General features: G+C 39.5%; 3 protein-coding genes and 1 long non-coding RNA gene across 5 annotated transcripts; 3 read left to right on the forward strand and 1 right to left on the reverse strand.

Moving 5' to 3' along the window:
* Positions 1-1,456: 1,456 nt before the first annotated feature.
* LOC121062153 lies at positions 1,457-10,623 on the forward strand. The gene is made up of 4 exons (XR_005815431.1): positions 1,457-2,282; positions 3,169-3,294; positions 6,770-6,833; positions 9,045-10,623. It is a non-coding gene; the product is annotated as an uncharacterized LOC121062153 (long non-coding RNA).
* Positions 10,624-27,435: 16,812 nt separating this feature from the next.
* Positions 27,436-110,670, forward strand: ATG10 (autophagy related 10). Of its 2 annotated transcripts, none has more exons than XM_040541301.1 (8): positions 27,436-27,693; positions 28,603-28,728; positions 34,650-34,769; positions 79,691-79,820; positions 87,979-88,076; positions 107,260-107,357; positions 107,644-107,763; positions 108,159-110,670. In XM_040541301.1, exons 1-8 carry the CDS (start codon positions 27,451-27,453, stop codon positions 108,187-108,189), a joined length of 966 nt encoding a protein of 321 aa, XP_040397235.1. In that variant the 5' UTR covers positions 27,436-27,450; the 3' UTR covers positions 108,190-110,670. The 2 variants fall into 2 exon arrangements, with proteins under 2 accessions (XP_040397235.1, XP_040397236.1); XM_040541302.1 differs by lacking the exon at positions 27,436-27,693 and adding an exon at positions 27,746-27,986.
* Positions 110,671-118,127: 7,457 nt separating this feature from the next.
* Positions 118,128-120,060, reverse strand: RPS23 (ribosomal protein S23). Its single transcript, XM_040541303.1, has 4 exons — positions 119,909-120,060; positions 119,500-119,659; positions 118,744-118,864; positions 118,128-118,323 (listed from the first exon to the last, which is right to left on the reverse strand). The coding sequence occupies exons 1-4, from the start codon at positions 119,910-119,912 to the stop codon at positions 118,177-118,179; spliced, it is 432 nt and encodes a 143-aa protein (XP_040397237.1). The 5' UTR covers positions 119,913-120,060; the 3' UTR covers positions 118,128-118,176.
* A 5,329-nt stretch (positions 120,061-125,389) lies between these two features.
* Positions 125,390-141,120, forward strand: ATP6AP1L (ATPase H+ transporting accessory protein 1 like). Its single transcript, XM_040541452.1, has 7 exons — positions 125,390-125,789; positions 132,001-132,041; positions 132,687-132,748; positions 134,401-134,642; positions 137,969-138,019; positions 139,022-139,265; positions 140,795-141,120. The coding sequence occupies exons 1-7, from the start codon at positions 125,560-125,562 to the stop codon at positions 141,095-141,097; spliced, it is 1,173 nt and encodes a 390-aa protein (XP_040397386.1). The 5' UTR covers positions 125,390-125,559; the 3' UTR covers positions 141,098-141,120.
* Positions 141,121-144,179: the final 3,059 nt, after the last annotated feature.

A 144,179-nucleotide genomic window follows, 5' to 3' on the forward strand; every position in this document is an offset into this window, starting at 1 on the left:
GGGAATTAAGGAAGAAATGAAATAGGCTAGCTTGCCAGGAGGCAGTGTGGGGCTTACTGGACAGCTCTGATTTTAATGAGCCTCTAGCAAGCCGTGTTTGCAGGATGTCAATAGTACTCATGCTGTATTTATTTTATTTATGAATAGGTATCTCTGTGGCAATGGTGAATGTGTAAATATTCTAAAGATGCATGAGAGTCACTGCAACATCTTCACACCACGAGGCTGTGTCACAACACATGAGAACATGCCATGACATTAAGCAGCGGCTGATGCTTTGATCAAGTACCAGGGTGCTGCATTTAATGGCAACTCTGCAGACAGCAGGACTGATCCGGCAGGCGTAAAATGCGAGCGGGGCGGCAGCCTCGAGCGTAGCAGTTGAGGTTGCCCTTCCCCGATGGGAGCTACTGCCCAACTTCTTTAAAATGGGTGCCCAGTGGTACATCCTAAGGCCTGTGCTGAGGAGCCCAGCTCCCAAAATCCACTCAGCAGCCACACCAGTGGGGATTGTCAGACATCGCACCTCAGGGAGGGACGTGATGCTGAGGGGCGCTGAGGGGAACCCTACGGGTCCCGAACCGGGGCGTGACGGGCGAGGGGCGCTGAAGGGCACCCTCAGCAACCGGTGTCCGGCGTCCCACTCCTCAGGGCGAGGGTTTTTTGAGGTGCCCTCCGGCTGAGGAAGGAGGGGGGCGACCGAAACCAAACATAGCTTGCCCCGCGACCCCCGCGGGCTCGCCTTGCGCCACAGCCGGGTCTCGACGTGTGCCGGGGCCGGGGCCGGTCGGAGCGGCGCTCCCGCTCCCACTTCGCCTTGGCAGGGCACCGCCATCAGACGGAGTGGGAGGAAGGAACATTAACTCCAGCAGCTGTTTCTTGACCCCGGCTGTCAGCCTGCCCGAGAACACGTTTGGTTTTTTTGCCTTTTTATTTTATTTTTTTGGTGTGTGTGTGTTTTCCAAAAACTCGTCGGACGGGGAAAGTTGGGTGCACCCCCCCGCCACAGTCACCCCCTTTTCCTGCTGTCGCCCGCCGTGCAAGCACACACACACACGCACACACAAGCACACTCTCACTCACACACGCGCGCACATCACGCGCACACGCGCGCACACCCCCCCCTCCCCCCCCCCGCGCGCGCGCACGCACACAGAGCCAGCGCCAGCGCTCAGAAGCCGTAGCTCGGCTCCAGTAATTCCCCAGCATGGGCGGCTTGAAACTGCTCGGGCTGAATAGCATTTGCTGTTCCGTCCCCGCGGCCGCCTCCCGCCGGCCCCGCGCGGCGCTGCCGCTCCTCCGCCCGCGAGTTGTGCTGACACAGGCTCGCTGCAACTTCGCGCCCGCCGCCGCGCGCCCCGCGCGCTCCTCCCGCCGGCGGGAAACACCCAACGGACACAACGGTCCCAACCGTCCTCCCCCCCCCCCCCCCCCGCCAAAAGCCCCTCAGCTCCCCTCAGAGCTGGGAGCGCAGAGTTGGGCTTCGAGGGGCTGAGGGGAGGGCGGCCCGTGGCTGGCCGCTTTCCTTTTTTTAAATATATATATTTATTTTTTGTGTGTGTGTTCGTGTGTTTTTAATTTTTTAATTTTAATTTTTACTTTTGAAGGTGTGAAGGGTGTTGTGTGGAAGCACTGCCGGGCTGTTGGCAGGGGGATGCCCCCTGTCACTTGGCCCCCCATCACTCTCTATGAAGAGAGGTGCCCAAAATGGCCTCTCCACGCCAAATGGGGTCCCATGCGTGGCCACACACACGTGTGTGCCGCGTGCTGGTGTTTTGACACCCGTATCACCAGGCGGGTGGAAAACTTCGCTTGGTGCCTGCGGTGCACCTCGGGCCAAGGTTGCTTGAAGTTGTTGCTCCAGGATCCTCAGGGTTGGGAGGTTCCTGGGGGTGGTTTTCTCTTGGCTTCCTGCCCTCTGAAGGCCTCTTGACAGGAGGGTTAACTCTTTGTAGGGCTGCAAATGCACATTTAATGTGCACAGCCCTGTAAATCACTGGCATGTTTAGCAGAGCTGTACAGTGGGGAGGAAGGAGAGCAGGCAGTACTGTAGCACTTGAGACTACCAGCATGTTTCTTTTTTGCCCCCTCATTTTCTTCAGATTTTATCTTTTACATCACCAGATCATCTGTGACCAGAAAGCACGCAGGCATACCTGCACCACTGCCCTCATCTGTGCTGAGAAGCCCTAAGAGATGGAAAGCTTTGGCCGGCAAAGTGCTGATCATTAGTGCAGCTTGTGCTCAGGAAGTGCTCAAAGGACACGTGTGCCTTTCACCGAGTGAGCAGTCTCACTTGCCTTGGCAGGGCATGGTCCTGAAAGGGAGGAATTACAGTAGGCTGTGTAGTAACCCTGCTGGTCTCTGTGCCCCAAACATGCTGTATATTTTCAGCCTAAACTGAGAATCTGTCTTGTGGTGTCTGATAAGGATGCAGCAGTGGTTCACTCCTCCCCAGCATCCCTAATATGGGAAAAGGAGCTGGGAGGAGAAGATGAATATTGAAATGAACATGCCTGTGGGTGTTTGTGCATCGGGAAGAAGAAGGTGTTAGGAGGAGAGTTATCAGGGCTGTCTGAGGGCGACCAGTTCGCGAGGGACAGAGCAAGATGAGCAGCTTTACTTGCCACGCTGTAGGCAACAGACCCTTCACCCTGATCAACTTTTTGATTAAATATTGTTAATGTATTATATCTTGTATACTCACCATAAAAAAGTCCTGAACACATATATTAAAGATCGACTAAAGGATATTTGTCTTAAGCTAGTGAAGAATATTTTTCTCATTCAGTAGAGTGGGATTACTTGTCCATGACTCCGCAGTTTTATAGAAAGCTTCTGTACTTGGAGCTGATCAAAGGGATACATCTCAAGTGCCTCTAAACTTAATTTGATTAGAACTGATGAAAGCCTGTGTGGTTTTTTTTTTTTTTTTTTTTTTTTTTTTTTTTTTTTTTTTCCCTAAATTATGATTTTACAAATAAAAGACTAGTGATGTTTTTTTGGAATCTCTGGAGTTGCCTGAACAGAAGTCAATGGATGCTGTCACTGCTCTTTAAGAAAAATCTTATTGTTCTCTCATAAAGTTTCTGGAAAATACCATGTTAGTGCCTAAGATTATTATCCTGACCTTTTTTTTTTTTTTTTTTTTTTTGTCTTTCTGGTTAGATGATTATGTTCTGGAGAATAGGAGTTGGAGTTCCTGTAATAGTTTGTCTAGTGTATGCTTCTGTCTGTGCCAGCTTTGGGGGGCAGATGAGACAGCAGTGACAGTGTCTCAGCACAAGCTTCTAGGTACACAGCCACATAATTTTCACCAGTCCTTATTTGTAACCATAATAAACTGTACCAGCAATGAAAACTGTGCCTAATTTTTAAAAGCTTCAAAAACTGCTGACTGACACAGGAAAATAACGAATGAGGGTATGTCTGTACACATTTGAAATATGCACAGGTTAATACTTTCTGTGATACTTTTACCTCGTTACTTGCATTTTTCTCCAATGTTAATCTACAGTCTTAAAATGGAAGGTACTAGCATATGTGAAAACTTGTGAGTACTGTTTTGCATTTGGATCCAACTACTTGTAATTTAAATAATGAATTAATTTGCAAAAGTCAGTATCAGATGCCCTAGTCAGCGTAGGGCCAAACTAGGACATCTGAGTACAGAACGTATGTGGGGCCAGGTGCAGAGGATGTTGAAGACATGTTGTTAATTGAATATTTTCTTGGAACTTTGTATCATATATTAAAGTCACATGTTAATTGCAGGTTGTAATTACACAAATTTTATTCAAAAAAAGTTTTATTTCAAAAAAGTTTGCTTTTTGCAAACTATGCAAAATAGTTTTTTTGCATATGTTCTCAGAGCTGAAATGAATTTGGCTTTAGGATCATAAAATGTACTTTCCCATTGGACCTACATATCCACATGAATCGTGAGCTAAGGGGTCATTCAGAACGGTCCTTCAGATGTGTTTGATTTTTTGTTACTCTACTGGAACTTCTTGTCTGTAACGCGAGACCTTGTAAGCTCTTCAGGCATTTGGCAAGGCTGATACTTTCATTCCTTGTGACTGCAGCTGGAACCAGTGGTGCTCTCTGTGCATGAGGTGGTTGGCACCTTGATGGATTGGGCCCTGGGCTCTCCTAAGCCTGTTGTCTCAATTCTTTGCAGTAGGTCTGCCATTAAGAAATCTGTGGATAATATAATGCTTTAGCATTGTGATAAATAATGACTTTTGTGTGTTTGACTTTTTAAGTCTTCATAGAGAGGCACAAATTATTCAATCAGACTGTTTATCAAAGCTGTTTCTGAATAAGGTCTCCAGACACACATTCATCATTGTGGGAAATTTCCTTCTGAGATTTTTAAGGGGTTCCTTCTCTAATGTATATCTACAGAAACATTTTTGTAATGGGAAATGAATGACCAAACAATTTCATGGTTTCATATATGCTTATATACTATATGATGTTAGTGATTGCTAAGATGACCCATTCAATCATTTAAATTTGCTGAGGCATGTTAGAGGCTGTCATTAAAATTTCTTTTAGAATAACAAAACTAACTCCACCCACACACCACCATTTTGTTTGCAGGATGCACAAATTTGAGTGCAAAATCTGCTCTTCGTTCACATGAGTAGGCATAAGTTTTGCCTGCATGGAGGGCTCAAAAACAGCAACCATTCTAATTATATTGTCATTAGTCACATAGATCCCATGAAAAAGATTTGTAAATTTAGTCCAACATGGGGTAAACACGATAAAAAAAGTATGAGGAATGAAAGGTAACCTCAGTGCAATAGTTTGTCTTCTGTACTCTTAGTTTGTTTACTCCAGTTGCAGTCCTAACCTCACTTTGACAAGCTGTGTTTATAAAATATTTTCATTTATATCAGTCTTAGCAGCAAGAACTTTTAAGTTCCAATTGAGAGAGAATTAACACAAGGCTGACCAGAATACAGTGATTATAATTTTCTTCCTGTCAATAGTTGACATTTAAGTGCACACGTTTCATTTTTCATTTACTTGGTATTTCTTTTAAAAACATTGTTGAAATAATCTCCAGAATGATAATATATTTTGTTATTCAATATTTATTGCTCTCATACGGTAAGTTTTCAACTCTTCTTACAGCAAATACTGTATATATTATATCCTGCAGTTTTTTTTTTGTTTTTTTGTTTTTTTTTTTTTAATATATTTAATAATAAGGCAGGTGTAGAGAATAATTTGCTTGGGACTAAAGACAAAAATATGGTGCCACATTGTTCTGCACAAAAGAAACGTGATGGGGCAGTAGATATACCTAAGATAAACAGAAAAATGCACTATATTCATAGTCCACAGGTAGTTGGTATACCAATCTTATACACAGATGAAATGGAAGTATCTGGAACAAAACAGTTCATTTTCTTTAAAGTTAGAATCCAAATGCTGTATATTCAGTGAAGGCTGAATCTAAATTCTTTACTTGAGTGCAGCTGAAGAAAAACATCAGAATTGACTGCATTGTAAAAATTTGGCTAATGTATTTAAAAGAGTCCTCAAAGCAGTAGATGTAACTTACTTTCCTTGCATGTTACCTGGTGGTAACCAGGTAGTGTCCAAAACTTCTGAAATCAGTTATGGGATTATTCTGAATCTAATCTGAGCTATTCCACACTTCATAAAAAATTACTTTTATTTTGACTGCCTTGTAACTCTAAGTACATCTTGCATGTATTTTTAATCAAAGCACAATACTTAGCATTAATGAAGAGTGTAATGCAATATCTGGGCAGAATAGTCATGAGCAAAGTCTATAATAAACATAAGGAATCTTTGCAGGGCCTACAGCTGCTTCCAATGAAGTTGGTAATAAAGTTCTCAGAGATCTCACAGTTGCAGGAATAATTTTCTGAAAATATTGTAGTGATACAAATAAACAGAAAAAAATAATTGAAGAGGAAAAGAATAAACAACTGAAAAAGAAAAAAAAACAAACCACGTTCTATTGCCTATGCAGATGAAATTCCTTTTTCTAAAGTTTTCCTGCTAACTTTTTGTTCTTTTTCACTGCTGCTGATAACCATCTCTGTGATGTTTTGTGTAAAAGTAATTTTATGTTAGTGTTGATGCCAGTTTTAACCCACAAATACCTTGCCTGAAGTTGGAGTCTGCAGCTGTTTTAAAAAATATATCATGTTTTTACATGCTTAGCAGTAGTGCTAATACAAGTGTGATATGCAGAGGGTGTGCTCATTTTATGTTTAGCTAAAATGTGTGTAATGCTTGGATAACAAGTTGGCAATGAATTAAATTGTAACAGATACTCAAAGTATACTTTTTCAGGTGAGAAAGATGCATTGTGTTGTCCATGTGTTTGTGAAATTTCTTAGCCTAGAAAGAACAAATGCTGGAGAAAAAAAAAAAAAAAAAAGAAAAAAAAAAGATAACCTACAGTTATTATCTTAGGAAGTTCCTTAGATTTGGGCAGCAGTTTATTGACTGGTGTAGCGGTTAACAATTTTCTAGTCATGAATCATGGCAGAGTGTTTACATTACCCCTGTGGACAAAATTTTAAATCTTTCCTTCTTACATCAGAACTTACGAAATGTTTTTGCTTACTGTGTGTTAGGAAATGACGTAAACAATGCACCAGTTAACATGTGGCTTGCTTCATGAATTTATACAAGTGGCTCTGTAAAGAGTGAATACGGTCAGAAAATGAACTCAGTAAAAACTGGAATCTGTGTTTACATCCCTCTCATGATACAGGTCTGAACTACAGAGGAAAGGATGCTGGTAGTGGCTGTGCAATCCTCTATCTGAAAGTCCTTACGTAAGATAGACCTTTTTGTTCACACTTTCATTAATTACTGTTGTCTGGTCAGAGGCTTTCTACTGTACATGTGATGATGCATAAAAGTCACAAAGATGCAGCCTGTCCCATTCTTTCCATGTGTGCTTTATCTGCTTGCATTTTGTTAACAGACATATTAGAGTTTATTTTTGTTTGTAACGAATCTAACAAAAACCAGAAAGGAGGTGAATCCTGGAGCTATCAAGATGCAGCTTCTGCCAAGTAAGTCTTCTGACTGTTTAAAACATTTCAATAAGTAACATTTGTCAGAATATTTTAGTCTGGATCCTGTTTTGTCTATTGTTGAGTGAGGGTGACACGTTGGGAATGCTTGGTTCCTCTGATCAGCCATCAGGGGGCAAATCTTGATCTGTGCCCCGTGATTTCAAACCCTACTGCACCTCTGTGCTCGAATGTACTCTATGCCGGAGAACTGTTAGATTGGTCCTGAGAGTGTCTCCACTGCCAAAAGAAAAGGTCACAGTCAACACATAGCTGGTCAGGAGAAGGAGAATGTGTTAGTGGTGTGATGTGGGTGACCTCGGCGTTGACTTCAGATGGTGCAGAACAGGGAAACGATTGGTGTGGTGCAATATGGATAAGGACAGTATAGCCAAGAGTGTTAGCCTTCTGTGGTAATAGTGGCCCATGTCAGTATTACCACATGCTAACTGGTAGCGTAATAAGAACGGGTCTTTAGCTGAGGAGGAGCAAACGTACCTCTCCCTTGAAGGATGGAAAAGGTTATTTTAGAGTACTGCAAAATAACTGTTTTCATTTACCTGTGCCTGCTAAAGCAACTCCCGCAAACTCTGGCTGGAGTTACATTTTGATAAACCAGGGATAAAAGCCACTTGCAAAACACTCGTTATTTTTTTGCCTGTGCGTTTTCTGAAGGAGTGCTGTGATGCTCTCAGACTGTGTATTAAATAGGTCCCCAAATTAAAATCGTTTCCACCGATAATGAGGAAGATTAAATCTGTCATCTAAGGGCTGAGTTTGATAACACAAGGATGCGGTGTTCAGCTAGCCAGCAAATGTAGTATGATGTTTTTGTGACAAATATGTACCAACAATTTACAATGTTGACACAACTGTTTACAAAAGTCTCATGAGAGCTAACCTGTTTGCCTTAGCTTTGCAAGTGTTCATCCTTGGCTGCACCCCCAACCTAACTGTAATTTACTGTTCTGTGGTAGTAAAAAGATTTATCCTGGTTATTTTGTGTACCATTAGGTAGACGAGGCAAAGATGTAGAAGGAAACCTCTCTCCAGAGGATATTAATGTACATCAGTTTAGCTTGCAGGTGCACTTCTGCGGGAATTAGCTAGAGGAGTAAAGGATTTTTTTTATAAACAGAATCGAACTGATTGATCCACTTGGTACTAGGACATGTGTTGATTAGATGATTAAGTAGGTATTGCTGACTAACATGCTAGTTTTTTTAGCTATTGCATGTTACCACTAATTTGTGTGGACTGTGTTGTGTGCCCTTCATGTTTTCAGGTTCTGGGGAGGGAAATGGTTACTGTTACTGTTATAGCAACATGTCTAGATACTAGTATTTTTGGCTGGTGAGAATAAATGGCTGTAACATCATCAGACTTGCATAGACCTATGCAAGTATTCTAAAAATGTACGTGTTGTAAGATGGGTGGGAATAGTGTGAGCAATGAAAGACTATATAGCCAGGGTTCAACAAGCAGATTACTCAGTTGTACAGTGTAGGCTGTAGTCCCTTTAAAACAAATTAGCTGAGTGGGGTGCGCTAATCACAGACTCATTTCTGAGGGTTGAAGAGGAAGAAGTGAAACTAAAGCAGAGCTAGTGCTGCTGTTTTTTAAAACAGGGCGTGTGAGGAATTTGGAGAAAGAATGAAAGAATGTTTGGACAACTTTTATTTGAGAAGGAAGAAAGAAAGAATAAATCAGTTCTTTTATTTATTCATCTTTTTTAAAAGGGAATAGTTATAAGTGCTGTTCTTTTTCCTAGAAAGACAAATCCTCTTGCTGAATGTTAAGAAGTTATTTCTTGTACTTTGAGGAGGACAGAAGTAAAAGAGGGACCTGGGATCACTCACGCTCAGCTAGCTCTGACTTATGTTGTATCTGTGAAAGAGTGATGATAGAACCAGAAGAGCATTTCCTGATTTTAGATGTCCCCCTACTAAAGTGTTTATGCATTTTTAGGTTACAGGGCACATTTCTTTGAAATCCACGAGGAGGTACTCAGCAATTTAGATAGGCTGTGGATGACAAAACAGCTCCCAAAGTGACAGTGGGATTGCTCCTTCCAGATCTGGGGTTCAAGTTACCCACCTGCTTATGTCCTACCACCGCTGTTCTCCTGGTCTCATCACATAGCTCTGGTGCTTGCAGGACCAAGGAGCTGCTGCAATTCAATCAAGGGACAATTCTCTCTCTAATTTACCTAATACCTTTGTGATTGTAAAGAATGTTTCAAACCAACCCCTTGCTTTGATTACCCAATCCTTTATCTGTGAGAATTGCCTGCTGTGTGCACAGCATCTCTGTTTGCCTGTATACATCTCTTCAAGTCTGTTCTCTCTGAGCTTTGTATTCTGCTGTATTCTGTACCTTCTGTATTTCCCAGCGTGTCCCAGTCCAGGCCTAACAGATGTGGTTCATGTGTTCTGGTAATCCTGAAGTGAGTGTTAAGCTATTTATTTCATCAGTGTTTGTTAACTAAAAGTTTATTGTGAGTGGTATTGATAGTTACTTTCTGTTACTCAGACAAAATTCCTGCTAATGGGTGTTCAGCTGGTAATAACTTTGTGAGCCTCCTGGCTGAAATTTTCCAGGCCAGTTGTCCACATCCAAATTAGACTTGTAAACACAGTCATATATTGAAGTTACATGATCATGCAGCATTTTTCACAGGACTCTTCCCTCATAAATGGCCAGGGGGGACCTGCTTCCAGGAATCATGGCTTGTAAGAAGGGTGAGTGTTTTCTGCAGGACCTCTGACTTATTTGGTCTAGAACTTAGAACGTGTTTGTCTGGTGAGTCAGGATATTGCTGACACAGAAAGGATGTTTTAATTATTAATACAGTTGAATGCTGCCCTGGAAGATTGGATTATGTCCCTGTTGCAGGATTCATGTGTGACAAGAAGCAAGTCATTTAACCAAATTTACCACAGGTGCTCATTAACTGCATCCTCCTCTTTTTCTAGGTTCTTGACCGGAGACTCTGATTTGTGGAATTTCTGAGTCCTCATGGTTGCAAAGAAAATTAGCAGGGACTGTCCATGGCACATGTAAGTTCTCTGAAAAAAATGAAGTCCTAGGCATACCAAATTATCAGGTATCTCTGATTTCCTTCTGTGCACTGCAGTTCTCTTCTATAAAGTAGTGTACAGTCATAAGGGGTTCTGCCCCATCTCACACAGGAACAATGGAGATTCATCTGATGAAACTCCAGGCTTTCTTTATGAGATGCCCTAAAAAGCAATTAGTAGTTCAGTCTTCCAAACACAGTTTACATTAAGTACAGTAAATAAGGCCTGCAACAACATAATAGAGAATGAGAAAAAGCATAAAAAATGTATTGTTGCTCATTAAAGGAACACCACCCATTCTGTCTGACTTTTGAGTACTTGACTTTGCAATTGTAATAATATTATTTTAACATATTCTTTTGTGTACAGTACCTAAAAATGCTGATAGGATTCCTAATTTAAATGTTGCTTTTTAGAGGGCTGCTTTACTAGCAGAAGAGTCCTGGATAAATCCCCCTTTTATAATACCAAAGAAATAATAAACATAAAAGTTCATGAAGAAATAACTCTGTAAATATTTTTAATCCCTCAGCAGTCTTTCTAAAATACTAAAGGACACTTCTACTTAATGAGGCCAACATAACAAAAATCAAAGCAAAGATTCCAGAGAAAAGCTGAGCCAAAATAAAACACAGAAGAATTCTCAGCATGTTTTCACAACAGTGTAATTCAGGATATTATTTTATGTATTTTACCAAACTCTCATGTATAAGCATATCTGGAGATGAGAAAGGATGCAAAATTTTAGGGAGAGTTGTTTTATTACACAAAGGCTTAAGAGGCCAGAGAGGTGATAATGCTTAAAAGCATGTTTATATTAAAAAAAAAAAACCCAACAAATTCTTACCTTATCTGGAGGGTAGTTTTTGCAACCTTATATCTTAATATAAGACAGCACAAATGTAAAGAAAGAGATAACGCAAACATTATGAGGCTGGTTTTGCTTCATATCACAGGTTTTGGTAAGACATGCATTGATTTTGTTTTTGATTGAAAATGGAAGCTTTTTTTAGGAAGTATGTTTTAATTGCATAATGTATAACTGTACAGTAAAACTGAGCTCTGTGGCAGAAGTCTTAAAATGTTCAACTGTTCTAGTAGTGGTTCAGAAGTGTAATCCACACCCATTGTTCTGAGTGCTGACACTGTTGACAACCATTTCAGATAACCAAAATAACTCACAGGCTCATAAGATGATTCATGCTGGAAGGGACCTCAGGACTTCTCTAGTTCTACCTACTCCCCAAAGCAGGATGAGCTGTGAAATCATACCAGGTTGCTCAGGGCTTTTCTCAGTTGGGTCTCGAAAACCTTCAAGGCTGGAGACTGCAAAGCCTCTCCAGGCAACCCTGACTGTCCTCATGATGAAAAAGTGTTTTCCTGGTATTTAGCCAGAACCTCTCTTGTTTCAGCCTATGCCCACAGTATTTTTAAAACATGTTTTAATTGGATTGCAAATATTTTTTCTTACTCCCTGCTGATAGCATTTTAAAGAGATACAGAAGTTCAGCTGCAGCTGAAACTGATTGGGATAAAAAATTATTTTAGTATGGAGCAGTAATTTTGTATGACCAGAATGCTCCCAATTCCAAACAAAATTGTAACAATGAAATACAAAATTCACTGGATGATAAAATGTGTTTATTAGCTTCATAAATATAAATGATGAACAATGCAGGTATTCCCCAACGAGAGTGAAATTCAACAAAGCAATATGAAACTAAATAAAAAATGAAACAAGCTCAGATTTGTACAAACTTGTCCTCCACACACCTTCAAGAAATATTATATACTGCTGCGATCAAAAGGCTCTTCTGCAGTTTCCATATGATACCATCATTTTATGACTGGCATTTATTGCTATAGCTCATGGATACAAACTTTGAAGAATATTAACAATATCCCATCTAATGACCCCGTGTTTTTTTATATTCTCTGTCTCAGCATGTCTACTTAATGAGAAGCTTTCTTCTTTCTAACAAGCTTTTCTCCCAGTACCATTCAAAAGGTTTGTGGCGTTTTAGTTCACAGTCACAGAAGATATACCTGGTACTTAAGTGCTAAGCAAATAAATCAAAAAAAGATGACAGTCTGACTAGGAAGGAGGCATGCCTCATACTACCAAATTTTCCTCGCTCATCCATCCCATTAGCCAGCAGGTCACGGCTAGTGTAAAGAACACGTAGGACAGAAAAAAAAAAAAAAAAAAAAAGTTCCCTTTGTGGAGGGAATGCTTTTTCCAATATGCATTTCTCTGAGTAAAAATCTGGCTGAGTAAGAACATTCCAGTGTTTCTTTATAATTTTTTATAAGGATTTCTTTATAAGGCTGCAGGACAAATGATGTCTAAAACAAGTGGTAGGGTTTGACCACCTGTAACCAGCAGCTGCTAGATACTCTCAACTCATCTTAAAAAGACTACGTACATGCTAAGAAGATGGATACATGTTTCAGAGGTAAGACCAGGTGCCAATGCAGTCATGAAGGTTACGTTAAGCATTGCACTGCAACCACATGCCCTGGAATGAATTATTGAGCTTCTTAAATGGTCATGCTAATGTTTTTGCTTATGAGTTCTTACCTGTAAAGGTATAGCCTCATAATTACTGTAATTACAAGGCTTATGAGTCTCATCACTCAAATCAACTTGCTCCCTCAAGACATACTCAAAATTGCTATCTGTCTAATTCCCACACACTAAAAAAGGTAGTTTTGGAGTAACGTTTCCACACTGAAAAAACAACCCAAAGTCAGAGTAAAGAAATACACAGCTGTGTCATTCAGCTGCACATATACTCATCACTTTCCTTTCTAAACCTCTGCCTTGTCTTTCCCACCATCCACAGGTGACATATTGAACCCCCATACATTAGGTAACCAATGTGCAGCCTTCTTCACCAGAACATGTACATTGATTGTACAATTAGTTCTGATGATGAGTGCAGTTGGTGTAGATTGCATGCATTACATACTGAACACTACTGTGTTTACTTAATATCGGACAATAGATGGTGAGGAAGAAATACTTTTCTGTAATACCACTCTCGACATTTCTAATAGCACCAACTACAGTAATGAAAGCTGCATGTAGGGTTGCACTGGCAAGTATACTCAGGATTAGGGCTGTGAATACTTCTTGTTTTATTTTTCCTTTAAAATTGTGGTCCAGCTCTAGTTAAGCATCATGTAGAGCTAAGTAGTTCCCCTGGCTATCATGACAGAATTTATTTAAAATGCAAAAGAAATCTGTCCTACAGGGAATAGCTTTATGCTTAATTTTGAAAGTTCAGATTCGCCTTATGGCTAAATAAGCATATGTGTGAAATCTGAAATTTGTGGAGATGGTGGCTGCTTAGCCCCAAAATACATAAAAAATAAAAGAAAAGCATGAGAAAATTTTAAAAAGAAACATTTAGAAACGTGTCTTTTGTCACAGTCTCAAAGAATTATAAAAATGTTTTTTGAAAAAATACTGGGTAAACTTTCTGTCTAATTTCAGTTACAAGAGATATCTTAATTCTGTTTTAAGGGCCTAATTACTGCCACACTGAAACTAACGTGGAGGGGCATCCAATGAAGAGAGTGAATGCTATAAATAGAAATCCCAAACAGAGGGTTGCTGCTGGAGTGCTCATGATACTGTATAATCCAAACAAGCCAATAAATTAAAGAAAGTTCAATAAATGAAATGTAGGGTAATATAACTTCCACTCTCTTAGTGTTATATCTCATTTATGTCTGACTTTACATCATTTGTAGTACAGTTATAGTTAAATCTGATTTGTGGAAACCCGAGCTTTATAAATGTCATCCCTTTAGCCTTTTCTGGATTGAGTTGTAGATACTCCATTTCATGAAGTACTAAATATTCTCTGAAAAAAAACCATTAGTTACAGAAGTAACATTGGCTTCTTAGGAGCAGCCTAGGGACTTGATGGCAACATGGGTTAGTTCAGACCTTTGGTCTCCAATAAATAGAAATATAGTAAACCTTTTGGGTACTTTCTGATTATATAATTCTTTAAAAGTCCTGCAATTATAATAAACTCATACTGTCTCCGGTAGACCTTTATCTGATGATGTAACCAATAATAATAGAACAACAGGGACCTAAATCAGGACTTACCTTGTTAATATTGTATTGACCGGGCCTGTGAATATAGTTACAGGATTGGGTCCTTAGAATGCTATTGTACAACTTCCTATGAGATAGCAGTACTCACCCCCCCCCCAAAAAAAAAAAAAAGAAAAAAAAGAAAAAAAAAAAAAAAAGAAAATGAACAGTGCTTGCTAGGAAAATCCTCTCTAAGCTCAATTAAGAGTTCTGCTTTTTTACTTATTTAATATCAAGTCTCAGAATCCTTCAGTTCCAGTGGTCTGATTATCTCATCATCCTGTCTTTGATTCCCTTTTACTCTAAACAATAACGTACATTTTCATAATAATTATACTTTGATTTTCTATACACCCATGTTTTCACTTGAGTATCTGAAAGGGCCTTAAGTACTGTTGAGTTAATCTTCAAAACACCTGTTACTTTATCATCCTCATCCTCACTCTACGGATAGATGAAAATGACAGCAAGAAGTAACCTGCCAAAGGTAATAGAGTTAGTGGCAGAGATGAAAGCAGATGTGAGCTGAAAGCAGATGACACCACCCTCATCATTAGCCCCCAGTAATCCTGTAGTTGATAAAATAGAATACAGCAGCTGTTTCTAAACTGCTGGATACCTATGAAGAGCTGTCATCTCCCAGGGTGCTAACCACCACTTTTAGCTGCTTCTGTGTCTAAACACTTTCCCTAAAAAAAAAGGAAGACATTTACTAGACAGACAACATTTGTAAATGCTATTGAAAACATAAATTAAAATGTTTTTGTGTAACGAAATGCATTCATCAGTAAAGCAATATTGCTTGACCAGGAGCAGGTATAAAGACAGGAAAAGTTACAAAGTTTTGGGATAAAGGGGATCAAACAGAAAGTGACCTGAATTTGAATAAGCCTTCCCAATGGAAGACAAAAGAAACAGGGCTGGGAAGACACAGTGCTCCAGTTCGCTTGTATTGGGTGGGTCTCATTCGAATTAGTGCTTGGGGGTACATTCCAGTATTGTTACATACGAAATTACTACTTCTCTGGCCTCTAAATTACAAGTCAGATACAATATGTATACATTGTACATTAGGGATCAACAACTTAAATTTACATCTTATTTTGGCTTTGCTTCTTGAATTTGGCTGTTTTCACGAAAATTCCTAGGAAAAGAAATCTGTCTCTTACACATGATTTAGTTTGTATCGTACCCGGTTCAATCAGTTACCATGGACAATATGTGCCAGATGTGGCCCATTTTGTTACGGAGATATATGCAAGCTAAATGCCTGCAAGATGTATTTTGGCTTATATATAAGCTAGAAAACCCTATGAACCTAAGTCAGCTCTGTGCAGATCCAGCCTCGGTGTCTCAGTGTTGTCCTCCAGCTACCTGGACACTGGGTTGCAGTTGCTTTTGTGGTTCTGTGTGAACCTTTCTGGCTGATGCTGAAATGAACCTAAAAAATCTGTTTGGAGTGGATGTGATTCCTGCACTTGGCTGTCTTTGCACTGTACTTCTCAGTGCTCTGGGAGGACTCAGTAGCTCTGAAACGTGTCCTTCACCTGCAGCGTTTTGGAGCACCATGGAAAGATGTCTAAGGAGTTCTGCAGAAGTCATTTTGCCTCCAGATCTGGGCCTGTGCTGCATACACTTGGACTCGGTTATTTCCAAGCAGGGTCACTTTGATGCTGTCAACAGTGTGCCACAGTACCTGTATCATCCTGTTTTTTCATTAGTCGGGTGTTGCAGCCCCCCCATTATTCCAGGTAATGGAGAGTAATTGTCAGATGAAATTAATTCTGACGTACCTTCATCAACTTCTGCAGAGCTGCAGCAGAGGTGAATTTGGCCCGTGGATTTCATTGTTATATTAAGAAGCTGTCGGTGCCATGTACAGATGAGGGGAGCTGACACTGATGAGTTGGTGAAGCTAAAGTGTGCTATTTCACAGTGTTATTAAATAAATCATTCAAATTTCAGTGATGGTCTGCTCTTCATCCTCTTGAGTTCCTGACTTTGACTCTTACTGTATTTACCTTGTAAAAATGCTGCATGTGACTCTTAAGTATGATGGCTGAAGTTCAGGACTGGAAGTGGTTTGGTTAACCTCTACACCTTCCCTACAGGAAATATTCCAGCAAAGCGTAACTGTGTTATAGGTAAATATAACTTCAGTGAAAGAAGAGGAGTTGCAGCCTCTTATGCCAGGGTGAGTTTGGTGAACTGGGTCAATGCACTTGAGAATCACAGATAAAAAGTAAAAAATTACAAGGGGTATATTAGGGTGAAAAAGTGAACTGAGCTCTCATGGTAATTTATTTTGAATTCTACTGACAAGAGGTTTACAGGATTGGATCCCCTACAGATCTTCTTTTCTTTTGCACTTATTTCTTCAGTGGCAATCAGCAGCAGTTTCAGGTTCAGGAAAGTATCCCAGTATTGTTCAAATTATCATTGTACTTCATATACTCAATGCTTTCATGTTTTATAAGGTAAATTCTATCTGAATAAATGTGCAATTTTTCTGGAAAAAAAACCTACATGCTGGAGTTGATAATATCTCTGTAATTTAACATCTGATTTGAATTCTGAAGATCTGGTAAGTTTCTGGAGTATAATTCAAATAGCTGAAAAAAGCCTTTGACTGTGTCCAAATAAGGATAAACAAAAGCATCAGTGTCATATATTAGCTAGTGTTAGTACGGAGAATTTTGTGAAATCTAGTATACAGATGATATTTAGCACAGGCTAACTGATTCATTTTAAAGACAAGGAATAAGAGTGATTTTCATGTTACCCAGTTTAGCACATTTTAAAGTGAGAGTTCTTGTCTACAGCCAACTTTTGTATTGTTTCCACATTGTTTAACATATTGCTGTAATATTTTCCTTCAGACAAGCTTTCTTCTGACTGTGCAGTTGTCAGAACAGAGGATATAGGCAAGTTTCCTCAGATCTGCAAAGACACAGAGCATAACTAACGGTTCCATAGAAAAACACAGAATATCCTGAGTTGGAAGGGACCCACATGGATCATTCAGCCTAACTCCTGGCTCCACACAGGACCACCCAAAAATCAGACCCTATGTCTGAGAGCATTGTCCAAACACTCCTTGAACTCTGGCAGCTCAGTGCCATGACCACTGCCCTGGGGAGCCTGTCCCAGTGCCCGACCCCCCTCTGGGTGCAGAACCTTTCCCTAACACCAGCCTGACCCTCCCCTGTCCCAGCTTCATGCCGTTCCCTCGGGTCCTGTGGCTGTCCCCAGAGAGCAGAGCTCAGCGCCTGCCCCTCCGCTCCCCTCGTGAGGGGGCTGCAGGCTGCCATGAGGCCTCCCCTCAGCCTGCTCTGCTCTGGGCTGAACGAACCCAGGGACCTCAGCCCCTCCTCATATGTCTTGTCCTCTAGACCTTTCACCATCTTAATAGCCTTCCTTTGGACATTCTATAATAGTTTTATGTCCTTCTCATATTGTAGTGTCCAAAACTGAAAACTGTGCTCCACGTGGGGCTGCACCAGCACAGAGTCTGCCAAGTTGTGTATATAGCTTCTTATCTCCTTCATGTAATTTTTAACCCTTAGACATGTACCTGGGAGAAATTCACCATCTCAGCTGATGGGCACAGGTCAGCATCTAGCATAATTTTTGAACTCAGAAATATTACATTTGTAGGCAGCACGGAGAATCCTTCAGAGGTGTTCTCTGTTCCCTTTATGTTTATCTCCAACCTTTTACGCTCTCTTTCATCTTTTCTCTCGATCTTTCCCTGCAAGCGACCAGCACACCGTGTCACTGCACTCAGTGTTTAGCCCATCTTTCCCCTTTTGAACTGCTCTGTCGAGCAAAGAATGGCTCAAAACATGCAGCTACCTCACCACGGGCATGCTTAAGGATTCCTATATCCTCTCCAGGAGTATTCTTTCTTACCCTTCTGGGAATTCAATTCCCAGTGATAAGGCCATACTTCCTTAAGGTCCATTTTCCCACTCAGGATCTCTGAGACAGAGGATGGTCTTGAAAGAGAATCTTGGGAGCAGACTGGGGGCAACCCAAATTAAACGATGTTTAACCAGGAACAACCTGCTAGGCAAGATGTTCCAGCTCACACTCTGTTCTGCTCAGGCTTGTCCCAGCCAATGCTTACCTAGGACCTACGTGAAGACAAAGCCAAAAGCACTCTGAAAAGGCAGAAGAACAGAAAGAGATAATATAGTGCCTGATATCCATACTGTGCTGCTTTGACATTTGTTCTTTCTGTTCTTTTTGAAATTTTTCGTTAATAGTTCAATGTCAGTTGAACAGTCAATTGCTCACTGCTCACTTCATCATTTTATCAGTATGGCTTCTGATTTTTCCAGTCCTGACAGGTGATACTTATCTGTATTTTTCAGGAAACCAGAATTTTGTCAGTTCAAACTGATAAAGAAACGAAACTCTGCAGATGACTGACTTCTCCAACATGTTAAACTCTCCATTTACTGATACGCTGTTCTTCCACTGGGCTTCTGAAAATCTCGTTTGCATATCCTGACGAGAACACCATCACTGGCTGAACTGAATTTTTTGTCTTGCATTCTGAAACATTCAGCACATTTACAATTTTGGTAGTAAGTCTGGAAACAGGACTGATGGCAATAAAAGACAACATGTAAGAATCAACATTATTTTCAATTTATAGTACATGCCATAACGATACAAAACATGTAATTTTAAAAAGGACTGTTACATTCTTATGCTGAGGATACTCACTTTCTAGATTTACTGTAAATGGGAGAAAGAGATACACCAAGAATGTGACGTTAAAGGCCATGACCTTATGTTGATGAAGACGAGGAAGTATAGGGCTCTTCTCCAGTGTTTTACATCAAACCAGATAAATAGACTCTTTTTTTTTTTTCCATTTCTTTGGCAGGCACTTTCAAATGAGAATGGCCAGATACACCATTCAGAACGGTAAACAAGTGAACGGTCCAGCTGTATAGAAAATAAGAACAATAGACAGCGTGTTTGAGAATCAATACTGAGTGAGGAATAGAGGTGGATTCAGCAGCTATGAAAGGGAACTGGAGCCGAAATTAAAAACTTAGGAGGCAGCCTAGGTGGTCAGCCCAAGGGCCCATGCAGCTGACTAGCATAGTGGCTGACTAGCAGCAGGAGAGGCCATTTCAGGAAAACAAGCTGGTCTAACCACCACCTCTGGGCCACTCCTCAGCATTCACAATTGTATTAGGGATGCTAGAGAGCAATAAAACGTTAAAAAAGCCTTAACCTCAGGGTGAAGAGGTCTGAAGGAGAACTGTGTGGCCACTGCATATATCCGCAGTGGATCTCAGTGAGTACTAGCTCTACAGGTGTTTATGCAAGAGCTGTGCACATCCAAGCTGTACACATGCTCTACGGGAATTTGAAACCTCGTGAAACAGAGGCTTTCAGCATTGGCATAGGAAAGGCCAACATACTTGACCCTCTTCTTGAACCAATACCACAGATAAGGCATCAGGAACTACAGACAAGGGATAGACCAGGCAGCAAACAATTATCATTACATCTGGTTGCATTTTCATTTATTCATTTAACTGTTGCACAGTAACTTTAAGTTCCGTGTTTTAGCTTACTTTGTTTCTGCACCCATTTAGCTTACATTTCAAAAGATGGCTTTGAACTGTTAACAGGAGTGTAATCAGCACATGATATGCACTTGGACTGATATGTGAGCTATGAACATTTTTTCCAAGTAAACCCTTTTTTCTTACAGAAATATCGCCAATCTACTATTCATAATCTTGCACTGGTGTTAACAGGTTAATTTTCTGAATGCACAAATCAGTTTGATTTTAGTATTGTAGGTCTACATCCATAGCCCCACAAACATTTTTAGGGTACAGAAGTCCACGGTCACACCAACAGCTTTTAGCTAACTGATACCATAACTTATTTTCGCAGCACCAGTGTGTCTTCAGTTAACCAAATGCATGCTCCAGTCCTACTGTTCCACTGCTAGGTATGTAGCTAATTTTTCTCTTGGGACCTATGCAGTTAGAGAAGGATTTCATGATCTTTAATAAGAGAAATTAGTTGTTACTAAAATAATAGAGAGCAGTAATACTCCATGGGCAACAACATTGCTGGGAAGGACCTAATTTTGTCTATGAGCTCAAGCATTAGGCTTAATTATTTTGGTGTCACAGAACTTGATGATATATTTTCCACACTGATGTTCGAAACTCTGTCCTTATCATCCATCAAGCCTCCGCTGAACTACAGTGCATCACTCCTGGCTGGCATAACTCTTTGAGTGCTAACCGGGGACATCTGCAGTCCCTTAGTACCTCCAGAACCATCTGGGACCTTGCTCAGCTATAAAAGCATTATTTGACAGACATTTGTTTCCCCCTTTGGGACCATAAGGGGAAAAACTAGGTTTTGCAAAGCAAAATGAAAACCAAGAAAAAATCTAGTTCCTGGAAAGGCATGTCTGATGATCCCTGTAAATCCTGAAATCAAATCTATAGATCATCAAATATGTCCCCAGTGTACCGGACCCTGTGTGCATGCAGTGCTGTGACATGAATAACTTGCTGGGATACAACATAAACTTGAATTCAGAGTTTTCAAAAGGCATTTTCTCTCATTATGCTGTTGACTGTAGGCTAAAAGCTCAGATGGGGTTCCAAGCTAGGAAAGCGGTTTGATATGGATTGGAGTACTGCCTTGAAGGGACTATTTCATTCAGAGTAAATTAGGACAACTCTAAGGGAAAGTTTGTCTCCTAGACAGCCTGGAATGAGGAAAGGTGGCCTTGTGACTCCTCTGTTTTCTTTCACTTAGCTGCACTGTCAGTACAGGTAACACTAATGTCCTGATTCATTGTGCAATTTGTGTCACAGGCAGGATTTGGAGTACGTTTCAGTTGATACCTCTGCAGGATCTGTTAAGAATGCAGCGTTCACTGATACAAACCTCGCTGGATGAGGGTGCACATCTGCAGCCAGGGATTTGCCATGACAGACAAGACGATCACTCGATGTCCTTTCCAGTAGGACAGTTCTTTACATTAATCAGATTGGTCAGAAAGGTGCCAAAAAAAATATGTTTGTAAATATGACTGGGTGTTATACTTGTGTTATGACTTCTAGTTGATTAATTTAGAAGAAGCAATTTCTATGCATTTTGGTGGAATTTGAATTCTTGCTGCTATCCATCTACTCAAAATTATCTGAGTTGTAATTATAGGAATTAATTTGCAATTTTGACCAATGATCACTAACTTTATATGATGTCCACTACCACCTTTATAGTTTGTTGCCTTGTTTCTAAATGGACAATTCATACATACATTTTCCTTTGCAAAATGACAGTGGATGGTGCAAAATTTATTTATTTATTCACTCATTCATTCCTACTTTGGATAGCATCTGTTCTTGAAGAAATTTAAAAAAATGTAAAAACTGTCATTCTTTGTTCTTCATTCATGAAGAAATTCTCTCATATTTCAAATTCAGTCAGTCTCATTAAATAACAAGAGTTCTTAACTTTTGCAGTAAATCTTTTTGTTAGGCCCAGAGTCTCTCTTCTATATGAGGCAGATGTTAATTGGTCTGCTCTCGCATGTCATTTTCTATCCAGAAAGCTTTCCTCCTGACCTTCATATTTACCAATGGAAAATATTTTCAACACAGTGTTGCATATTACATTACAAAATTTTAGGTTCACGATATATTGTAGGAATCAAGAATAAAATGTTCTTCCATAGCATCAATATCTGTCAGTTTTGACTCAGTTCAGTGTTAATTATGAGATGTGGACCTGTGGAGCTATACCAGATAAACTATGTCTTTGGAATAATTTATTCTGGAGCTTTACACTAGGCTTTATTTACCCCTCACACGTAGAATGAATTCTAGTTCTTTTCTAGCTAGCAGCCTGAACAAATTTCTGATATTGTATTCAGAAATGATTTCTGATTTACTGATTTCAGTAACAGTGTTTTCAGCTGACAATGGTAGCATAGCTTCGCTGGCTTAATAAAACAAGAGAGAGAGATGGTACCTTGTTATTTATTACATATATGTATATATTTACTATATGTTCTAACAGTAATCATATAATCATTTTTCTAATGACCTTTGCTCTACTGTCTGCAGATATTTTAATGCCATTTTGACCATGAGCTTGTAAGCCAATTTAAAAATTTGTCTTTCTATATCAATTAGTCCTCCTCATTATTCTCAAAGTCCCAGAAATCCAACTCCCTGCTTAGGAGCACCATTTTTGAGGCCTTCAACTGCTATTATCTTCCGTATTAATGACATGATTATTTCCTATGCAGCCTGTCTCAAATTGTTTTCAATATCTATTGGTCTAATAGGAAAAAAAAAAGAAATAAAACAAGAGTGGAACATGAGTAACAGAAACAAAAAGAGAATACAAAACACATGGGAAAAAAAATCTGAAAACTGAAAGAATGATTAAGCTCTTAGAGTAAAATGAATAGGAAAAAGTAGAAAAATTGCTAAAACCAGAAGAATGCAAGAACTGCTGCAGTATACCAGTCCTTTCTTCAGTGCTGGTTCATGGCTGCTGAAGTAAAAGAAAAATACCCATGAAAAATGCATGCTGTTTGTATATTTCCCTGTTTGTTTCCTTCTGAACTTTCTCTCAGAATAATCATAGTACCAAAAAGGTAAATATGTTGAAGGTAGAGACCATGGATCTACAAAATTTAGCTCCATTCGCCAACCTAAATATGAGTTACCACAGCCTTTAACAAGTTAATTCCTCTTTTTCTACCAGCAAAAGGAAAATAACACTACTTGCCTACCTCGTAAGGGCACTGGAAGTTGTAGAAATTACAGTTATTACTGAAAAATAGGTTTGTACCTCCATTAGCAATTTTGAAATAGTGACTCTCACCTAACAATCTCTATCAGGGAAATTTCAGCTCTGAAGTCTCCTAAACAAACTAAGTAGAATAATGCAGATGGTCATATTTTTAATTCTTATTATGTATTATAGGAGCAGAATCTCTATGAGGTCTATTAATCTAATGACAGACAATGAAGAGATTTAAATTAAGCGATCAGCCCTGGTTAACATTAGCTAACACTAGTTTCAGCTGGTATGAAGTCCAGCATTTCACTCTTGCAGATGTTACCTGCATATGCAATCCTTAATTGTAAATAAGGTACATTTGTTCCTGCGACCATATATATCTGTAGAGCAAATGAGGAAAGGATTTATATAGCACAAATGACATTTTGACTTTGAACATGCTGTCAAATAGCCTCGTGTGATTTTCAAGACCATTTTCCTTTGGTTAATCCATCATTTCTTACTTGGCTTATCTCGCGATATTCATTTGTTGTAATACTTTGCAACCCAGGTACATTGCTCACCATTCAAAATTAAAGGCAATCAGAAACCAAAGTGGAAGAAATAGCATCAGAATTGAATCAAACTAAGCAGGATTTGTGAAACTGAAAGTACATCATGTTAATTCCATCAGTTCTAGAGATGTTACTTTTTTTCTTTAGAGAACATTACTAGCAGTGTTGCCTGAACTGCTTGATTGATCAATTAGTTGTGAAGGAAGTTTTCTTTCTTGGGACCAAAATCCAGGAAGAAGAGACGAAAAAGACCCTTCAGAGATCATTCAGTCCACCTCCTAGCTGAAGAAAGATTATTCTTCATGATCTTTGTTCAGGTTAGTTCTTTAAGTCCAACATTTAAGTCCTTTATTTTTGCTCTCAAAAATTATCAACATTTGATAATTTTGTAAATATATATTTACACATACTAATGTATTTAGAGTAAAAAATGGCCTGATGACCTGTATCTCTGTTTTAAGTAAATCAACATCTAGGTAGCAACACAAGGAACAAGACCTAATGCTTTCATATGGCAGGAACGAGAGAGGAAATGGGCATTTATTCAGAGTACAGGCAAGAGAAGGAGTGGAAAGGACAGAAACCATCACATTGGGGCCTGTTTTAAAGTAATTTTAGAACTATGGCAAACACATTTCTTTTGATAAAGAGGCACTCACTACAGTTTACTGAAATGACCCAGCTGATCCCAGACATCGTGAGAATATACTATGAGTCTGATCTACTTTGAAGACAGCCAAAAAGGCTAACGGATGTAGAAAAATGAAACTGCTAATCCCAGTTTGTCAATACCAGAAGCAGGATTGGAAACCACCCCCTACAGTATCCTGTCTACTAAGAGATTCATAGTATTTCATTGATACTGCCAAGCATAGCTTATGGATACCAACAGTTTTTCAATTTAAGCATTTTAGACCTTAACTTAACCTGAAGAGTTGGCTATGCTTACCATGAGTAAGCTGGTGAGCCCTGGACAGGGATATTCAGGTACACTGTTCATTTTTATGTTAATTAATACACAAATTACTTAACACTGTGTATGTTCAGTTCCAGGTCCATGGGTAATATTACCCGCTTGAGATACGTGCACAGTATAGCGAAAGCCTACTGCCTTCAAAAATCACCTCTAGTGGCAAGTACCTAGTTGCTGGCTGTCCTTGATTTTTACAGGGTCTGTACGTGAATATATGCTTACATAAACTTTAGTTTAAGTAAATGAATCCAAATATAAAGAAATTACGGCTTTGTTTTCTAGAATCTGCCAGTCATGGCAGCTACTCTGCTAAATTCAATGCAAAATCTGGGGCCCCAGCAGCCACTTTTTAAATGCGCTATGTCTTAAACCTATGATTCTGCCTGAGAAAATGCAAAGAGACAGTAACAAAGCTAAAATTAGAAATCAGGAGCTCAGGCTTCCAAGGCAATGCACATTACGTGACATTTTTTCAATAACACAGGCATTTTCTGTTAGCAAAAATGGCTTACAGAATATATTGCACAATGTAAAATCTTCCTTCAAAACTCAGGGCTGGAGGACAACATGGTGTTTACTTACCTAATTTCAAAACCCCAACATTTAAAAGAAACAGCCAAGATCAATATAAATAATTAATTCTAATAATGATTAAGTAATGACTATACGATCACAACTTGTAGTTCTGATGGCATCACCCAAGCCATTACAAGCCAAGCAGCTATACAACTGCTTTCAAAATTAATATATTCAGTCAAACTAATAATCTATGGGGGTACAGTAATCTCTTCAAAGCACATCACACAATTAAATGTTCTCCAGAATAATGGTTTAGTGGAACAAATCTTTTCTCAAATATACCTAATGTTTAAAATTATGGACTCACATGGAACATTTCATTTTTCATGAAGAGCTGTGAAAATTATATTTAAATATGAATCATGGTATATATTTGAAGAAGTAGGCTGCTAACAGCCAAAATCCAGCAAGTGGAATTTTGAGAACAAAGAGAAATGGTTTACCTCAGAATATTCCAGCAAAAAGCTTTGGCCTTCATGAGGTTTCCTCGCCCAGCAAATTACAAGCAAATTAGGAACTGCAACTGTTGGAGAACGCCACATTCTAACCAGCTAGAGCAATGCATTTTTGCATACGGAGCCTCTATGCTGAACACTGTGGGCTCCAATGATGATGGGACAGCTCATTTATTTTTTCTACAACAATTAAAGAACTCTTTAAAATACTAGTTTACAGCCAAATTGGTAAAGCCAACATTTTAATGTTCTACTTAAGTCTATCAAAATATTGTGCATTCTGTAATTACTATTGTTTAGATAGTTTAGTCATGCCGGACAAGACCTCACTACTGAAAAATGTTTGGTCTGATACTCATGAGCTTAAAAGTAATTCTTCTAGCATTTGTCCAGCACAGATAGATGCACATTTAGCCCACGAGGTGCACATTATCTGTCTAGCAGGCTTCCTAGCGAGGTGGTTGAGGTCCCCAGACCCGTCAGTGTTCAAGAGGCATTTTGACAACGCCTCCATTAATATGCTTTAACATTTGTTTAGCCCTGAAGTGGTCAGGCAGTTGGACTCGATTGTCGTTGAAGGTTCCTGTCAACTGAACCATTGTATTCTGTCCTGTAACACAGCCAAAGTAACAAAATCATTACAGAAATCTGCGTTAGGTATCTCCTGAACATAGCTCAGGATTCCAGTCTGGGTGACTGGAATCACATTTCTTCATATTTTCATCCACAAAACTATATAGCCATTTTGCATGACTTTTCTACTGCTGCTCAGGTGATCTGGCCATTTTAATTTCATGATCCCCCCTTCTTGTTTTCATTAGAGAAAAGTCATAATGTACAATTATATATTTATATTGCAGGCAGAGAACTCAGATTAAGTCTGCAAAACTAATTAGAAACATTCAAATAAAACTGGCGTTGTTGAGCTTCTGGCATAAGGCCAGCCTGAACTAAATTTATCTTGCTCAAACATCTCTTCTTTTTTGGATGGTGGGAGGAGGGGTCTGAGAGAGGGAAGAGCTTGATGAAGGGAAGGCCCTCCAGAGAGTTATGCCTCTGCTGCAGAGCGTGATGCCTGTTGCATCACCCACATGACCAAAAGACATGTAGGTGCGATGGGCTAGAGACCGACACACAATGTTTCACCCCTGGCTGTTTCTCTCTGGTGCTGCCTGGTTGTGCTGTGGCAGTCAGGGACTTGTTCTTCCCCCATGGAGCCACACCTTGCAGACTGGAAAAGGGATTTTTGAGGAAAAAAGTAATCACAGAATTTTAGAAATTTAGATGGCTTGAGTTGGAAGGGACCTTAAAACCATCTGATCCCAACCCTCTGCCATGTGCAGGGACACCTCCCACCAGCCCAGGTTTCCCAAAGCCCCATCCAACCTGGCCTTGAACACCTCCAGGGATGGGGCACCCACAGCCTCTCTGGGCAGCCTGTGCCAGTGCCTCACCACCCTTTGAGGGAAGAATTTCCTCCTCACATCTAACCTAAACCTCTTTTAGTTTAAAGCCATCACCCCTTGCCCTGTCAAGGAGCATTTCTTTAAGAAAACAAAGCCCTTGCGAATCATTGCGCCGGAGGGGGGTCGGACAGCCCGCCTGACGGCTGAACAGACAGACAGCCGGACAAACTAACAGACAGCTGCCCCACCCACCCCCCGCTGAGGCGCCACCGCCCCTCTGCGACCACGACCCTTGGGCCACCTGCCCCGCTCCGCGCATGCGCGCCCGCGCTCTCCCTCCCCTCCCCTTTCCCCTCTCTTCCCAGCGCCGCAGCGCAGCCCGCCGGCATCGTGCGCATGCGCGACGGGCGGCAGGCGGGGCGCTGCCAGGTGGGGGGGGGCTTCCCTCCAGCTTCCCCTCCCTTCCCCCTCCGCCCTGCTGCCCCCTCCTCCCCGCACCGCGCACCCTTGGGGGCCATCCCCGGTGTGGGGGGACCCGCTGCCGAGCCCCCTGCACCCGAGTCGGGTCGGGACGGGACGGGTCGGGCAGACTGGGGCAGGGCAGCCCCGTTCCCCAATCTCCCGTTCCTCCTTATCAAGGTAACGCGCACACGTCCCGCCGCGGGGCTCGAACCCGCGGCCGGGCGGGGGCGAAGGGACGGATCCTGCACCGTGGCGGTGCCCGGCGGGCACAGCACCCCGACAGGGCAGGGGGCAGGGGGCTCAGGCAGGGCCCCCCGGGGGCTCCCCCGCTGCCCCCAGGAGCCACGGGTCCGGAGGTGCCCGCTGGGTGCAGCCCAGGGGGGTCGCCCAAAAGCAGGGTGCTGTTTTGGGGTGGCATCCGCACCCCTGTCTGCCTCTGGTGTTGTCAGCACCTGTGATGCCATGGGGAGGTGAGATAAGTTGGTTGGTGGACACCACGGGGATCTGGTGAGCGGGGTGAGGATGGGAAGATGGGGACTTCGTCCTGGAGAGCCAACAAGGCTGGGGGAGCTTTGCTGGAGGTGGTCGTGCAGCCTGGAGAACCAAGGGCTCTTTGGGATCTTAGCAATGGGTATAAAAAAACGGTAGCAGGGAATAAAGAAGGAGGAGCCAGACTTTTCTCACCACTACCCTATGAAACGACAACCAACTTATTTTTTACGTTTAAACGTAAGAAAAAAAATATTTACTGCTATGGTAACCAAGCACTGGAACAGGTTCCCCAGAGGGGTTGTGGCATCTCCTTCCTTGGAGGTAATGGTAACCCAACTGGAAGTGATCCTCAGCAACCTGCTGGGGCTGACGCTGCTCTGAGCGGGGCGGTTGGGCTAGATGGTCTCCAGAGATCCCTCCGACCTCAGCCACTCTGCAATTCTCCAATGCGCCGCACTTGAAGAAACGCGCTTTTGTTTAAAATAAACAAAATGTTTCCTAGTGCTTTGTTATTTTGCTATTCAATTGCTATAAATCAATGCAAGTTATTTTTAGCATTCGTCTGTCAGTACTAACGTTTAGTTTGCTCTGCAGATGTCCTGTAGCATGGCTGTTGAGGAGGACTTTTTTCTGGAAGAAAAAAGATTCAGGCAGTACTGTGAAGAATTTATTAAACATTCGCAACAAATAGGAGATGGCTGGGAGTGGAGAACTACCAAGGTAAAAATAACCAAAGTGTTAATTTTTAGATACCCTTGCTGGCCTTTTTGAGCTGTTGGCAACCACTAGAAGCTAGAACATCCTTTTGGGTGGTTTGTATTGCATGAAATAAATGGCATTTTATTGAGCTGATCCAACAGCAAAAGAGCGCAGAGGTGGTTTATCTGAGGATTTAGGCCAAGGCATCTATTGAATAGAACTCATGAATCCAGAAACAACTGCTGGGATGGACTTTTTATGTAACAAAGGGGTAGGATAATTTCATGATTTCTGCTTTGATGACAAAATGCTTTTTAAGGTGTTATTCTGTCTTCATTTTCAGAATTCCCAAAGATGAGGAAAAAATTACAATTCTCAACAAGCCTATCTAATGGTTGACTGTGCTCGAAATCTGAAAAAAATACTTTTAATCTGAACTGCCTAGCTTCAGCTTCCAGCAGCTGGAACTTGTACATTGTCTTCGAATCTGGAGATCCATCTTTTATCAGAATTCTTCCTGTTTTAGTACTTCTGGATTCATAGAATCACAGAATCATAGAATGGTTTGGGTTGCAAGTGACCTTAAGGACTATCTAGTTCCAACTCCCCTGCCATGGGCAGGGACTGCTCTGCCAGACCAGGTTGCCCAAAGCCCCATCCAGCCTGGTCTTGAACACCTCCAGGGATGGGGCAACCTGTTCCAGAGCCTCACCACCCTCAGAGTGAAGAATTTCTTCCTCATATGTAATCTAAATTTCCTTTCTTTTAGTTTAAAGCCGTTCCCCCTTGTTCTATCCCTACGTCCCCTGACAAAGAGTCCCTCTCCAGCTTCCCTGCAGCCCCCTTTAGGCACTGGCAGGCTGCTGTGAGGTATCCCCGGGGACTTCTCTTCTCCAGGCTGAACAAACCCAGCTCCCTCAGCCTGTCTTCACAGTAGATGTGCTCCAGCACGTTGATCATCCTTGTGGCTCTCTGGACTTGTTCCAACAGGTCCCTGTTCTTCTTGTGCTCGGGTTCCAGAGCTGAGTGCAGGGCTCCAGGTGGGGTCTCACGAGAGCAGAGGAGAGGGGGACAATCCCCTCCCTCGCCCTGCTGGCCACGCTGCTTTTGGTGCAGCCCAGGGTATGGTTGGCTTTCTGGGCTGCAAGCACACATTGCTGGCCCACGTTGAGCTTCTTGTCACCCAACACCCCTAGTCCCTTCTCTTCAGAGCTGTTCTCAATCCATTCTCCAACCAGCCAGTATTTGTGCTTGGGATTGCCCCAGCCCAGGTGCAGGACCTTGTACTTGGCCTTGTTGAACTCCATGAGGTTCGCACAGGCCCACCTCTCAGGCCTGCCCAGGTCCCTCTGGATGGCATCCCTTCCCTCCAGCGTGTTGGCTGCACCACACAGCTCAGTGTCATCAGCAAACTTGCTGAGGGTGCACTCGGTCCCACTGCCCATGTCACTGACAAAGATGTCAAACAGCACCGGTCTCAGTACTGACCCCTGAGGAACACCACTTGTCACTGATCTCCACCTGGACATTGAGCTGTTAACCACAACTCTTTGAGTGTGACCATCCAGCCGATTCCTTACCCACCGAGTGGTCCATCCATCAAATCCATGTCTCTCCTCCAAGTATGAGACAAGGATGTCATGGGGACAGTGTCAGATGCTTTGCACAAGTCCAGGTAGATGGTGCCAGTTGCTCTTCCCCTATCCACCAATGCTGTAACCCCATCATAGAAGGCCACCAGATTTGTTAGGCAAATTCAGATTGATTCACCCCTTAACCTTGTCTGTCTTAAGCAAAACACATTGACCTTCTTGACTGTTTGGCATGTTTTCCAGTGTTCCTGTGGATCCTTGAATCCTTTCAATATGTCAACATTGTTCTTTGGCCATGGTCAGGACTAGATGATCGGTATTGTATCACTGTGAAGTCCAAATCTTTCTACTAAAGGGTGGCTTTAACATTTTAAACTAAAATATCACGTGGAGTATTCCTGTTCAGCTAATTATCAATAAACCAAATGCAGGGATTTTGTGCCTAAGGATCTAATCCTTCATCTTGCAGTCTTTGTTCTACATGTGTGACTTTATATATTTTGTGTTTAAATACATGTTAATTACTTTCATACAGCAACCAGAAGAATCTGTATTAGTGATCAATGCTCATTATTTTTTGCTTTCCCATCATTTTTAAACCTCACCAATAACAATTACATATTGTTTCTAGGTCATTAACCAAAATTTGAAATAGACTAGTCCCACAGGATCCCATTAGAATCACTTCTTCATGATGATTCCCCATTTTTAAAGTTACATTTGAGATCTCTGAATTAATCGTTTTTCGTCCTTAGTAGGTGTCAGATTAGTTTGGGATTATTATAATTTTTAATTTCTGCTTTTGGAATCAATGGCTATCTTATGGAAGTCTGCATGTATCTTGTATAATATTTATCAAGCAATCTCATCTTTTTAAGTTACCATAACAAAAATCTATTTTTCTTAAATAATTCCAGTTAATGAATATATTTCATTAATGATTGAATTCCATATGAAGTCTTTGCTTGGGATGATGTCAAGCTAATGTGTGTATAGCTACGCAACTTTGTCAATACATACTTCTAAAGAAATATGGCTATGTGCTGGCCTTCTCCCAAGTTCTCTGAAACTTCCACAGTGCTCACAGACTTGAAGTACATCAGCAGTTCGTATGTGCTGATTTGAGAATACCTAATTATAGCCACTTCATGCTAATGTCCTGCTTAACTACTCCTGACATGAAGAATCTGTAGTGCTTATGGCACATGGCTACACTGTTTGTATTTTATCTCCAGTACAACAGAAATACTTGTATATGTCTTGTTCCCTGTCCTTTCATGAATTTTGGGGAGAAAAATCATGCTTGTACCATTTTGAAATGCAGAAATTCCCAGAGTAAATACATAATATCATTACCATATAATTGTATGGAGGGGTTACCATTTGTAACCCCTTCATCACAGATAAAACAATTTCAGTAAGAAGCGGGATTTTGGCCTTAGATACATTCTTTTCAGAAGTTTTTAAAACAGTGCAGTTGTTAGCCAAGTGTTACAATGTACCCTTTCTTGCAGCCAACCATTTGAAACTTTAGATTTTGGTCCAAGGTTCTATTTATGAGGGATTTATTCAACAAAGAAAGATGCTATGAGCCTCTATTGGGAATTCAATACATAGGTCAAAGATTGAACTTTCTGTGAAATATGAACCTTTGCTGGAAATAGCAAAATGAGATAGATTCTTGTTCTCATGTATAAAAAAAATTGTGAGTGGATTTTTTTTTTTAATGGACCAAGTTGGCAACTCTGTACTTTCAGAGTGTGATAAAAACCTGGCCACTGAGACCATTCATTTATCCTATATTATCTGTGAAGGAAATTCTTTCGTTAAAAAAGTATCTCATTGTCTTTTTGCATTTTTTTTTTTTTTTTTAACAGTGTATGTGTTATGGGCAGTTTGGGGCACTCAGTTTTGCTGATGTAATGCACTTGGATCCCATTCCTCATTCCATGCTCACGTGAATAGACCCATTGATGGCAATAAGACCACACAAGTAAATCAGACTTGTAGAACTGTGTTCTTGTGTTCCCGTGTTTTCAGTAGAGATTAAATTTAGGTGATGAAATGCTCATTGTTTTTGCCAAGCTGCTTTTGTGGCATAGGCTTACACGACCCAAGCAGAATCCTGTATTCTTAGCTGTAAGTGAAATGTTCTAAATTGTGTCATTTTTATAATCCCTCTTTTTCTCCCAGAAAGAAAGCTGTATAAAAAGCTAAGAGAGCCTCTGTTGTAGGATCTGATGGACCTCAATTTAGATAGTAACACTGACTTTTATTAGGGATGGATAATTGAATCTCATCTGTGATGGCTGTCCCACTGTTTGCTTTCTGTTTTGTTTTCTGTTTTTTTTTCTTTTTTTTTTTTTTTTTCTGTTTTAAATACTACAAATCGTATTTAGTTAGGTTAATCTGGGTGGTCATATCAAAGGCTGTGTCGGTTCACTTTTGTTTATGATTCTTTAAAGACAACTGCAAAAGAAAGGGACTCCTTTTCCACATTCATGAGGATCAAAATCCTTACTAAAGTGTTGATTAATTTATAGGGCAGAAGTGTACAAATTATGTACACAGAGTGCAACGGGAAGGATGCTCCTCTTTCCAGCCACCTCTCCACTGACCTCTGTCAAATATGGAGACTTCTAACTCTGGGTTTCCAGCTGTATTTAGCTACTTTGCATGGCATTCAAATACTATAGAGCGCAAAGACTATATGGCTTTGGCTCCTTTCCCCTCACTGGAAAAACTGGTTCAGGGAGGTGAATGTTATATCCAGCCCTTCTCTGGCAAAGCTCATTGTGCCTTGGGGTGTTTCACCTCTGTGGGTGGTGGTAGTACTTTCTTTGCTGCTCTTAGGGTGATAAATACCAGTGTAGGTAGCTGTACTCCTGCTAATGCTTGCATGAAACTCCCCAGGGAGAGACTTGAGAGGGTGTTGAGAATGAATGGATTGGCTTTTGTATCACCAAGATATGCCTAATTTTTTCCACCTCTATTGTCCTCTGCATGCGTGGTTCTTCAGAGCCAGGATACAGTTGGTTGGTTGTACAACCAGGACAGCCAGCAAAGTTTGGCAGATTCGTCCTCTCGATGAGCAATATAATTGCTCATAATATGATTCACGCTTAAAAATTCACAGGCAAAAACACATATAGATGGCATTATTGTTTTATTTAAGGTGTGAAACTTGATAAGAACAAAGTACATGTATAGGCATAACAGATGTTGGAGGTACATATTTATATACTGCAGTGTCACTGAAAGGAGAGAACTAGTGTGTCCGGATAAAACCTGTGTTGATTTAAAGGTCAAAATACACGAAATAAACTGTGTCAGAAATGATAGATTAACCGAAGAGTTAAATTATGGTTAAATTTGCGGCCTTGTCAAGCAATTTAATGCTACATTAATGAATTTTGTAGAGAGACTGTTTTGAATAGAATCCTTTTTCATCAGATGTTGCACATGTGCTTTCTGTGTTTGTCTAAAATAAAATGTAATGAAACAGCTAATAAAACCCCAATTTATTTGTTTCCTTTGAGAAATATGTTCTTAACATGCAACTACTGTTCTTTGTGTTCTGTATACTCTCTCTCCCTTTCAGAGTGTATGTTTTTCCAGTGATCTGTTAGTAAAGTTTTTTCTCTCTTCTTTGAATCGAAAAAATGTTTTTTATATATGTGTGCAGATAGTAAAGTCAGCAAAGAGGGAAAGCTCCTAAAAGCTTCTCCTACCACTCAGAATTGCACAAGGGCCTTTTACAATGGTAGACCATGTGGTATGGGAAGCAGAATGATAAAAAGGGAGTTGGGAGAAGGTAAAGCTTTGCTGTTTTCTCTTGCATTTGACCCTCAGAAGTGATCAAGAGGAGGGAAAAAAGCTGTCACTCTACACATTCAAATTCTGAAGTTGTTTTAGTTCTTTTTTAAGCTCTGTTTACCATGTAACTTTCATAAAGTCCTAAAGTAAAACAAGCTACTAAGAATTGGGAAATTTATACTGGTATGGTCAATGCCTTGCAAGTTATTAGCTACCCATCTTTTCATGACCTTCGTGCACTGTCTTCTGATTCCTTGGCAGTCACCCTTTCTCCCAAAGTATCAGTTATCTCATTAAGTTAATTACTATATTGAAATTTATTTTCACTTTTCACATCTATGACTTCCTTTAACACTGAGAACTAGTGTAAACTATCTGTGAGAAGATGCTGAAAAGCAATGCAGTGGTTGGTTCCTGTAAAAAGACTCGGAGCTTGTGCCTAAATGCTATGCTGTTTATTTTCTAGAACAGTGATAGCATTCAGCATTTTGGTTACAGATTTTTTATTTTTTATTTTTATATTTCTGAGCACAGGACCTTGCTGATGGTTATCTCAGTAAAACACAGTTCCGAACAACAAACAGAGGCATCCCACCAGATCTCAAGGAGAAAAACAGTGATAACATTGAACAAGCGTTGTTTCTGCATGTTGAAGTAAGTAGAGATTTTAGACTTCTGAGTTAATAAAAGAAATCATGAACAGGATTTTAAAAAATATTATGTTATTAAATTAAGTCCTTCCAGAAAGATTTCAGATCTTAAGTTATGGTGTGCAGTGGCTTTTGGTTATTCTTCATTCAGTTCTTCTTGTTCATGTGTGCAGCTAACTTGGAGGTGAAAATTGGCAGGAAATGGAAAGGCTCTAGCATGTATATTTGTATATATATATATATGTATGTATGTATAGTTTCATCGTGGAGGGACAATATTTCTTAGTACATCAATTCGCTAACATTAAAAAAAACTTTAGTTTTTTGAAAAAGATAAGGCGTCATTATTTAGTTATCTTAGAGGCAAAAATTAAAAAATTAAAGAAAACTTTCAGGTTTATGTTCATTTGAAGTGATATTCTGAAGAAATAAGATGTGAATAAGAGTTTTATACTTGTATACTTATTTTCTGCTGTGAGAATTCTTACCAAATATTAAAAATATTGAGCAATTTTTTGAAACCAGTAGTGGGAAAGAAAATATATTAGGTGTTCTTTGAGGAAAAGAAACTGATTTCTTCCAGAAAATGAATCTTGTTCATTAAACTGAGGGTGACTGATTAGAATAATTATTTGCTTGTTTGACTCTGCATTAGACCTCCAGATTATTGACTAATCAAGATATAAACAGCAGAAATTCACTCACTTGTTTTCTTGTTATCATACATATGAAAAGAACTTTTGGATTATAATTGCCTGAAAACAATGGATTCTTTATATTATAAACCACTGAATAGATTGACAGAGTGTATTTTCCAGTTACCTTTCCCTGTAACAATTCCTTTTCTTTTCTCATCATCACACTGATTTTTTTCTTTTTCCCCACAGAGACTCTGGTACAGGGTCTAAGATAAGTATTCTTTTGGCCTGATTTCTAAGGAAATGCCACTTAAAACAATCATACCATCTACTAGGTAGTTGTTTCTACTGATTTTTCAGTTCACTCATGGATTTCAGCCGTGGTTTGAAGAGGGGTAGATACTTCAAATCCTAAAAATTTTGTGAGAACTGATGTCTGAATAGGTGAAATATGACTTTTACTGGTAGGTATAAGGCTGATCTTCATGCTCTGTTTGGCTGATCAGTGCAAGTACAGGACTGGACTGACACAGCACCTGGGTCCCTCAGGGTACCATGAGGAGCAGCTAGGGTTGAAATGACACAAGTAAGTTGCTAACAAGACTTAGTCCTGTTGCTGTTAACACAGCTTGTTCAGTACTCTGAAAAAAGTTAGAAAACTTTACAACCCCACTGCTGGTACACCAGATTTGATACAAATTGAAATCCATAGAATCTTTAAAATCATTACCTTATATTTGTTTGATAGCTACGAATTAATAGCATTTGTTTGATAGCTGCAAATTAATAGCATTAATGCATCTTAAGCATTTTAGGTTTTCCTTTAATTTAAATTCTAGTGTTCCTTAAAATGAAGGCTAGTATCAGTGCTTCAGAGGTTGTTATTTAGCTGTCACTACAACAAGGTTTGTGTACTTTAGTCCTGGCTTGTAAGAACAGATTAATATTCATATTCAAAATTGCTTTTTATTACTGCAACTGTTTTAATAATGAATCGAGACTTCATTACAGAATGTATTTTAAAAAAGCATCTTGTAAAGCTGTTTAGTTCTTCCTCTAGAAAATGGTATCAGCTATAGAAAGAGTGTCACAACAAAAGAAAAGGCTTCAGTCTTTAATGTACTGACATATAGTTTTAGGTCAAACTCTATGGTTTATCTTGAAATATTGTGACAGATTTATATATCTTGAATCATAGACATGTCTAGGTTGGAAGGGACCTTGAACATCAACTGGTCCTCTTTGAGGAGAAATCTTTGTTCATGTTGCATATTAGCAATAAAGATGAAGAATCAAGCAGGAGGCAGGTCTTAGAAGAGTATGTAGGTTATAAGACCTAATAGTATGCATAAGAAAATATTGTCTCCTTTCCAAAATATTAGTTGCCCAACAAAGATTATGTCAAATTTATATTCTTCATTGAACTAAAGGGCAACCAGGCTGTTAAAAGTGTAGCTATTTAATCTAGAATTTTGTAGAAGCAAACTGATTAGTTAGAGAATGAAATTTGCTATGGACGTGTAAAGTAAAACTATGTATTGAAGGCTAAGCAGAAAGATGGAAGCAGTGAGTTCAGGGGGATAAGAAGAAACGAGTGCATGCATGAAAAATATGCTTTTTTTTCCACAGATAAAGACTGTGAGAGCCTTGTTGCAGTAACAGTCTATTATTTAAATAGGTTTTGTTTTGTAAAAGTACACATTGCATGCATAAATCACATGGTTTTACAGAACTACTACAGTCTTTTAAAACACTTTATTGAAATAGATTCTGATGAGTAGACTTGAACAAAAGTGGGGGTTTTGATAGAACTAGCAAAGTCCTCCATGGTTATATGCAGTCAGTGTTTAGCATATTTTTTAGTATATTTTAGAAAATGTATTTTTATATATTTGAAACCTAAGGGAGCTCTAAGTAACAATTATAGTTGCTTTTGCAAAATATGTGGCCACTGACTGATAGTTTTGCATTTCAGAATTTTCAATTTTCAAATTACTGTTGTGATCTAGATCTTTGCTATATCGTATCTCTATTGTTTGTGTGTTACTGAGATATTTCCATCTGATCTTCTCCTTCAGTGTGTGGTTGGAGATAGGACACAGTTTTATGTAAGGTAGTTAATTAGGAACAGTCGGAAAGGAAAAATTAGGAAATTAAAAGTCCTTGTAATCAATATCCATTGTTAGGAACAACAAGCATTGACAAAAAGACAAGGCAAAAATGTATTGAAGTATATGGCATGTCAAAAAAGGCCACAAGATTTCCCTCCAGAGTGTTCCTGGGAAATCCAGTTCAGAGATTACGAATGGAATGTTGGTTTTGGCAGGCAAAGTGAAAATTAGGAGGAAGATAATGAAGGCAAAGTTTTGAAGCTGCTTGAAAATATAGGAAAGCTATCCATAATAAGGGTAGAACTCTCATTTAAGTAATTGAACCAGAGGTGACATTGAATAATCCAGTGGGTATATCCTGTTACAGCAAAGATGACAAATACAGTGTTGAAACTACAGAGAAACAAAATACTTTTCTGTTTGTTTTTAATCTGTCAAGAGATACTAAAGTATAATGATACAGTGCAAAAGATATGCAGAATAGTTGAATTAAAGTAACCTTATTAAAACAGAAAATCAATGATTGGATATCATATTATCAAAAATGTGCTGATATCATGGGATCCCCATGGAAACTGATCAAATTATTTGAAAAGTTTATTTCAGTTCATTGGTCATGGACAGTTAACTTTTTCAACATTCCATCCCATTCTCTGCTATCTAAATATTTGGAGTCTTCGTGGTGAGGGATTAATGAATAGCTATGTATTCTGGTCTTTTCTGCACAGCGGTCTGTATTATGTGGTGTGCTTGGTTCCATTTACACAACTTGTGTTTTAATAAAGAGAAGAAAAAGCATCAGAAGACCAAGAATAAAATCCTGTGTAGGTTTCTTTCTGCTGTTTTTAGATAGATGCAACATAAAGCTTGTCACTTACATCTTTTTTTCAGCCTGAGGAGGTGAAAAAGCAGTTTTCTGTATAAATCAGTCAACCTATTTTAGGGGAGGATGAATCTAGAAGAGTCTATTTTTCTTCATTGATCAAGGAAAGCTAGAAGATGGTTAACTCGGATGTTGTTGTCTGCATTTTGTTATATAAATTTTGTACAACAAAGTATGGATGAATGTTCATTAAAGGCCACAGCAGTTATTGCTGTTGATTTCACTTGGACAGTAAAGCTTGTACTTAGTTCAGGACTGTAAGGATCAGCCATTGGAGCAGCTTGCATTGAGAGTCCTTGCATTGAGACTGGCATTCTTGACTTCAGCTGGACACTTCATTTTTTTTACAGTGGGATGCTCTGGCCCTTGTGATACCAGTGGTCAGAGCAGGCAGTCACAGTTGGCATGTGTGATGGAGCTGTACATACTGGTGTGGCAAAGTACTTCTGATGGCTCATCACCATTTGGGGGGGGTGTGTGTGGAAATTGCTGTATTCCAGCTCCTGCGGGAACTTCTTGCTTTCACGGAGATTCCTGTGTTGCAGGTGCTGTGAGTTACTAACGACAAGCTGATTGGCAGTAGGTTTCTGTAATGTGAGGCTGCCTGCTCTGTTGGACCAGCAGGAATGCAGCAGAAGCTAAGAACAGGTTTGGGAGCCACTGTGCTGCAAGTTGGCATGCTATCTATTACAAAGCAGGTTTTCCCTTTTCTGGAACTTGAAGGCCATGCACATAGTAGTTAATTGATGGTTGCTTCAGCTCGTTGGCAAGGCTGCAGGATTCAGGCTGTCTCCTCGTTATCCTTTCACATGCCAGAGAGCCTTTGACATCTGCTAGTTTCCAGACACACTCTTGCTAATTCCTGAGCTGTCTTAGGCAGTAGAGGAATTGTCTCATGAACTTATATGAGGGCTGCGTAGGGTGTTGGAAGCTGTGAGAGGGTACAATTACTTGCTTTTAAGTAGGTACAGTGTTAGAGCCATGAGTTGGATTTTGTTCATTGTATTCAAATGACCCTTAGAGCCAGCTTAGGTTAAGATAAATATGAAGAAGGTTTTACATCTGCATAGACACACTGAAACTTTAAACACAGGATGTTTGGAGACAGGTAAGCTTAAATGCTAATACCTACTTAGAGCGGTTTCAGAATGTTTTTCTCTTTGTACTTGTTGGTAACTGAGATGTCAAGCCATTTTTCTAACCATTGCCCGGTTGTCCTGTTTTATGCAGACCCTCTCTCTTTCCGTTTATTGTCTTACTAGAAAAGAATTGAGAATGTTTCTCTGGAAAGCCATTCTCTGATTTCTGTGGGTTTAGTTTAACCAAAATGTTTGTCTTCACATGAAAAAGGGACGTTTGCTCCTTTTCTGGAAGAATTACATCCATGGCTCCATGTGGTAGTATACTTATTCAGACTGGTAAACAGAAACTGCTAATGACATTGTGGCTAACTATATTTGACCAAGTTTGTGAAGGACACTCCCTTCTAACTAATGAGATGGGATTCAGTCCTTGGGGTAACAGCTGGAGAGATCATAAATCTTCTGGAGCATCTTTCAATAGATTGAAAAATAGCATGAGATGCAAAGCAGGAACTGATACAAATACATGGTGCTATTTTAAAATTTTAAAGTTGCAATTTTGATCTGGTTAGATTTTTATTGAGTCACTTGTCTTTCTGTGCCATCCTGACTTTATGTCAGGTGAATGTCATCTATACTTTTCTGCAGACAGCAGAAATCATGTATAACCACCATACTGTATTCTGGCTATTTCAACAATATTTGGTGTATATTCTTTCTTGATCCAGATCAAATCTGTTCTGCTGGGAGATCTGTCAGGGTCTGTATCAAGGAACATGGAATTGTATCATCTTTTGTATAATTTACTTTATACGTAGAACGTATGTTTAAAATATTTCTATGTCGATGCCCTTACGTTAACCAATTTTGTAACTGAGATTCATAGAAGTCATGCGTCACAAGCTCTTCACTGACATTAAATGCAATGATGACCAGCAGTGCAAGGGCAGTAATAAGTTTGACGAACTTAAACTGTGCTTGATTTTGAGGTATACTGAGACAGTAATATCTTGACTGAGGCCATAGGTTCCTCATCCTCTAAAATTGGAAACTTATCCTTCTACATTTGTGTTTTTTTTTTCCTTTTTCAATCATCCTTCATTTTGCCTAAGCAAATTATAGTGAACAGAATGTTTTTTTTTTTTTTTCTCCTTCCTATAGTTGAAGCTATTTGAATGCTATGAAGTCATATATCGCATATTTTATTATCAGCCAATTGCACTGAAATACTGGCTTTCATTCTGGACATTAATATTTACCATCAACTGTATCCCACTCCAGCCTTTGTTAAGTGCAATGTAGATACCACTTAAGCAAGGACAGAACAATTTCTACCATATATTATTATGTAGATTGTTGACAAGATGAAAAATTCTGTACAAAATTTGAAATGAGGACAGTCCTCATGCCTCAAAGAGCTTACATACTGAAAGAGTGAAATAGGAAAATCTGGATTCACTTATGCATTCTTTCTGTTTATTATTCAAATAGCTTAAGGGAAGCAATAACTTGGAGTAATAATTCTCTGTGTGTGGTTTGTCTCAGCTCTTCTCGGTATTGCAAAAGTAGTGAGTCAGCGTGGAACCATTTCTGAAGCTACAGCCATTGCTGCTTTATGTAGGAGTGGGCAGGTTGGGAATGTAGAAGGTCTGTTAATAACTGATGTTGCCTTTGGAAAATGAGCCCTGAGCTTCACTAACATGTCAGTTAAGTTATATATTTATTTTTACATCGGCTCTACCTTTGCTGGCAGATGTTCATTAGTGTAAGTGAAGATTTTCCTGATGAAGGGTGTGGGAGTGAGCCTGACATCTTTCTTGTACTTCATAATACTGTGTGATTTGCTGTTCAGCTGTGCTGTTCAGTTTATAACAATTAGAAAATTATAAATCTTAGTAATTATTAATCATTTTTTCTCTAAACAACTCCAGTATTTTTAGAATTAAGAACAACTCCTTTTTTTTGTGCAAAAGTAAATAGCATAAGCTCAGTGTAAACATACGCAGAACCACAGTATTTGTTGGATGGTTAAAAAATGTGAAGTAAAAACCCAGCAAAAGTACTTAGGGAGAAAAATGTAAATATATTTAATGGAATCCAGCACTCACTGGAGAAAATAATAAAAGGTCCTTAGTACACAGGGAGACAATCAAGTATTACATACGTCCCCCAAACATCAGTTTTTAGTGAATGATCCCAGCTGAAGAGCGGTGCAGCTGCTCCAGAAGCAGGTGAGTTTACCAATAGTCTTTCCCATAGTTACCCTGATGCTCCGAGGAGGGAGTAGGTCATGCTGCATATGTACTCAACCCAAATTATGTTTCCTCCAAAACCTGATTGAAGAAGGTTTGGTAGTTTTGACAGGAAGAAGGAATTCTAATTTCAGTTCAACTCAGACTCTTTTCAGCGTGCTGGGCTTCCTCTGCCATTGGGTCTCCCTGGAACCAGCTCTTCCTTTAATGCTCTTGCCCAAAATACTGCTGGGCAGCCTTGATGTGCCATAGTAGATGTCTATGCCCCATAATTCTGTATTAGCCAGGCCAACGTTTGGCCCTATCTTCCAAATTCTCTTGATGCTTCATTTTCTAGCATAGTACCACAAGCCTTTTAAAATGCCAGGTCACAGGAAGAAAACCCAAACTGGTGATGGAAACCTGTAAAAAAAATAAATCAAGAAACCACCTGTTCTAAGGAGATCTAAAGTGAGTTGCAAAATGCAGCAAAGATGCTTGTGATTTTGCTTAAAACTATATTAATCTAAAAATTGAATTAGCTTTTATTAAGCCACATGAAAAAAAATCTGGTATGGATTTTATTAACTTTGTTTTAGGTTAAAAAGCTTGGCAAAAGAATAACATTGTTTAGAAATATTAAAGCTGAAAGAAGGTTCGGGAGAGATTACTCCCCTTCCATGAGCTGGAAAAACCTCAGTAAAGGAGGAATGCTATGGTGACAGAAGTCGTCTGAGTCCAAGATAAATCCTGCTTCTAGACTCTTTCGTTGGTGGGATGTTTCAGTCTTCATGAAAGAGGCTAAATGTTTCTACTCTTAGGAACTTCTAGAGGCATGGGAAGTTTCTCTCTCTCCCCCCCCTACCTTTGCAGATCACTTTTCTGTGTGTGACTTTGGTATCCTGGCAAATCTTTTTAACAGTAGTTACATTTGGTTTTCAACAGCTTTGATGACATGCTGTTGGTTTGGCTGTTGTTGTGTGTGGTGGGACTGTAATCTGTATTCTCCATTTTACACATTCTTTGATTGCTGTTCGGTTTTACCCACTAGAATGTACTTAGTGTGTTTTTACAAACCTTAGAAATGATATCAAAGCAAATACAAACTAATTATGAAGCTTTTGGGAGAACTGAAGAAGCACACTGTATGACCTTTAAAAGTAATTTCTTTTTGGTTTAGATGTTAATGCAAAGTGTTTTCAGCTTTTTATGTGCTCAGTATTCAAAGTCGTCACTTAATATTAGCAAACAAATTCTACATCAAGCACTGGGAAAAAAATGTTCTCATTCAGCTTGGGTAACTGAATGCGACAGTTCACTTAGAGTTACAGTGGTTGAAGGCATGCCATAATCCCAGCAGAAAGTCTTCTTTCTGCAATAAATAAACCTCCATTTCCTTTGAAGCACACGTTGAGACTAGTAAGTGAAGACAGTTTTCCCAGAGCCTGAACTTTGAGAGACTAATAGCGCCACTGACAAAATTATTTATAAGCTCGTTCATTTGGCCCGTGATCATGTGTTACAGATATTGGAAAGAAATGTTGTTTTGTTTCTACTTCAGTGCGTTGTTTACTGACATCTAGAAACTTGTTCTGAAAAAAAAAAGTTGTTTTTATTTTTGAATCTAGAAAAGAAAAATTACACTGAGAGCTTTGAACTTTTTTTTAATTTTTGAAGTTCAGGTTTTATTAAGTAAATTTCAAGTATGAATTGATTTCATAAGAGTATAGACTGCATTTTTATGTATGCCTTTTTAATAAGTCATTATTATTAAGTCATAAATAATATTTTTTACATGGTGCAAGAGCGTACTTCAATAACAGTTGTCTTTGCCCTGTAAATTATGTGGCCAAAGTTACCTTAAAACTGCTTGTAGTTGCACGTACAGAAGTCTTAGAGATATGCAGGCTACAGATTTAGAGTGTAACCTACCTGGCCTTTATGTTTCCCCTCTCAGTTTTTTTAGGGTGTAATGTCTTTTATAATTTATTTATTTATTACAAGGCTTGGTAACTTTTGTGTCAGATAGGTTGATACCCGTAGTTGATAGTTTTGATGTGATATGCTTGACATGCCTTGATGTTTGTCCAGCTTCTACAGTTTTGTAAGTTGAAGGGCTTGTGAGAAATTAAAATCTGTTTTTCTATTTTCAATTTAATGATATAACTTTAATAGTCTTTTTAAGAAAAACCTACTATAAAAATAGATCTTACATGTTATGCTTTTTTTAAAAAAAATAAATTCTCCCATCTTTTTTCCTCCAAAACCAGAAAGTCTGATATGAGCTACTGTAGGTTGAAGAGATACTCAACTGATGGGCATATCAACGGTGCTTATGGTAAACACCATAGCATCATATTATATTACTAAAAATATTACAGCTGTGTAACATCACAGAGTGGCTGAGGGACCTCTGGAGGCCATCTGGTCCCACTGCTGCTCCAGCAGTGCCACCCAGAGCAAGGTGCTCAGGCCCACGTCCAGGTGGGTTCTGGAGATCCCAAAGGAGGAGACCCCACAGCCTCTGTGGGCAGCCTGCACCAGTGCTCAGCCACCCGTACAGCACAGAAGTGCTGCCTCGTGCTCAGGGGAACCTCCTATGCTCTAGTTTGTGCTCACTGCCTCTTGTCCTGGCACTGGGCACCACTGCAAAGAGCCTGTCTCTGTCCTCTTCACCCTCCCTTCAGGTATTTATAGACATAGATGACATCCCCTGGAGGCTCCTCCACTTCAGACTGAAAGTCCCAACCCTCTCAGCCTCTCCTCATAGCACCATTGTGGCATTTCTTTCCTGAGCATTGTTCTGCTTGGGGATAATGAGAATGAAGAGACTGGAGGAACATACCAGTAGAAAACGTTGATTCTTCCTCATATATGAGCAGGTAGATACCACACACTTCACCATCTAAGTCTCCAAAACTGTGTTCAGTAGTTGAAAAAAGCTATATGCTAGAGTGCTTTTACTCAGTACAGCTCATAAATGGGAACAGGCATGTGGTTAACAGCTCACTAGAAAGAATAAAAGACCCATTTTTGTTACGCTGAATTTTACTCTAACAGCTTGCTTTATCTCTTAATTGTATGGGTTTGTATATGAAGACTCTGCACTTCAAAATTCAGTAGAATGCATGATACAAATTGGTGGTGGTGGTTCAGAATTGATTAATCACTGAGCTATGTCCAATGCAAAAGGAATATGCTCTGAGCGTATACATTGAAACTGACAGTGATGTTAAATATAATGAAAAGGAGATTAATGGTAAAATCTTTGTGTTCCTAAAAAACAGTCATGTCGTGTGTTTGGAATAATCTGGCCTCGTAAAGGTAAAGATAAGGTAGTTCGGAGGAATAGGAGTACTTGTGAAAATAGTTGATGCATAACTACATTTTGGATTGACTATTATAAGGTAGAGAGAGCTAAAAGAGCTGCCTGTATCATGAGTAGCATTTTGGAGGCCTGGATTTTAAAGCGTGCTTCTGTTTTCTGCCCATATTTATGTCATAAGTTAGTGATAGTGGTGCATGGGGTTGGACAGTGTGAAGAAGAATGAGTCTTGCTCCCAGCACTCCGTGTGGCATTGCTGCATCAGCATGTTGAGCGGTATGTGTAGAGCCAGGTGTAATTAGTTTGCTCCCTCCCAGAGTGGGAAGGAGGCCTGAGGGAGGCTGCAGTGCTCTCTGATCACAATTTTTTGGCTGGTCGGGGGGGTGGTCTGATGATGTGCTGCCCTAACTCAGGGCAGAGCATTGTCTTTTTATCCAGGCTGTATTTGTCAAATGCTTGTGACATTAGCTCACAAACAAGAAACATGACACTGTAGTATTTGTCAATACTGTTCTACCACAAAGAAAGCAAAATCACAGTCTAGTCAGTTGTTAACGTTTTGCTTTTTATGGTGAACCTCCAAATACTTCATGTTGCAAGCCTTGCATATATGCCTTCGTTTGTTTCTTTTAAATTAAATTACACTGGTACAGGGTAATGCTCTAATTTTCTAGGGAAAATGCTCATCTGTTGGATCAATACTCAGATTTTGGCTAAGTGCCTGTGTTTTGTAGCAGCATCATATGCTTCATTTTTCACGTTAGTGTATCTGCACTATTCACCTGTAACATACAGGTCATGTTGGCTTGAAGTGAGTATTGGAGATTTAGGGCCATACAGTGAGCAGTGTTTTCTTGAGAACCAGGCAAAATGGCTGAAATACATGTTGCTGCATTGTAGAAAATTCCAAAGTCAGGAAGCTCTTAGATTGCTTGTTTTATTTCTTTCTGAAAATTATTTTACTACTTGTAAAACAATTCCTAAGTTACTGTCCCTCTAGCTATGTTTAAGTTATGTAGCATGGACTGCAGCCCAGCAAGCAACCCTGGCAACTCTGCTTTTGGTGGTGGGGATCCAAGACCTGATACTGACTTAGGGATGCTGATGTTACACCACTGAAAATTTACATCTACCAGAAGTGTAAAGCAGCAAATTATCTTGAAAGTTACGAAGACTAACTTTATTTGTCATTGGCATTATTGCAGTGTTAGGCCACATGATTATGATTCTACTTTTCAGTTAGTCTACCTGCCTTAACAATCTCTAGTCTTTGATACAGTCGTTTTTGCTGTGAGGTCTAATTGTGGGTTTTCAGATTTTTACCCCAAAACCATCTCACCATCATTGTCTCTGAACTGTTAATATGGGTCACTCTTAAGGTACATGAAGCAATGTTTTTCTCCTGTGTTACAAAGAACTGTCATTATTTCCTACTCTGGAAAAATAGGCAGTCCCATACTTTTTTTCCCTATGTTTTAAATCTTTCTACACTGTCAATTTTGTTAGCCTTGTTAATTAAAAAAAAAAAAAAGAAAAAAAAAGAAAAAGCAGTCACTGCTGGTTTATTAGTATTGTCAATATAGTGATTTACATTTCTTCTCAAGGTCAGAATGCAAAGTGTTCCTCATGTATATTATATACATACTGTGTAGTCTGTGTGTGATTCTGAGGTCTAATCCTTCCTAGCTGTAACCAAATAGCATTGAAGTTGAGATTTAGGAAGTTGCGTGGAGGATAATGTTTTCTGTAGTTATGAAATATGTCAATATCAATAATAACAGTAACTTACCTAGCGTTATAGAGAGAAACACAATGAGGAGACACTGCTTTCTTGTCTCATAATAGCCAAGTTGTAGCGCATGTCCTATAAAAATGTAGCTGTGAAAAAAAGGTTGGGTTTTGTTTTCTTTTCCTTCTATATTGGGCTGGTATTCAACATGGTATTACCAAGGCAGTATGTTAAAACTTAGTACTGATGGGATTGTGAATGCACCAGTTTCAAAATTACTATTCCAGTTTATAACAGGAATGAATTTGGTTCTGTGAGTTTGTATAAGATACAGGTGTTTTCCTGAATGAATAAGGCAATATATCTTAAATAATAGCAAGTATATTTTGCTTGAATTCAGCTTGTTAATGTTGTGTAATCTTTCTGCCCTGGTTTGCCAGGAACTAGTTCAGACATTGCTTAGACATGTTTATTGACAATTTCAGTGAGACACTCTCACTTGTACATTCCAAGTAAAGGGAAGATTGTTTAAATGATCATATATGTTTGGGGATGGGAAAATGTATTGCTGAGTGTAAACTCATGTCTGTAACTGGGCGTATTTCATTTTGCTCAATGAGAAGCTTTCTCTTGATGATCTGTGGTGGTAGCAATGAAATTAAATAATATGAATTGGATTTGAACAGTTTTTACCATTCTGCCCTGAATTCTGGAGAAAAACTTAATGTCATATGCTTAATAAGATTTAAGTTTGCTTTCTGAGAAAAAGAAAACAGTAAAGAGTAAAGACTCTTCACAATCATGATATAGACATTTCTGTGGGATCAGTGATAAACTAAGATGCAGAGAGACAGCTCTAGCACAGGAGGGAGAAAGCTGTGGCTTGCAGGAGGTGAAAGATTTGCGCTGTAGGTAATAGGTCATATTTTTATAGTCTAAGCTTTGTGTCCAATTAGTGATTTTTGTAGTACAATTAATAGTATTTATTTCGATCCATATTTTGTACTTTTCCGTATTTGATGGCTTGCCAATAAAATTTCTTTCCAAGACAGCTGAACCTAGCTTGCAGACTGACAGGGAACAAAAAAACACCTTCAAAGGAAAGCACATTAAAAAGCTTAGAAATCACCAGAAAGCATTAACGGCTCTGTTGGCTGTTGCACAATGGGATGCAGGAATTGCAATAATGTTCTTCTTCCATCTGGTGCCTACAAACTTGCTGTTTTCAGAGGCATTCATTACTGTAGCAAACTGTTCACTTATTCATTCATGTGTAGCTGCCCGTTATTCTTTGGAAAAGACTTGAGTTGAAATCGGCTCAGTTCTTTGTTGCAGAAGTGCTCAGTGTCGAACATATTACAAGAAGATGTCAGTCCAAATGCAAATACCACCGAATTTTAAAACATCTCCGCATGTTGTATGTATTTGGAATGTACTGTGAAGGTGTAGTCCCAGGAGAGTGGATCTTGACTGACAATACTCAAAGGAAAATCATGCGTTGTCTGTGCCAAAATGTCTGTCTTAGACTGAAATTTCAATTTCTGTTTTAAATTTCCTGGCTTGTGTTAAATAACATCCTAGCCTTAAAATTTCTTTCTTTCTTAGAGACTTGATGGTTATTTTCTTTGTTACATCTGGACTAGTTAATTTTCAGGATGTGAAATAGCTCCTGGAAGGTGTCACCCTGTGAGGGAAGAACAGTTTTCTGAACTAAAAGATGGGGAAGAGCTGGAGCTGGCTTTTTTCAATCCCAGTAACAAAAGGAGACAACTTTATTTTGAAATGTGCTATTTCCTTATTCGTTGCCAACTGGGGGCAGTATTGGGGTTGCCAAATTTGTCACTTCTGTGCAGAGTGAGGGACATCTTGGGTCTAAACTGAAACTTAAGCCTTGTAGGTAATTGAAACAGATAAACTGAAACTTAGGCCCTGTACGAGGACTGTGTCACTAAATGGAGAGCAAACCTGAATTAAGGATCTAGCTTAAGCAAATGGAATTCCATCTTCTGCTCATGAAATCTTTGATTTTCCTTCTTTTCAGATGTTAGCAGATAATACAGATCATGTTGGAAGTGAGGAGCGTCAAAAGAATTATTTAAAATTGACTAAAGATTTTTTTTTTCTTTTCATCTGGACCATAGGAGCTTCAGTAATCCATAGAAGCTAAGTGTAGATTTCTGAACTGACCTGGTATTTAGCGGTGGTAAGTCCTTCAGCTGCCTTTAGTGGAAGCCTCTGACTACATAGTTCTTTGGAAAATAAGGCAGATAGGTGCTTAAATAGAAATCTGCTAATTTCTGATTGTAAGAGTCTTGTCCAGGGCTTAGAAGGTAAGGTAAGGTTAGTTTTAGTTTTCTTGAGTAGTTATATAGATTTGCAGATATGAACACAAGAGCAAGTAAAAACTTCCTGTATGAATTCCTAAGTCCCAGGCAGGACACATGGAATGCATTTAAATATTTATTTTTCTAGGGTTATTGTGCTTCAGCATTGTCTCAAAATCTGTCTTTATTCTGAAAAAGTTGTAACCAGTCCAGTTATGACTGGTCTAGAAATACAGTTGAGGAACTGTTTTCCTGCTGCTGTAGGAAATCAACCAAAAATGGTTACTCACAATACAGTAGATGTAGAAATACAATTAAAGAACAACAGAAAGTGCATGCAATCAAAACTTTGATCCTGTAGTGTGGTATTAGCTAGAATTATTTTGCTTTCCAAAACATACATTACAATTGCAACCATTTGAGTGTAAATGGTAGAAATTCCCATGAATTTTTAGTTTTTAAACTATTCTTACCTTCTGTCTGTTAATGGATGCTTAGTAGTCACATTTCCCATTTCTTTTTTTGCCACACTTTGAAAAGACAGAAACATATTTGCCATTTAAAATCAAAGATGCAATTTCTGTGTAAACCGTAACTGCTCAAGTTTCTGAGAAAACCATAACTAAAAAATTCTAAGAAAAATTTTAAACATTGGGAAGATGACAATGCAAATTGTCTGATATTCCAAGAATTAGCGAAGTATAACACTCTTCTTCACTTGTTTTAGAAAAACTGTTTTGATTTTCTGTAGTATTTATCTCTGCCCTTGCCTCTGCTCAAAAATTCTTCCATCAGCGGAGTGATGTTAACTGCATTTGAGCAAGATAGAGGTTTCTAAAGACAATTAAGTTCCTGTAAGTTTTGTGAAATTAAGTGGCTGAGTGGAAGACAGAGACCATAAAAATCCTCTGCTTGAGGGCAGAGTTACAACATGTGCTGATAACTTGCGATGTGCCAGGCAATCCACATGAGAAAGACTCTGTAAATGTCCCAGCTGAAGCAAAAGCCCTGCCTTTCCTTGGACCTAACACTTGGTTGACCACAAGATTCAAATCTGAAGGAAAGAAAAATCAATCAGACAAAGCATTGCAAAATAATTCAAGGTAATTCTGAGCGTACACTATTTAACAAGCAACTTGTTGAGTAATTTCAAAATGTTTTGTCATGTGGATTTGATGCAATATGGAAAAACAAACGAGTTGATTAAAGGACTATGGTGACATAAATTTTATTTTATTTTTATTTTTTAAATTTTGTTTTATTTTATTTATTTTATTTTTTGCTATTGAGACTTTTTTCATCTTTCCTCAAAAACATATGCTTTGGGAAGACAGTGCATATGACTAACTGTAAGTTGTACACCTGATGGGCAGCCCCGTGGCAGTATGCTGAGTGTATGGACATTAAACCATTGCGTTCTTCAGAGGAGCCCATTGTGCTTTAATTGATGGCACCCCTGTCCCCAGGAATGGAAGATTTGAGTGTCTCCGAGGAACAAAACTGTGCTGAACCTTTCTGGTAGCATTTTTTGATCCTATGTTAAACAGATGTTCAGGACTTGGTAAATCTGACTTGACTTTCTGGACATACATGGTCGTAGCCAAAGCTGCTATGCATGTGTATACTAGTGAATTTACATGCAAAGTAAATCCAGGATCTGTGCAGAAACCCCAGTAATTCCACTAAGCTTTATTACTCAGTTCTTCATAACTGCAAAAAGTCTTAATGCTTCCAGGGAAAACATTAGACTTATGGTGTAGTGCTGCATCTCATGCTTACAGTACATGACCATCTTTGAAAGGAAAATGTACTGGAAATACTCTTCTTTTTTTTTTTTTTTAATGCAATATGATGAATACTTACTTTCTCTGTCTTCTTTTTTATTTTGTGATTTTTTTTCTGGTCGATTTCATAATTTTATAGCTATAGTGTTGCATGGGCATTGGTAGCTGTAGGAGATTTCAGAGCAAGGGTGTATTGAAATCCTACCCAGCTTTTGCTGAAGCTAATATAAGGACTCACACTACTGTGAACTGTATCTGATCCTGCTTTATAGATAACAGAATTAGTAGCCAGACATGCAAAGCTTTCTAATATCCAAGTTTTTGAATCAAAATGAACCATAAACGTACTGATGAAGTGAAGAGATTTCTAAACCATGTTTTCAAACATTGTAGCCAGTCTAAATTTTTATATAGTGTTGTTCTAGGCATCTAAAGTAGTCTGGCTGACAGTAATCTTGACAGGGTATTTTTTACCACCGCTGACAAGATTTTAGTATTAGACTTTATTTACTGCTTCATGTTTTCCACTGTTTCGTATATATATTTTTTACCTCTTCTACTGCCATTACATATTTTCTTTGTCTCTGCATGAAAAGGGCATTTTCCTGCTGCAGTAGAGTCTTGTTACAGAGTTTTATTTCAAACCCATCTCTACAAATATCTCTTAAAATAGTTACTTTAATACCATTAAAAAAAAAAAAAAGTCATCTTTCTCAAAACTGGTTATACCACTGTGATGAAAATATTGGTAAAAGGGAAGAAATGGAAAAACAACATGAGGGGGGTTGTTATTTATGTCTTTTATTTAATGAACCTTATTGTCTTCAATCAAAAGCCCTGTTGTAATCTGATACACTTTTTTCTGGGAGGTGTTCTCATTTTTTTTGTAGCTGGTAATTTCAGATCTCACCTGTTGGTGTTACTGTAAGCTGTGTCTTTGAGAATTAACTTCTGCTGGTTGTTTTTCAAAGGCAGCCCTTTATCATAGGTCTCATAACTGCATGTAAGCACCAGTTTTTGCAAGACTCCAATGTGTTGACAGCTGGTTATGCTGTAGGTGTTCCAGTGAATGGTGTATTTTTTTTTTAGTATGGCCTAGAAATCTTTCTGTGGCGAGTTGGTCCCTTATATGTGTGAAGTCCCTCTTAAAGGACAATACCTTTTAAATAAGTAAATAATAGGCAATTAAAAAGCTTAATCAATTTTTTTTAGTGATTAAAGAACATTTAGTAATCTTACATGAGTAATATAACAATTTGCTTAAGCAAATCAAAATCAAGTGCCTAGGAAATTTTAAAATAATAATTATTAAGAAATAAGCACTTACACTTTGAACTGAACTTGCTAATAATATGTAGATGTACTTACAAGGAGTGAGTGGATGAATATAAACAACTGTTATGAGTAGGAGGGAATTGAGCTGATGCAATACGTTGGTAGAGAAGGGGATGAACCCATTTTAGTCATTTGGAGACTAATTTTAGAGCAGCTTCAGAATGCCAGAAGTTTGATTAAGAGTATTTTCATTTTCAGCGTCAGGAAAGTGGAGAGGAGAGCAGAATGGTATTTTCCCCCTTTTTTTTTATTTTGATCTGTCTTAAATTCTCACTTAGCAGTATCAAGGAACACGTACTTTGACTGTAGGGGAAACACAGTTGTGTTCAGCTGGCTCCAAAATAAAATTATCTTAATAATTTAGTAAAATGACAGAAATTCAGAGCATTGATTAAATTTTATAAAAGATATTGAATTAGAGAGTGGGAAAAACCACTGTGAATGCATTGTCCCAATACACTTGCATAGTTTATAATTACTTATTGTATCCTGAAAAGAACACAGAAGAGATAAAAAGATAAAACATTTTCAGGTATTTCAAAATTTGGCTGTAACCAGGAATTAACTTAGATGGTAAGCTGTTTTTTTAGGGACCTTCTATTTCTTCTATTTTTGAAGGAGTTATGAGGGCTTATTCCTGGAAACAGAGTAGTAATTATTGCATTGCTTTGTTAGACATAATTAGCCTCATAGAGAAGTAGGATATTATGTTTGCCCAAGCAGAGTATCATACTAATGTAGCTGTATTGTTTCTGGTACCTGGGCCATATATCTCTAGAAGTTGTGAAGATGCTTTTGCTAGAACAGATGATTCATACAGATAATGTCAGGAAACCGAACAATATAATAAAATGACTGCATACACTGAATAGTTTCCATCTGTCCATACCTTTGGTATTTGTATGCAGTACTGTGTTATTCTTTGAATCTTACTCTAAAATAAACAGGAATACATGTAGTTCGTTCTCTCTCCTTATTTTTCATCTTTCCTGTTAGTACTTTTTATAGGTAATATGTTTATTGAGTATTTTTCATAGTGGTAGATAAATAGCAATCATATCAGTAATATTTGAAAGAATAGAAAAAGATGCTACAACCTCTCTCTCTACAAAAATAGGTTAGGAAAAATATTATAGAGAAATCAGTTCTAGAAATCAGTTCTGGAGTATCTATAACTTTTTTTGGTTAAAATAACAGTTGAAATGAGAAGTTTTCACCGTGTCAATAATAACATTTGAAAGCAAGCTTGTAGAATTGTATTCTTCCACTATCTATTGGAAGTGATTTGTTCATAATTATGGTATTATAAAATTTAATTATTACTTGGTTGTTATTTCTAAAAATGGTAAGAGTCTTCTGGATGTAGCAGCTGGTGAATTTTTGTCATCAGTTGGGTTTCTTAATGAACAAAAACTGGAACTTTCAAATCTGGTTTTAGCATTTAGTAAGAGTTACAGAATAGCTGGCCTGAGAAAACAATCATATATCATGAATTGATTGTGTTTAAATAAGTAGATAACCAACTTAATTCTTTATATGTTTCTTAATTTCGAAAGGTCAAACTTTTTTTTTCTTTTTAGTTTACTAAATATGTTTAATGATTTTGGTTGAAATAGGCTTTTACTTCCCTTGAATTGAAAGTGCACAGTAGTCTGAAACTCAGCCATTGTAGCAAGATTTGCAGGAAAATAAAGCAACCTTAAGGAATGGCGTAAAGATATAGCTTAGAATTTTTAGATAAAAAATGAGAATTTCCAGAAAGTGAACCTACATTATATCTTGAAAATAGATCTGAAAAGATGCTAAGACAAATGTCAAAAGGTTATTTAACCCTACATATAGAAAGATCAAAGGAAAAGAAGCAAGCCCAGGGAAAAGATCGCAGACAATTATATTTTACTCTCTTCTCCAAATAAATGAAAATAAATTCCCATTTTCAGTATAGACTAGTTCATAGAAGGCAGGATAACTACTAAGAATAGGGTTGTATATAGACAGGAATTACTTTGATCAAGGTGAAAGCAAAATCTGAGAGATGGTAGTAAGGCAGAACACAACAGATAACTTCTATCCTAGAATTCTTGTCAGGTGTTTGTCTTGGGGACATAGTTTCGAAATACAAAAAAATATATATCTTTATTTTAAAAAGGCAAAAAGCTATAGGTTTATTAGCCTGACATAAGTAGTATTCAAGATTGTTGAAAGAAGTTTTAAGAAATATTTAAAGATTGAAAATGAATATAGGATGGAATGCAATATGGGTTTAGAGAAGGTAGTGGATATACTGAACCGTGATGCATTATTTGGCAAAATTACTCATTTGTTGGGGAAAGAAAATACATTGCTTCTAATCCATATAGAGTTAATAGAACATTTTATATTAATAGCACAGAGGAAAATAAAAGTGAGTGATAATACCACAAAAACTGGTCTTTGGGTAGATCTTATATTTTAACTAGTAATTATAGTACAGGATGTAGGAGTGGGTTAATTAAATTTGCTGATGGCAAAAAATCTGGAGGCATTGCTAATATAGCAGAAGATAAGAAATTCCTGCGGAGAGATCCAGAGGACCTTGAGGACTGATATAACAGAAATGGGATGAAATTTATCAGTGCAAAGTATAAGATCACGTCCTTAGGGTGTAAGGAGAGGATAGTTCCATTTGAGAGGCTTGTGACTCGTTAGTTGGAAATGACGGAAGAGGAGAAAGAAGTGATCAACATTTTAGTTGATCATAGGATTGTTGTGAGCTGATAATGGACATAAAGGTTCTGTCTAGGTGGTGCTCTCAACTGAAATAGGCATTGTACAACAAGAGGGCTGTTGAAAACTCATCTGCAGTGCTGTACATCTAGAGTTTCAGCTACTCCCTCTCAAGAAATAAGGGAACTGAGGAAAAAAAAAAGTGGAATTGTTTTGGTGGTTAGGAAAATGAGATTGAATAGAATAGTTCAGTTGGAAGGGACCTTCAGAGATCATGTAGTTCAACTGCAGTTGGGAAAAGTCTGCAAAATCCAGAAGCAACGAGAAGAATCTATCTTATGTAGCCTGGAAAAAAACAAAGCCTGAAAAAGAATATGGTCTATCTCTGTTAATACATTGGTGAAAAGAGGTTTGAAATGCCTGTGAATGAAAGAGCTTTTTAAGCCCAACTAACATGTTGGCATTGGAATTAAAATTTATAAACTGAACATGGATAAATGTGCACTAGAATCGGTGAAGAAGTAATATGATGCAGGAGGTTTCCAAAAGAAAGAGTTCTGCCCTGAAGCCACTTAGTTTTGAGGTAAAGCTACAAATTTAGTATAAGGCACAATGTGACGTTGGATACCTGTGATAATGGGGCTGAACTTAATGACCCAGAAGATTCCTTCCCCTCCTGTTTCATACACTATTTTTAGTCATTTGTTGTTATCCATGACTGTGGCAAAGACTAAAGTTAATGCTGTTGTTAGATGTTGCAAGGCTGCTTGGAGGGTCAGGAATTGAGAGCACAGATTGCACAAGAACGCATGTTTTCTGTTGTAAAATAGAAGCCTCATCTTTATAGTATCTAAGTAAGAGAAGTTTTCACTTTTGCTCTTGATAAAGGGTCCTAAAAAACTTATTTTGAGAAACTGTTATCCTCAAAATTTCTCAGATGTTATTCTTCTAAAATCTGGCTTCTGTTTTCATGTGAGGTTGAGCTAGGGATTCCTATTTCTTTATATTCATCCTAAAAACTAATCAGAGAGATACCTACTTTCACAACAGAAGAATCAGAGGGAAGAAAATATGGGAAGGTTATCAAGAATTAGCCTAATGGTTCATTGTTCAAGCATTTTTCCCTTTTATGTTTGGAGTTCTCCTTTATTACTGAGACACCAACACACTGTGGGGAATATACATCTTAGGATGTCCTAATGACTTTGACACTTGGCTAAACAAATGGCAGTCCTTTTTGCCTACAGAGCCTGCAATAGGGTGCAGAGTAGGCAAACCTCCTCCTTTACTGAAACATTGATGGGGGAATTGAAGACTCCTTTCCCCCGAACCCATCTCTACTTGGTTTTCGTACCAGAATTCTTATTGTTGAGTTTTATGCACCAAAGCTGTTACAGGATTGTATTGTAAATGAAATGCTTCTCACAGCCCAGGATTCTTTACCCAGCTAAACTTTTGCAGAGAGAAGGAGGCAGAGAATTAACACCTGAAATCACCATTGGAAACACGGTGACTACACAGTGGTTTGAGGTGATACGAATGTGTTCTGAGAACCCAAATGAGGTGTTTCTTATTCACATCACCAGTGTTGTGCCGGATGGGGTCTGTATTAGCAGTCAGGCCTGTGTTAGATAAGCAAAAAAGGATGAAGTTGAGGGGTTGTGGAATCAGCTGGAGGAGCTCCTGACAGGTCCACTGGGCCCAAACCATGTCTGCTCCTCCTGCTGCTCACTCACCTCCCAGGAGGATCCAAAACTACACAAAATCAGTAGGTAGCTCTTCCTCATCTTGCCTATAGCTGCTTAGGCTTGGATGGAGAAGTTCCTGTGTTGTGGCCCTGCTCTGAACTGCTTTTTATTTGTTTGGGAGCGTCTGCATCATGGAAGCTCTCCGAAGAAAATGAGGAAAAAAATTGGTTTAGTGAGAGACAGTGGGATGAGAATTTAAGAGTGGGATTGCATGCTCACACTTCTGTACGTGTGAGGAGGGGGGCAGAAGCATTTTCTACAGATGGACCCTGCAGAGGAAGGACATGAATGGGACATGTGGAGAAAGCCTGGGATAAGACGGCAGTCATCAAGATGAATAGATACTGTTCCCTGCTAAAACTTACTTCATTTTGGTGTACATTTCTTGTTTTTCCCTAGATGTTCCTGGACTGGGAGCTTCTGTGCTTCCGTGGCTTGGAACAAAGACCACTACCGCCAAGTGTTATTGTTAGTAATGCTAAGCAGTCCTGTGGGCCTCAGGTAGCTTACGTCCACTTCTGTAATGAGCATTTAGGCATTTAGTAATTGTGGTGGGATGAGACAAAAAAATGTTTAAATCCCCTTGGTTGCCTTTTTTGTGTGTGTGTGTGTGTTTTTTTTTCCTTGGCATTGGACATGTGAGTTATTATAGCCAATTGTAGTTCCTCAGTCTAAAAGCTGCATTCCTATCTGATAAAAAGAAGCAGGAAGTGATTACTGAGTGAGTAGCCTCACAGGATGAAAACTTGCTCTCTACTCCTGCAGTGTAACTTCAGAGCTGAGTTCTGGTGGATTAAAGAGGGAGGAAGGATGCAGCAAAGTTCATCACTGGCTTCACCTCTGTAGCTGAGCTTTGCCTTTAAGCAAGGAAACACTCTGGTAGTTAAGAATGCTATTTTTAATGAAATACAATTTCAGATTATACATAGCTTTAGCTTTTTACTTTTTTTTTTTTTCTTGGCAATCTTGTTTCCAACTTTGCAGCCAAGAACATAATCTTTTGCTTTGCTAGATGAAATTTGTTTTCATTTTGGAGTCATCTAGTGTTAAAAATGAACAGAACTGACAAACGTTCTTCTCCGGAGATGAATCCTAGGAAAGCAGCACGTAACACCGTCAATCAGCAGGGATCTACAACCTGAGAGAAGGCAGGGATTTTCTAGAGGTGGGCACGACTTCCGCCAGCTGGAGTGGTCCATGTGCACCTGGCATCAGTTGCTTACTGATAGGAAGTGACCTGGCAGGCAAGCTACACGTGGAGCAAAGCAGAGCTCTGGGCAATCCCCCAAATCATTGCACATTTCTGCATGCTTCCAGCTTCTGAAAAGCATTTTTTAACCAATCATACAAATTGCTGGTATTCAGGAACCATGCTACAGGTTGAAGCATATGTGCTATTAAATGGTCCATATTACTTACCTGCTACTGGTTGAAGGTGCAGTCATTTGGAAGAGGAGCAAATGTTTTTGAAAGTGCCATTTTATGTATCTGTTCTGAAAGTTTGCCCTAGTGAAATAGATGAGTTTTGAATATTAGCATTGTTCTTAACTTCCCTTGCCCTTGTTCTCAACCCTGCACATCTTTACGATCTTGGTTCAACCTTATTATTTTACTTTCATGTTAGAAAAAAAATGAGCCAATACATAGTAGAGAGTTTGAGGTGAATACTTTTTTGATGGTGATAAAACTAAGACTGAATAGATGATGTCGTCTACAAATGTGTTGAATTTCCATTTCCTTTTGGTAAACTAGAGGAGCATTTTGCATTTTTTCAGAGGTATTATCTTCACTACTATTTCATTTTTAATACCTGACTGCTCAGCAGCTTTTATCTCCATATTAGAAGTAAGGCTAGTAGTTCTGGCTTTGTGTAGGCACTGCTCTGTTGACCTGTATTAGTGTTCTTCCCCTGCTGTAAGCCACAGAAGGATTCCCAGGACATGCAAGGTTTGTACGTATTCCATAGGGACCTGTGGAAGACTGTTCTTTCACTGATCGGGTGTGCCTGTACGTCCATGCTGGCACAAGTGTGGAAGAGGTATATCATCTGTGTACCCATCCTTTTAGTAGAGGTTTGTACGGGAAAAAAAATTAACCTTGATTATAGAATTACGGTTTTATACCAGAAAATCTAATATTAATGTGCTCTTTTTAGGTTAATTTTGTCTGAGTGACTCAGACAGTTCCCAATTGTGATTGGCAATCAATAGCAATAATATGAGCACTAAGTCATGTTTCTTCATCAAAATGACAAGCCTCAGAGCAGACAGTATAATTGTTTGCTTTTCTGCACAGATAGAGACATGATTGCTCTGCTTTTTTCTAAAGAATGTGTTCATGGGGGCTGAAGAAATTAATGTGTAGTGTACCAGAGACAAAGGCTTATATAAAAATAGGAAGGCATAAATATAAAACAGAATGGACATTAAAAAAAAGAAGTCAGGCTCAACATATACAGCAGTAGCTAATGACATATATAAATACCCTTTAGAAATTTGAAACAGAATGGAGCTTGTGTATGGCGTCTCAGAGAGGCGTGTTAACACGAAACTAGAACAGTGTTAGGTACATACATACGTGATCTTTTAGGAAGAGAAAAAAGGGTTTTAGAATTTATACAAGTAAGATAACTTATGTTACTGCTATTTCTCAGCGGACTCTAACCTTAAAACCTATAATAAATTTTTTAGGTTCCCAGCAGGGTGTATGATTTTTTCTGTTTTCTTGAGTCTTATCTCCATAACAAAGGGTTAACTCTTTCATTTGCAGTTTGCCAAGTTGCATATTTTCTATCTAGCATCTGATTTTTTTTTTTTTGTATGTTCCAAAAGGCATATATCTTTTGGCTCAGTAATATGCATGTTATTTAATATCTGTAATATCAACAATTCCCTCAATGCCAGTGTGATTAAGATATAAGCTGGAAAAAGTTATTTTGAGAGCATCTGATATCAAAGGGGTGAAAGCTGCAGAAATCTTGTTGAAAGTTAGATTGTTTCTCACAATGATGTTTCAAGAATGCTAGGAAGAGGAGTAAGGCAAGAAGGCTTAATGGTTTCAGGATGGAACTAGCATCTGAAAAGGAGTATATGATGCAAGATTGCTGTGTAAGACATGTACTAGGCTTGATACTGCATGCTGTTCCTGTGTGCATGGTCATCTAACTCACAATGAGTCTTTTAGTTAATGTGTGGGCAGATTTTTATCTAACACATCCTCATTTTGTAAAACCTGGACCTCAGTAAAGCCCAACATACAGTCTGCCAGGCTAACATGATTCAGGTATTCTGCACGTACTTGTATATGCTTTTTCTTTTTTATTCCAAATCAGGTGGATTTGTGTAAAACTGCCATGTATCAGGAAGGTTGCTCATGCACAACTGCCGTAGTGAATGAAACAAAGCACATCACCAACGGAATCAGTTGTTATGGCAAGAACATGTGCTGTGGCTGGTCAGTCAGTTTTGGAAAGCTCATACTAGCATACAAAGTTCAGTTTCATAGTAATAAGTAAATATGTTCTTATTTAGTTCTTGTAAACTCATTTTTTTTTCTTTCTATTTTATTTTTCCTTCAAAGATTATATCAAGACTTGAGATTTTCTGCTACTGTTTTGTGTTAAAAAATTAAGATCTTTTGCCATGGGAAGAACTCTATGATTGAAGAGCTAACAGGAATTCTAACAGAGGAAAATGGGAAGAGAATTTTAAATCAGAGTGTGTAAACTGTGTTTTAAGTACGCTTACAGCACCTACTTCTATGATTAATCCTTATCTGAATAGAAGACAAATTTGGGAAAGAGTTAACTGTCTTAATGTTAAAGTTATAGTTCTAAGTTAAAGATACAAACATATCTTGCCTGTATTGTTACTTCTCTGGCATTAAATTCTGTGCCTGGGTTTACCATGCTAGAATTTACAGAATTTACAGTTTATAGTGCTAGAATGTACAGGTACAGTGATATGCTTTTTCTTGGTTATATCTAGTAGTTATCTTCTGCCAGCTGGGGTATTCACAGGGTTCGGTGTTTTCAGGTTCAAGTATTTTTCCATTTAGTTCTTCAAGGTTGCTGAAAACTTAATTTTACTTTCCCTGATATAGGGGGATCCAGTTTTGGAAATAACGTTGTCTAATAGTTTACAGAACCATTTGGCAGTCTTTTTTTGTTCTTAAACTTAATTTTATAATACAGAGACTCATAATTCCTGTTTAAGTTGTTTGTTAGATTTTTTTCAAAGCATGATTTCAGCAGTGGCTAAAGCTGTGAAGGTTCGAAGATGCATACAAAAGTCTACTAAGGCAGGGTTACGTTAGTTTTGTCTTGTGATTGCAGTACAGACTGTTGATAAACGGTTAAGCATGGTTAGTGCTGATTTCAGTTTAAATTTAAACTATTATGGAAAGGGCTTTCCAAACACATTGTTATTTTACCAGTGAATAATATGTGCTTTTTATTTTGGAATGTTTGATTGCTTTGGAAACAAAAATATTCTTTAAGATACCTTAAGTATTTTACTGTCATGTATTTTACCGTTGTTTTAAGGGTTGCTGATATTCATAGACAGTTTCAGAACTGGATTTAAAGTTTTTTAGCTAAAATAGTGTTCTAAGGTAGGTAGTTGTTTTTTGTGTTTGGAAATACACAGCATTTTGGCGTAAGGAGTCAGTAATTAATTTGTACCCTCAGTTTTCTTGTGAATTTATCGTGTAGGATTGATCAAAGTGCTTTACCTTTCTGACTTTTTTCACAGAATAGCTTGTGTTTGTAGGGGGTAGAAGTTAAGAAAATAAAATAACTTTGTAAAGAGTTATCTCAATACAGAATAAGGAGTATATTTTGTAATGCCACTTTTTATGGAAAAAAACTCCTTATAATACTCCATAAAACTACTAAGGCAAGACCTTTACCTTGAGTGAATCATTCTTTGCATTGTGTTTACTTTCCTTTCAACCATTCCTGTCTTAAACAGTGAACAGATAGATATATTTAGGATCTGATCTTCTAGTGTTAACATTTTGGTCCTCTTAGGCTAACTACTGACAATTTTGCCTTTTTTTGTTAAGCTGGAACTGTAGAATAAGCAAAAATGGTGCAACTTAAAACGTTGTTTACGTAAAGACTGTGAGGATAAAAATCTCAGAACCGAGCTGTTTAATATTTATGTTACAGATGATCGACCTAACTTTAGACCAAACTATTTCACAATAAAGCTGTACATAACCACTGTTTATTGCAGTGATCCACATTCTTCTTCCATGCGACACATTAAAATCTGTGGAATTAAGCAAGCGGTACATTTGACCCCATTTTTCTTGTTTTTGTTGTCATCGAATTTTAATTTTGCAGTTTTTCCTGAGCAGGGGAGAGGGGAAACGTTACGTTGTCTGAATGAAACGCAGGGTGTGATGTGAGGAATTCCTCCTGCATGTTCTGCAGTAATGAGAGCATGTATATCATTACAGATTCCCCCGTTGCAGGTTGTTTATTCGGCTTGAGTAGCAACCATGTTTTCTGTTCGAGTACTAGCATATTGTATTGTAAGTAGTTACACATTTCTCTGGTGACCCATATCTCTGAGCAATTGGAGGACAATTCAAAAATGAAGAGAAAGATATGGCATTAGAGCAAGACTAGAGGGCTAGTTTAACCCCCTCTATCCTTGAATTTAGTTTGAAATACGACTTCCTGTTGGAGGTCTGGGTCTCTAATGGCACTGGGAGGAGAATACGTTTTTTTCTTACTAAATGTGTTGTAATTGCTGGGAAGGGTGGAATGGGTTGGTATGAACATTTATACTTGAGGGAAAAGCAGGAACATTGTTTCTAATTCCACTGAAATACAGACATTTTAGTAAGCTCTTCTAGAAAGATATAAGAAATGACTTGAAAACATCTCAATGGTGAGGCAAGTGTGCCCCAAGCGTGCAGTGCTGCTGGTGGGCACATGGACCAAACCTGCAGCTAGCCATTTCTCCTTCTAGGACCATCCCCTGCCCCAAACAAGATGAATTTGGCTGATGAAGCCTAGGATTTGTCGACAGGACAGCACTGCTGTCTGTGGAAGAGGCTGCCATCTCGCTTCTCCATGTCACCAAGCACCCTGGCAGCTCTGGTCGGTGCCTGGAGAGGCAGTAGATGCTCCAGGCCCTGCTGGGGACCATGCCATGTTGAAGTTAGGCCTTTGGTTTTATCTTAACGCAGGTTTGTTTGCGGCCCATTGTTGGCAGAGGCAATGGGCAAAACTGATGTAAGAGGTTCGTACGTGGTGAGCTGCAATAAATTGATTTTGGCTTTACAGCCTATCATGTAAATGCATGCTTTGGCTCATGAAGCACTTTGTCAGTACGCTCACTATTGTTACACAGTAAAAGCTTTATGGAAGGATTTGATGTGTCCCTGGTATCAATGTGAAATAAATGAATTTTCTTTGACTAGTAAGTGGCCTTCTTTTCCTTTTCTTTTCTCTCTCTCTCTCTCTCTCTTTTTTTTTTTTTTTTCTGAATTATAATTGCAATCAAGTTTATAAGCCTGTAATTCTCTTTTTACTTAGTGCTATATGAGTACTGTGGCAGAGGTGAAGGTGTTAGAGATTTTTTTTAATGGAGAAATTGTTCTTTACAAAGTCAACTTTTTCTTTTTTTTTTTTTTTTTTTTTTTCTCTAACTAGACTAAGGAAAACAAAGTAGCTTACATAGGATCAGCTTAATCCCACAGGAGGTGTCACAATGTATTAAACTTTTCTGAAAGTTTTTAATAGTAGTTCCACAATATGCTGCGTTGCCCAGCATAGCTGTATTTTTTTTGCGTCATTCCCCACCAGTGCTCTGCTGGGGAAAACTGCGTTATGGTTTTGTTGGTAGAGCATAGTATTTCCTTTTGACTGTGTAGCCAGCAGAGTAGTGAAGTGCCCATGAATGCCTCCTGGTAGAGATAGAAACCCTGTTTTATGGCTGAGAATCAGAATTGCATTAGGTTGTGTACACTTCTAGGGTTATCAAATTGAATGTCCAGCTGGTTCTAAGTTAGTCAGTTCAGCACACTGTAATTCGGAAATACACTTTCATTCTTAATATTTTAATGTTTCTAACCAGAAAGTTTTTGTTGAGTGAAAAATGCTCATGTTTAACTTTTGTGTTGAATAAAGGAAGAAACAAAACCACAAATACTAAAATTCAGGAGTTCCTCGTGGGATGGAAATTGCAGGATTTGGTTGGATGTCAGCAGTCCAAATTCTCTTTTCTTGTAAAAAGAGCAAATGAGATTTGTGAAATGTAGGCAGAACCCATAGTTGCAATATGAGAACGAGGGGCATTTGTCTTTTGTTTTGTTGATACTGTCAATACTTTTGTGACAAAGAGGGAGAGAAGAGCTGAGATCAGCTTGTGGATGATCTTGATGTGGCAACACTTGTGCTATAAACTCCATTTCCTGTAACACTATCCCTGCTCTATTGACAGTGCTTCCCAACATTGTATCATCAGCAAAAATTGTCTACAATCTCTTGCTTTTGTGCTCAGGTTATTAAGGAAAAAATTAACCAAGATTACTTTGCAGACCAGTTTTGGAGGTACCCAGCTAGTCAATTGTGTTCTGGACAGTAATTCTCCTTTGAGCATATCCCACTATTATCTCCCCTTTTTTTCCAGTTTCTTATACATTACTTTTTAATGTATTCCCCATGTTCTCCAGTTTAAATAATAATTTTCCATTTGGCACAGTATTGGGTATTTTACTGAATCCAGGCAGATTAGATCTCCTGCATTTCCTTGTCCACTAATTTAGTTATCTTATCAGAGAAAGATATCGAGTTAGTCTGCCATGGTCTTTATTTGGTAAACCAATGTTACATACATTTTGCTAGTGTTTCAATACAGCTCTGTATGTTTAATTACTCTTTCCTTCAGAAATTGTTCTAACCCCTGTAAGCACTGAAGTCAGAAAACAGCTACCTAGATAGTTTTTGTGTTCCACCCTCCCCTTTTCTTAGGTACAGATACTTCATTTGTTATTTTTCATTCAGGTATTTTCACTCCAATAGGATTCAGTTATAAAAACACAACCCTTGCTGCTGTATGTATACTTCTTGGGTCATGGGATGAGTGTGCCCTCATCCTCATTAACAAATACATGGTGTTCCCATCTTCTGCAGTAGCACACTGAGTGCATGCACAGTGCACAGAGACAAAATCTGAAATCAGGTTTGTGGCTGTTCTTTTATTTATTTGTTTTACTTGAACCTCAGTCTGATTACATTTTTGCATGACTTTTTTTTTTTCCTTGTTTTTCTTTTACTCATGTCTGGTGAGCTTTTTGCCATTTATCAGTGTAACTTCAGCTTGAATTTTGGCAGTTTTTACATTCTTCTTCTAACTCAGGCTTCAAGATGCAGGTTTTTTTCTTTGTCATTCTTCTGTTCTCTGTAGGTTTGCTGTTGTGTTTTTTTTTTCTCTCCATCTTTTCTGAGGTGATTATTCTCTCAGCTAAGACTGAGCTTTATTCTGCACTTTTTTTTTTTTTTTTTTGTAGTTCAGGATGTAAATTTTAGGCAGTTTTTGTATCTCTCATTTAAATAGATTTAAGTCTTTTCCGGATTTCTGTCCTTCACCTTTTTTTGTTGCTGAGCTGATTTAAACCATTATCTCTCTTAATTTTTCAAGTATTTAAAAAATATTAACTAGATTTGGAAAGGCTTATTATGGACAGTTTCTTTCAACAAATACTCAGTACTGGAAGATCCAAAAAATAGCTGTGATAATCTGCATGTTACAGGCCAAAATGCATTTCTCAGTTCATTTTGGAAGGTGAAGATCTGTTGTAAAATACTAAAAGCCACTTCTTTAATTTATAACATTCCTAGCTGATCCTAGAAAGCAGAGCCCACACTGTGCAAGGCCTTAAAATCTCAGGGATCTCTGTCAGTCTGATAGTGGAGATTCCCACCTGATTTGAAATCTTGTAATTGGTTGTTTTTGCATGTTGGAGCAAGACATAACAGTCAAATATGCTTAATACCATGTGTACACATATTCTTTCATATTTGTTTGTACTTATGTGTAACTGAAATCTTTGAGTCAGACTTATTTTGCATTAACAACTGTCCTGTAATAGTCTCGAAGCTCTGTTAAAATAAGTACAAATAATTTGTTGTTAGTACAGTGGCTTTTTGGTGAAGAAATATTTCAAGTATCATGTCTAGGGAAAAGTCTTGCCAGTATTAGGAACATCTATTATGTGATCTATTGCTACAAAGTTTGTCTCCTGCAGTTCCTGCCATCACTAATCTCTTTAGCAGTATTTGAGAGATTCTTACCCAGATAAAATCCTGTAGGTCCTTTTTGTACTATTATAAACCCTGTTTTTATAATTCTTCCCCCAGATGATTCTGATCCTAACTAAGTTATCTTCATCTGTGTTACTCATATTTCTCTGCATGATTCACAGATGGAATATAGGCACTGAAAGCACTTATTCTCAAAGAGAGGAACTTCTTTAATACTTTGCTTTGGATCCAGCACCAAAAGCCCACCAGAAGTCTCTGCTTCTTTCCGTGTTACCCAAGTTCCTGAATCAGTGTACTGACACTGGGCATGCTTCCCTTCGACCTCTCCCAGACTCCCATGTAACTCAAATGCAGTCCTTTCACTAATTGTGGTTGGTACGACCAGGCATCTTACTTTCTCTTTGGTAATTATGTTTTCAGATCTTTTTTTCTTTTTAATTTATATATATATACATATACATATATATATATATATATATATATATAAATAAAATTTTTAATAACATTATATATTTATGTTTCTTCATTTATGGCTTTATTCTCTCTTTGGATAACAGACATCTTTCACAGCATTTTCTTCCCAATTTCCTATTTTAAAACACTTTTATTAGCCGTACTAAACTTGACTGAAAACATCAGTGACCCAAGCTCAAATGATATCTTTTTGTACAGAGAAGTTAGTTTTGTGTGGTTACCTACCAATGACTAAGCTTCCCCCAAACTTCCAAACAAAGTTAATAAGTCATCTCATAATCAACATTGGTATTATGCCTCCACTTTCCTTCCCTTAAAAAGGTAAATCCCAGTGAGTCACAAAATTGCCACCAAAAGTTCCATTAAACCTTCATTTCTTTGAGCATTTTCCTCTGCCTCGTGTAGTCATCTGTGAGTCATTTCTGTGGAAATTGGGCTTTATCATTTGTCTCGGCATGAGGGACACTTAGTAGTTTCCCACACGTCTGTCTCGATCTGTGGCTTGGAAGTTGCATACTGAATGGCAAGAATAAAAAAGTATTGTGCTGCAGCTGGCTGCTTGTCCGGTGTGCTGAAGGTAAAGAGTCCTTCGAGAAGAGGTTACGAAGTCACCTAAGCAGATCATAACGTTCAAGGGAACTGGACTAGTTAGGCAAATTCACTTCCTGTGCCCCTATCGTTCGAGTGCTTCAGCCTGTTAGAACAAACATCTATATATCTACTCATCGTGTGCACTCGGGTGCAAACGTTTGTGAAAACATATGCTTCAATATAAAAAGCCAACATTTGCTTTTTTTTTTCTATAAACTGCATACTGTTTTGTAGCATTCGACATATGAAGGGTCCTGGTACTTGTGAACTGATTCCTGCAACTGTAAATTCCTGATCTGCTTGCATATTATTTCCATACTTGGCAAGGTCAAAATGCAGAGGTCGTCTTGTACCTGAAACATTACGGAATAGGGACCTCTGCAGTGATGTTTAAAATATCATATGGACACCAGGCCTTTATTCTAAAATTATACCTTCAGGGACTGCAGTTGAGTTGCAGAAAGCTATAAACAGGAGCTAAGAAAAAATCAATTGAGTCTTTGATTCTGGTGCATCACTATCATTCATGGGCTCTGCCTTATGAATAAAGTTACAGCATAGGATGTTAATAATATATTTAATGTATTTTTAGTTGCTTTTTCTTCCTCTACATCCTTTGTTTTGCAAATGCATGAAGTTTAATGTTTAGGAAGGCATGCTCATAGTTGATTCTAGATTTATTCCTTTATATAACCAGAAATGAATTAAGTAGTAAATATCTTGCAGTTTCTGTGGGACCCTATTTGGGGTACATGCAGCAGCATGCAGTACAATAAATGGTTCTTTCAGCAAATGTTTAGGAAAATGCTTTCCAAGAGATCTGCGCAAGATTAGAATTGCTGAGTGCTCTCCTCTTTGGCTTCCTGTTTTGGAATTAAATGCCTTCGGGACACTTGGAATATCTCAGTTTTGAAAAGCAAGAGCAATTTAACCAATTAAATACTTCATCGTCTTAGCTATGATTTCAGTTTGTTGTAAATAGGGACAAATATATGAAATGGTCCCTGAGATACCTTAATCAAATTGAAGGAATAAATTAGCTCCAGTAGCCATAGAATAGCTTTTGAGGGAAATTAGAGGAGGTAAACTGTAGCAAACAGCCAAATCTACATTCTGGCTCTTCCTGTGCACATATATAGAATTCCTAGTTCTTTTCTTACTGTATCCTGTGTTTCTGGTCCTATGGGACACTTGAGTGAATCGCTTTCTGATCAAGTCAAGGAAATTGGGTCTGTTGAGCCTCTCACGGTTCGTGCCTTCTGAGCGCAAAAGTCATCTGCAAAGGTTAGCACAGCATTGTGTCATTCACCTGGCTCCATGAATACCTGGGCTCTGCTCCCTGCTCCAGTGAATGCTTAGTGGCTCGTACGAGGCAGGACAGGAGAGGCGTCACCTGAAATGCCTTATAGCTTCATGCTTGAACTGCTCATCTGAAAGAAGAGAAATGCGCATCCAACTTTCCCCACGCAATAGGAGGAGTGGCACAGTAAGGCTTTTGACACTGTTTCCCACAGCATTCTCCTCATGAAACTGTCTGCTCTCAGCTTGGACTGGCGTACACTTCGTTGGGTTAGAAACTGGCTGGATAGCCGGGCCCAAAGAGTTGTGGTGAATGGAGTCAAATCCAGTTGGAGGCTGGTCACTAGTGGAGTCCCCCAGGGCTCAGTACTGGGGCCAGTTCTCTTTAATATCTTTATCGATGATCTGGATGAGGGGATCGAGTGCACCCTCAGTAAGTTTGCAGACGACACCAACGTAGGTGCATGTGTCGATCTGCTCGAGGGTAGGAAGGCTCTGCAGGAGGATCTGGATAGGCTGGACTGATGGGCTGAGGCCAACTGTATGAAGTTCAACAAGGCCAAGTGCCGGGTCCTACACCTGGGGCACAACAACCCCAAGCAGCGCTACAGGCTGGGAGATGAGTGGTTAGAAAGCTGCCTGGCAGAGAAGGACCTGGGAGTATTGGTTGATAGTCAGCTGAATATGAGCCAGCAGTGTGCTCAGGTAGCCAAGAAGGCCAACAGCATCCTGGCTTGCATAAGAAACAGTGTGGCCAGCAGGTCTAGGGAAGTGATTGTCCCCCTGTACTCGGCTGTGGTGAGGCCGCACCTCGAGTACTGTGTTCGGCTTTGGGCCCCTCGCTACAAGAAGGACATCGAGGTGCTCAAGCGAGTCCAGAGAAGGGCAACGAAGCTGGTGAGGGGTCTGGAGAACAAGTCTTACGAGGAGTGGCTGAGGGAGCTGGGATTGTTCAGCCTGGAGAAGATGAGGCTCACGGGTGACCTTATCACGCTCTACAGGTACCTTAAAGGAGGCTGTAGTGAGGTGGGGGTTGGTCTATTCTCCCATGCGCCTGGTGACAGGACGAGGGGGAATGGGCTAAAGTTGCGCCAGGGGAGGTTTAGGTTGGATATTAGGAAGAACTTCTTTACTGAAAGGGTTGTTAGGCATTGGAATGGGCTGCCCAGGGAAGTGGTTGAGTCGCCATCCCTGGAGGTCTTTCAAAGACGTTTAGATGTAGAGCTTAGTGACATGGTTTAGTGGAGGACTTGTTAGTGTTAGGTCAGAGGTTGGACTTTGTGATCTTGGAGGACTCTTCCAACCTAGTTGATTCTGTGATTCTGGGTGAATGCAGCATCCAGAGGGAGAAGGCGAAGATACCCGCTCTCCTTCTCCGTCTCAAGTTTTCTACTTTTCCCAAAAGAGGAAAGGTTGAACATTTTTTTTGAACAATTTGATGATTGCCAGAAGTATTTTACATAGCTTATTTATAAAATGTGAAGGGAAATTTAGATATGCTTCTGGAACATCTGTGTAGAGAAGAATCTCTTCAGGTCTCTCCACCTACTGCTAAGCAATTACTTCAGCTACCAGAACTCCCTTAAACTAGATAAATTGATGTATTTAGTTGTTTACAGATTATTTGGATTTTGCATCTCTGTAAATTATCTATGGCAACACTCTATAGGAGCTTAGCCAAGCATACCTATGTGCAGTGTGTACCATTTCTTGATTTTCTTAAAGCTTTTGCTACAGTGGTGTTGGCTGTCTGTTGTATTTATATAGTATTGTTGACCATTACAAGTGTTTTGAGTCTCATACTGCTGTAAAACTATTTAGGTATTCCTAATTTCGTACTGGGCTTTCTTGTCAATTAAAGCAAAGCTTGCCTGAAGATGGAGACTATTAGAGGATTCATTCCAGTTAGGAACATTGTAAATTGTTCATTCAAATTTTCTACTTGGCTTCAAATCCTTGGTTTTGGAGTACAGCTGGCTTCCAGGTGCAGTTGTACTGAGCTGTACAAAACTACTGGTGGTGTATTGTTATAGTTGGGATCCTGTTCTGCTTGTGTGTTTTCTTTATTTGCCCAAAAAAAGTCTCCTAACCCTTACTCAACAAAAGGAATACAGTATAGCTATCTTTATTGTTAGAAAATGCCCTAACAGTCTATTTTTAATTATAAGAATGTATTGCATTGTGCCTTCTCATTTGAATTTTGTGAATTTTAGCTACATTTCGTCAAACTACAATTACTTCTTTGTAAAGCTTGCTAGTGGTTAAAATTGCATTGAGTTCTATTATGTTCTGCATTCCTGGAAATTAATAGTATCATGTAATACAGCATGGCAGTTTTCATTTGAGATTACATTAATAAAAGAAGCATTCAGTACTGTCTTTCCATCCAGTATGAATGTCATCAATATACATTTGGGGTAGTTGTGATCAGTGACATTTGATAACATTATAGCTATTAATACTTAGAGTATATAGAGCATTTTGTTTGAGAATGAATGGGAGGGCTTTTGACCTATCCGAATCTAAATACACAGCTTTGCGTTTCCTGTGTAACAGTGATTGGAGAGTAGAAAGTAAGTACATCTGTATCACATCATATATTAATAAAATTATCCATTTTTTAAAGCAGGTAAAAGCTGAACTCATTTGACTTGGTAAAGTCCAGTCCTGTTCCCTAAAAAAATAATAAAAAAATATTTATTATGTTTATATATTTCCAAAAAGAAAACATTGTTGGTCCTAGTATGATACTAGTTTTTGTATAAGTGTAGGAACAAATCCAGAGATTTTTTTGAGAACTTACAAGTAAATTGATAACTATTCTGAGTGATAGTTAAATTTTTTGAATTGAGATTGATTTTGAAATAGATCATTATATTTTAATTTTCTCTTCCTGTTGTCTTAATACAAGAATCATATGTGCTTCAGCCTTAACATATAGTTAATTTAATTGGACTCAAATAAATACTCATACTCAAATACATTAGTTGTAATGAAGCTATATTGTTTATGGTTATGGTTTCTAATTGTTGTGATTGTGTAGTATAGGTTATGGCCAAGCTTAGTGTAGCATCTCAGGTAACTTTTAGGCTGTATCATTCTGACAGACATAGAGGAAATTAGATAGTATTTCCTTTTCCGACTAGGCAGCATGCAGCCATTAATTACCCTGATTGCAGTGAGCGGTGTGACGGAAACCGTTCACCTCTCATTGGCGGTTCGAGTGGCCCGGTTGTGCCTTTTTCTTATGATGTGGAGGGTGGGCATCAGAGCTGGCAACCCCCGAAACGCTTGTCCTGGCCCCACTGTGGCTACCTGGGGGCTGTAGCACAGCACCAGGCTTCTGAACCGCACCATCTCCATTTCCCATCCAGCCGCTTTTAATTACAACCTGTAACTTCAAATTTCATGTTTTTATAATGCCAGATTTTGTGATAATTTGAGCATTTCTGTCTGTAACGTTTTCACTTGAATTACTGCTAAACACTGTCAGCCTTGGCATCATTTTCATGCAGTTTCCCATCTGAGAAATTAATGAGGATTTGAGTTTGTCTTCTGTAAAGTAAAGAGCTGTAGGAATTTGCTGTCAGTCTCCCTATTGAATTAAGTGTGGCCAAAACTGGGTTGCTGCTGAGATTTTCAATACAGAAATAATAATCCGTGTTCTAAAAAGATAAAACTGACCTAAAATACGGCTGAACTGTTACCTTTCTCTTCTAATATCCCGATTTTTTTTTCCCTTTTTGCCTATGATAAAGCATATTATTATGAAGTGTAGAGCCCAATCCCGGAAGCTCTTCAGTCCAAAAAAAAAAAGCAATAATCCTATGCAATAGTGCTTAGCATTATAGAAATAACTTTTCACAATTTGTACAAATGCAAGATAATAACATAAGTAATAGAAAAATGCTGCAATTTGTTTGTTTTTCTGGGTAAAATTCAATGATACAACTTAGTCCATGTGTCAGCTTTACACTTTTTTTTATACTCTAATAGTTGTTGCAAACTGTGCAGCCGTGTATAGTCATACCTACTTGATCTGTTTTTCATGAACCTTGAAACTCACCTCTGTGTGTGTATGTATATGTATACGTGTGCATGTTTGTAGTTTGTTCTCATGTGGTTGCACTGTGGAGAACGGGCATGTTTTGCAAGTAGTTTTATGCAAGTGTGGGTATAATATTCCCAAATTTTCTATCAAATGCAATTTTCTTGTTTCAGTCTTAAAATAGTAAAAATGACGTATGTAAATCTGTAGAGGCGACAACCACTGAAGGACATGGCTGCACATGGCAGCTCTGGCCAAAATTTGGTCCCGCAGAACCTTCTCTCAGCCCGTGATGTGCCTGGGGCCCCTGCAAAAGCCGTGTTGGTCATGCCATGAACTACATGGCCATGCCATGAACTACATGGCCATGCCTCGCTCTCAGTGTCAGCTCTAGTAATACTATGCTTCTTTTTAGAAGTTTTAGGAGGAGCTGGGGTTAGCCAGCCCATCATTCTATGCTCGACTTTGTCCTTCCCCCTCTCCTGGCTGACTTGCCTTGCTTCCTAGCTTCACTGTTAGCTGTAATTTCCACCAGAAGGGATTCTTCTGACATACTGTTCCGGCACCTAAGCCCTGTTCAGAATGGGTCCTTGTACTTAGTACATAAAAAAGAAGACAATGTCTCTTTTGGGGGAGGAGGAGAGCCACCAAATTCTGCATTTTACATGTGACAACAGAGGAAGAATGAGGAGTTGATTTTGAAAGAATTCACCACCTTTATATGAAGATAAAAAAAAAAAAAAAAAGAAATCACAACTGTTCTGTTTTCATGGTCCATTGCTTCTTTCACTTGAATAGATTTTGCTTTCACTTGTGATAACAGTTTTAAAGCAATCAAAAGACAAATCTAATTTCCAACCATTAGAAACGATTGTTAATGCATGAGGGACTACTAAAATTTTATGTGCTGCATCTTTTTGGGGTGGAAGCGTTGGTTTTGTTCTTTTGGAATGCCTTGAATGACAAAAGGCTGTGTTTTTTGTTAGTAACTTGTATTTTCTGGGAGAAAGTCATTCTAATAATCACTGAATTCTTTACCGTTGTCAGTGTCAGGGTGCTGACTTGTAGTTAGGAGATTTTCCTATGTGAAATGACTTATTTAAGGGATCCATGTACCCATAGGAATCCATTTACCTCAACATATGTCTGTGCTTTCCATAGGTGACTTAGTGGCTTTTCAAGGAAGCTATGTCTTCCAGAACAAGGCTCTTTGGACTTGGTGTTTAGCAACATCACTGACTGATTTAAGGCCCACTTTGCTTCTGGTATTGAAGGGCAGTATTTAACCAGGTTCTTCACTTTGCTAATTGGATTTGAATAAACCCAAGATAGTGGGGAGGATCTTGTAGCAGCATAAAAATATAAATCCATAAGGTAAGTTTGTCATTTTTCAAATCTCTTATGTCATCCTTGCATTGCTTCATCTGTCACTAGTGATGGCCACACTGGAAAACACGCGGAGATTGTTGGATGCCTCATATATAGTTAAGATAAAAAATCAATTTATTTACGTATATGAAAAAGCTGAAACTGGTGGCAAAGACATTTGTATACCATTCGTCTTGCACTTAAATTATTCAGGAAGATGTCCACATTTTTGTGTTTTTTATAGGCCATGATACAGTGGGCCAAGTGTGATTAGGGCCTCTAAGTTTTAGCATAGTATGAGTATTTAATAGGGAAAGGAAAATGCTGGCAATCACTTAATACAAACTGAAATTCTCTTACTGTGTTAAAATAGAAAGCATGTGCTAGGACGGTTTTGAGGTTCTTACAAGTTTTTTTATTTTTTTTTTCATCCTCAGGATGTTTATTTTTGCAAGGGGATTTTTTGCATTTTATAGGCCGCCTTGCAATTCCCACATAATGGTTCATTTTGAGACTCGAATCCAGGCGCTCGGCTCATTTGCAGTTCAGCCTTTGCTCAGTCATCCCAGCTGGTGTCTCCTGCCATCATCACCAGCTTGTGGCGAGGGTCCGTAATGGCTGCCGGGGGACTGCAGCCCAGGGCTCCGAGCCTCCTCGCAGGCCTCGCCGGCTGCTGTGACTTTGTGCCGGGTTTTCGGCATGGCAGGGGAAAGGAGGCTCAGCTGCAGGGAGTCGAGGTCTGCGTGAGGCGGGGGATGATGCCTTGAGAGCCTGCACCAGAGGGACACAAACCAGCAGCAGAATGACCTGCAGAGACTAGCACAGCGGGTGCTGCAGGCAAAGACGTGAGGCACAGTCCAAATAAAAGTGGAGAACACCCAGGAGGAAGAATAAAGAGCGCAGATACAATCTCGCCATGCTGCCGCACCCTCCACATTAAGCGCTGTTTTAATTCTATCTGATGAATGCTGTCCTGCCATTCAGTTTTCATGTTCAGATCTCTGCATTTGCCAAAGGGAAAGTGTTGGACTGGGAGGGGAGCTGCTCCGGGAAAGCTCTTGTGCTTCACACAGGAGCTCACAGTCGTTTCTGGAGAGAGAGGAACACCACAGGGGAGGAATGTCTGAAGAAGTATGTACACGATACATTAGTTCTTAAGTTCAGAGGCCAAAACAGAATCGAGTGTGAATGTATTCTAGGTGATGAAATCAAATTTGCTTACTGATCTGGACTGCATCTCCCTTTTCCCCCTGGTAATGGGACTACCAGTACCAGTCGTGGTGCCTGCATCACCTCTTCCTCCCCTTCCTGCTCGCGGCCCCATCCTCCCGACCTCCTGCAGGAGCATTTATTTCCTGGGAGGCTCGCCTGGAGCAGGAGGAAGCAGAGGTCAAGGCGCCAAAAAAAGAGATGAGGAACATGGGAACTGGGAGAAAGGCAACAGTGAATGGATGATATCCAGGAGAAACGACATGCCTGCTGCTCAGGCCACAGAAAAAAGGTCCCCAGAAAAAGACTTTAGGTGCAGGGAGTTTGGGCTGAGTAAGGAAGGCCTGTGTGAGGTGGAGAGAGGGAAATGCTTGGTGTAATGTCAGCAGAGGAGAATCCCCTTTCCATCAGGTGATTCTGCCCCTTCCCAGCGCACCCCATTGCTCCCCGGGGCCTTCCGTTTCCATCGAAGCCCTTCCTCCAAAAGTAACCTTGCCTAAACCCATACCTTCCTGCAGCCTGCAGAGCACAGCTACTGCTAAGAAGATCAAAGCAGGCCTGTACCTCTCCCCTGCTCTCAAGTTAACTTGTTACCATGAGATTTTAACTTGTCATCTTCATCAGAAGGAAAAAAAATACTACATGATTTTGTTTTCAGAGTGACATGCTACATCACTTCTGATCTATTGATTTAAATAATTCAGCATTTAAAAAGGAACAAATCAACTTAATTTGTTTAGGGGGTACTTAAAGGTTGAGAACAATTTTATATCAATTAAAATTAGTGATAATTCATTTATGACGGAACTAATATAATTAATTAGGTGGTTGCTGCCTATCTTTTTATAATAGATACATTGCTTTTAAACATCTGCTCAATAGTCCATTATGATAACACAAGAATGATTTTACATGAGAGCAACAGAGTAGCAGATGCTTCCTGATGACAACTTCCCAATTTGTTTAGGAAACAGTCGGTGAGTCCTCGATTCACAGCTTTAACATGAAGCATGGCAACCATGCAAGCAAATTGCAATGCAGAAACACAAAGTTGAGAAATAAAATTATTTCATAGCATTTTAAGGATTGCAATTTAAATCTAAACACTTTCTAAGGTGTTTAGATTTAATAGTAAACTTCTTTTCTTTACTCAGGCATGTTTATTTTGTCTTTACAAGATCTAAGCAAAATTATGAATTTGTTATGTATGTACAGCTGTGAATGTTTTATATCAGTTGTTCAATCTCTTGATGTAAAAATTGATTTCAGTATTGTCATTGTTAGAATATCTAAATAATCTAAATAAAATATCTAGAATATCTATACAACGGTATATGTGAAAAAAGAAAGTAGAACAATTACTTGAAGAAAAAAATTAAATAGGCTAGCAAATGAAAATCAAGATTTTTTTTTTTTAATGAGTTACACTTGCATTTTATGTTTGTGGCTTTATCAGTAGTTGGTTAAAGACTGAAAAAGAGATGCTTTCTTTTAGGTTGATATAGTACTTTCTGAGGTTCCGTGGCTTTATACAGCCATGCATAATTTTTAGATGTTCCAAAGATTGCCTAAAGTGACTGTGCTCGCTTTATTCATATCATCAGCAAAGTTCATCTCATCAGCAAGAGAGATAGCATCAGAACTTTTCGGCTCCAAAATGTACTTTCCCTGCATAAATCCTATGCATCATACTTACAGAGGCGGTAAAGTACAGGATTACACATCGGTGCTGTATTTTTTTATTTAAAAAAGTCTTGTCACTGCTGTTTCCGGAAAGGAAAGGGGATTAGAAATAGCCCTAAGAAGGATTCAGCTATCTGTGTTTCTATGCAGATCACAAATACAATGCTCCCACTTGTCACTAGAAATAGCAGGAAAGGAGATCTGATTATCAGAAACCGTTTTTGAATAAGCATAGGAACTTTGTAGTAGACCGAAGTCCATCTTGTAACAGAGCAGAAGAGTGTCAGTTTCAAAGCTTCTTCAAGCTTTGCTTTCAGTTGAGTGCTTGACTTCAGACACTGCTTAAACTATCAGTCAGCGAACCCCAGGATAATGCAAAATGAATGCGTCCACAAATACTCTGCTCTCCAAAACAGTAATTTGTTTAGAGTAAAGCTGTTTATACAGCCTTCTTCCCTTGTCGGCTGCCTCTCCTGCCATCGAACTGTGTATGTCTTCTGGGAAGGCCACTTCTGGAGAAAATCAGCTTTCTCTGGAAGTAATGGGATGTTTTGGTAAGTAGCCCACAGTCTAATATCCTTCTGGTAATGGCAGAAATTCTCTTGAGAGTTTTCTCACTGGCCATATCAAAGAACAATGAAATTAGGAGGACTGACTGGCTCCTTCGCTTTCCTTTTCCTAATCCAGAAAATGAAGATAGAAGTTGCTTACCAGCTGAAATCCTTGCTAACCCAGCAAGCTGAATTCTTGATGACAAAGTTATTCTTAGCTTAATTTATGACTTTCTGAGATATTAAGTAGGGTATTTACAAAACATGTTTTCCCTAGGGGTATACAGCTTTTGAGTATTTAATTTTTGCGTATTTGAATATTAGGTTACTTCTTTTCCTAGGTATTTGCAGGTAATAAAGAATATGACTCCTTTATCATTCAGTCTAAAATTATCACAAATTAGATATTAGTATTTATGTGAGGGTTTAGAGTCATTTACATACACAAAACAGGAGAGAGAAGTATGTGTATACAGACAGCATTTTTTTTGGTAGAACAACAACATTAATACATAGACAGGTAGTTCTGCCATTTCCAGAAGTATTTTTAGGGCAAGGTAAACTAGTGACTAGGCATAATACCCAATGAAGCATTAATTCAGCGGCATGATTTTGATTCCAGAAGGCTGATCTGAGAGGGTTTTTTAAATTTTAATCTAGGTTCTGTTCTGGAACTCTTTCTCTTTCCCACCCCTATAAACTTGAGAGCCAAGTTGTTTTTTGATTTCTTTTACCACCTGCTGCTGCTGTTCTTTCTTTTACTATTCACACTAAAGCACTGAAAACAGATCAATTTAAAGAAAGTTGTTTACTTTAGAGAATCTCTCTTTTCCTGAAGAGATTTTTTTAATGGTATTCTTCTGTATTTGACATCTGATCAGATGTTCCAACATGAGGGAAGAAGAAAAGACTTTGCTTTCTTAGTCTGTTCCATTGTTTTGTAGGAACTGGGGAACTGGGCATGGCATAACTAACTTTACCTGGCCCATGAAGTCAGATATAGCAGTCATCATTATTCCTTCTGATGTGTTTTCTTTCACATACAGTTTTTTAAAACTAGGTTAACATGGAGGGGATTTTCTTTACTGTTCCATTTTGGTACTTAAGATATCTTTTTTACTGATAAGCTAAAATCAAGCATTGCTGCAACTGTTTAGAACCTCCCATAAGCCTTCTACTCCATGACCATCTGTGATTTTCTCATTTAATGTCCAAAATTGTATTTACAGTACCTTGGTCTGTTGCTTCCCATGATCTGGGCTCTTTATTCATGATCTTCTATCCATGTGCTTCAACAGTATCTGGTTGTCTAAAATGCTAAATTTGGGCAAAATACCTTTTATGTGGACTATCAAAAAAACCTTAAAGTATTTTATGTGTCATTACCATTATAGTTTTTCTGGTCTTATATCTCTTCATGGATTGATTGATGGCTGACTTATGGGTGTGAGATAAAAATAAATGGCTTTAAATTTCTCATGTGTTAAACCAGTATGGCGTTCAAAGGATGCTGGTTCTTCTTTTCTGTTCAGTCTTTTTCATTTTGCTTGGGCAGAGACAGTAAACCAATATTCACAGTTGGTTGGCAATAATAAACTTGTGAAGTGCACACCCAACCTATGGGGCATTATGGTTGCTTAGTTCATGCATGTAAATTTGGGGGTTTGAAAACCAAACAAGTCCACACCCGTAGTGTCTTCTTGGAAAGTTTGTTCTAACATTTAATCTTAGTGGCATTAGTAATTTAATTTTCAGAAATGTTGAGAATTGAGAAATGTTGAGAATTGTCGATTTTTAGAAAAGTCAAAACAACTGGGTGTTTAGCACCATTTGAATATTATTTTGAAATTAACAAATTGATAAACATGTTAAGAGATTTATGCACCAGCTGGGGAATATCTCAATGCAATAACTTCCATCTCTTCAGATTTATTTCAAGTCTACAACATACATTAATTACTTTACACCTGAAATATACAGTGACAGGAGGAAAATGTCTTAGCTTTTAGAAGTATTATAGTCAAAAACAGCCTTTTGCAAAAAGCCTTTAAAGAAGGTAGAGCAGAGAATTTTTGGTGGATACTGTTGATTTGTCCTTTGGCAAGCAAAACCAGATTATTTAAGGACACACTTTTAAAATGGTTTATAGTAATGTTAATCAGAAGAGATGCAGCTGTAGTTAGCTTATTGTACAGGTATTCTGCCATAAAGATTTTAGTGAACTTTTCCTTTTTTTCTTTTGTTTACAAAAACAGCGTGCACTTAGAAAGACCTCAGTTCTGCAAATGCTTGCACATAGTTCACAGAGTGTAAAAGTAAGTGTGCAAGATGTCTTTGTAGGTTTTGGACTGCTGTGATTTTCTTTCTCATTAAAATTCTTTTTGTAATAATAGAATAGTGCTGTTAAAGTGGTGATCACTGTTTTTTCTATCCTATATGTTTATTAATTACAGCAGTTGTAATTAACTTCCTCTTGATAAAAATACAAAAGTTGATATATTATTGTGTTCACGTTTATTGTTTTAGGAATCTTTGGATGATTCTCAAGTAGCTGGAGTTTGTGCAACAACAGAAGAAGTGGTTCGCTATGAATATCATGTCTTGTACTCCAGCAGCTACCAAGTACCCGTGCTTTATTTTAGGGCTTGCTTTTTAGGTAAGACCAATTTTCTGTTAGACAAAGTGATGAATAAAAAAATGTCAGATGCCACAGATGTTAAAAACACAGATTTTATATTAAACAGAGGAACAAAATAATGATCGTATGTAATAAGAAAGTAAGAGATGAGACTGTTCACCAGTAAATTTTATAATACTCCAGACACAGAGCTTCAGGACCTTGGAGTAGATGATATCATCTCAGCCTGAAGGAGGCTGATCTTTGGCTCCTGGCATCTTGCCTGTGGTTGACTAAAACTGCTGATCATTTTTCTTGTTCTTTCCTTTAAATGAATACAAAAACCTTAAAGCTGCAGGTTTGAATTTGACTATGAAATAAGTGGAGAGAATTACAGTGCTTCAGCAGAACTGTGTCTGCTTCTTTGAAGCCTGACTTTGAGCCACAAGGCTGGCGTGTAAATGAACCTTTAAAAGTGTATGTTGTTTTCTGTTGAAATCAGCTGCTTTAAAAAATAATGATAATAATAAGGTATTGCCTTTTTCTATCTATTAAAACTGGTTCTTGAAACACAAACTGATCTTTTTTTCCTCCTAAAATGTACATCTTGTTACCCATTACTCAATTGCTACAGCTACTGTGATTTTACTCACCATCCTGTCAGGAAGGAAGGAGGAACACAGAGCCTCCCTCCAAGGCCACTGTTAGTGTCACTTATTTAATCAGCAAACATAGAGTGATCACACTGCAGCACTGGCTGTGCTCTGTTCCTCTCTGCCCGAAGACTGCGTACCAAGGGCTGAGGGACTGAAATCTTCAAGTCATTTCTTCAGTCTCCTGCATGGTAGCATCAGCATCTTTTGTGTTTTGAATAATCTCCTAACTTTATCTAGATAAAGATGTCTGACTGTTGCCAGAGATATCTTTCTTTCTTTTTAATTAAAAAGTGGCTTAAGATGCTTTGAATGTGTTTGGTAGATTTAATCACTCTCTGCCTTATATTGTTTAATGGTTTCTAATTTTGCAGTGTTAGCATTTTAAAAGGCACTTTAGATTTAAAATTGAAGAACAAATTCTCATAGACTCCCTGGTGAAAAGATTTTAGTCAGAGGTGCAGTTTCAGGAATGGATAATTTGGGGTAAATTTTCAAACTGGGACATAGGGAATTGGGGACATTGCTCTATCTTTACCACCAACAGAACTCATTTGCACACATCCTGCTGCAAATTTATTTCTAGAGTTATTACAGGCATTTAGAAATGTGCAGTGTTTTGCCTTTAAACTTATGTGTAGACAAAACGGTGAAGAAAGTTTTGCTGTAAGAGACAGATTAACCTATTTGTGGTCCTGAAAAATGTCATAATCTTGGTTTTTGCTGAATTAATAGTGCATAGTCTCTACAGAAGAGATGGAGATGCTGCAGGTAGAAGAAATAGGACACTATTTCTACTGTACTGTACTTTCATATAATTAGTATTCACCATAAGCAGTTAATCACCAGAGAAGAGCTCCCAGAGACAAAACAAGTTGTTTAGCTTGTCAGCATCAGGGAATCGGAGGTGTTGAAACATGACTCCTTATATCTGGAAGTGGATATTACAGAAGCTAGTGGATGATCTAATGCACAGTCGTAGTATTATGTGCCAACAGCTCCCCTTGCAGTACAAATATGTAATTGCTCCTGCAAGTGAGATTATGTTTTAAAATGCTTTTTGGGAACCTTTCACAATGGAAAACAAGGACTTTTTTGAGATAATTCCTGAAGTCACCTGGGCTCTCTTTCGCATTTAACTCTTTCTTTTAACATATAACGTTCTCTGACTCTTGAAGAGAGAAGGATACAAAATACTGGCAATAAGTACTTCTCCAAGAATATTTTCAGCTATTATTCCCTGATTTTAGTTCTGGATAGTTTATTTTTGAAAACAGCAAAATCTATCATTACTGCAAATAATTTACCTGCCTATGCAGTGCTATCTGAAGGCACCAACGTGGGGTTTTTCAGAAACATGCAAACATCAGTCAGTCACAATTACCTGAGCTCTCTCAGAGAAATATCTTTTGTCTTACCCTGAGCCTAGTATGAAGGAAATTCTAGGTAAAGCCCCGAGATTTTTTTCCTGAGAAAGGTCATAGTCTTCCTGTGATAGGCTCCTCACCTTGTTTCTCAGACAACTAGAAATACTCACTGCATTCCTTATCTGAAATTTTCAGGGAAGAATCATCTTCTGAGACCTGCATTGATTTCTCACTCTAAATTCCTACTATTGTTTTCAGATTAACTAACAAAATGGGTTCTTCACAAGTCTCTTGCGAGCTGCTCGTGGTTTCCCTTGAATCCTGTCCATACTGATCCTCATGTTAATTAGAGCATGTTGCAAGAGGTGAAGGTGAGCTATAATCCTTCCAGTGTTTCCACAGCCCTACCCTGTTTTGTCTTCCCCAGCAGCAGAGCATGGAGGTTGAATTTAAAACTCTGCTTCCTCTCTGGCAGTATGTTAAGTGGCCATTATAACTCGAGGCCTGCCTAGGAAATAATAATTCTTCTGTTCAACCTGACTAAGTAGTTTTGCTTGTTTTGCAATGCAATTCACTTCCTCACTTTGTATGTTATGATAGCAACCAGTGCCAGCCTGTCCAAATCTGCACTATTCCAAATAGACTCTAAAAACTTTTGTAGAACAATTAAATCCCTCCTTTCTCCCTCCATATGTAAGTCCATTTTTCACTGACTGCTTGTCTCCAGCAGTCCCTCTTAGGAAAAAGGCTTCTGAAAGGGTTGCTGTGGAGTTTTTCCCGTGCTCTCCAGCAGGGTAAGCATCTTCAGGAGCTTGTGTCAGTGAGGACATATGGTTTTCACTCCTTTCTGCTAGCAGTTGTGCTTAAACATTGCAGGTCAGCCCTTCCAGCAGAAAGACAAAAGCTGAATTATAACCTTATCCTTGCTGCTGTTTAAATTGGATGAGTTATTTTCTGGAATTCCTTTTTAAACCTTTTTTTTCTTTTTTTGTCGGAAGAAGTTTGATATGTAAGGTAGTAACAAGGTAATGGCTTGAAATTTTAATTGCAATAGGACTAAAACATTTTGAAAGACATCTAAACTTTTTGGTAGTCTCTGGGGATAGATTTACAGGGAAGATTTTGTTCTGTGCAAGGACAAATACTTCAGCTGAAAATGATTAAATGTGATGACTGTCTGGAAAGATGCTTGGGAACATTACAGGATACAAGAAGATATTTTTAGGATACATATATACATCTAAGAAACATTTTTCACCAGTTCACGATACTTCCCATGTGGCATATATTCCTAAATTCAGACCTTCTGAAGTCCAGACAGTGGTCCTCAGTATCTCAGAGTGTCAGAGAACTAGGTGTCCTTTCTCCAATATTAGTCTTATGTATGCCATACCTTTGAAAAGCAGGAACCCTTCTTTATTTTTCTGACTTCCGAGATTACCAAAGAGGTAGCTGAAGAAATGCATGAACCCCTTGCTGAGATCTGATGTCAGCAATTAGCCCTCTTAGAGACAGATGGTGTAGGCAATTAGCCTTCCCCTTCAGTGTTGGCATCAGCCAGATGGGCTGGGCTAGGTCCAGTAAGCTTTCTTTAATCAGCAGAGTATTTCCCCTTTTCTTCATCTTTAAGATGTGAAGGAACTTCAGTTTTTTCCTGAATTGTCGTCATCTAAAGCCATACCTAAAAACACCTCTTGCATTGACAGTGGGGTAGCAGCAACAAAATCACAGGTGGACACAGGTATCATTCAGGAAACACCCTGTATGTCAAGAATAGAAAGGCTTGTCTGACACTTTGCTGCTTCTTTTTCCTGCAAAGGTAGAGGAAGATTCGTGAATACTAAGTACCAAAAAGAAAGAGCAGGAGTAATGGGAGTCAACACAGACTGCACCCCAGCTCACCTATAAAAGAGTGAAGAAAGGGGATTTTCAAGCTGACCTGCTCAGAATATGTTTAGCTTTCTGACAATACAGATAGATCCCTGCCAATAAAAACCACGCTAATCAGTGGTTAGAGAGAGACAGCTTGAAAGACAATGTAACTTCCTCCAACCCTGAAGGCATGACTTTCTGTGTTCATAACAGTACTGGGCCTGATGGATGCACTTTCCAGAAATCAGACTTACTCTCTAAAGTCAAAAGCACTCTCTCCTTTCTCAGAAAAATGTCTCTTCTTAAGACCTTGGTCTATGAGAAAGGGCTGTATCATGGTTTTGGACATATACAAAATTTTGTTAAAAGAAAATCTGCTTTTTAACTATTTCTTACTTCTGGTGATAAAAACAAGTTAACCCCAACTGGACCTTCAACAAGCCTTTTGAAGAAGTGTTTGTTATTATCAAGGCAGTTTAAATAATAAAAATCAGAGTTTCTGATAGGAATGCTGTAGTTATTCTTGGCTGACTGTTAAGGCAGGTGAACTGGTTGATTCAAGCCCACAGTTAGTGAGCGGCAGAAGCAGAACCAATATTTAGGAGTTCTTGACTCTTATCCGTCAGCTTCTTTCTCTTAAAAAATATCTCATCTGGTTGTCTCCCAGGCTCTTTTGTCCCTTCTTGTTGCATCAGAGTCTGCATTTTGTCGTAGCACTGATGAGTGGATAATGTGTTGTGTGCCAGGCTTGTGGCCTGTCAAGGGTACGGTAAATCTGGCATGACTCACAGGCAGCTACCGAATGCTGTGTGGTAGAAATTTCCTTTTGCTCTCTGTGGCAATTGGTGTGATTGTTTAATGAGGTGAATTATACAAAGCATGCATATAACCACAAATTTTTTCTTCTGTCAACACACCTGCTCCCAGCTATACCTGGGACAGGGCTTGGGATGAGCTGCAGGCACCTCAGCATCTGTGTCACCCTGTGTGGATGATGGATAAATACATTGTAGGGTGAAACTGATGCCTGGGCCTTCCTCTCCTGCCACTTCTTTTTGCTCGCTGCTGCCGTTGCCTTCTTTTTCTGGCTGTACGTGGGGAGCTCAGCTCTGTGACAGGAAGCAGCGCAACAAGACGCAGAGCGGCTGCCTGGCTCAGCGGGTGCTGCCGTGGCCCCTTGTTGCTAGCAGCAACAATTACAGGCCGCTCTGTCAGCCCAGCTGGGTGCGGGAGCTCTCAGTTGCTTGCGGGGATGTGTAACAGGGCAGCTAAACATGTGAATGCTAACAGTCCTGGAAAAAAGTGGTCTGAAAGTGCCCATAGAATACAGAAGTGTGTTTTGTGCCAAGCTGGGAGATTGGGATTAACATGGCTTCAGTTATATTGACCTAAATGATTCAATGTGTGCTTGCAGCCCAGAAAGCCAACCATACCCTGGGCTGCACCAAAAGCAGCGTGGCCAGCAGGGCGAGGAAGGGGATTGTCCCCCTCTGCTCTGCTCTCGTGAGACCCCACCTGGAGCCCTGCGCTCAGCTCTGGGACCCGAGCACAAGGAGGACAGGGACCTGTCAGAGCGAGTCCAGAGGAGGGCCACAAGGATGATCAGGGGGCTGGAGCAAGTGTCCTGTGAAGACAGGCTGAGGGAGTTGGGTTTGTTCGGCCTGGGGAAAAGAAGGCCCTGGGGATACCTCACAGCAGCCTGCCAGTGCCTAAAGAGGGCTACAGGAAAGCTGAGGAGGGACTCTGTGTCAGGGGGTGTAGGGGTAGGGCAAGGGAGAATGGCTTTAAGTTAGCAGAGCATAGATTTAGATTAGATATGAGGAAGAAATTCTTTTCTCTGAAGGTGGTGAGGCTCTGGACCAGGTTGCCCAGAGAAGCTGTGGATGCCCCATCCCTGGCAGTGTTCCAGTCCAGGTTGGATGGGACTCTGGGCAACCTCATCTGGTGGGAGGGGTCCCTGCCCATGGCAGGAGGTTGTAACTAGTTAATCTTTAAGTTCCTTTCCAACCCAAACCATTCTGTGATTATATGATAAACAATTAAACAAATTCACACACAATGAGGACTTTAAAAACATATAACATACCTCCAGTCAGATTACCTGAGATGAGTTTTATCATCCATACTTATCTTTTGATACAGAAACAGGAGGAAAATCAAAGCAGACTACAAAAACTCCAAACTCTTCTTCACTTCCAGCTGCTATCTAACATACTAGGACTTCTATCAGTCATTTGGGATCTTAGTGTAGCTTTTATTTTATTTAGTTTTGTTTTGTTTATTTGTTTCATTCAGAGAGAAAACGATAGACTTTGAGGTCTTCATCCTGCAAAAGGCAATGGGAAAACTGCCCATTAATCACCTGTCTTTTTGCAAGGGTCTTACAGTTCCCAGCTGTGAAGCTAAACCTCATGTCCATTTTAAGTATTGATTAGTTATTCTTTCCTGCTGTATCTGTCTTCCCATCTTCTAGGAAACTGAGCTAGTCAATTACATGAGAATTTATAGGAATACAATACTTGGGAATATGTATGAAGTCTTACTCACTAAAAACAATAGCAAAAAAAATGACTTCATACTCATTTAAAGCTTACTGAAATATAATTGTGCAGAAATTTCAAAATGTAGGGAGGCTTAAATCCAAGGATATTTCAATATGTAAGTGCCTGATCAGAATGCCCAGATCAATTTTTGTTCTTATGTGAAACACTGCAATTAGTTTATAATAACTACTGAAGTGTATTACTGACTGTGATCTCACTCTGGTGTGACGTAAAACTTGCGGTTTTAGTTTATATGTATTTTCATCTGAAATGAAAATAATTCTATACTGAAATAAGATAGACGGTATGCTGCTTTTCATACATGAAGTAATAAGACCCATGAGGTAAAGGCAAAACTCGGGTAATTTTTAACTATGTGATTAATCCTTGATCCTATATTTAATAATTTCTATAAATGAGATGGTTAGAGTCAGAGTAATCCATTCTATCTCCATTTGCTCAAGTGTTGCTATAAAAATTCACAAAGATGTACAGAGCAAAATCTAGAGTGGTAAATCAATTTTTTCATTTGAATGTATGTTGTTTTAGATTTTGCATTTACACTCACTCTGAATTGCCTTTGCAGGTTGTATAGAAAACAGAAAATTGCAAGTATCTATGGTATTTTGTATTATTTGTACACAGATGATCTGAGCATAAATATTTCCTTCTGAACTTCACTTACTCTCTAGTAACAAATTTCTTAGCAAGTGTTAGACTATCGCCAGAACAACTTTGGTATCTGCCATCACAGGACAGGGGGGATGCAGGTCTAGCAAGTCTCATGTTCCTGAGGATGGCATAGCATATCTACTTAATATTCTGTTGCCTTCACAGATACTTCATTTGCCGCACATCTTAATGCTTCTGTTACATGGTGCTTAAGTAAGGGCAGAACTTGGTGCAGTTTTTTCAATGCATGCAGAAGATAAAACAGAGACTGTAGGCAGCTGTTTTTAACTTGCATCTAAACATGGCATTCAAATGTTAATTGGATGAATAAATCTTGTTCATTTTACAGACGTGAAAATGTCAGTAGAATAAAACTAGTTATCACAGGATAATGGTCTCTGACACCTAATAGATGCTAAGATGAAGCAACTTATTGAAAGTATATCAAAATATCCTATTGCTATTTGTCAAAAACAAATATTCAGAAAAAATTGACATGATTATTTTCAAAGTGGTAATATCTTGGCATAATTCTAACATCACCACTGAAATGTGCTGTGACAATGTGGCTCAAGAAAAAAATGTCTTAATGTCTCAAATGTCTCAAAATATGTCTCAAGGAAAAAAAAAACTCCTCTAAGTTACCAAAGGGCAGTGAACTTTTGACTGCATAATTTTGTTTCTTGCATTTTTTCCATTCTCTCACTATGAATTACATGTATTTACATGAAATAGCTGTTAATGATACTATTCTGTGGTTTTTAATCTCTCTTACTCAAGCATTATTTTACAAAGTTAGTTTAACTTTACAACTTGCAACCAGGAAAGTGAGTTGTTCCTCTCAGGTGATGGAGAAGTATAGGATAGTTTTGAGAATTTGGGCTAGTTTTATACACACATCCAGTTAGGATTTGAGCATTACTGTTCTGGAGTTTTGAGGCTAGAAGCGGCTCAGTCACATTCTGCTGTTTTTTCCATCTGTCTGTAGATAATCAGTATTTTCAGATTTACTTTTGCTGTACTCTATTAAAGATATAGCCTGCTTAAGAGCTTTGACTGTGGGTGCTTTTTCCCCTCCCCTCTACCACAGATGGAAGACCTCTAACTCTGGATGAAATATGGAAAAGTGTTCATGCGTGCTACCAAGCCTGTCTGCTGGAGGGGCCCTGGGACACTATTACACAGCAGGTGAGAAGCCACTGGTCATTTACAAAATTGATGGATGCAATATATGCCCAAATCCTCAATGGCCTTATTTCTCTCCTGGACACAAATAAAATACATAGAAGTCTTACCGAGGTGCTGTTGAGCCAGTTACCAACAACAGTTTCAGACCTGGATTTTGAAGAATACATAGATGTTCACCACATAAGACTTAGTGTGACAATATCTCTCATTTAAAATCCTTCTCATAAGCCAGTCCTGAAAACTGATAATTCCTAAGTAATTGTGGATTTTGGTAAATATAAAAATAGACTGACTGACTTACTTAAGTAAAATATAGTAGTGTAATATTTCACAGATTGTCTGTTAATCAAATTACCAAAAAGACTGTGTAATTTTCAATTTTAAATAGACCTGCAATCCTAAGAATTGAAGGAGAGAAAATTAGTCTCTCAATCAAATAATATGTTGTTACTGACTAATGTACTTAAGAATCAGTGGTTAATGAACACCATGTTTTACAAGAGGAAGCAGATTAGTAAACTCTGTTATCAGTGCCTTGTTTTAGAGATATTCAAATCACTTTTATTTGAAGTGGTCTTAAAGTCACTAGATTATTTCAGCAATTTATGTCCTATTCATAGAATTGTGATGGTGGCTGTCTTGAAAACAGTCTCATTTGTGCACAGGAAGAGTGAGATGTGGCTCAGAGCTGAGTTGTGCACTCTGGGTTCTCCCCTCAGTTTCAGGCCTCCAGTGCAAGTTTGGACAAAGAGTGGAAACTCTCCAAGTGTGAGGTTTTTATCATCAGAGGAAGATACCAATGTCTCTTTGCTTTCCCTGCTTCCGTCACTGGCTTCCGTCACTGGCTTCTTGATCTTAACTGCTTCCAGGTACACAGGTCTCTTACAAGAGCAGCTGGTGCAACAGGAATATAACCTCAACGGAGGTCTACAGGTGTTTCTATAATTCAACTAATACAACTTAATTACAGGATGCCTATTTGTAAATGGCACTCAATCATGGGAACACAAGCAATGTTGATGTTTTTGCAGCCACAGACTATTATTTGTATTATAATAGCTCCCTGAGAACTCAACAGGCATTGGTTTTCAGATGTTTGTTGTGCATTCCTGAATTCTAATTGTGAGTTTGCAGATTCTCTCATAACAGATGCTTTTAAATAAAGTATTAATTATCCGGGTTGCCTACTACAGAATGAAGATGAGAAAATTAGATTTAATAAAATAATATATTAGCTGATAACTCCCTTTCTGCACAAGAAAGTTTTGTAGTTCAGATTGTAAAGTTTTGTGATTCATAGCTCAAGTTTAAGATTCAGAGCTAAATCATGACCGTTTCTGCATAGAAAGGCAGAAGATTCAATTAACTTTGCTTTCAATCCATTTGAAAATCCATTGCTGGTAGATAGAGACCAGTAACTCTTAACTACAGTCAGATGCTAGGAATCCTTTGGGGCTGACATCTCAGGTATTTCCCAGATGAGCTGTTTTGGCTTGTGGATAGCTTACAGTCCCACCTGCAAAAATGTATAGGAGAGTCTGTTATCTGCACTCCAGAGGTGTTATGCCTTCTCTACACTTCTACACATTATTCTGTGGCCTGAAGCCACATTCACGCTCCTCTATAGAAAGCACTGTCTCTTTCTATTTGTCTGCAAACCACTGCAAAAACCCACAGCACAGTGTAGGTAATAAATCATAATGCAGTACTACTGATAATAAAGCGTAAAGAATATGTTTGAAATACATAAAATCAAAGTGATGGAAGCCAAAAGGAAAAGCAGGTCACTCCCACCTGGAGATTACTTTTGCCTCTTAAGGAACAGTAAAGTAAAACCGGCCTGCATCTTTTAACTAGGGAAGTAAGTGTGTGAGATACATGCACGCAGGGGCTTGCAGGAACAGGTTTTATGTTGGTAAAACGTGTGGCGTGCTGAGCGTCTTGTCTCTGTGGCACCTTTCCAGAAGTGGTTCAGCCCATGAGTCCAGTGACAGAAACTAAGATATAAAGAAAAACATTTTGGAGAAATTAGCAGAGTTATAGCAGCAAAACACTACTGGACATGACATTGAGGTGATATTCCATTAAATAAGTCGTTGCAGACTAAGTTAAACTGCTTTTCCCAGAATAATGCAGATTGTGCCTCAGTCTGATAGCGTAATATTGGAACTGGTGGCAGGTAGAAGCTAGAGAAGGTAAGATCCTCCAGCAGTTCCATAAATGATCTGGAATTACTTTACCTTTTTTTTTTTCTTTTCTTTTTTTCCTGTGCCTTTTGTATGTACATCATTTCCCTGAAGACCATGTACCTGTGGCTTAAGGCTATTGAATTCTGCTGACTTGAGTGAGGTTAGCCTGCTTCACATCAGTACTGAATGGGTCCAAAGGCCCCAGCTGCATTCCTGGATTGAAAATGTACTTTCCCACATGGCTGTGAGAGAGAGCCCCTGGGAAAGCAGCTTTAAGAGGTCTACAGTTTTAATTTTAGATGAAAGCACAAAGGCGCTGGGCAGTGAGGATGCACTGGCTTATGGTCATCCAGTCAGGTGATAAGAAGACAAAGGGAGTGCATGGTTTTGTGTGCACATTTCTGGCTGAGTCAGAGGGGAGGCAAAACACCAGCACAATTAACAGTGCCAACAGTATTGTATTTTAAGTGCCAAGAACTGCTTGTATAACAAACATTTCCCCTTGTAAATTGAGAGATACATATGCCAGATCAAATAGAAAACAGCAGTAAAGATCAGAGCATTCTCAAAGGAATTACAAAAGATAATAAAAACTTACAGTAAGCAGTAGCCTGCAAGGCTCAGATCAAAATGGGAGTTAGGTCTGAAAGAAAAAGTGTTTTTTGCCCTAAAGTGGGTCAGGGTTCTGAACTGAAATACCAAGTTGTTGTTTTTTTTTTTTTCTCTTCTCCTGCATTTCTGCTAACCTGTTTTGCTATGTGGGTTAGGCTTTGCCTGCAGGGACACAGATCATGTAATGCAAGTCACTGGGCAAACTCACCAAAACAGGCTTGAACTCTCAGTACACGCGAACAGCAGAGAGAGAAGGTTCAGAATTTTGCTCCAAAACAGAGCAAAACTTCTACAAGCAATTCACCACTGGGGAAAAAAAAATGAGCAAACAGCTATCAAAGGATAATGTTACTTACCTTTTAACAAAGGCTGATTTTGGACTTCAATTCAAGAGTTGGCAGATTAGGAAAAAAAATTCTTACTGCCATTTTTTAATCACAGATCCAGGATGTTCAACCAAGCATTTGGGACTTACATTCCATGTGTTTTATGAAATGTGTATAGCATGCCAGTGTACAGTTGTAATACAACTATATTTTGTCTTATACTCTGTATGGCAAAATTTAGCTGAGATCAGGAACTGAAACATTGCATGAGCTCCAAATAGTTTAGCTATTTGGCAATTATATCACCCATATAATTGAAAACAAATTTTAGATAAAACTTTGAACTTTTTTTGTTACCTTTGATTATTATTTGAAAGGCATGTTCATTTTCAGAGAAAGTGTCTTCACATATTTTTACTGACTAGATTATTTTTACTGCAGTAAGCAGAAGCCAACTAGTTACCTTCTCATAAATAAATTAGTATGATAAGGTTGCATAGTATTTTATAATGATAATTGATAAATGGTGATGATTTAATTGCACTTCCTCTAGTAATAATCTTAAAATGCTCAAATGAAGTTCCTGTGATTGGCTTTCTTGTGAGTTAAATCTCCCTGGAGTCTTCAGTCATCCCTTTTCTACATCCGGAGATAACTTGCTTTAGCTGTTTTAAATAATACAAATCAATTATAACACACAGCTGTTTAACAAAACTTCTAAATGTTGCTACAGGTCTCTGTGGGTATTTCCTGATGGCTTATAATGACATCAATTTAGCACACCTGGTAAGATTTGTGTTAGCTGGAAGTAGCTTAATTCTGCAATGACAGGAAAATTAAGGAGTATTTATGGATTACTGTTGCATTTCAGAACTGTTGCCAACTGTGATTTTAGCTTCTTTTTGAAGAGTCAGAAATGGAGTTGCAGACATGGCATGTCTGTGTCCTGAATATCTTTCTTGTAATTTGGTAGATGCTTTTGAGGATATCCTGTATTAACTATTACTCTTTATGTATTCTGAAAGAATGTTGCTTTGCATTTTTGAATAAGTGTATGTTAGAAATGTACTCTTTCGAAGAAGCTCCTTTGTGAGTGCCTGTTGTAACTTTCCTGAAAAGCAAACAAATAGAGCTTTCCTCAGTTGTCCCTCAGCTGGTTTGTCCCATTCAGCATGAATTAGGATGGAATCCCAGCCCCGCATCTGCCTTGTCACTGTCCTAGGGGACCTTCTGGGCACCTCAGACTGCCAGCCTGTTTTTTTCCTGACTTTTTAAACGTACTTCCTAAGCTAGTTATGTGTTGGCCTTAAGAATAAATAGGAAATGTAGGTGTTTGCAAAGGAAGACAGAAACGTCATGAATCATAGAATCATTCATGTTGGAGAAGACCTCTAAGATCATCTAGTTTAACCTTTAACCTAATATGGACAAGTCCACCATTAAACCATGCTACTAAGTTCTACATCTACATGTTTCTTGTAGACCTCCAGGGACTCAACCACTTCCCTGGGCAGCCTATTCCAATGCCACTCAACCCTTTCAGTAAAGAAATTTATCCTAATATCCAATCTAAACCTCCCCTGATGCAACTTGAGGCTGTTTCCCCTTGTCTTATCACTTGGTGCTTGGGAGAAGAGATCAATCCCCATTTTGCTACGAGCTCCTTTCAGGTAGCTGTAGAGAGCAATAAGGTCTCCCCTGAGCCTCCTCTTCTCCAGACTAAACACCCCCAGTTCCCTCAGCCGTTCCTCACAGGACTTGTGTTCCGGGCCCTTCACCAGCTTCGTAGCCCTTCTCTGGACTCGCTCGAGCACCTCGATGTCCTTCTTGTACTGAGGGGCCCAAAGCTGAACACAGCACTCGAGGTGTGGCCTCACCAGAGCCAGGTACAGAGGGACAATCATTTCCCGAGTCCTGCAAATAGGATGAATGTAAAAATAACACTGGAGAGATTTCAATTAATAACAGGAAAAAAACAACCCAGAAGCATACTCCAAAACCTCCAAGCAAATGTATCCAGCTAAAAGAAATTTACGGTAAATGGGAATAAAAGCCTATACAAAGGAATGATGAAGTAAATCATTGTGATAATGGATGGCAGCAAGAGAGACACGTTTCTCTCACATATGCTGTGATATTTAGCAGAGAAGTCCAGTACAGTTTTAGGTAGATAGGTAGTGGTATTGTGTAAAAAAGCTCCAACATAATGGTCCTTCTTCGTGTAAATGAACAGCAGATTCACTGCATTAAAATCCAGGTATCATATACCAGAGGCATAGTAAATCAACAGAAGCCCAAATGTGCCATGGTGAAATGCTAAATGATGAGACAATTTGAAAAGAAAGACCACAAGAACAGGAGAAAGGATCCAAAACAAACAGTGGAGAACAGAGAATAGAACTGAAACAAAGGCAGAGAAATCTTATTCTTAAAGTGAGCATATTTTACGACAGGGTAGTGCATTATTTAACAACCAGGAATTTAAAACAAAATTTCAGTTTTTCAGTTTATCTGTAAAGGCTATATTTTAACTTTTGTCATTTTGGAAATCTTCTCCAGCATGAATGGGAAATGTGCAGCAGTTAAACGCAACTCTGTGTTTATAGCTAGAACTTCTGTCTTGAAATTACATCGTATTTGGTCCTTCTTGTAGAAGTTGGCAATATAGAGTATTAAGTAAAGTACCTGTGAATAGCAGATTTTGTCCTCTAATTTTTACATACCTGCTTTTCAAAATTATGGCCTTATGATGCATATAGTTACCTATTAAAAGTTAAACTAAGAAGACCCATTTATTTTCCAGGCACCTTCCAAAAGTTATTACAAAATAGTAGAATATTTGTTGGTTTGGACAATGGGTGAAGGCACTAACCATTTTCATCCTGTCTTTGTCCTGGGGGGTGTTTATAAAAATGTGCGCAGAACAACTTCAGCAGGGAAAAGTGAAATGTCCCCACCTCCAAAATGCAGCTCAGTGGTACAGTGGTGTGGCTAACTTCCTATGAAGTTAAGAGCTTTACTTTAAATCAAGAAGAAAAGAAAGCTGAATCTAGGTCTTGTGTCTCAGATGAGTTCTTTACTTGCTTGTAGAGTAAAGTGGGGTATAATGACCATCTCTTCTTTCTTTTTGGTATGTTTTGTACAGTGTCAGGTTTGGTAGGCATGCTATGTGAATGGCTATGGGATTCAGTTTGGGGTGTAGGCCAGACATTCATCTTCTCCACATATAGTTGTTTATGCCCATGGCAAGTAGCAGAAAAATGTTTTCTTCTTCTGTGAGGAGGGACTTAGCACTCTGAGAAACAGGTCTTCCAAAGGCTAGGAAGCAAAGTGAGAATTTTAGAGAATTTTGGTTATAAATCCCTGAACATGTGTCCAAGTCCATTTTTGCTTCTGCTCAATTGTGCCAGTCCATGTCTCAGTTACTTTTTTCTGTTTTAAAGCAAACTAACAAGATCATTTTAAAAGCTGGAGAATAAATCTGATTACAGTCATGAAACAAGCATCACCAAAAATTTTGTTTTTTATGAGTGTCATATTGTCATAAACCCTGACCTTGCCCTGAGAAAACAAAGTCATAAACACAACCAAGTATATCTGCTAAGGCTTAATCAATGCTTAGCGATGATGGAATGTAAAATCAAACATCCAAGGATAGAAATCGAATTGCATTATTACAGGAGGCTCAGCAGTTGAAAAACTGCCCAATAAAACAAGAATGAAGGCTTGGTGACTTGAAGGTTCTGTAGAAACAGTCTAAAAAACTAATCTGTGAGTCAGGACTCTGAAGGATCATGGAAGTTAACAGAGCACATGATGCCTTGCTCATTCCCTGCCCCTTATCAGGTTTTACCAAAATCTCTTCAGACCCAGGTGCCTCTATTATCAAAATGTGAATTAGGGCTCTGCCTGCAGGGCACTCCTCCTAACCATGGGAGCGGACAAGGTTCATGTATGGTATGTCGGTTCTGTTTTTGCTGACAATAGGTTGGTGTTTTGGTTCTTTTAGTGCTTTGCTGTCACCCCAGGGCGGGGGGGGGCGGGGAAAAGACATTCAGAGCATTCTGAAAAAGACATCAGACATTCTGATACTGACTCTCAATGCAGTAGTTTGTGAGGACAGTTGCAAGTCTCAAATTTCAGCGCTATATGAAATTCCTAAATATGGTAGATCATTGTTGTCTATGTGGTAGTCTGTTAAAAGATCCTCCACACTGTTTCAAGTCTTAGGTTAAAGGCTCACCTTATGTAACCCTTAAAATAGAAAGGTGTGGGCTGTTGACACCAATGCTAATTGGATGAGGCTGAGATGATTGTGCTGTTTTCCTTCTGCACTGTTCATGCATCTTCAGGTTCAGTCTATTCAGCCCTTTTATGAATCCTCATCTACAATGAAGAAAGCTATTTGCATTTACTAATAACACTTCTACTACAAAAAGGAATATTAGCAACCATGTCCCACAGATTTTAAATTTCAGAACAGCAAGTGATAAGGAATTCTCCTATGTCTGATTTGCTACTATTGTTTATTTCTCAATTTCATCTAAATCAGGTGTTTTTCTCCTGTCTTACTTAGCAGGTAGTTGTAATATCATCTCTGTTATATGTCCATTCTGTCACATAAAAAGTAGTCATCCAAATGAAAACTTCCCAAGAACAGCACAGAACTGCAGTATTTTTCCAGAGTCTGCGCTTTTTCAATATGTAGTTAAGAATCTGAAAGACATATTCTTTATAGAACTTCAATAATCCTGTCCATTACATCACTTAATTTATAGCAATGTTAACAGAAAAATCAATAAACATTATTTCTAAAATGTCAAGGATGTTAATGGTGTGATTTAAAAAAGGAAAAAGGTTCAAAACTCTGAACAGAACACTTCGATATAGTGTTGTAGAGGCACATCTTGCTGAAACTGTGGTAAGGAGGATTTAAATCATTATGGCTCAGTCATCTTGAAAAATGTGTGTAGGTAGCTATTCTTAGACATACAAATCTTTCTTGCCATATTGTGGGATTTTGCTAAGTGGGGGAGGCTGTATACAGTATATCTTAACAGAAGGTTGCTAAGATCTCTCTTAAATCATTTTGGCTCATATCAACAGTTGCTATGGATCCCCTGCTAATATTTTTGGAAAATTATTAGTACAACTTCCTGAGGAAAGGGAATCTTACCAGCATGGATTGGAAGGCTGTTTCAGAGGGAAAAATCTAAGAACGGAAAAGCTGGGTGAATATTTATTTCAATCTAAAATTTTCTGTGATAGATTGAACTTCTGTGGTTGAAAACAAACAATAGTAGTGTACAAGCTAGCAATAAGGTTTATTTAAAAACTAAGCATTAATTAATAATGTATAGCTGCCCTACAGCTGAGTCATGTTTCTCCCAATAAGACTTTATGGGCATAAACCTAGTCTGACTAATTTCATAGGACGAAAAGACCAAACAGTGAACTAGTACTGAAGGGTATAGAATAAGCGAAGAGGCTTAATGGGTAATGTTCATATGGACATAAAAAGTGGTAGGAGGATCCTTGCTGATTTCTGGGGCACAATTCAGGACAGACTTTTAAGTCTTAATGTTATGGCTCCTTGAATTGATCAGTTATTCTGAAATGAAGGTTTAATAATATTTCTACACTGATACATAATTAATTGAATGAATTACAGTGTAATAGTATTGATTCCTTTGATTCTTCTCTGCTTCTGTAGAAAAAATGTGACAGTGCTACACATTGCATTTGCCTTTATAGACAATTTCGCTAGCAAGAGAGATTCCACAGAGCCTCCCAAGTAGAGATTTTTTGGTAGAAGATGAAATAGCATATTTCTTCCCTGGTCTGGCATTGCTCATTGTAGGCAGAGATGGGTTGCTCTTCTGTCTTTCCCTGCAGTGACCTCCAGCAGACCTGTATGGACCCAGCAATTCATTACTGGTATGAGGCTGGTTACTGAATATTCCCCCTTATTGAATGTTCCTATGAAGAAAAAACTAAAATACACAGTAATATTGATTGCACAGTGTGAGGGAAATGGATATCATATATGTCACAAATTCAACTCCACATGAAAGATAACTGTCATCGTCACAAAACTGTTGTAAACTTTATAACAATTCCTGTTTTTTTTTTTTTTTTTCCTGCAGCAAGGGCTCTTGGTCACGCCCGTCTGCAGATTTTATTTATTTATTTAAGAAAAGCTTTTAAAGTGCCTTTTAAATGGAAGTTTGGTATCGAGGTTAACAGATTAGCAGTTCAAAAGCATTTAGACAAATTCATGAGACCACTTGTCCACAGACGGATTCAAAAAGACCACGCATGAATGTGTCCTCCATCATCTATAATACAACAAACATGCTGGAGCAGCAGTACAAGGGGAGCGAACCACAGAAAAAGGCCAGGCTCTTGCTCTGCCACAACAGCCTTTCCACCTGCCACTGTTGCAGACAAGACCCATTGCTGGATGGACTTTTGTTCCCATCCAGTAGGGCACTTCTTACATTCTTTAGACAGTCTGAGGTTCAAAAAGGAAGATGAACTCATCAAAGGAGATCAATTTACTTCATATAGTCAGACCAGTATATGAAACTGTGTCTAGACTCTGAGACTCACAAAACCACGTGACAGCTCTTAAAGTTGAAAGCCAGACAGAGGCCCGTTTTGCCTTCTCATGTTGTATATTGTATTTCTGGCTATATAGAAGCCTAATTCAAGAGTAAGGAGAGGCACTGCTCAAAATGCCCTGGCAGAATGGGAGTTATGGCTCCTACAGCAGTGGTATGTTCAAGCTTCTGTAAACTTTTGGGCTCTCAGAAGAGAGCTCAGTGTTTCACTCATTTGTTGTCACAGACGCTGACGTGTTCCAAGTCTTTTTTAAACTCTGAATACCATTGTTACTAAAGCACTTAGCTGCAGCTCTGAGAAGGCCTTGCAGGAGACTGTTTCAGTTCCTTTTGGCATTTTCTGTAGTCCACCTTTCTTATGCCAGCATTCACTTTTTTGGTGATCGCTAATCCCAATGCAAACTTTTTACTCTACCATACTGTGTATGGAGATTGTTGGGCAACTTGTATCAGATCAGGCTTTTACACAGCACAATGTTTGTAGCCTTATATTGAGTCTATCATCAGGAAAATTACCATGAATATTGACGGTCTTAAAGCGTCTGTGCAAGAATAAGAATTTGCAGTTTCAGTAGTTATTCAGAGTATTGGTCCAACAAATGGTATTTCAAGTAATATGCGCTATGGGGTGCTTTAACCGGAGGATCACAGTCATCTAGCATTATAAGGAGAGATGAGGAACAAAGAAAGTCTTCCCTTGGCTTGAACTCAGAATGAGGGCTGAGTCACACTTTTACGGACACTTCATTGCCTTCTTATATTTGATATAGTCAAATTAGTGTTCTACTGCTCTGCTGCAGAAGAAATTTGCTTTCCATTCATTACCCTGTGGTAATTGTCTGTCTTCTGACAACGTTATAGCTATTAGTCATACTTTCTTCTTGATAAACTGTATAGAGGAGGTAGAAATATATGCCATCTCATTTGCTAGTTACAGTATTTCAAACTCAAAAGTCCCATGAAAATCTCTCTTCGCAATCTCTTCTTGTCCAGAAATTCCTGGGATTATAAAGTGAACCCTTTGGGGGCACATTTATCAAATGCCATTATGGATTTTTTTTTCTTCTGAACTCTACATTTTTTAATCAGGGTTGGAAATCTGTCCCAAAATCTTTCCATACTTATACAGCTTGTTGGATCTTTCAGTTCTGCACCTTAGATGAATCTCTTAACTTAAGAACAGATTTCAAATAGTAATTAATTAAGACTATATGCTACATAACTAAAATGGTGACAACTGAATTAATCTTATTTTGGCAAGCATGGAAGAAGAATCATCTGTTTATTTTCTTGGAAAAATGGCTGAGATGCCATTTCTTGACAATATAATTATGGACCTGCCAATTTTTAACTATAGAATTTTCTTAAGGAATCCTAAATGCAAGTTACATGCTTTTGAGAAGTTTAGGCTTTAAAAACATAGCTTTGTCTGAGCGTCACCTAGTGCTTTATTCCACTTTTTCTTAAATTTAGTAACTCAAACCTGGTTTTATATATAAGTATCAGCAGTGTTGTCTGTTCTTGTTTAACATTATGCTTGTCCTCCGTGACTTCTAAGGTATGCCTTTAAAAGATATTCTGTTAGATGTTAAATTATTAAAAAATTAAATATATATGTAAATTGCAAAAGAGGATTATCACCCTCTCAAAACTGTAAATATTCTGGAATAAGGCAGATGAACCAATTTCAGGGATGAAATATGAAATAGGTCTTGGTTATCTAGTTATTTATGTTATTTTTTATTCTGTAGTATTAAGGTGTTACAATAGTAAGCTCTGCACAAGAAGTGCATATGCATGTCAGATCTTATGACATTCTTTTCTATTGTTATCACTGTCCTAGTTACAGAAACCACTATATGGAAAATGTATTTATCTTTTGAATAAACCTGAAATAGGAGGGCCCAACGATGTAAAGTAAATGAAAGCGAAACTTCTGATTAAACACATTTCTGTTTGTTGCCTTTGAAAACACTTTATTTCTGGGTAAATGGCTTTGTGTGTGACTTTCTAACCTGCACTGTGCATTACACAAGAAAAACAAAGCTGTCCCCAAAGATTTTGGATTGAGGTACCGTTCCTGTTTTGGATGCACATCCTATTTCTGGTAGCTTTAAAAATGGAAGAGCAAGATTGATGTTTTTGTGACATTTGACTACAGACACGTTCAGGTGTCACATTCAGCAGAAGCTGAAGATGTCAACTTAAGTAGCAGTAAGTTAGCAATGTAGAGGTGATGTTTGCGTGGAACGTGGTGGTTAGAGCTCTGTCCAAATTAAAAGACAATTTCATTGCAAACTGTAGACAAAAGGCTGCATTCAGGCTGTGATCAGCCAGCTTTCATGTCATTAGCAGGGTTTTAAGATGTCCTGTATGGAAAAAGCAGTGGCAGTTTGTGCTCTGAAGAATTTGTTTCTTCAGAAACAGCATTTCCACCGTCTTGGCCATGATGGATTTGAAACAGCAGGTACAAAGTGGTAAATGTTGTTCATTTTACAGAAATTCTGGCTGCATCAGGTATTCTCATATATTTGTGTTGTGAAATCTGCCAAAGCAACTCCATTTTCCTCAGAAAAACTCCAGCAGTTTGATTAATTGGTTTTTCAACTTGGACTTCATACTTGATGCAAGAAGAAAGCTTATTTGACTGTGTGGGGTTCGCAGTTGTGAAAGTATTAATAAAAACTTGTCGCTGAAGTTAGTATGTCTTTGGAAATACACAGGGAACACATACATTAAATCATAAGGGCAACTGTAACTGTCCCTCTCCAAAGAAGAACTTCAGCAGGAATTAAAATCCATCTGTAGCCTTTTCCTCCAAGAAGTGGTTCAGTAATGACAGAAATTCGCTTTTTTCATCTGATTTTCACTTTTTTGTCTCATCAGGCTCCCTTCAGGTTTTCCCTAGCTCACTACCATTGCAGATTTATTTTGATTATCTAAGAAAATGCAGGAGAGCAGCGATAGTTGCACTTTTATAGTCATTCTCTAGCACCTGCTACAGACAGAAGTAGGCTGTTTTATCTTCAGCACGCTTAGCAATAGGAGTCCTTCTCTATGTTTTACTGCAAAGTTATAGAAACTTCCCTCAGTTAGATCAGTAGGATGACTTGACTTCTGTTTGTAAATTGAAATCAAGGTGACTAAATATGTCACCTGTCCCAGGTAATAAACTCTATCCTGTGCCCACTAAGATGGAAGGAGCTTTTAAAATGCTTTTTGGATTTGACAGCTTTTACAGCAAGCACATTCCTTTCACCAGCCATTTTGCCCCATCTGAAGATTTTTTTGGTTATCACTTCTCTGTAACCAGTACCAGTCCTATTTCTTAAACATTGTTTTTATGAAGTGGCTGCATTAATAGAAATGTTGTGACCCACATCAGTAGAAAGGAGAAGCAATACACAGTTAGTATTCTAACAGTTTTATTACTATGATCTGTGCCTTCCAATGGGATGATAGAAATTCGTGGTGTAATTGACATTCCTTAATGCTGCTTCTGCAACACAGCGGTGCCATAATAATGGAGTTTCTGTTGCAGTAATTCCATTATTAGGGGAAAATCTGTAAGAAGAAGGAAACAGAGAGAGAGATGTTTGGAACACATTTCTTGTAACAGCTGTTGCTGTCCTGTTGCCTTTGCAAGTACCATTACTGGTCCTTGTAATCAAAACATGCATATGCTCATCTGACTTTACTGCTCAGGCTTAATGTCCCCCTAGCCCTCATTCATAAAAATGTTACTTGCTTTTTACACCCAAACTGGAGCGTGTGTGTAATTGAAGCATAAAGTCTTCCTTTGACCTCAAGTTCAACGTGCTTTGGGTTCCACATGTGCAGTTATTGTTGTGGTCGTGGGACATAGAGTCAGTCTGAAAAGAAAAATTTTATTACTGTCTTTGTGAATAAGAAGAGTTTGATTTTATTGACAAGTAAGTTACTACTGGTGTATATAAAAAATAAGGAATGAAGAAGGAGGTTGTGAATTCAAGGACATAAAATACTTGTAGCATCATAACCCTGTGTGAAGGATTTTTACTTAACAGTAGGCATTTATTTCAGTAAGTGGGGCTGAAAGTTGGTGAAAAGGGAAGGGCCTGCAACTTCTTTATTCATTGCATCCCTGTTTCCATTTTCCTGAATGGAAGAGATTATGGAGGTCATAATTTATTAATCCTACCTTCTTTTTCTGACCTGATGACTGGGATTGCAAACACTGCTGGGAAAATACCTGGAGATGGTAGGTGCTGGATGTGGTATTTGGTAGCAGTATCCTGCATGAAAGTTTTGACACCCCTCCGTGATTATGTGTGTAAAACAACATCATGCAAACTGGATCGGGGCAGAGTTAGTTTTAGGTACAAATCCCTTGCACTATCGTAAATGGAGAGGTAATAAACATTATGATGTATGCTCTAAGGCAGGTTAATGTAGCACTGGAGAAAATAGAAGCCATTACTACTGGACGAGCTCCAGTTATGACAGGGAAGATAAATGGTGCTGTTACAAGAGATGTACTGACAACAAAATATCTGCTGGCTGGCAAAGAGAAGAGGGGAGCACAGCACAGCTACCTACAGGCAATTACCCGTTACCTGAAGTAATGTTTATTTTTAGTTCAAATCTGACTTGGATAGTATTTCCTACACGCACTGATAGGTAAAGAGACATAACCCAACCTGATGGAAGTTTTGTATTCGATTATATGTGCACTTAGGAGCCACCCAATTTTTACCACTGTTCAGATTCTTGTCTAACATTTCACTGCATTACGGGCAGTGCACAGGACAGGAGACGAAGCTAGTCTTACCCCTTTACACCTCATGGCCTTGTGAGGACAGCCCAGTTACATCAGTAAATGAGGGCAGAAAGGGTGAAGGACAGTTGATCGAGTATTGGCAACGCTGACAGACTTTATGAAAACAGGCCTTCTTGTGCCACACAGAAGAAGCTGCTGCTAAACTGAAATGTTTCTTGGTCTTCTGGGAGCCTGTAGCATTCCTTTTGTAGTTGTTGTTGCTGAGGGTTCAGGCACATTAACAAAAACCTCAGTGAAAGAGGTTTAAGCTCACCAGTTTGTCCTCACATCTGAGGGAGCTCACTACACCTGCACAGATGGTTGTAGTTGCTCAGCTAACATACAGGAAGCTGTTACGCTCCTCAGTCATGTTCAGTATTGTGTAGCATCCCTAAACAGAACTAAATTCATTATCAAACTACCAATGAAACATTTCACATCTCTTATGTGGTTTTGTGAGAGAAGTTGAGACAACAGGTACAGAAATGGGTGCAGATCATCCTTTCAAGTCGTTCTTTGTGTCACTTAAAAAAGATGTCTTCCTACAGAAAGTAAATGGAGCAATGTTTGGAGCTTTCATATTCACTGGAGCTAGTTGCTGCCTGTAAAAACTTGATTTCCAATGAAAGTTGGGTCAGGTTCAAGAGATATGCAGGTGTGTGATGTACTCCAGTGTCAGGTGCTGATCAGCACTGTGAGTCAGCGTGGGGATGGCAACAAGAAAATAAAGCAGCTGATTTCAAACTAACTATCCAAGCATTACTGTCCAGAAGAGTTGAGAGCAACCTGTAAATGGGTTCTTTCTGTACAATGCCAACGAGTAATTGCTAGAATTGAATTGAAAGTCACACACGTTTCTCTGTAAAAGGCATTGCTATATGACTGGTTAAGGACAAGGAGACTCTTTTTTGCTACCTAAAATGTTTTTTTTTTTTTTTTTTTTTTCATGAAACCTCAATAGGACTGTATGGTTTTCCCAAAAGGGATGCACAGGTGAGGCTAACTGAAGGCTAGTATTGTCGTTCTAGCATTTTCCCAGGATACATTTCACTGCCTGTGGAGTATCTTTATTCCAACAGATGACTGTGGCAGGTACTAAACAGGTTCCTGGAGCTGATGCAGCACAAGCTGCATCATTCTCATGAGATACACTCTGGATAGTCTTTGAGAAGGACTTGGGAGTCATCATACTGCAAATTCACAGCCCTTTCTCAGGGCATACCATGAGCGACAGAAGTGCACCTTTCTTGCTTTTCCTGATGGAGCACCTCAGTGCAGACCCCTGGGGTGGCAAGATAAGCCACTGCCTTCAGTTCTGAATTCATCTGCAGTGATGACCAACAAGGGCACTAATTAATGCCGGTTTGACTGACAATTGCATGTACAGCTGTCGTACAATAATGAGTTCTAGCTACTGCAAGCCCGGGCTGAAATCTGAACTGGTGACCTGGCAATAAAAATGCTCTATAGCCCAATATCAATTCTAAGTCATTCAGAGCTTTGATAACTCTTTTTTTGTTTTGTTTTGTTTTGTTTTGTTTTTGGCAGCTGTCTGGTACTTCCTCCTCTGAGCCGCTGTGTCAGTGATTTAACCTTGAGTATACATTAAGCCTCATGGGGATGCCATTATGTGCAGGGTCTGGAATTTAGGGTTTGACTGAATCAGATCTGATGCGCTCAGAATGTTTTCCCTGGTTGCTCAACAGCTCTCCCTCCGTGCCTCAGCCATTTCCCTTCTTAGAAACTTCTGCTTGGCTCAGGAATTCTTGTAATCTCTCCTGCTTTTGTGTTCTTCCTGTCAGACATACAGAGTGTGACATATTCCTATCTTTCAGGTTTTGAATGTTTCTGAAAAGTATAGCATTCTTGCAGTTTTATTCCTTTCATTTAAGGTGAAAAAGACAAGCAGATTCAATTAGCTTATTGAAAAATTCCCATTTTATACACAACTATTTTCTTGACACCATGTTTGTGGACTTTCATTGCTACGGATCTGTGTAATACTTAAATTTCATGGATTAGAGGTAAACAAATAAGTGACAGTCCTCAGCTTGTCTAAGTGGAAGCCAAAGCAGCTCTCTGTGAATGCACAGGTACGGGCAGCTGTAGTGCACGTGCCATGCCCACAGCCTCGCCAAGAAGCAGCACAAGTTTCAATGAACTCCTGGGTCACTTCATTGCTGCCATTCAAAATTAGGTGGATTGCAGTGAGATCTGCACTGCTCTGGCACTCCTGTTGCTTCAGAAGTGCAAGGAGGAGGGTTTGACTCACCCGAACCAAGTGTCCTCAAAGTATTTCTATCAACTCTGAAGCTGGTGGCTGGGTCCTGTTGCAAAAACCTCTCCCTTTACATCTGCTGGGTCAGGAAGGTAATAAAGTGCCTTTCCACTGTTCAAGAAGAGTGGAAGAGACGCTGCAGGGAGTTTGGAAGTTGAATGGATTTCACCACTGTCACATGCTCAGGAGTCTTAACTTGACACTAAAGATGGGATCAAGGGTGTTACACTTTTGAAAAATCAGGGAGCAATACACTTTGCTTTTTCATACAGATGTGTAATTGTTAGTGTTTGGGAATTTTTTCAGTCTCACTCCATTGTGTTGTAAGGAGAGGAAGAACTAAAAGAAGAAAGATGAATAAGCTATTTAATAAGCTATTTAAAAAATCATCTCTGGCTGCCATTGGCTGTCATTCATTGGTGGTTTGCTCAAGCAAGAACTGCAGGATAGGATGAAATACCAGGTCACAGGATGGTTGGGATTGACTTCAGGCTGAACGTTCAGCTTTGGAAATCATCCATATGCTTTTCTTGGAGTGCTAAGACATTTAAAGCCCAGCGGATCTTCTGCATTCTCTTTGGGAGTGTGTATTATCTCTTTAGACTCTTTCTTCATGTAAGGGAATTGCTCAACTTGCTGCTTGAGGTACTTTGTTTTGTTTGGTTTGGTTTAATAGTTCTGTAGATAATGTTAACTATCTGTTTTTACTGTCTTTGAGGAATACCATTGGCACAACCTATGTATCTTCTAGAATTGCTTAGAGATCTGAGATGATTTAAGCTAGCATGTAATTTGAATGGATCTTTTATTCAAAGTGTTAGTTTTTCTCAATGGAAAACAGCATCAGTTCACTGTTACCAACAGCAGATGGTAGCATTCATGCGTAAGTTATCTGTTTGCACTGCAATGTAAAAACACAGCTTTCTGAACATTATTTCTGTATATTGTGAAGCTTCTGGAAGTTTTTAAAAGTTCTCCTAGACACAAAAGGATTGATCTTTATGAGTGTGTTTTTAGCATGAGAACCAAGTGTCCTTTAACTGCAAGAGACACTGTGATATAGGATATGTCCTCTTTGCTGAAGATGACAGGCCAGGATTTGTCTTCATTTGTTAGCAGGGGGTTGGAAAAGGAGTTTTTACTGTATTGTAAGAAGATTTAACGATCCTCCTCTCTTCAGTGCAGGCAATTTGCTAAGTCCTAAGACAAAATGCAGCCACAGAACCAGGGGACTCTGGCTGCAATTATATCAGCCTGGACAAAGGGATTATGTCTCGGAGAATAAGATTAGTATAGTTTCTTCTTGGCCAACCATAATAGAGCCACCACAAGAAGTGCAGCTAAGGAAAAGGGCCTTTACCCAGAATAAAACGCCCAGTCCTCATGGTAAGTCTCTGCCAAGGCTCTGGCTCCAGCAGTCTGGGCTCGGCTGCAAGCAGGCTGTGCTAGCCTTCCACGTTGGGCATCTTTCTCGTCTGGAACCACCCTCTAGCTGTTCCCTGTGCTGTATTAAGTGCTTTTGCCCTTCCTGAGCATGGGGATGAGGTAGGATTTGTTGATTTGGTGCAGAAGCAGTAGCGGTGACCTCAGCAGCATTAAAGGAAAATCACTTCCCTGGGGCACAGTGCGTGAGGCAGATGTGCTGATCTCTTGGTATCACTGATGTAAGAGCAGATGAGATCACTGTTAGGGCTTTGCATGGAGTGCAAGTTTGATTCAGTCAGAACACGTACTTAGTTTGCCTGTTGAAGAAGAAAGTGAAAGCTTTGTGCAGCATCAGATTGAGTTTTCAACAGCACCCCATGCGGTGTGAGGGTGGAAAGGAACACACAAAGCCTTAGCAGGTTGTAGGTAGTGTGTATGGCTGCAAACTTAATTGTCACTATATGGCTTTTTTTTTTTTTCTGCAGGACAGTTTTGATTGGGTTCTTGACAAACAACTGCGTTTCAGGATACTTTTTCCTGTAGAATAGCCTAATGTGAGGATATGCCATCTAGTGGAAGTTAAAGCCACCCTGAGGGCTCTTCCTCCCTTCCGGCTTTCTCTCACAAGCTCCACATTAAACTCCATTTATTTCCCAGCACCTGTTTCACAAGACTGTAACTCAAGCCGCTTTTGAAAACTTTTACATTTGGACTAAACTGTGGCATTGCCTGCTTCGTGCTTTTATTTCTCTTTTTAGAAAGAGAATATGCTGTCAAGTATTGATATGTCAGCGACTGCTAGTAGAAAAACAATGTGAATTGAGAAAAATTGCATAAAGGATTAAGTGGACACTGCTTTATGTATTTCAAGTGTAAACAATATATTTTCTGTTTTCTTCCTGCATAGTAAAACAACTGATTTTCCCTCTTAGGAGCACCCGTTACTTGGGCAACCATTTTTTGTTCTACACCCCTGCCGGACTAATGAATTCATGTCCTCTGTACTGGCCAGCTCACGGAAGCAGAACAGGTAAGAAACGCTACTGTGCTTTGCAAGGCTTGATGTGGTGCAGGCAAAGTAAGTCAGCTAGGAAGTGAACATCATCAAAACAACTTCCTTGATCCAAATAGAAAGGGATTCTGTATTGTCACTTAAGCGCTGAAAGCTGAGGTACGCTTGATATAGATAAAGTAAAGGAATGGCCCCACTTGAAGTTGTTGTTTTTTATTTTATTTTTATTTCTATGACTGTCAACTGTATCTGCAATGCAGAAAAGTTAGGTAAGATGTTTATGGATTTTTCTGTCTTTTTCTAGACACACAAATTACATTATATTGTGGCTGAGTACTGTAGGCCCAGTTGTGGGTCTAAATCTACCTTTAAGTTATGCAAAACTAGGACCTGAGCAGAATATAAGTGCTGATTTAAATGAAAGGTAAGATAAAATTACATCACCATTTTCCTCTCCCATCCTCCCACAAAATTTTAAAAGATCAGAATTGTCAAAACATTAGCTTTGCCGTTGGAGCTCTTCAAATTCATTTGGGACTCACCTTTAGATATTTTGCTTACATGGCTGCCTTACTGCCTTTCCTGCTTTGCAGTGAAAATGTACACTGAGGGAGATGTGTTTGGCACATTGCTGACACCCTTCCTGACTGTCAGAAGGTCCCTGGCAGGGAGGTCTCTCTCAGGTGTGTAAGAGCATTTTGTGGTGGTCTCTCCAGCACGTGGTTGATGGTGTGATCTAGAAAAACTGCTGCAGTAACTTTCAGTTTCATCCCTTCTTTTTTTTTTTTTTTTTTTTTCTGTTTGATATCTCCTCTTCAGACCCACGAGTTGCAGGACAGCTGATGGTTAGCAGTAGTAAAGCTACTGTAGACTTCCCTAGAGAAGAAACCAAACACAGACCAAAGGAATCTGATTACCTGATTGGTAAGCAATACGGCATGGAAAAATGACTGTTCATGGCTCTTTCTTTGTCAAGAGCATGCCTGGTTACAGTTGAAGACCTAGGAGCTGGATGCAGTTGTGACAACTCCCAAGCACCATCAAGACCTGTGATAGCACTGACCCTTTGAAGTCTCTCACTTTCTTCCTCTGTTTTACTGTGGCTGTGGCCTTAATAGAACTGCACACAAATGCAGAAACCTATTACTGAGTTGAAATGCCGCATTTGAATCTTCTAAACTTATCTACTGACAGTCACATTTGTAGAAAATCCACACCGTGTGTGAGGATATGTACAGCAAAGTACTTGCAGGATGTGGTTTAAGCTTCTAGCAATCAGTGTATGGGCTGAGGCTACTTTGCCTTTGGACCACCTTCTCCATCACAGCCTAAGACATGGACCCTCCTCATATTCCACACCACACACGTAGAATATCTTAATCCTATGGCTGAATAACACTGAGAAGATGTGTATGTCATGCTTCAGGGAGCAAACAGGATCAGAATTCTACAAACAGGGTACTTACAGCCTACATCTGACTAAGCAGGTGTGGTTCTAGAGTTCAAGGTGCCTAATGCTATCATATGAGAACATCTGGCTTGTCCCTGCTTCACTGCCTCCGAAGGAAGCTTTGCCATACCCTGAGGGAGTAACTGTTGTAGTCAATTAGTATTTCTGATTGTACTAGTCATCGTTTACACGTTTAGTCCCTATCCTGCAGTCTTTGTGCAAGCCTCCCCTGAGAGCTGTTGAAGTTTGAGCAAGTAGGAATCACATAGAAGTGCAATCAGCGAGAAACAGATTAGATGTAACTTCCATACAAGCCATTTTGGACTCCTTCCCAATCACATTTTATGTGTTGTGTAAAACAGACCACAAGTCCTAAGCAGTTGAGGTGGAATTACGGATTTTACTTTATATGTTCAGCAATATGTCACTTACATACAGAGCCCAACGTATGCCACATCAGAGCTATAAACGTAAGATGCATCGGAGTTCAAATTCTAGGTTTTCAGATATTTTGATTGGTTGCATATTTTTAACTTGCATCACATGTTATTGGTGGATTGAAATATAGTACACCCTTTGAAATTCCATTGGTGCACAATTCTTTTGCCAATAATTTGGAATTAATAATGAAAGCACATCATTTATCCAGTTCTGGATCCTAACAGTCTGAAAAGCCAGTTTTCCATGAAAGATCTGTAAAATCTGGACTTCCATTCCTGTACTTTGACAGCATCTACATTGCCTTGCTTAACACTTTTGGCAACATATGCTTGATAACTACATCCACAGCCCATTTTCAAACTTAAGGAAGATTTGCCCAGGAGGGAAAACAAGAAGCAGATAAAAGCAGTTGTGAGAGCCATTAAATGTTCATCCCTGCTCTGCATCTTCATTTGCGATGCAGTGGAACAAAGGGGTGAATGCAATCAGCTGTTCTCACCTGCCCAGCATTGCTGGCCAGCTCTGTGCCAGCTTCTGCTGCCTCTGCCCATCACAGTGACACACTCACTCTGCCCTGGCTAACCCTTCGGACCTTTGTGCTTGGTATAACTTAGAACCAGCCTCAGGCAGCGTTATTTCAACCAGGGTCTGAGTTAGCTCCTGCTGTCCTTAGGATCAGGGAACTGGAAAGAACTGACGGAACTTTTCATACAAACCATCAGCACTGAATGCTGCATCAGCGTATCTGAGGATCGCTTAATGCTCATTTTCCCATAGCATCACAGATGTTACCTGGTACTGCACTGAGGGTCAAATATACAGAAGAAATTCCACTTCTAAATAATACGAAAAATAGAATGCAATCCTGGACACTGAGTGGTCTTGGAACAACTTGCAGATGAAATGCTAGTTTTAATGTTTTCATACTCTGGACAAAAACTGTTCCTTGATAAAAGAAATTAAAAGAGCCTTGAACATCCTTGAGTATCAGTAGTAGTTGTGAGACACTGAGAAGATTCAACTGCCAAGATGCTGCTGTGCAATTTACAAGCATAGTTTCACAGATGTTTCTTAGAGACCAGCTCTTGTTGTTTCTGCCTCAAAAGCAGAAACTGTGGTGCAATGCTACTGTTTGAAGCAGGCTTTGACCAGTCAGGTTTCTTCACTGTCGTCAGCAAGACTGCCTATTGCAAGTCTGTTAAGTATCGGTCCTCTACTCAGAACGTCAGCATCTCTCCCATCTGTGTGATACCGTGCACTGGACTTTGTAACTAAACAGATTGTAATTACAGACAAATTGACATATGAAACATCTAGGAGAATATACCCCTTTTCCACCCCATCAGCCTTACATTGCACCTTAATCTTCTTTTATTCAATGATTGCAATAAAAATGGATGTGTATTTAGATAAGAAATAAACAAACACTTTTCTTTGACATGAAGGAATTCTCAGCACCCATTACTTTCTATGTTAATTTTTCATTTGTAAACAAAATCAAGGATTATTTGGGCAGGGCATTGCACATTTTTATAGACCTGAGATTTCCCCTGTCGGGGACAACCATAGGCACTTGCTAATGGATGGCTGCACACAGCGGGATACTGCTCTGTCAGTGTCCTGACAGTCACACTCCAGCCTCTAGACATCCTCCTGGTAATCGCTCTAGGATACCTCCTAGGTGTCTTGTAACCACACATACACTTGGCTCGAAAGTCAAACTTTTTCCCCATTTCTGAAACTCTCTCTGTCTTGCTAATAAAACCTCTCCAAATTCCTCTGCGGTGCTTTGACTCTGTTCCCAGTTTCTTGGACAGGATGATGATAATAGAGAGCATGAAGTGGACGAGCAAACTGACAGTTCCCTGCCCTGTTACAATTCTTAACCTTTTAACAACAAAAACAAATAAGTAACAGAGCAGTATCATCATCATCATCATCATCAGTGTCAATGCTTCCCTGAAATTTGTCTGTAATACCACCAGGGAAAAATTCAGCTCAGTTAGTACAAATATTCTGAGCTTAGGTTGAGATACAAATACAGGGTACCTAAATATTTGGGATCAAGGAGTGAGAGAATCGTGTTTAGGTATCTACTTTCTAATGGCTTAAGTGGGAGGTAATTCACCATTTACATCCGTGCTGTAGTAACTTACAGAATATTTTACAAAAAATGCAAAGCTACAAAAATCCCGTTTTATTTCAAAATCGAGTTAACGCTGCTGCATTATTTAGTAGTTTTATTTAGCAAATCTACTGAAGGTTTTTAGATTTGAACTTGGGTTTTGATTATGTACATTATCTGAAATCTTGCAGCCTAGCAGAAAGACAATTTCTGGATCCAAAGAGTTCTGTAGATTTGCTCAGTTATTCATCCTTGCTAATCTGGGAAGACGTATTGAGGACCATGGCTTCTGGGGACTTCTTTTAAGGGAACTGATTCATACCTGCCTTTGGTTACAAGAATCAACAAGAAGAATGAATTTTATGTGTTCAGCTAAGCCAAAAATGTGCTTTTGTTTGGAATGCAGTTACAACCTACAAAACCCCTCGTTTGTGTCAGCATGATCAGGTTAGAATTTAGCCCCCATCTGGTCTGCCAGAAGGTTTGTCATTGTTCAGTTTTGTTTTCTAAAAGAAACACTCCTTGGGTCAAATTGCATGCTTGTTTTCACAACAGTCAGTGTTGAGCTAGCTAATTAAAGCTGAGTATGGTGAAGTAATCAATATCAATTCTTGTTGCAACACCATGAATTTCAGCAAAAGTTCTTCTTTTTTTTTTCTTTTCTTGCACCATTTGCTATGAGTACAGTTTAATGAGTTTGCCTGGACATCTGTATTTATATTGCATAGCGTTTCAGCTCCAGCACAAAGGAAAATGATTGCTCTTTCCTGTGAACTGTGAGGTTATAACTGTTTCCTCAAAACTAGTCTCTTCTAGAGAATAGAGTATGTATGAATATCTGCATATTTTTAATCATGTGTATAAGGCTTTTAAAAGTGTTTTAAACAGTTTAAGACGTTTCTTAGCAATGAGTTCTTACCATGTATAATAAAAAATGTACAGCTAGAGTTCACAGCTGCAAAGCTGGCATGTTGAATAGCTGCAGCAATAATTCCTAAATTTAGAAAGCCAAGCTAATACAAAGGCATGCTAAGAGAGTAGCCCTGAAGAGAGGAACCTCAGACTGAGTGCTCAGGAAGAGTTAGGATGGTGTTACACCTGTAATCTTTATGTCCTGGTTTGCATTAAAGTCTTAAAAGTGCTTGAAAAAAGCTACGCCAGAAGGAAACTTTCACTTACCCACTTGAGTGTTTGTTGTCACTGTCACCTACTGAAGATGAATTTCAGCGTAAAGTGAGAGAAGAGTTTACTGCTGTGTTTGGAAAGAGTGATTTTACAGAATCTCACCTTGAACACCTTCTTTGTCCTCGAGCCTGTTAGAAAACAGCATGTTTTCCTGTAGTATTATTTTCCAATAACATTAGTGCAGCAGACTGGAGGAAGTAGCCCCATCTAAAGAGACAAGGACACATGCTTCTCTGTGGCTCTGCTGGGTTCAGCACCCCTGTGTTAAAAACCAGAGGCCAGGTGGAGGGAGGTGGTGGTGTTCAGGTGCTTGTTCCCTGCCCCCCCCTCGCCCCGTGTTACTGCCTGGGATGAGGCTGTGGATAGAGAAGGATGACACTAAGCAGATTTTCACCAGCAGTCATCTGCATCACCAGAGACAATCTCTGCTACTGGGTCTGTCTCTTGGAATACATCACCTTACAGTGCAGAGACCTGACAATTTTTGCTTCTGCTGAGCAAGTGCTGCAGTTGATGCCACTCCTCTTCAGGGGCAGGCAGAGCCCTGAGCCCAGAGCGTGGGCTGAGCATGGGCGGAAAAAGATTTGGCAAACTACAGAAACCAGCTAATCCTTCTGTCCTTTGCACCTGATCCAGGTCAAAATCCTGAATTGTGGTGGCTTCCAGGCAAGCCTTACTTGGCCAAATATTGATTTTCCTGGGTTTGTAAGGTTTATTCTCCTGCATACAGCAGTCAGGTATCATTGGCTTCATATGGTTAGCCAAGTGCTTCAATATTTACACACGTTTGTTAGTGAAGAAGAAACAGGGACTGCTGCATCTATCACACAAGCTCACTACTGATCTCTGCAGGCTGCCTTCTGCTTCAGAGGGTTTGGCTGAATAACACATGGTTTCAACACTTTTATATTAGGCTTCAAACCACTGTACTAGTGACTTGGTGATAACGTTTGCTTTGGCTCTTCTTCCTTTGATTGCTTTTCTACAGCATCCAGACAACACTGGGTAATGCAATCCTGGGCAGTGGCAGAACCCACAGACATATCCTAGAAGAATCCTGGTGCCCAGGTGCTGACCAGACATTACTTGCTATCATGTTTGTGAAACAAATGACAAAAATTGCAACTCAAAATGTGCAACTACCTTTAATGTCTTCATGCTTTACTTCTGTTCCCAGTTCTGTGCGTTTTCTCACTTCTTACAATGAATAATATCCATCCATCTTAGTAACACACCACAAGAAGCTAAAAAAAGCTCCTTAATTTAACCAAACCTGTACAGTGTGCACATGCCTGATGGAGTAATCTGTGTTCTTCTCTTCCATGTTTCTGATCTAACAAGATTTATGGTGAATTTACTCCATAAGCTCTTGCATTACTATATGCACCTATCCCCCATTTGGGTACACAAAGGCAATAAGGCAGTGAGTATCCCACTTCTCTAGTGAGAACTCACTGAATCAGTTAAAAGCTAAAATTACCATTTTGAAGACTTGCTTTGTCAAAGTGCACATAACTTTTTGGTTAGCACCTTTCATGCCTCAGTTTTTTCATACTCATAGCAACATCTAGTGGCAAGATTACCTCACGACAATGCCCTCGTGTCAGAAACTGGTCTAGCTCCACTTACCACCAGGTAAACCTTCGTCTCCTTTACTGCCAGATTGACTTCAGAATTTGAACCACACATTCTTCACACAGTCCTCTTTGCTGGCTGCAGCATCAAGGCAGCTATCACAGAAAGCCAGTCTAGTATTTTTTGCTAAGCAAGAAAAGCAAATCGAAATAAAAAGGAAGAGACTCAGTTTGCTGGAATAACAAAACCAAAGCTGCTGATTTACTTAGGTGAGGTAATGTAGCTCCTGTAGAAACTGACCTGGCATCCTAACACCAGCAGTTGTGCAGAATAACATTGGCATACACAGGAGCATGATTTCTAAATTCAGCTGGCTGACTGGGACCTGCCTTTTCCACTAGGAACTGCTCTCTGCTCTGCAAGCAGTGAATCACAGCCCTGAATTCAATGGTTGCGTCTGCTAGCTTCCAATCATGCTGTAATCAAGGATCACCTGAAAAAGCCTGGTCATGTTTTAGCTGTTTTGCACGTAATCATGTATCTGATTTCTCTCACATGTACCTACAGTTGGTTTGGTGCATGTCATTAGTAAATACAGCTGTACTACTGGCAGACAATTCCTTCAAACCTGGCTGTCTCTTTACATTGTTCCACTGCTAGATTAAGGCTTGATTTCAGAGGCTTCACCATAGGATATGTACGCAGCTCAGCTCTGGTTATTGCATATATATTCCATGTTTCACAGAAGTGTTACACAGAGCCACAGCAGGCACATTGTAAGGATGTATCTGGAATTTCTGGGCAAACAATAGCACAGCTGAAGTTACTGTGCATAAACAGTAACTGTGATTCAGTGAAGCTGTAAGAAATACTGGGCAGATGTACAAGATCCTCGAAATTCATCCATGTAACATTTTGGGTGAAAGAAGAATGCATCCAGAACACACATACGGTTGCGTGAAAGAATAAAAACGCCAGCATTTAGCTCTCTGTTATCCAAGGAAAGAGGAGGGCTAGCAAACAACAAATCACAGTAAATAAAAGTGGTGGTAGTGGGTACCCTGCAGAGATGCTGGGGATAGCTGGTGGCGTGGCCCATCCAACCTCTTCACTTTGGCTCCGTGTGCTGAAATATGGTTACCGGTGCTGTGCATTTACACTGTGCCTTAAAAGTAGTCTGGTGGAGGTCCAAAAAACCTCTTACCTCTTCTCCATCTGTTTCACAGCAGAAAGAATTCTGTTGTCTCTTCCCCAACTCCTCATGGCCCTGATCATCTCAACATCCATCTTCTCTACACCAAAGACTGCTTTGCCTCTACAGTTAAAGTCTCTGAAACTCTTAAGGGCATTTAAGTCAGGTTGCAAGAAAGGGAGTGCGAATTCTGGAATCAGACAGCAGCTTCTCCAAAGTTCCCCATAAAGTTGGGAAGGGGTGCAAGAAAAAAGGTTTCATTACGACCACGGTTACAGCAGTTACAAGGGTAAGGGACACCTGAGGTCAGCACTGCTTCTGTGCCTGACCTGAGCAAGGAAGGGAATCCGAATCTTGCAAGCTCCAAGATGACAACTACAAAACAATTAGTGGCAGAGATCCTCACTCTGTTCTTGTATTTTACTTCCCTTTCATATAAATTAGTGAACACTAATTGAAGCAGAGACTCTTAGATGAACACACAGAAGAACCGTGATTATAACGAGGGAATTAACATTCCAGCCAAATAAATATTTTCATTTTTTGTTGCATAAGTTAGCCCTAATGTGGAACAAAGGACGCTGTGCTCCACTATAAGCTTTGTGAAAAATGTACTTTCGAGGAGCCAAACTCAAGGTAAAATATCGGAGTGCAGGTATTGACAGCATGGAAGATTGGGCAGTGGTTTAAACACTGATTCAGAGGGACATTTTTGGCCTCATCTATATCCTATTCTACAATTCTGTTATATTAGCATCCATACTTTAATATTGAAAAATTGGACAATACAGAGAGAAAAAAGATTGAAAATATGAAGTGATGAAAAACTTCAGTTTTTGAAGTAGTTTGACAATGGTGTTGAGATCTCTGAAAAGTCCAACAAAAAATCCCAGCTACTTAGAAGTTTTAAAATGTAGCATAGAAAAGCAAAAAACCTTACTCAAAGACACATTTAAGTCAGTAGAACAGTTAAATATTAACAGATAACAGCTGGGATGCGCTACAGAAAGAGTCAAATCAGCAGGACTTGCTGAAGTCAAACTAGCTGGACTTGCACTTAACATGAAAGCAACTGGGTGAAGTTCTGTGGGTTGAGGATGAGAGACATGAGATTAGATGAATGGTTTAATAATCCCTTCAGTACCTAAATCTGATGAGTTGTGTCAGGAGCCTTTACCTGCCTTCACGCTAGAAACTGGAATTCTGTCATTATTTGACTATTATGAATAAACACCATTGTCAACATTTACAGTGACCATTTTCAATTTTGGAAGGCTGTTTACCAAAATATATGTTAAAATACAAACAATTTCTCCTCCCAGCTTTCTTGTCTAAGGAGATGTTATAATTCTCAATTAATTTGAGTCCCAGAGAAACCTATGTTTTTTTTTTGGCCTGACCTAGCAATAACAAATACTAATTACAGTTCCTATGGAAAGAATTTTGTGTCTGACATGATGATTGAAGATAAAACTCCAGGTACGCTTGACAGGAGTCTGTTTCTTCTAAAAAAGACTGAATCTATAATTAAGTTAAGTATTGTGCAGTATTTATTATAAAGTTCATACAAACTTTCTTAAGTAGTATCTATGCTTAGGCCTTGAAAAAAAAAGTTAGAGACCCCAACTATTGAGAGTCGCAGGAAAAAGTACAATTCTCCTGTACTCCTAAAGTACAATTAATGTTTCTTTGTAGAGATCAGTGATATTTTATAAAACAGGAGTTACCTCTCAGGAAAAAAAGTGCCAAATGACTAGTAAAAGGACACAGCAACTCTAACAAAGACATATGGAAATCTAATCTTGCTGCTGTTGTAAAATCACTAGCTTTTTTGTCAGAAGACTTCATATTCTATCACTAGTTGCTCTACCAACACCAAATGAGAAATTCCCTCTCCAAAACTTTTTAAAACCCACAATCTAGGTGTTGACCAATGGAAACAGGAAAACAATTTTACTTTATAACGCAGCAAACTTCTTAACTCCCAACCCGTTCCACTGCAGAAACCATCCCTAATGATTGGCACTTGCTTCATGATACAGCCTCATTAGAATCACGATGGCTGTGACACCAAAGGAGCTACCCTACCACAACACATCACATCTGGACTCAGGCAAGGAGTTTCAAAATTTCTGATTATCAGCTCTGACACCACTAGAAACTGCAGCTGGTAGACACAGCCTTTGCTTGGCACACGTGCACTCGTCAGCTCTGTACTGGACCACGTGTGCCAGGATCACACGCCGCTCGCCTTTCTGATGCTCTTACAGACCTCCAACCCCAGATGATGTCTAGGCTGTGGAGCCAAAACTGGAGACATTTTCTTTCTTCTATAATGCAGCCTACTTCTTTAAGCCAGACCCCCAGACAGTTGTGTGTCACAGTCAGACCCAAACTTCAGAACCTTTACAGTTCTGCACAAGTAGCAGCATTAACTCGATTTTATTTAACGGGGCCACCTTCGTGACAGCCTTAGAAAGGGACAAAGGCCTCAGAGGTGTCTATCAACCCACCCTGACAGCAGGAGAGTTGCTGATCTAGTCTTTCAGCTCAAGAAGCTTTCATGAAGGTGCTGGCAATTGGGGGTGGTCCACAGAGCCCTGAACACACTTCCATCCTATGAAGTAAATCTCTGTAGTTCTTGGCGAACAGCTGTCTCAGCTCTCCCAAACTAGAGTAAATTTGGAAGTGCAGTGGTTATTGAGCTCACCCTACTGGTCATAAAGATGCTCTGGCTTTCTTGTCATTTAACAGCAACATATTTATTACTTGCAAATACCACACTAAAAAATTGTAAACCTTAAATAACAAGCACAGAAGTTTTTCCAATCAAAAAATTTATTGTTATTCTTGGCAAGTTAATCTCAGTTTATGATCTGGGTCTCTCTTTCTTGCCCTTGTACAAGGCCAAAAGAGAAACGTTGGCTACTTTGACAACCTTGAAGCGAACTCCAGGAATGTCACCAACAGCATGACCCTTCCGACCGAAACCAGCAACCAGCACTTCATCGTTTTCCTGCAATGTAAAACCATGAAGTTACAAAGCTATAAACACTAAGCCTGCACATGCTTCTGAGCTAACGTGCATTAAATTTCAGCCACAGCAAAGACTCTGTAAGTAAAGGCTGGAAATACTGATGGGTATTGATTAGTACACAGACTGTTACCACCTTCAGTGTTTTGAGAGGAAATTTAAGTCAAGACTTCATTTAGCTTGCAGCAAGAGTGCTGAGAACTGGCTTTGCTAACAGATTAGCAAAGTAGATCGCAGACTGGAAATAGAAAAACATCTCTGGTGTTTGTCTCCCTCCGCAGCTACATTAATATAGTTCAGAATGACATGAATCCTTGCCTAACCATCCCCTACATCTGTCAATTATGTGCTTCTTTACTTTGATACACAACTTTACAGGTTAGATTCTTGAGACCTGCTCACCTCAATGAAGTTCAGGCAACCATCATTAGGAACGAAGGCTGTTATTTTTTTGCCATTCTTGATCAGTTGGACTCTTACGCATTTCCTGATGGCAGAGTTGGGCTGTTTAGCTTCTACTCCACTAAAATGGAAGCACATGAAAATACATTAAAATTGATGACCATCAGATACATGTTATATCATGAAATTAATGTTATTGCTTTGTATTAAGTTCAAGCTGCATTTCAGAGCAAAAAGCTTTTAATGATCTGCGCAGAGGTGTAAAATACCTAAAAGCTTAATTAGCTCCTAACTTGAGTAAAATCTCAATCTCCTAGAAGTACCAACAAAAAAAATCTGTAAAGAGAAAGACCTTTTAGTCCTGGCAGTGTCCTAAGAAAGCTTACAAGTTAATAAAGAAAAAATATCCTGAAAACAAGTGATGTTTGCGGCCTGCTGACCGTATCAAACAAGACACACATATACAATTCCCCTCTTGTCAAAAAAAGAAAAACAAATCAAGAAAACTCTAAAATAATTTTTTTAGTTGATAGAGTTATTCTCCCTGTTGTATATAAACAGAATATAATAAAAAATTGACAGGTGTACGAGAAAAGTATTTTTAGCACCGATTATCACTCAGAAAAATGAAACACGTTCTCAACATGGTGCATAGAAGCAATAAACTGAAATTTGGCGTCCCAACGACAGCAAAAGCCTGTAAAAATATAATAAATGCAGTAAGTGGGAGCCGGTTCCCCCTCCCCAAACACCCACACTTTCTCCAGGACGATGCCCTTAGCGTGCGAGGCGCCGCCGAAGGGGTTGGCCTTCAGCGCCGTGCCCAGGTGCGCCTTCTTGTATTGCTTGTCGTGCCACTTCTGGTCGCGGCGGTGGCTGCGCAGCTTCCTGGCGGTGCGGAGCCCGCGGCACTTCCCTGCGGAACAAAACCAGAGAGGGCTGAGGGGGGCGGCGGGGCCGCGCCGCTCCTGGCCCCACGCGCCACGAAATGGCGGCGCAGCCGCTCGACCCCGGCGGCTCCGCGGCGGCCCGCAGCCGGCTGCGAGCCCGCGGGGCGGCGCAGGGGGGACCCCGCAGGCTTCCCCCTTCCTCCCCCGGCCGCCGCTGTCGCCTCATCCCGACCCCCCCAGCCCCTCGCGGCCCGCGCCGGCCCCGCCGCGCTCACCCATCCTTTCTCCGTCGCTGCCAAGCGCAAAAGGAAGCGGCTGCCCCGCGCCGCGCCGCCTACACCCGCCCGGCAGGCCCCCGCGGGCTGCCCGCGCCGCGCCTGACTGCGGGGCCGGCAACTGCCGCCCGGCACCGCTGGGGCGGCCGCGTGTGGGGGCCTGACGGGGAGAGGCGGGCTGCCCCCGCCTGGCGGCGCCGCGTAATGGCGGCGTGAGGGGAGGGGGGGCGGGGGTAGAGTTGTGCAAGCGAGCGGTTTTAACGTAAAAATGGTCAAAATGTGGCCTTGTGCATGCACCTGCCGCTTCCTCAGGCATCCCGCTGCCCAAATTTAAAGCCCCCAAACGTCCCAGTTGGGGATCGCTGCGAACGGGCTGTCGTTACACCCAAGTGTTCTCCACTAACACAACCCGTGTTTACAACTAAAATAGAAAATGTCTGTTTTCCGCGTCCTGTCACATTCAATCTGCACAGAATGTAAAAAGTGCAACAAAAGCCTGCAATGGTTTTTCTTGTCCTTTTACATTCAATCTGCACAGATTTTTAGAAATTAAAAGCAAAAAAATACTGCAATGGTTTCAGGGGCAAACAGGCTACCATTAAAAAAAAAAAAAAAAAAAAAGCAACAATCTTTAGAAAATGCAGTTCTGGTTTGGAAAATACAGCCCAGATTTCGTAACTGTAAGAATGGAGAAATAAAAGTTGCAAAAATGTTACAAGCTTGCTTTACAATCCTAAAAGTATTAGGAGTGTTAATATGTAAAAGCCGACTAGGAAGGAAATTGATGAATAAATAAAATGAATGTATGCAAACAAACTGGCACTTGGTGTACAAATATTCACTAACATGTTAAGAACTATGAAAGATGCAATTTAAGATGATGACACCATGGACTTTCCCCTTTCTTTTTAAACTTCTGTAGACTTTGCGATAGGACGATTTTTGGTCATTTGGCCATATGTCTTCAAATTTTGCTTGTTTGATCCAAACCAAAAAATAAGTGCTTGGGTTTACTTTGTGTCATCTGTAGCAAAAATGTTCACACAGGCGTGGTTAGTAATATGCAGAGTATATATTTGTATATAAAAAGCATTCCTTGTGATACAGGCATTCAAAAATGACCAAGTTACAGTGTCCATTAGTATACTGGCTTGCACAAAGGGAACTTATGATCTTGGTCTCTCCTTGCTTAGGATCTTGGTCTCTCCTTCTTGCCCTCACACAAGTCCAATGGGATGCTCTGACAGCGGTGAAGTGAGCTCCAGGAGTGCCACCAAAACATGACCATCGGTCTGCAGCTGGCAGCCAGTGCTCCATCATTTTCCGAGCACGAAACAGTTGCCAGCTTGCTGAAAACCGCTGTCAGGTTTCAGGGAGACAGCAATGAGGCTAAAGGTGACTACACCCCCAGTCTGCCATGCTGTTAGCATCCACATGGTTTGGGTCAAGATCTGCTCCAACACCGCAGGCTTGCCGTTTCACACACCTCTCTGAGGCTCGGAGCTCCAGCACTGACCTGTTCTCCAGAGATGTTCTTGGGGAGCCCAAGCTCATGGGGGTCAGGTGGGAGACTACAACTCTTCTTGTCCTCCGCACCAGTGCTGCTAGTTTGGGCCCAGAGGGCTGCAGCCCAACAGCTTGTGGCTCTGCCACATCACTGGCAAAAAGTTCACAAACTATTGCCAGGCGTAAAACGAACAAAACAGACGTGCCAGTTGCCACTGTGACATTGCTGGGGGAGAAGGGGAGTGCAAATTTTGGGACCTCCCTCACCGTGATAAATCAGCATTGTAACAGGCTGAGCTTTTTTGTCACTCTCAACAGGTCTGCCAGTCTCCATCCCCAGGGACCAACTGCAGGAGCCGCACAGCTATTTGAGATTTCTTGGGGTAGGGTGGGATCCTTTGAAGGGTGATAGGAGTAGAAGGCAGGCAAGAAGAGGTCTGTGTGGTAACATGATTCATTTTTCCAGCATTTGTATATGAAGGCTGAGAAGCCTGTGGGCAAATTAGTTGGCCAGAGAGGTTATTCTGCTGGATCTGAGATAAGCTTTTTCTACATATTAAGACTAGTTTTATGTTCATACTTATGCTGCATTTCAGGGGTCAGTCTGTTGTGACTATACTTGAGACAGAGATTAGGATTTCATGTCTTAAAGTAAAAAAACTGGTATGATGTGGTAAGTGCCTATATCTCGTACAGTGGCTTATACCTCATGCTTTGTTTGAGGCATATTACCGTAAAAAGCTGCTCTGTTCATGTTGACCTAATATGTCATCTGAAGGTAAACTGTGTTGAAAATAAATTGTGTTATTGTCAGCCTGAGGAGATGCTCTCCAAAGAGATAAATTATCCTTGTTTAAAATTATGTCTGTGGTCTCATTCATTGTATGCAAACTCAGTGCGTACATCATCATTGCAGCATCAGGCAGAGCACATGTCATCTCCAGGCCTCCATCAACATTTATGTAATCATCCTCTTTGACAGAGGGCTTTGCTGGACTGTGTGACACATTTGGGGACGCGTGGAAAGCCGGGAATACTGATTGGTTTACCTGTCAGTCTCTGTGATTCTTTTCTTCACAAACCTCACAAAACTGTGAACCCTTGCACTGAATATAAATGCCAGCTGCTTTCCTAACTACCTGTTTTGTAAGTTAGATCAAAAAAGGGCAGATCCAAAAAACAAAACAAAACAAAACAAGAAAAACACAATCAAACAAAAAACCAAAACCAACCAACCAAACAGAAAACAACAATCAAATAAACAAAACCTCAGTGAGATCTCCTGAGTCTTCTCCCTGACTGCTATACATTTTGCATCAGAAATGTTTGGACTACCATCATGCTAACAAATTAACCAAGTGATAGGTGTTTTATCATCACAGGACAGGTTTTGCATGAAGAGTAATCCCCAGCAGAAACTTGGCGCCAGATGGGGAAATTGTGATGATAAACAACAGTTTAATATTCTTTCTTGAAATATTAGCCTCTTTCAGCCTACCATAGCTCATCTTGGAAGACGTAAACAGAACTGTTAACTTCTTGTTGGCTTTGTCCTGCAGGAAGTTCCTCGGATGCATTTGTGGTGTTGAATATAACCTTGTGTGTTCCATAAAACAGAATTTGGTCTTTGCCCATGATCCTTTGTTCACCCTTTGTCTGCTGTGTATTTGTATATAGCTGAAGTGTAAGGTGTGGCTGATCAGGCTTTGCTGGCGTGTTTGATTTCAACATAAAGCAGGCGTATGGACATGGTGATTTGTCAAACAAATCACAGGAGCTCATCTAATCATGTCCTTGTTAAGACTACTGCATATGAGGCTTCAGTCATAGTTTTCTTTGTAGACTTTGTAGAAATGTCATTGCAGAGTTGGATGTTTCATAATCTTCACTCAAATGAAATAACTGCTTATGATGACTTCTTTGCTTTCAGTAAACCTCATTGCTTTTTAGATATCACATGTCTATTTATTCTTGAAGCTCACAAAAAAGGAACATTTTAAAGAATTGTATCAAATGCTTAATATTATCAGCGAGAGCCAAGAGGTAAGGAAAGACTTTTCTTTGTGTTCTTTGCTTCTATTAGTATTTCAGGTGATGACTGCTGGTTAGTGAATTACTATCAGCATGTGCTAGTACTATATAGTGAGGAAGATAGTATATTTTTACTGATTTATATCGTTTTAATCTATGTTAGCAGTTTGGCATTACATGTTCTCTTGGTTGTCTGCAAGAAAAAACTTATTTCTGAGCAAATTAACATCTACTTTCCCTCTCTTTGTGAAACAGTAGACTGAAAAAACACTGTCACTCTAAAATACGTAGCACGATGGATTTTACAAGAGGAAAGTACAATTAAAGATACATTCTGTTGACACAGAATGGACCACAGAACATTTTATTGGATTCAGCTTGTGCTCACTTTGTATAGCTATTGTCTGCTAAATGTTGTTAATACTACTTTCGCTGCCCTTTCTTTGCCCTCAAAGGACACACGGCTTGTTCATTTGTGCCATAAATGGTTTGTATTTCGGCATTTTTCTTTCTTAGTTTTTGCTCCCATGCTGATGGAGAACGTGTACAAAATAGCAGCACGTGTGAAATCTCAAGGCAGAATGAGGAGGGATCTCTGTGCTTTATTTATTTTTCACTTATTTAGAAGGAAATATGGATCAGGGCTACTAAAAAAATTAGTATGTCAGTGATGCTAGTGGTTCACGAGTTTTTAGAAAGGTCTGTGGCACTTCTACGTCCTTCCAGGATTTCCTAAATTTCTCAGCTGCGCCTTGTCTCTGTACCAGTGAAATTACTCTACATTTAGCATCATACATTTTTGCTGTCTCACAAAAAAAATAGATTTTATTTTCAGCTGGTACTTGTTTTTCACTGTGCTCCCTCATCTCATTTTTCAAGCTGGGACTTTCACATAAGTATCTGGATTCATCCTTAAATAGGATAGAAGCAGCACTACTGAGGACAAGCTGTTGAGAGATTTTTAAGATTACTGAATACTCTCTGTATCACTGAAAGAGAAATTAAAATGGTAAGTCCTTTTGAATAGTTACAACGCTAAAGCTCCTATCTTAATCTTTTATCTGGAATGCAATAGCCAGGAGCTCATAATCAGTGAAGTAGGTCTTACTCACTGATCACATCGGCTGGTAGCTGGTATTAGCTGCCAAACAAGACACAAATGTGTGCGGGGATGGGCTTGTGTGTACACAGATAAGTGTATACACGTGTAGACATAGCTGTTGCCAGGAGGAGGTCGTGACTAACAGATTTCAGCTTTTCTGGCGCTATGTAGACACTTCGAGTTCAAGCTGCCATTAGTGAGCAATATGTGGAGAAATCATGTAGGCTGTAGGGTTTGAGGAATCATTTTTTTGTTCCTTACCCTCTTCTTAGCCAGCACAGGTAAGTCAGAAGTCCATTTTGAAGAGGCTGGCCAGGACAGATGGTCTGTGGAACAGGTATCCACACCTACAACCCATGTATCCTCGTCAGGACGACCTGAACCAGCACCCAGAACCAACCTGCTGTGTCTGTACTAGTGTGTGCAGACCCTGGTGCCTCAGCCTGACAATCCCAAAATTGAGGCCCTGTAATTCTGTGGACATTTAACAACCCTGGTCCTGCTTCAAGTTATCTGTAAGTGTAAAAACAACTGATCCAGAAATCTGAACATGCACAAACTGAATCAAAGGTGAGGAAAGGAAAATGGTTCTGAAAGTTCGACTGCTGAGCTGTCTGTGTCTTCTTTCATATCTGTGAAATGGGGATACTAGTACTACACTAAAGGTATTATAGGACTTCTTTAATATACATGTAATCCTTTTTCATGTTATCATACAGATTGGGAAATTTCAGAGCTGTTTGGAAACACAGCCTTCACCTTTCTTTAAGGTTCGGGTTGAGCAATAGGTAACAAGTGCTCTGCGGCAAAGTGTCAGTATAGTTTCAGAGCTTGGAGAGACCACCTGTTTTTGTTTTTCTTGAGCAGACATGTCACATCCTGATACAATTTCCCCCAAAACCAGTAATCTTCCTTTCACAGGGGTGTGGAACGTGCCCACAGTTGGCGCCTGGAGCCAGTGTAAGTAAATCCGAGCACACGAAGACTTTCTCCCGTGGGTACCAGTGCAGTGATGGAGTGGCAAATGCTGCCTGCCATTGGTTGCATCCGCAGTCCATCACTCAGCCAGGGCGTGCAGGGCTGCCCGGCTCCCCCCGAGCCGAGAGGAGCAGATGTGCTTGGTGTGGAGGGACCAGCTCTCTTCCCCATGGAAAGAAACACGGCTGTTAGCTTCTTACTGCTCTTCTTATGTGGGGGGCTCTCGGTGTCTGTGGAGCAAATGCTTGCAACAATGGATGGCAGGTGAGTAGCTGAGTGCTTGTCGATTAGCTGTGTTGGTGAAGTTGAGTGCGTGTTTTAAGTGCTGTCATTTATTTGTGTTGTGTGGAAGCAGATTTGTTTGCAGTTCAGAATGTTTGGAAGGGCATGGTTTTAATTTTCCTTCCAGGTTTGAAAACACATGGGACTAATACAGAATTTATTCTAGAGCCTATGCTGCATAAAAATGTAACTCTAAAACAATTTTATATATAACACTAAAAATGGTTTAAAAATTAATGTTTTCTGAGCATCTGTGTTACATTACATTTTAATGATTCTCTCACTCTGACTTTCCCTGGTCTATATAAAAACAGACTTATAAATAGAATAACAGTGAAGGTGTGAAAAGTACTTCAAGAAACATAGGTGCTAAAATATTCTACTCATATAGAATGCATATTCAAAATGTGAATTCAACATTGCAAAAAAAAAAACACTTAAAATTATGAAATTACTAGAGATTTGCATTCATCATTGTTTTTAATGACATTTCTTTCTTTAGTGAAGTATAAATAGGAAGCCCAAATCAGAGCAAGAGCAAGAGGATTTTCTAAAGGCAAGCACTGTAAAAGTGAAAATAGTCTAAACTGTATTAGTTGAATCATGCTCCAAAGTCACTAAAAACACATGGATCAAATATGCTGATGAAGATCACAGCTGGCATAAAATCTGTGCATTTAAGGCAAGAAGGACATGTGGTGATTTGCTTAAGCTTGTATTAAGAGAGATGGTAGTCAGTTACCAATAAGCGCTGCAATATGTTTTCATTTAAATAGATTACTTGGTGCTCTTCTCTGCCAGTTTTCAGATTTGTTAGTGCCTTATAATAACTGCACTTTTCTGCAATCAGATGAAGATTTGAGAGAAACAAAGCAGTGAAATGTTACATAAACTTTATTCTAATAAAAATTAAGAAATTTAGTTGTGATCCTGATGCCATTGAATTGAATGGGAATTTAGCCTTTGCATTCAGTGGAAGTGAGATCATACCTGCAATCTGCTAGAATTTCTGTGAGCTCATTTTCGTTATTTATATTAAAAACAAATGCTTGAGATTCTTGTCAGTTCTGATTCTGTTCAAACATAGATCAAACCACAATACACAGTACATTATAAAATAATTATGCAAATCTGTCTGACTGCATCCCATCAGAGATGAGGCTACCAAAATTAGACACTGAATACTTAAATTCTATAAAGAGACCCAGGCTTTGTAGGTGTTTATTAATGATATAACTTTAAATTTAAAAGATGCATTTTAAATTTAATAACATTTTTTGTTAGGAACGTTTCTTAGAAGAAACTAGATTTTGCCCTGAATCCGAGCTCTCAGACTTGCATTTCTAGTTTAATAACTTCAGAGAAATTACTTATGAGCAATGTCCCTACAATGTTCCATTGTTCTCCAACTAAATACTTCATAAATTATTGAAAGTAGTTCAGCAGTCAGTGAGGTAGTCTGCAGCTGGACAGCATTAATAATAGAGTGATACTTCTGGAGTAAATACTACAGTAGAGTATCTTTTGCCATCTGATGTGGTTTGTGAGAGTAGCAATAGGAAGAGTAAAAGATGGCTATGAATCTGGCTTCCCTTAAACCATTTAACAGACGGCATGAAAACTACCTATATGGCTTGCACACTTGGTTACAGTTGAGTGCCAGGTTTATTCAGTTGGCTCACTTCAGTGGCCAAAAGAGTACTCTTCAAGGGCTGGCGTCTATATGAACTTTTTCAGATAAACAAACTAGACTTTGTTATCTTATGTAGATGGATAATGTTATCTGGTAAGAGGGAATTTACACTTCTTTATACTTATAATCTCGTTTAATTGGGTTTTACATAGTGATTAGTCATCCCAGTGCTTTGTATTAGGGCTAAGCCAATTTCATATGGGTTCCTGACATACTTAGAATGGTAAATTCAACATACAGCATACCTGTTTGAGTGTATCTGGGCTAGTTACTTACTGATTGTTAAGGAAATATGTCAGTCATCGAAGCATACACTATGTGTGTGATTGAAGTTGAAGTTGTTATAGGGTAGAATGGCCAAAAAAAATGCACATTTAAAAGTCTAGCCTATATTTGGGTTTGCTAAAAATGGTTTTCTCTTCCTTATTTGTAGGCACTCTTTGCTGATAGTTTTGCAGGCAGTGGAGAAGAAAGCTCTAGCTAGGGCTAGCTAGCGCAGGTTTCCTGTCTCCCATTAATGTAGATAACATTTTTATATATACAAGGGAATACATATTTTTATTGTGTTGTTATTTTCCCTTTTTTTTTTACAACGCTTTTATCTATGAAGCATGCTTCATCAGAGGGCAAAGCTGCCAGAGGTCACCTGTCAGTTCCCCAGCTCGCCTTTGGTTGGAAAGGTTGCTGATCTGACAGCAGGGTGGTTATTGAAGGCCACCCATTTCTGTCACAGATGACATGCTTCTGTGACACCTCAGGGGTGTAAGTGTCAAAGGCATTTGATGGACCTGATAAAATCAACATTAGTGTGTGCCTGCTCAGAGACAAGGTGGTAATTCTTCCCTTATGCCACTGATATGCTGTATGGGCCATAGTGATTGGGCTGTACCAGGACAACACAAACTCTGCAAGCATTGACTTGATGGCTTTTCAACTCCTTTCTGTAAGGGGGTTTCACGTGATGTGCTGGGTGTAAGGAGGCAGCTGGCATTGCTGATGAATGGGGTAATAAACAGGAGTACTCTTGCCTAAACTATTGCCTCCTAAGTCGAGGCTCTTCACTTGCGTGCTTTTACAGGCCTCCCAGATGTGTGCCACGTGGCTGACAGTATTTGTCATACCGTGGTACTTAGCAGTGGTTCCTGGGTCACTGTCTCCACTGCATTCCTCATAAAAGCATGAATATTTCATCAGCTGTGCACAGTCATCTATATTTGAGTACCTTCATGCTGAGATAAGAAACGTGGCATTTGTTGAGGAGCATCATGGCTGTGCATTGCTATGGTGTACTGCATAGGAAGTAAAGGAGTCAAATTGTATTGTCACAGGCTCCTCACCTGACCCTCATGGTCTGTGTGGAGTGTTTGTAACTATTCTGTTCAGAGTATAACCCCACAAAGGTTTGTGCTATGATTATACCTCATATATTCATTGCGTGCTCTCCCGAAGGCTTGAAGTTGCTTATCAATTAGTATTCCTCAAGGTGAACCTATTCAGCACGACCATGGTGTTAGCATTATCCCAGATGGGAGTTAAGTAATGTTTATTTTTATAATCGACAATCAAAAACCAAAAACAACCCTTCCTCTTTCCAGAGCAACAGAAGAACCTTTCAAGTCAAGTAACAAAGTGAACTGAAGTATGCAATTTCATCTGTCTCCTCTCATCGTAATGTGTTAAGTCTGCTTGCCTCAGCATGGCAATTTCCAAAATGGAATAATGGGCCTTGAGCTTTTAACTAAGCATGTGCAGGGAAGATAACTGTATAACTAAGAATAATTAAATATATATAGATATAACTAAAGGTAACTTAAGTTTTTATAACAAAATAATTCACATTAATTCCTTTTTGTTGTGCCTCATTTTTATAACTATTGTCAAGAAAAAATGCCCAGATGAACTGTTGCCTTCTCTGTCCTGAAGGCGCAATCTGTCATGAAAGACTAGAAAAGAAAATTATGGTGGGGTCAAATTGCAAAGACCATGTTCTTAATCACTAAGAAACTTAAGAGAGAGCTTTGCCTGGGCAAGAGAACAAAATCTGGTCTGTTGTAGTCATCTCTTGTGACAGCCAGTTCTCCATGGCAGAAGTTTTCTTTCCTTGGACTGGACTCTTGGAAGTGTTGAAGTCTGCTGTGTGTTCTGATGGTGGCATTCTGGTGGAGCTTGGGCTATAGTGAGCCTTAGGTAAGAAAAGGTCTTTATGCATCTCAGTGGGATCCTGCTGCAGTTACAGTTTCCAAGTTTGCTCTGGGATTATGCTCTTCATTGCTCTGCTTTGGTGGGCACAGCACAAGGCCTCTGCTCCTGCTCCTTCCAATGGGTTAAATAAAAAAAAGGGCTCATGACTAGGTCATGGGCAGGCAGATAAGGGGACTACAATGTATCCAACCAGTCCTTTTTTAGGTATCTATCAAAATGGGAGTCATTCCCACCTGTCTTTGAGGGCTGTGGGACCTGCGAGCTGCCTCAAGGCCTCAGCTCAGCGCCAAGCCTTGGCTCCAGGAGGGTGGTGGGGAGACCAGGCCCGCATGGAAGTGCACAGTCTCCTTGAAGTCTCTGGGCTTTAACAGCTCTTGGCTGAGGGAAGAATTGGGGTCACTGTGTGTAATTAAAACTGCCAAACTGATTTTAAACAGTGTCGTCTACATTGAACTTGCTTTCGAACATAAGATCTTTTCAAGGTTCTTTCAGCTCAGATTAAAGTCACTGGTGTGGGGGCTGCGGAGCTTAGCTGTCTTTTTGCACTCTGTCACATTTTCTCTGGAGACTGTCTTCTGTTCTATTGCCTTGGTTGCTGAAGGGGCTGAGCATCCTGTCTGATTCTCTGGAACCAAGTTGCTCGTCAGACCTGGTGTTTGGTGACAAAGTGACAAGCCGGGATATGGACTCCACTCACTTTTGTCTCTTTTGCCTTGTGGGTTTGAGGAGCTTGCAGAGGGCCACAGCTGATTTGTTCTTGGCAGCACAGAATATGCCTGTGAAAAGATGTTCTCACTGGAGAGGCACCGATCAGAAGAAAGAGCCTCCTGCCCTTCTGAACCATGAGCATAAGCAAGATATTGACTGAGAAATCTGGGCTTTGCTGAAGTTGGTAGATTTTCCATGGATTTCAGGCAAGTCAGGTTCAGTAGGATCAAATTCCCTTTCTGACAGAGCTGCTTGGGCATGACAGCAAGCAGGGCAGGCTTTGAGGCTGCTCTATGTTTCTCTTTTGGTGGCAATATGATGCTCTGACTCACTCCTGCTTGCCATTAGGGATGCTGTGGTGGCAATTAGGTTGGTGTTGCTCCCGCTTGAAGTCCTTCCATGTTCTGGTCTTTGCATGCATGTTTTCAAGTATTTTACTTTTGTAGTGGGTTTGAAATCTGTTAAGAAAGCAAGAAAAGAACACAGAAGCACATTCCCATGTGAAGTGGCCGTGAGGAAAGTCCTATCCTCTGCCTCTCTTGTGCCTGGAGGCACTGAAGGCAGTGCTTGAAAAGCTCCTGCAGGAATATACTGTGAGTGTGGGAGGGCTGCTGGCCAGTGTGCCGACCTGCTGCGGAGTGCTGGAGGTGGGTGTGAGAGTGGACATGCTGCATCAGATAGGCAGATCAATCCACTGTAAAGAGCTGCAGGTGCTGAGGAAGCTGCCGTGGTGTGGAGAGGGCAGGAGGGGTTGTGAAGGTGTTCCCTGTGACTCAAAAAGTGGAGCCTGGTCCTAATGGAGGGCCCGTTGGTGATGTGAGTAAATTTGCTGGACTTGATTCTCCAGCTCAGGAAAGCAGGTCTTATTTACATCAGCTCAAGACATCTTTCAGAAAATCAGAGAAAAAAAAAGAAAATCAAAGGATGAAAATTTTGTGAGCCTGATAATTGTCAGCTGATACGTGCTTCACTTGCTCCCTGCCTTGCAGTTGACTTCCATGGGGTTTGAGATTGTTTGGAGCCCTTCAGGAGCTGTCTTTAGATGTCTGTATGTCTAGGCTTAAGGCGTGTTAGCCTGATATACTTACTCTGTCCTGGAGCACTTGGATGTGCTGCTCCTGATCCCCAGCGGGGCCTGGGGTGGGTGCAGTGCTATCCTGGTTCACCCTGCTTTTGGGCTGGAAGTGTTTCAGTCCCTCTCATCCAGAGCATCTGGAAGGCTGCTCTGCATCTACCAGACAGTGCTGGTAGGTAGGTGCTGCTGCCTGTGGTCTCTGGGAGCAGGCACAGCCCGCTGGTGGGTGTGGAAGAGTACAGGAGGGATCATCTTCGGTTGATATGGTAAGGACATGGGAATGCCTGAGAGGGAAATCCACCTCAAGAACCTCTGAAAATGAGGTATTTTTAGCCTGCGTATACTGTCTCTAGGATTGCCTTGCCCTGTTCCTGTGACATTAACCAGCCAAGGATCTGAGTTACATTTTGAGTGTTTTATTGGTTGAAAGAAGCAACAGGAGCTCTTCCTAATAAACTTGCTGCAGACTTCAAATCCAGATTCTGTACAGTAAATATTTTTCTCTTCTCTTCTAGTTCACATGTGTTTTCAGATCAAGATACTCTGCAAAATACTGGTAAGGCTTTCAGTGGGCTGAATGCCTGGATGTTGTCTTCGTTAGTGCAGTTTTTTCATCCCAGGTGTTGCTTCTATTGGTATTTAGTGACTGTTCTGTCAAAAGTTTTGTTAAAGCATATCCATGTTTAACAGATACTCTTTAAGGGATTTGCCTGGTTAAAATAATCATGTACTGACTGAGTCTGAGACATAGTGAAAATAGGGAAGGAAGAAGGATTCACTCTTTTTTTTTAACAAATGAAAAAAGTTAATGTTTAAAGGATGGAGCTGTGAGAGTGTCTGTGAAGTGATTTCTCACCTGTGAATCTTCACTCTCCTGGCAACCAGGCAGTCCATGAGTTTATTTGTCAGAGGTTCCCATCTCTGTTCAGTGCAGGGAAAGAAATTCTCTGTAAGGATGGCAAGATATTCAATGAAAATAAGAGGAACCTTGTTATATGATAAAGGTAAACTAAACTGGAAGATGGGTATTTTGAAGGCAATATTTACATCAAGCTAAATACTTCCCAAAACAAAATCAGTTATTCTGAAAAACATATTTTGTGCATGGCTGCTAACTGTTTGCATTGGAACATGCAAAATTATGCTTGTATGAATGATTGAATGTTTTCTTTATAGGCTCATAAAACACTTTCGTCTGCAGGTCGACACTATGGTGGTGGCGTGAAGCCAAAATTCAGTGTAAATCAAGTAGCAATTACACAGGTAATTACAGAAAGAACTGTATCTGTAATCTGTAAGGCATATATATATATTTTTTTGTCATAGCACATAGCAATCTTTAAATTTCTATTATTGAATTAAATAATCTGTTATTTACAAGAAATAGGCAATAAAATTCTCTGAATCATTGTGGTGTGGTACTGATTCACAACATGCATTACAATATGTCTTCTGCTTTTCTGAGAAGTGAGGTGGGACTTCTACTGCCATCTCTTGTGTTTATTGGCACTGGGTTCAGGCACAGGGTCACGTTAAAAGAATCAAATCATACTGTCCATATTCTGTGCAATTCCATTTGACTGCAGTGGCCAGTATTTTGCTTATATTGCTTGGTACCAAAAGAATATCTGAAGCAAAACGTGTTTGTTTAAATTTAGTGGGAGTTATTCCTGAGTCCAGCTTGTAGGTTTTGTTAAAAACTGAGGAAAAGGCTTCCTTGTCAAAAACTCTGCAGTGATACAGCCTAATGTAAATACTTGGTTGATAAAATCTCTTTCATGCATGATCTTACCTTGCTTTCTGCTTGTTGCTGTGAGTACTTACTCATTTTAATTCCTAAAGCAGTCTTGTGCCATATGTAAGGTCAAGTATCAAAAGGGTCTTTCAGGATCTGAGCTGGGAGACGTGATTTACTAATCTTAACAACCAAAAAAACCCATCTCTCTTTAAGCCAAGACAAAGCTTTGGGGCTTAACTGTGTCCTTTCTGGAGCCTGATAAGACGCTGTTTATGACTGAAACACAAAATACCTCTCTTGTTCATATATGATTTGAATTTGCTCAATCATATGGCTTGCAAAACAGCCAGGCAGATGTTACATTTATTGTAATATTCAGCTAGGACATATGTATAGCTGGAAAAGAGTTGATGTCTGGAAATCTTAGTTTGAAATATGAAAATTACTCTTACCTTTTGAAATCCTTTCTGAGCTCTAACTCACTGTCTCAAATTATACTTCCTCACAGCCAAATTGTCCTTCTTTGGCTCAGAATGGATAGTATTTTTTTCTAATGTCCACAGAGGACATAGAATGTGTAGTTCCCAGGATTCAGTCTACTGATTCTGGAAAGGCAGAGATCTACACTTGAGCCATCCTGTCGTTACCAAGGGCCAAACTGTCTGCAGGTAGATTTAAGCATTTTTTTTTTTCACCTGAACAGCTGCCTAATGTGCTTTCTGCATGGTAGGCTGTCCTTAGCCCTGGCTAAGTTCTCTTTACTGTGTTGCAGTAGTAAGTGCAGCTGCCCTAGAGGGTGTTATGCTGCGGTGAGCAGCTTGTGGTTCTAGCATTGCTTCAACTTTTGATATTGGGCAGCTTTGTGTGTGCTGGAGTGAGACAGGAGCATGCCAAAAATATCATTTTCCCCAGTGATACTATGCTAGAGCAACTAGAAGAACAAATCTAACTTATATTGGCTCTCTGGGCAGTCATGCTGGAGCTACAGGTCTGTATGGTGCACTACCAGTGCCAGGGTAGGAAGGGGCTTGCTAGAGACCTCTCTGCTTTCTCAGTTCAGTACTGCTGCGGCTGAGAACTTGCTCCAAATGGGTTTTCCAAGTGCTGACCTTACTTATTGTGGTAGGATGGAGAGTAACTCCTGAAATACCCACTGGTCTTCTGTGTGTTTGATCAGGTTGTCAGCTACAACTTGAGCAGGAAAGGACAGCTAGAAAGAGCATCCTGGAGGCCGTTCACTCACAGCCACTACAGCCCTCTTAACGTCACAGTTAATGGCACACCCTGCATTCTCTTCTGGGCCAAGAGGATCATGATTAAGTTTGAAAACCACACGCAGCTGGATTTGACTGAGAAGACATTTGGTGTCCATGCAACAGTGGATGTTGGAGATTCAAACTGCAGTGAAGACAATGCAATGTAAGCTGCTAGTGAAACTAGTACCAGATAACAACTCTAGTAAACAAGTACTGAAGGAACAAGCCTTGTAATATCTGGTATCGAGCCCTGGTACCTCAGGGGCAAGCTCCTTCCTACAATGGCCTGACATTGCAGGCAGCAAGGCAGCATGGGTTTTATACTCTCAGATCCACATATTTAGAAACAGAGTTAGGTAGCCCCAGGTCCCAGGATGTGATTTGTGAGTTGCTGAATCTGAAAGGTGAATTCACTAGAGGCTTGTGTGTGACCTGAAGGGTCTCCAAAAACCTGAAATCTGCATCCCAGTCTGTCACGCATTAGTTCAGCACAAACAGTTCAATGCCTTGCTCCTGCCTAACGTGAGTGAGAATATATATAAACCTAACTAGATCCCAAATCCTCCAATCCCCCGGCCATACTAGACAGGCATGTAGGTTTTTTTTTTTTTTTTTTTTTTTTTTAATCTCCTCTGTAGTGTACCCTAAAACTTCCCTTCCTCCATGTACTGTACTGTTTGGCTCCACGTCTTATACCAGGTTGCTGATTCGATTCTCGTAGTCTAAAAATTAGGCAGTGAATACCTAACTTGGCATTTGCTGAATTTTCTTCAGAGTGTATAGTGCTCTGTTTTGGGTTTATTGCTAAAACAGCAGTGACTCATGTTTCAGCTGTTGGTGAACATTGCATGGTGTTGAGGCTTTCTTTTTTTCACACTTTGCCTCGCAAGTGAGTAGGTTGTGATTTGGCAAGAGGCTGGGAGGGGACACAGCCTGGGCAGCTGACCAAAGCTGGCTAAAGGGGTACCCCTGCCATACAATATCATGCTCAGCAAAAAAAAAACAGGGTAGTGGAAGAAGTGGGTAGGAATTTTGTCTCCTGAGGTGGCCATTGCAGGAGTCTGGCTGGGCATTGGTCTGCTCATGGGACATGGGGAGTGATTGCCTTTGCATATCTCGATTTTCACCCCTCTGTCCTTCATTTATTGAACTCTGTCTTGACCCACAAGCTTTCTCTCTTTGTATTTTCTCCTGTCCCACTGAAGTGGGGATGGACAGTGAGTGGGGCTTAGCTGCTGTCTGTGGTCGACCCGCCACAGGACTTGCTTGATGCATTGTGTTTGAAGATATTTGGAATTTATAGAACACACCATACATTAAAAAAAGCTACAAGAAGAATCAGGAAACTGAACTCTACAGGATGCCCTTGGCATGCCTTCTATCAGTGTAAAAACCATATCTGATGTTTGATCTCAAAATCTGTGAGTCCAGAGTGATTTTATCTGCTACATCTGATCTTATAATTCTTTCTTTCATATTCTTTTAGTAGTCTCAAAATAGGGACACGGGTACTAAAGGCAGGCAGGACCTTGATGCTTTGTTTGAAGCTGAGGTTGAAAGTTTTTTGCTTGTGTCAAGAGACGTACTCTGACTAGTGAGCCTTTCCTCCTCTGTCCTGCAGAGAGAGGAAAATGCTACACCTTCACAATGGTGACGCTTTCTTACATGTTCTATGCTTGGCTTGTTTGGGATACCTAGAGAAAATACTAGTCTTAGTGACCTCAGCTCTTTGAACGTTAAACAGCGCCGGTCCCAATACTGACCCCTGAGGAACACCACTTATCACTGATCTCCACCTGGACATTGAGCCGTTGACCACAACTGAGTATGACCATCCAGTCAATTCCTTATCCACCGTGTGGCCCACCTGTCAAATCCATGTCTCTCCAATTTAGAGACAAGGATGTCATGGGGACAGTGTCAAATGCTTTGCACAAGTCCAGGTAGATGACATCAGTTGCTCTTCCCCTATCCCCCATTGCTGTAACCCCATCATAGGAGGTCACCAGATTTGTCAGGCAAGATCTGCCCTTAGTGAAGCCATGTTGGCTGTCACCAGTCACCTCCTTATTTTCCATGTCCCTTAGCATAGTTTCCAGGAGGATCTGCTCCGTGATCTTGCTGGGCACAGAGGTGAGACTGACTGATCTATAGTTACCCTGGTCTCCTTTTCTCCCTTTTTTAAAAATGGGGGTTATGTTTCTCCTTTTCCAGTCAGTGAGAACTTCACTGGACTGCCACGGCTTCTCAGATATGATGGATAGTGGCTTACCAACTTAGGCAGTGGATTATCTGGCTGAGTACTCACATGATGAACTGCCCTGTTTTTCTCACCCCAGAAAAGTCTCTTAAACTTTTCTCATCTCCAGCCTTCTTTGTTAAGACAACCCTCTGTTGTGGCTTTAGATTAGCTTTCAAGCTGCTTTATACTGTCTGATCAATGCAGAGTAGCTGGAGCCAGGACATGGCCCCAAATGCATATGCATTTGCCATGTAAATATAGTAAACCAGCCTGTGGGGTTTCTTTTTATTTATTTATTTATTTATTTTAAGCACCAAGTTATGGATCAGGCAGCTATGTATTTTCCTGTGTCTAATCCTCATCTGTGATATTTCTATCCTTAGTCCATGATTTCCCTTTTTAATAAAACAAGGGATGGTCTAGATTCAGTGTGTGTGGACTTACTGGAACAGTGTTAGTCAAGGTATGAAAAGACATCTAGATGTTGTATGAAATCATATATCTAGCTATTTGTTTTGTTTTGTTCTTCAGCATTAGGTTCAAAAAGTCTTTCAAATGCTGCATGGTTTCACTATGTTCCATCTACATAGTGCTTCAGTGCATTAACTCCTGAGATGGTAAAGAGTTGTTGGAGAATGCATATGGAGCCTCATGTCCTAATTTACAATGAACCTGCTAGTGCCTTTCCCTCTAGTAAACTTAAGATGCCCATGTTGACTGTACATAAGCTTTGTAGACCTACCTCACAGGCAGTGCATTTTTATTGCTCTATTGATGCACGTGTGAAATTTGAACTCAAAAACCATATGGATTTGTTATGCTCTAGTACCTAAAAAGAGGAGGATTATGTGGCTGTTTGTGTGTAGCTCTTTTTAATGACATACACTGGTGATACGCGATTAAGAGATTGTATTATAGATTAGCCTTGTTGACTTGAGAAGGAGAACAGAGATCAAATAAAACCATTTATCAACCAACGTTGGAAACAGTGGTATGTATGTCAAAAATTGATCTTTCAGTTCTGTTGTTTCTGGATAGTCTAGGCCTCATTCAAATTAACAGATGAACTACTGTATTTAATTGGACGAAGTTGTAATCACTTAACTTTTTTTTTTTTTTGTACTGACTTTAAAGGTATACTGAGTAAAAGGTTTTAAATATGACTCTACTTAATCTTTTGTGGTGTTTCTTCTCTTAAGACTTCTGAAGTTTTTATCTAGCCTGACATTACTTGTTTTTTGACCCAGGCTTTCTCTGAAGTTTGGAGATATTGACAATCTAAAGGGACTTGTTATTAGGTAAGTTATGTGCTAAAGCAAAATATTATGTAATCACATGTTAGTATCTATTGTTATGCAGTTGCTTGTGTGATTTTGGAGGGGAGAGTTTATATAAGTAAAAATAACCTGACAGAACTGTTGATTATATGATATGTTGATCTAGTGGGAGGTGTTCCTGCTCAAGGCAGGGGGATTGGAACTAGATGATCTGTAGTGGTCCTTTCCAACCCAAACCTTTCTATGATTTTATGATATAATCAAGACACTTGCATTTAATAGGGCTGCCATTTGCTTGGCTATTCTGTTTTATTGAGGCATTTCTTCTTCTATGTTTGATTTTCTACTCATGAGAGGAGTTGACATCATTTTATTTGAGTAGAATCTTCCCAAGTTACTGACAGTAAACTAATAGTGTGGGCTGCACAGGCATCAGATTGTGACCTAATTTATGTATGCTTCTCAGTGGTTGAAGAAAACAGTATTTCCTGATAAATAATTTCATGTGATTATGTGTTTCATGTTTTACCAAGACTGCAAGCATAAACTGAGTGTGTATTGGATCATATCACTATAGCCTTTGTTCTTCCACACCTCATCTGCTCTTTCCAACTTAGTGTGTCATATTTAAAGTTTAGGCCACACAAGCATTTAGGGGTATGTATTGTAACTGACAGTGTTCTCTGTGATGCCAGTAGTCTGCTCTGGGACTGTATGAAATTAAAATATACAGAGACCAATAAATATGCTGTAACGTAGGTAACAAAAGTGAAGTTTTCCATAAGAAGTGTTTAGTATACTTGGCATGAGCAACATATTTCACACCTTAAGTGTTCAGGAGCAAATTCTCATTAACATCAATAATACTCTTTTTACTTGTGGACTTTGGGTCATGTTCCAAAGTGATCACTGGAGTCTTGAGGAAGTGATTGTCTGATTGTCAGATTGTTTGACATGAACTTAATGTTTCCCACTCTTAGGCTTGTTATCTTATTCATCTTTCTTCCCATACAATATTTTCAGATTCTTACTAACAACCAGCTATTACCAGCTGTCTGTTCAGAACTGGTTCAGTGTACAGAGACTACAGCTTCTTTACAACCACTCCGTACTGGCGACATTTAATGCAACCAGAATATATGCGCCGGCAAGTTACTCCTTCCACTGTGAACATGTGAGCAGCTTGCAGAGATATGATGCACTCCTGATACCCAGCTCTGCAAATGATGTTTCAAAGCTTTGGGAAGTCACTTTTATTGATTTCCAGGTAAGGTGGAATTAAGCCAAATGGATCCCATAGGCAGACTGATGGGAAATTCTGCACTTAAGTGCCAAGGAACTATAGCGACCTCCCATGTACAGTTTACAGGATCTCCATAGAACATCAAACAGAAATTGAATAGAAATGAAAATTTAAATTATTGTAGTTGTTCTCCTGTCAAAGGAGATGTAGGGCTATATAGATTTTCTGTAGTTTCTTGCTAGGGTTTCCCTTTAGTGAGGGAAGTGAATTTAACTGTCAATATTAGATGTCTCTGAGCTGGGCTCTTAAAACCTAACAACAACAGCATCAGTCACCAAGTATGGGATTCATCTCACTTAACTTTTGAAGACTGGGATTTTTAACCTTTTGCCCTGGTTACAGTCACCTCAGTCTGCCTCTAAAGCCAGTGGATAATTCCTCTGACTCATCTTAAGTCCTTATTTTAGGATGAGATTAATAATGATCTGAAGGTGCCTGTATTTTGATATTCGGCAATAATTGAGCCTAAGATGACAGGGCTAGGATGCCTTGCTTTTAGATACCTAAGTTTTAGGGGATGGATCCCACCCCAAAGTGCCTGATATCCCTGACTGAACTGTGTACTTCTCTAGCTCACCATCATTACAATGCATAAGGAATGTTTCGCTGCCCAGAGCTGACTATTTCACATCAGACTCTGAGGTCTGTGAAGAAGGATCTTTTGTAACATCCATAGGTCCCAATTTATTTTTCTCCTTCAGGGGCAAGAAAATAAAAAAAAAACAAAAACTTTGGCAGGAAGAAAATCCTTTTAGTGAAGGAAAAGCAAAATAAGTATGTAGGTAAATAAATGCAGAGACATGGGACTTGTGTTGGTAAATAGCTGAAAAAGGTGACTGGGGGAGAAAGTTGACCCCTTTTTTCTCCCATGTGATAAATGCCCATGGACCCATTTTAGTGAAGGAGACAGTCCTTGAGTGTGAACTGGTAAACTTCGTGTTAATACTGAAGCCACAAGTAAAACTTAGTGGTATTGGCTATAGTTGAATGCAACTTCATGTAATTTAGTTGATTCACTGCCATGTGCTACACACCAGAATCTGATAATAAAAAATATAATATTATGGTAGGCAATTAAGCATGCATCCTTGTTTGGTGCACTGAAGTTTATGCAGTTTGAAACAGAGAGTCTGGAGATTCTTAACATGCATTCTTAACATCTGAAAATGCACGATAAACTAGAAAGGTATGGTACCATACTTACAATTAAATGTGACTGGGCTATCAAGAGACATCATAGAAGGCTTTGTTTAAAATAAAAACTGCAAATCCTTTGGGCAGCAGAGTGAGGGGGTTTAGAATAACTGGCGTTTTCTGGAAGACTGACTTGGATAAATTCTGAGCATTAACTCCAGCTAGCACAGCTCGACATAATTTTGTAACATGATATTAAATTAAAAATTCTTACTGGCACCAGAGAAAATTCATGAAATTGTTTGTAAGCAGCACAGCAAATACTTTGTTTAACATGAGCTCTTTTGTTCTCTTTGTAGATTCAAGGCTTTAACATTCAAGAAGGACATTTTGCCTATGCAAAAGATTGTGCATCTTTTTTCTCTCCAGCAATTCTTATGGGATTGGTTATGTCACTGATTCTGCTGCTGGTTCTTGCCTATGCTCTTCATATGTTGATTCACCTCAAATCTCTTGATAGGCACTATGAATGCAAAGCTTCTCCTGCCTATTTTGTACAAATGAAAGACAATGACATGGGGGATGAGAAAGAGCCGCTGAGAAGCAATGGAAATGAGTCCTATGAACTTAGAAACCAACAGCTCTGTAAAATCTATATTTAGCAGTATGCATCTGTCTCAGTGAGACAGTGAAAGTGTTTTTTTTTTCATTTTTTTTGGGTTATGTTCTATGTAGTTTTTGCAAATTTTTCACCAACTGATGAAAAGAAAAATAAGTAGCAGATAGTCTATACAAATATCTGTCTATTTTTATTGATAGCCATCTCAAAGATTCCTTTGAAGGCAAGACAAGAGGAAAAAGGTTCCAATATGAGTAAGAGGTTTCATGTGATAGGAGTTTATTCCTGTAGTACAAAAACAAAATGCATACGTTTGCAGCTAGCTTACCAAGTCCTGAAGAGAAGAATCAGTATTGGAGCTTTTGAAGTTAAATAAAATTACAAATAATTAAATGAAAATCTCTTGTCTCATTCTTACAGACGGTGAGATTTTTCTTGGTTTTGTAATTGCTTCATCCACTCTGCTTTGTGGCCTGACAAAATGGCATTCATTCCTTTTCCAGCATATGTTTTCCTTATATTTCATTCAGACATTTCAAATTAGGTCCTTTCTCTTTGCCCTCCTGAACTTCTTCTCCTTCTTTGAAGTCTTCAGAGCCACATAAACTGTGTATTACCCACTACACTAATGAAACAGTGATGCCTGTGGTACAGAAGCATTGTGATACTTTTCTGTAAGCTGGAGGCTCACCATAAGGATCTGGTAGGAGAGGAGTAGACATCTGGTCAAAGGCTTACCCTTAACTTCCCAGCTCAATGTTATGCTAAAAGAAGGATTATGAGCAATATATCCTGTAATTCTAGGTTAATTTCTTTTCTATCAAATCCCTGTGGTATTCCTTGAAAATTTTACCTGAATGGATATATGTAGTGCTAAAACTGAAAAAATATTTATAAGCATGTTGGGGGTGGAGGCTCCCCAACAGTGGAAAGGGTACTGTGACATTCCTCCCGAGCACTGAAGATATTGTCTTCCCGTGAATCCTTTCTTCTGTTATAGTCAGAGTCTAGGAACTCCAAGTTAGCCTGTCATTTAGCCCTGACTCCTAGCAAGGAAGAATCTAGTAATGTACTAACAGTAGTGCTTTCAGGGCACAAGTGATACAGAATCCAGCATGTTAGAAAACCTTTTGCAAAACCAGATTTAGTAAGCCTTTTCCAATTTTAAATAATAGAGCTAATTAGTTGTTTGTGGTCTTTGTAAACTATACTGCAATGCTCATTAAACACCTTGAGAGATGTCCAAAGACCTCCTATTTACTAGCACAGATGACATGCAGACTAGACGTGGAGTCTGAAGCAGTTTGTTGATTTAGGAAGGCACTTCAGAGGGAAAAAAAATCATCTTTGAACTGTAACCAGATGTAGGAGACAAGCTTCTGGGGACTTGGCAGGGTTGCCTGTGGCCAGTTACTGCCAAACATGATGTGTTTCATAAAGGCAACAAGCAAAAACATGAATGTCTGGGAAGCTAAACGAGAATAAGATCTGGAGATGCAAATGAAAGAACATGCCATTCTTCATGGGGTGGTGAAACACTCCTTGGCTTGGTCCCCCTTCCTCACACACATGGTGATGACAGATGTAGGTTGATGGCAATGTTAACGTGAGTTCAGGATGCCATTCCTAATTGGTGATGTTCCTCAGAATTTGAGGAGCAGTGCTGTTGTGCCTGGGGTTTACTTGCCTGTCAGGCAATAAAGAAATGACGCTAATCAGTGGTAACCTGGCTCTCAAAATTACCGTCATTCTCTGATGTGAAATACCCATTCTGCAGAGCTGTGCATGGCTTTGGGCATGGCAGCATTTGCTAAACTTCTCTGAGGCACGTGTGCTTGCTCACCCTGCAGAGCTCACTTAACCTTCTGGTAAGCATCTGATAATGCTGTAGGTATAATTCCTATCTACTCTGAGAAGATGATTACTGACCATTTCCTTGCATATTTTAAATAGGCAATATTGGTACTGTTGCTGTAAGAGGTTCTTATGACCATGATAAATCAGAAACAAAGGAGCTTCCCTCTCATCATGTCCTCATCTCCTAAACCTCCTTCCCTAGCTATTTTCCTACTCACATGATGTTCCTCTTGCCTTATTCTGGTTTTGAGGGTGGGACATTTTTTGACAGTTTTATGCCCTGGAGACACAGCGCTGCAAATCTCCAGCACATGCCAGTGTAGATTTTTGGTGCAGAATTAAAAGGGGTTTGTGTGTATGTGTTCTTTCAGCTGTAACGCAACTGAACAAGAGAGATGAATTTATACCTGCTACTTGCAAATCAAACTTCATGAGGAAAAGAGAATACAGAGGAAAAAACAGAAGCAGGCAAAAAAAAATTCTCTCCTTTTCTCAGCTTTTCCAAAACCATGTCACAGTTGGTATCATACCCAAAATGTCTGGGGTGGCGGAGTACAGTTAGTAGTTATCTTCTGTCCTTTGGGTCTTTTTATGCTGCAGGCTGACTTGGCCCTGAAAGATGATTGCTCTCTGCCAGGTATGCTCAGTATCATCAAATTTCCACTGGGTGCCAGCAACAGTCAGAAAGGATAATACACCACTAGAGATACACAGACAGGAAATGTAATGTTCAGTCACAGCACTGGAATTACAAAACATATATTTGTAAAGAGTTAATTATGTTTTAGTGGAAAAACAGCACTAGAAGAAAAAAAAATGGCATAAAAGCAAGCACCCATGTTTGAAAAAGACAAAATGTGCTTTTTTGCATTCCTGGTAGGCTGTTTTCCATAAGCGAGATAAACAATCCTTATCAAATGCAGATTTTGGAACAACAGAGGCATTTTATTGCTCTGTTTCTGAAATAGAAAATTCAAGTTAAAATTAACTGTCTGCTACAAGCGATGTGTGCACTAACAGGCTCATTAACAAAAGATAACCCCTTTTTACACGGTCCACACTCTGCATAATTTGGCTGCTGCATCAGAACACAGCTGCCTTTTCAAGCAATGTATGTTCATTCAAACAAAATCCTTATGCATCTTTTCAAAGCTGATTCTCTGTTTCAAACTGAGGGCCTCCTTCACTCCCACTTAAAGTCAGAAGGAAGAGCCTCATCACCTTTGACTGAAGCATGCCCTTAAGTGAAGGACAAATTTCATGGACTC

Source organism: Cygnus olor, chromosome Z, assembly GCF_009769625.2.
Source record: "Cygnus olor isolate bCygOlo1 chromosome Z, bCygOlo1.pri.v2, whole genome shotgun sequence".
In the NCBI taxonomy this organism is placed as follows: Eukaryota; Metazoa; Chordata; class Aves; order Anseriformes; family Anatidae; genus Cygnus; species Cygnus olor.

Coding starts and splice junctions, on each gene's coding strand:
- RPS23 (XM_040541303.1), bottom strand. Junction 118,865..119,499: donor GGCATCGTCCTGGAGAAAGT/GTGGGTGTTTGG, acceptor CTTCCATTTTAG/TGGAGTAGAAGCTAAACAGC. Junction 118,324..118,743: donor GTTGCCTGAACTTCATTGAG/GTGAGCAGGTCT, acceptor TTTACATTGCAG/GAAAACGATGAAGTGCTGGT.
- ATP6AP1L (XM_040541452.1), top strand. CDS start 125,560: ATGGAGTGGCAAATGCTGCCTGCCATTGGTTGCATCCGCAGTCCATCA. Junction 134,643..137,968: donor TGCAGTGAAGACAATGCAAT/GTAAGCTGCTAG, acceptor TTTTTGACCCAG/GCTTTCTCTGAAGTTTGGAG. Junction 139,266..140,794: donor TCACTTTTATTGATTTCCAG/GTAAGGTGGAAT, acceptor TTCTCTTTGTAG/ATTCAAGGCTTTAACATTCA.
- ATG10 (XM_040541301.1), top strand. CDS start 27,451: ATGCGCGACGGGCGGCAGGCGGGGCGCTGCCAGGTGGGGGGGGGCTTC. Junction 88,077..107,259: donor GGGACACTATTACACAGCAG/GTGAGAAGCCAC, acceptor TTTCCCTCTTAG/GAGCACCCGTTACTTGGGCA. Junction 107,358..107,643: donor AGCTCACGGAAGCAGAACAG/GTAAGAAACGCT, acceptor GTCTTTTTCTAG/ACACACAAATTACATTATAT.